Genomic DNA, 144,179 nt, shown 5'->3' with positions numbered 1-144,179 from the left:
CATGGGGTGCGAATGGCGGAAGTGAGCACACACCACTCATGCCATCTGGAGCAGCACATCCAGTCTGGGATAGTGGTCTAGAAATTTCTGTACAAGTAGGTTCAGAACGTGAGCCATGCAATGCACATGTGTGATGCTGGCCAGGCGTAGGGCCGTTAACAGGTTTGTGCCATTGTTGCACATGGATTTCCCTAGTTCCAGGTTCGGTGGAGACTGCCATTGATCAAACTCAGCCTGGATAGCTTAACACAACTCTGCAGCTGTGTGACTGAGTTCTTCAATGCAAATTAATTTCAGCACTGCCTGAATGCGTTTAGCTCTGGCCGAGCTGTACAGAGGTGGAGGGATTCTCTCTGCACTCTTGGAATGCATGTTACATTAAGGGAGAGATTGATGGTGCATGTGGAGGCCTTAGAGAAGGTGAAGGAATAATTTAAAACAAAAAACGTAGGGTCCCCCCAAATTGGATCACCAGCCAAGGTAAAGCGGACAGCTGTGGTCTGGCATTCTTAGACTAGAGAGGTCCATGTTATTGGACCCTCCTCATCCTAGAAATAGCAGGCAGCAGCCTCCCCAGAAGTGGCGCATCCATTAGATCCGCCAATCCTTGTGCGTTTTCCCAGCTCATCCCATTGCCCTGGTGCGCTGGCAAACAGGGTAAAATATGGGGTTTATACCAGCTGTGTATTGTCACCTCGCATCAAGCCCTAGCATTAGTGATGTCACGGCATCTATCAGATACCTGACATCACTAACACAGTCAGTATTAAAAAATAGACAAAAAAATTTTTGAAACAACACTCCCTAAAACATTTCCTCTTTCACCAATTTATTGAAAAACCTAATCCGGGTCAGGCGTAATCTGATAAGAGGGTCCCATGAAGCTCCCTACCATACTCACTGTCCCAGTCAATGAAGAACAGAATGTTCCCCATTGGCTGGGAGAGCAGTGCAGTGACCTCAGCTAACATCATTAGCTCAGGCCAGGTCACTGCATGGGATACCGAGCACCGACGTCATGAGATTAGCTGAGTTCATTACCTGCAGTGATGCAGTCAGCTGAACTCGTGATGTTAGCGCTCGTCACTGAGTTCCATGGCCGCCGCGTTCTCACACAAACTGTCCCATGAGCCCGAGACGTCACTGCTAGTCATAGTCTTGGACTGCCCAGAAGACTTGATGTGAGAACACGGCGTCATGAAAGTCAGTGACGAGCGCTGACGTCACGAGTTCAGCGGAGATCATCATAGCAGGTAATGATCTGAGCTAACATTCTTACGGCAGTGCTCATCATCCCTGCAACTGCTCGCACACTGCTGTGTGAGTCACTACTAGAGTTGAGCGCGGTTCGCGGTTCTCCAGTTTGCGGTTTGAGTGATTTTGGGGGGTGTTCTAGATCGAACTAGAACTCGAGCTTTTTGCTAAAAGCTCGACAGTTCGAGTTACGTTTGAAAACGGTTCTAGCAGCAAAAAGCAGGGCTTTTTACAGCTACAGTGTGCAGGAGCCATCGCTGGCATCCTGCGGTAAGCTGGTAACCAAGATAAGCATCGGGTATCCAAGCAAAGCGCTTTGGTTAGTAACCCGATATTTATCCTAGTTACGTGTGCAGGAAGCAGACACTTCCCCGCTCAGCTCTCTCCGCCCCCTCCTGCACGCGGCATGTACACACACACACACTCACCTGTCCCCAGCCATGCAGTCCACGACACTGACGTCCTCAGCGCCACATGGCCCCGCTAGGCTCCACCCACTTCACACTCCACCACCAGCACACATGGCCTTGCTAGGCTCCACCCACCTGGCACTCTGCACACATGGTCCCGCTAGGCTCCGCCCAATTGCACTCTGCACACATTACCCCGCTAGGCTCCGCACACCTGGCACTCTGCACACATGGTTCCGCTAGGCTCCGCCCACCTGTCACTCTGCACACATGGTCCCACTAGGCTCCGCCCACCTGGCACTCTGCACACATTACCCCGCTAGGCTCTGCCCACCTGGCACTCTGCACACATTACCCCGCTAGGCTCCGCCCACCTGGCACTCTGCACACATGGTCCCGCTAGGCTCCGCCCACCTTGCACTCTGCACACATGGTCCCGCTAGGCTCCACCCACCCGGCACTCTGCACACATGGTCCCGCTAGGCTCCGCCCACCTGGCACTCTGCACACATGGCCCCGCTAGTCTCCGCCCACCTGGCACTCTGCACACATTACCCCGCTAGTCTCCGCCCACCTGGCGCTCTGCACACATTACCCCCGCTAGGTCCCACCAACCTCGCACTCGGCACACATGGCCCCGCTCGGCTTACCTGCGATGATGAAGTCCCGCCATCCCGACCTCAGCGCTGTCACTGTCCTCTATGGCCGTCGCTTGTCACATCACCTTCTCTCGCTTCCGACCCGAGACTGACTAGCGGTGACGTCACGGGCCGCTCGCGATACTTGGCTGTGAAGGTCATTGTACTCAGTGACAGGTGCTGTCAGCAGTGCAGGAGGTCAGTGCAGGTAATGTACCTCACTGACAGCAGCACTTGTCATCCCCTGCAGTGACCTGGGCTGACCCATTGATGTTAGCTCAGGTCACTGCATTGTTCTCCCAGCCAATGGGGAACATCCTGCTCTTCATTGACTGGGACAGTGTGGATCGTCATGGGAACCCCTTGGATTACATCAGACCTGGATTTGTTTTTCTTTCTAATAAATTGGTGAAAGAGGCAATGTGTTGGGCAGTGTTTCTTCAAATAAAAATGTGTTTGTCGTCTATTTTTTTTTATTACTGACTAGGTTGGCGATGTCGGGTATCTGATAGATGCCTGACCTCACCAACCCCAGGGCTTGATGCCAGGTGACATTACACATCTGGTATTAACCCCATATATTACCCCGTTTGCCACCGCACCAGGGCGCGGGATGAGCTGGGGCGAAGCACCAGGATTGGCGCATCTAATGGATGCGCCACTTCTGGGGCGGCTGCGGCCTGCTATTTTTAGGCTGGGGAGAGTCCAATAACCATGGACCTCCCTAGTCTGAGAATATCAGACCCCAACTGTCTGCTTTACCTTGGCTGGTGATCCAATTTTGGGGGGACCCCCACGTGTTTTTTTAAAAAATTATTTATTTAATTTAAAATAACAGCGTGAGGTGCCCTCAGTTTTGGATTACCAGCCAAGGTGAAGCTGTGGTCTGCAGGCTGCAGCCGTCTGCTTTACCCTAGCTGGCTACAAAAATAGGGGGAACCCCACGTCATTTTTTATCATTTTTTTGGCTGAGTACAAGGCTAAGCACCCCTTAGTGCCACATGAAAGGCACCAAAGGGTGCAAAATTACAAAATGCAGGAGAGTGGGACATTATGTGTCTTTCTGCCATTATAATGACAGAAAAGACTGATATGAAGTGCACAAGCACAAGAAAATCACCAGAGCGCTCTACGCTGTGAAAAGCAGTAGAAAATGGCACTGGAGTGAACATGTGACTGCCTCATGTAGGTTGAAGCTATGGATCTGTACCGCCCCGGGGGTTCGGCTGCTCTCCGCCGAGCCGCTCGGATCCGGGCTCGGTTTGTCGGTGGCTCGAGCGCCTCCGGACCGGGGGCCACGTCGCTCTGGAAAGGGTCGGGGGGTTTGGTTGTTTGGTTTGGGGTGGACCGGTTTCACGGCCGGAGCCACGGTGACCGGTAACAGTTCGTGACGCCACCCACAGGTCGTGGTGAGGTGATGGGCACCACCGCTGCGGTGAGGGTGCGGGGGCTCGTCCGGGATCGGTGGTGGGTCGCAGCTAGGTGTTGACCCCTCCGTGGGTAGTTGGTTTGTTGGTCCCGGGGCCAGGTGACAGGAGCGGGGGGTTGCAGGACACAGGGACTCGCTTGCGGCGCGGTGCCTGATGGCACTGGTGTACTCATAATTAAACCACACAGAGTCAATGGTAAACCAAGTTCGGTGTAGATTGGTGCCCGCAGCCGGCTGCGTGTGTCCCCAGTGAAGTTGGTGATGTCGCCTTTCTCCTGCACCTTTAAATTTGCTATAGTGACTCCTATGCTTCAGCAACAGTAGTCCGCTCCCCGGCTTTTGGGTACCGGAGGAGCCCTTTTGCTCACAGGCGCTGGCCCTTGGGATCTCTGGCCCTTGGTGGTGGCTCTTATCCGGAATTTGTGGGCTGTTGCCATCTATCGGGACTTTGGGTGGGAATGAACCCCTGAGATGCAGACCGCAATCAGTAGATTTGTCTGAGCCCGGTTACTTCTGGGCTAGAACGGGGTCTGAGTACCCTGCCTGGTGCTCCGGTTGACTTCGGTTAGCTCCCCGGTTTGGGCCCGAAGGGTCACCATCCTCCTCTCGATCCCTACGGTTCCGCAGTTCAGTCCCTGACCGGACTCCTGCAGACGGCCACCACTGTCTGCCTGCCTGACTGTTCCAAGGGGCCCTAGGCTCCTTCCTAGGCCCCTAACTCTCAGCTCGCCACTTTTACTCCTCTCACTACTCCTCTCCCCACTCGACTCACTTGTCCTTTCCCTGCTTCAGGCCAGCAGACTCCTCGGAGGGCGTGCCTATCCGCCTGGCTCCGCCCACCTGGTGTGCCTTGCTAGACCTGAGGGAGGCGGTCAGGACTTGTTGGCTGCTGGTGCCTCACTGGGGTGGGGGTTTGTGTGGTGTTGTGTTTGTTACCTGTGACCCCTGGGGGTCCAGGGCATCACAGATCCTGGGTAAATTTATGTATTTTCCCTCCTTCAGTTTTTTTGCAGTACGCAAACAAACGGAAGGCACACGGATGACATACGGACCGTATATGGAACAGAAACGGATGCCACACGGATGCACCCACAAAAAAAAGAACTGTTTTTTTGCGGACCGCAAAATCGGATCGGTCGTGTGAATGAAGCATTATTCTGGTCTGCCGTTTATAAACAGCAGGCAGAAATAAGTGAATAGCGCCCCCCAGCGTCAGAAAATCTCCGGGGTTTCAGGGGGTAGCTGAGACCCTGGAGATCATGATTTAGGCCGGTTTTTCCGGTCCCCGCTCACGTGATCACCGGTATACACCGTATACCGATGATCACGTTACAGTAAATGACAGCGCCGGTAAAAAATTATTTATCTCCCATCTGGCATGAACAAACATGATAAATCTCCTCCCCGGTCCCCCGGTGTTGCCAAAGTGCCCCCCCTGACCCCCTCCCGGAAATCCAAGAGATGGCCGCACGCACAGCAGCGCGCCGGCCGCATTCACCCTACTCCTCTGATTTCTGTCGCATGTGCCATGACACATGCGACAGAAAACTCCTCCTCAGGCCCTGCCAGGTCACCCCCTATAACCCCACCGGTGTTCCCCAGTATCCCACGGTACCTGTGCAGCATTGATCCCCCGCGGCCCTCTCCTTAACAATAGACGCTGCCGCATGCACAGAGCGGCTGTCAGCTCAGCTTCCTGTGTTCAGACACAGTGAGTGGTGGTTATGCATCTGTAAGCTAAATGGGCGGCACGGTGGCTCAGTGGTTAGCACTGCAGTCTTGCAGCGCTGAGGTCCTGGGTTCAATTCCCACCAAGGACACCATCTGCAAGGAGTTTGTATGTTCTCCCCATGTTTGTGTGGGTTTCCTCCAGGTACTCCGGTTTCCTCCCACACTCCAAAGACATACAGATAGGGAATTTAGATTGTGAGCCCCAATGGGGACAGTGTTCCCAATGTATGCAAAGCGCTATGGAATTAATAGCGCTATATAAATAAATAAATTATTATTATTACTGCAATGCCCTGCTCATGAGGTAAGGAACATACAGTTAGGTCCAGAAATATTTGGACAGTGACACAAGTTTTGTTATTTTAGCTGTTTACAAAAACATGTTCAGAAATACAATTCTATATATAATATGGGCTGAAAGTGCACACTCCCAGCTGCAATATGAGAGTTTTAACATCCAAATCGGAGAAAGGGTTTAGGAATCATAGCTCTGTAATGCATAGCCTCCTCTTTTTCAAGGGACCAAAAGTAATTGGACAAGGGACTCTAAGGGCTGCAATTAACTCTGAAGGCATCTCCCTCGTTAACCTGTAATCAATGAAGTAGTTAAAAGGTCTGGGGTTGATTACAGGTGTGTGGTTTTGCATTTGGAAGCTGTTGCTGTGACCAGACAACATGCGGTCTAAGGAACTCTCAATTGAGGTGAAGCAGAACATCCTGAGGCTGAAAAAAAAGAAAAAATCCATCAGAGAGATAGCAGACATGCTTGGAGTAGCAAAATCAACAGTCGGGTACATTCTGAGAAAAAAGGAATTGACTGGTGAGCTTGGGAACTCAAAAAGGCCTGGGCGTCCACGGATGACAACAGTGGTGGATGATCGCCGCATACGTTCTTTGGTGAAGAAGTACCCGTTCACAACATCAACTGAAGTCCAGAACACTCTCAGTGAAGTAGGTGTATCTGTCTCTAAGTCAACAGTAAAGAGAAGACTCCATGAAAGTAAATACAAAGGATTCACATCTAGATGCAAACCATTCATCAATTCCAAAAATAGACAGGCCAGAGTTAAATTTGCTGAAAAATACCTCATGAAGCCAGCTCAGTTCTGGAAAAGTATTCTATGGACAGATGAGACAAAGATCAACCTGTACCAGAATGATGGGAAGAAAAAAGTTTGGAGAAGAAAGGGAACGGCACATGATCCAAGGCACACCACATCCTCTGTAGAACATGGTGGAGGCAACGTGATGGCATGGGCATGCATGGCTTTCAATGGCACTGGGTCACTTGTGTTTATTGATGACATAACAGCAGACAAGAGTATCCGGATGAATTCTGAAGTGTACCGGGATATACTTTCAGCCCAGATTCAGCCAAATGCCGCAAAGTTGATCGGACGGCGCTTCATAGTACAGATGGACAATGACCCCAAACATACAGCCAAAGCTACCCAGGAGTTCATGAGTGCAAAAAAGTGGAACATTCTGCAATGGCCAAGTCAATCACCAGATCTTAACCCAATTGAGCATGCATTTCACTTGCTCAAATCCAGACTTAAGATGGAAAGACCCACAAACAAGCAAGACCTGAAGGCTGCGGCTGTAAAGGCCTGGCAAAGCATTAAGAAGGAGGAAACCCAGCGTTTGGTGATGTCCATGGGTTCCAGACTTAAGGCAGTGATTGCCTCCAAAGGATTCGCAACAAAATATTGAAAATAAAAATATTTTGTTTGGGTTTGGTTTATTTGCCCAATTACTTTTGACCTCCTAAAATGTGGAGTGTTTGTAAAGAAATGTGACAATTCCTACAATTTCTATCAGATATTTTTGTTCAAACCTTCAAATTAAACGTTACAATCTGCACTTGAATTCTGTTGTAGAGGTTTCATTTCAAATCCAATGTGGTGGCATGCAGAGCCCAACTCGCGAAAATTGTGTCACTGTCCAAAGATTTCTGGACCTAACTGTAGTTAATCAGGAGAGCTATACTACATTTCCAAATGGAGGTATGTGCTATTTCTGTTGCCTTGCTGAACAACTACCAAACATGAGAGTCCGTTATACGCCACAAGAAAACACATCTAAATAGCGAGCTCTGTTGTTTTGTATTCATTCAGCTGGATAACTGGACTTAAAGGGGTATTCCATCTCCAAGATCCTATCCCCAATATATAGTAGGTGGAATAGCAATAATATCAGCAAATACCAATATTTGGAAATGTAGAATAGTTCTCCTGATTAGGCATGCCCTTACCTCATGAGCAGGGCATTGCAGCTTTGGTAGCAACCGTTACGACATGGACTCTGCTGCTGTGGACCCGGGGAGAGTGAGTGCAGATTCATTGCACCCACACTCCTGACATGGAGGGTCTGCACTCCTAGAAAATGGGGGATACGTTCCCTGAGTGTCCCCCCCCATATTCTAGATGGTCCAGAGTCGTCGTGGGACCCCCTTATTTTTTTTCTTACAATAAATTGGTGAAAGAGGAAATGTTTTTGGGATTGTTTTTTCAAATACATTTTTGTTGTCGATTTTTTTTGTTAGTACTGACAGTTTATGATGTCGGGTATCTGATAGACGCCATGACATTACAAACTGCTGGGCTTGATGTCAGGTGACTTTACAGCTAGTATCAACCCGATTTATTACCCCGTTTGCCACCGCACCAGGGCACGGGATGAGCTGGGGTGAAGCGCCAGAATTGGCGCATCTAGTGGATGCGCCACGTCTGGGGTGCCTGCGGCCTGCTATTTTTAGGCTGTGAAGGCCCAATAACTATGGACCTTCCCACTCTGAGAATACCAGACCACAGCTATCCGCTTTACCTTGGCTGGTGATCCAATTTGGGGGGGACCCTACTTTTTTTTGTAATTATTATTTATAAAATAATTATAAAAAAAGAGCCTGGGGTGACCTCCACATTAGATCCCCAACCACGGTAAAGCTGCCAGCTGTGGTTTTCAGGCTACAGCCGTCTGCTTTACCCTAGCTGGCTATCAAAAATGGGGGGACCCAACGTCATTTTTTTTTTTTAACTATCTTTTAAATAGAAAAAATTAATGGGCTTCCCTGTATTTTGATTGCCAGCCAAGGTAACGCCAGGCAGATGGGGGTGGCAACCCATAGCTGTCTGCTTTATCTGCACTGAGAATTAAAAATACCGCGGAGCGCTACGTCATTTTTTTTAAAGATTTATTTTTACAGCACTGTCATGTCAGGCAATCAAAATACAGGGAAGCCCTTTTTGTTTTTAGTTATTTAAATAAATAATTAAAAAAAATATATATGGGCTCCTGCTGCATTTTTTGTATTGCTAGCTAAGGCTATGTGCACACGTTGCATTTTTTTCAGCGCGGAAAAAACCGCACCCTCTGGCAGAGGGGAGAATTGTAAACAATGCGTTTTTTTAAAAAACGCATCAAAAACGCATGCGTTTTTCATGCATTTTCCATGCGTTTTCTTCAGGTGCGTTTTTGACCACATGATCCAGTGACAGTGCCACAGTACATCCAGTACACAGTGCCAGCCTTCCTGCAGAGATCTGAGTGTTGTCCACGGGAGAACGCAGCTGCCCATGACCACGATTTGAGTTCAGGCTGCTGTGGAGCTCTATGCTACCTGCAGAGAACACTCTTGTCTCCGCAGCATAAATTGACATGCTGAGGCTCGGGAAGCTGCACCACAGGTCAGTGTATGCTGCAGAGAAGAGAAGCTCAGTGGGCACGGGATTTCTAAAATTCCTTCCACTGTGCTTCTACTGCACAACGCAGCATTATGGACGCAGGGAAAACACTCTGCGCCCATAACGCTGCAAACCCTGATTGTGGGCACACAGCCTAAAATGTGTCAATGGATGTCAAACATATATATAACATCCCACCCCCCCTGCATATTCTAAGCTGACGCCCTTTAGTGCCTTTCATGTGGCACTAAAGGGTGCTTAGCCTTGTATTTAGCCCAAAAAAAAAAAAATTAAAATAAATGACGTGGGGTCCCCCCTATTTTTGATAGCCAGTCAGGGTAAAGCAGACAGCTGTAGCCTGCAAACCACAGCTGACAGCTTCATCTTGTCTGGTGATCAATTTGGAGGGCTCCCCAAGCTGCTTTTTTTTTTATTTATAAATAATTAAAAAAAACAAAACAAAATGTGGGGTCCCCCCAAATTAGATCACCAGCCAAGGTGAAGCTGACAGCTGGGGTCTGGTATTCTTAGGGTGGGAAGAGCCATGGTTATTGGACTCTTCCCAGCCTAAAAATAGCAGGCCGCAACCGCCCCAGAAGTACCATTAGATGTGCCAATCCTGGCGCTTCGCCCAACTCATCCCGCGCCCTGGTGCGGTGGCAAACGGGGTAATATATGGGGTTGATACCAGATGTGTAATGTCACCTGGCATCAAGCGCAGCAATTAGTGATCTCACGGCGTCTATTTGATACGCGACATAACTAATTGACAGTTATAGCAAAAAAAATTGACAACCAAAAAAATTTATTTGAAAAAACACTCCCCAAAAAAATTCCCTCTTTGACCAATTTATTGAAAAGAAAAAAAATTGGGTCCGCAGTATCCATTTTTGACGTCCCACGTCGCCTCTGGACCTTCTAGAATATGGGGGGCATGCTCAGGGTACGTGTCCCCCATTTTCTAGTAGTGCAGACCCTCCATTTGAGGAGAGTGGGTGCAAAGAATCTGCACCCACTCTCCCCGGGTCACAGCTGCACAGTGCCGAGCAGCAGCCAGCGCAGCTCACACTGAACACAGGAAGCCGTCAGCTGCTCGGCACATGTGACCGGCGCGCACTGTGAAGGAGGAGGGGGCCGCGGGGGATCAGCACTGTGACAGGTACGGGGGTTACCGGGGGACACCGGAGGACACCGGGGGGAATAGGGGGTGACCTGGCAGGGCCTGGGGAGCAGTTTTCTGTCGCATATATTATTGCACATGCGACAGAAACAGAGGAGTAGGGCGGCCGGTGCGCTGCTGTGCGCGCGGCCATGTTGGATTTTCGGGAGGGGGTCGGGGGTCAGGGCGGGCACTTTGGCGACACCGGGGGCTTTCCTGAACTTTGCCAGGAAGTGAGGTCAACAGGAAACCTCTTGACCTCACTTCCAGGTAAATGCCTGTGTTCTGTATGACGACAAAGCCCGCGGACCGCAACAAAAAAGCAGCTCACTGCGGTGTAGCTGCGTTTTGACCCGCATCATTGATTTCAATGGGGGGAGAACGCAGCTACAACGCACAAAAAAAGTGACATGCTGCTTTTCTTTCCGCACCGATTTTTGGCATCCAAAACTGTTACATCTCGTGGCTCTCCTGAGGCAGTCTCCCATTCCTTGCCTGCCACGAGCACTCCTGCTCAGCAGCGCCGAAGGTCTGCCAGACTGCGCAGTGTGCAGGAGATGCCTTCTCAGAGAGGTAGCAGAGGGGTGACACCTAGTGGTTCTCCTGTTACAGGGAGTGAAGCGGTCTCCCATTCCTGGCCTGCCGCAGACTCTCCTGCTCAGCGGCCCCGAAGGTCTGCGAGGCTGCGCAATGTGCAGAGGTTTACTGCTCAGGGAAGCAGTGAGATTCCCGTTATCTCTCCACATTGTGAGACCGAGGATCCCGCCTCTATTTCCCAGAGGCAGGAGGGTGAACATGTGCAATGCGTGGTGGGTCCTGATTCGCTCACTGACGTCACACGGCTTGATGACAAGGCTGGTGACGTGGTGAATCCTGACTGGCCAGGCTGGGACGTCGTGGACCCTGATTGGGTCAAGTCCGTCATCTCCGCCTCGCGCCCGCCCTCGGGTGGAGCTGCACCTCCTTAAAAGCTCCCCCTGCCATCATGGCGGCGCGCGACCGTCCTTCTATGTTTGGATGTCTGGCAGCGTGCTGCCACGCCACTGCTCAGGCATTACTGTCTCTTGTGGGCTTGGCCCTTGCTGCTCCGGCAGTACCTCGTTTGCAGGCCGTGTTCCTGCCTTGCTGCTCCGGCAGTACCCCCGTCAACAGGCCGTGTTCCTGTCCCAGGTGAGCTCCTCAAGTCTCCATTGGACTCACCTGGTTATTGAAAGCACACGTGCGTGGGCACCTCTGTGCTACCCTCGTGCCATATTCTCGTGACTTCCACTGGCACACGTGCGTGGGCACCTCTGTGCTTCCCCGTGCAACAGGTACACCGAGCCGTGAGATCTGTGCCATACAACCCTCACGGGTTAGGGCAGATCGGTGTACATAGATCGTCTGTGACATTCCAGACGATCGCTAGCAGCAACCCGCTCACTCTTCACCCACCATAGCGGCGGTCCCTTACACCGCACAGTGGACCTTGACCGGCGGAAGCAGTCCATTTCCCATCTTGGCACGCTTCCCCGGGTCCCCCTCGTAACACAAAACGCTGCGTTTAGAAACGCAGGGTGTGCACTGATTTTTCGGCTTTCTCATACACTTTGCTGGGAAAGCTGAACGCATGCAATTTGCCACTGAAACGCTGCGGTTCTAAACGCAGCGTTTCCGCAGTAAAGAACGCACCGTGTGCACACAGCCTAAGAGTAATTCAAGCAGCTACTGACTGCTAACCCCCACTGCTTGGTGTTACCTTCACTGGCAATGGAAAATCCACGGAAGCATTTTTTATTTTTTTTGCCAAAAAACTACAGAAAAAAACGACGTGCGCTTCGCCATATTTTTGTATGCTAGCCAGGTACAGCAGGCAGCTACGGGCTGCCCCCAACCCCCAGCTGCCTATTTGTACCCGGCTGGGAACTACAAGTATAGGGAAGCCCTTTTTTTACTTAATTCATGAATTTTATGAAATAATTAAAAAAAAACAAAAACGACGTGGGCTTTGCCCCATTTTTGTGTCCAGCCGGGTACAACTAGGCAGCTGGGGGATTGGAATCCACAGCACAGGTTAGCCCGAGGTTTCTGGGCCCCTCTGCTGCGAATTGCAGTCCGCAGCCGCCCCAGAAAATGGCGCTCTCATAGAAGCCCTGAAGCCGGGTGGCTTGCTGGGTAATAATGAGTTAATACTGGCTTTGTTTTACTAGCTAGTGTTAAGTCAGAGATTCTTAATGTCAGGCACATTTGACCCGGCCATTAAGAATCTCCAATAAAGGGTTAAAAAAACACCACACAGAAAAAAAATACTTTAATAGAAATAAATACACAGACACACTTAGAGACTCCATCTTTTTTACCCCCTCTCAGCTCTCCTTGATCCATGCTCTTCTGTCTTCTTTCCCCTTCAACACATGCAGCTCTGTCTGCTCCATCAGACAGCAGTGCATGAGGGAAGATGCTGTGCTCCGTGCAGAAATCAGTCTGTGAGAGTGACCACAGGCTCCCGGCTGTAAGCGGTGGCACAGGTTGCCATAGCAATGCTGCTCCAATTACGTGATTCCGGTGCCGCTGCGTGCTGGTAGCGGGACGTCCCCGTCACCGCTACCAAGCACATTGCTATGGCAACGGTGATCTCCGTTATTGACCGGTTGTGTCAGCTGGTCAGGAGCCGGCTTCTGCGGACGCTGGTAACTACGGTAAACATCGAGTAACAAAGAAGCCCTTTCCTTGGTTACCCGATGTTTACCATAGTTACCAGCGTCCGCCGCTCTCACACTGTCAGTGCCGGCTCCCTGCACACATAGCCAGACTACACATCTGGTTAAATTAACCCGATGTGTACTCTGGCTAGGAGTGCAGGGAGCCAGCGCTAAGCGGTGTACGCTGGTAACCAAGGTAAATATCGGGTTGGTTACTTGATATTTACCTTAGTTACCAAGCACAGCATCGCTTCCACGCGTGCTGCTGGCTGGGGGCTGGTCACTGGTTGCTGGTGAGATCTGTGGCGCCCCAGGACCTGGTCGCCACAACAGCATTGCCCCTCCAAAGGGTTAATGCTGAGCCTGGAGGTAATTGGGAGGTCTATTGGCCAGTAAGTTTAACATCCAACGCAGTTCCTCCCTCAGGCCAGCAGGGGGAGCTCTGAACCTGGATTTCCAGGGAGCATTCCTTAAGCCTGACCTGAGGGAGGGGTTAGTGTTGAGTCGGTAGAGAGAAGTCAGAGCAAGCAGACGCAGAGTAGTGCTGTCCTGTGGAACTGGGGCCTAGAGCTGGAGCAGCTTGGCCCAGTGAAACAGGAGGAGCAGAGATGCACAGAAGAGACTCGGACATCGGAGTCTGTGGCCACCAGGGCCTAAAATACTCCCTGGTAGCCGAATCCGAAGGGCAGGAGAGCTGCAAGCACCTGGCCCATAAACAGCCCGAAGGTACAGCTGCATCATCAGGGCCCGGTGTGGACTCCAGCAGAGAAGCACCAGAGAGGGCCTGTGCAGCCTGCCACAGAGGGAAAGGGACATACCACCGGTCCCAGCAGAAAGAGGGCCATTGCTAAACCCAGAGAGCAGGGTCCTATCACAGTAAGAAAAGGAACAGGAGTAGGCCTCATACTCAGCTGGCCAAAACGACATCTCAGTTACTTCCAGGCCGGCCTGAGCCCTCTACCACCTGGACGGTCTCCCAGGACTAACCGTTTGTGAAGTAAAAGAGGAGAAGGTAAAGAGACTGTTGTTTATGCCTGTTTCTTTCATTTCCTGTCGGCCCTGCACCGTGTTATCCACACAACACCATAGACTCTCACGAGCACCAACAGTGTCCCCGGGGCACCGCTCCACCTGTGGGGAGCAGTACCACTATTGCTGCCATATCATCACCCCGGAGGCCTTACACAGCAGCGGCGGCTTAATAGCCGCATACCACAGGTGGCGTCACGAACACAAACCCCAAGTCACCAGCCATATTTAACTGACACCAACCAGGGCCACGGAGTCGGGCCCCGCCACCACTGACTACCTCCGGACTAGTCCGGCCCGGCACCGGGTGTCCCATAGCCCTGGGGTGGGCGAGTCAACTTTGGTGTCACGAACAGGATTTCGTGCCCGGTCCCACCGGGTACTGTGCGCCTGCAGAAACTGTGCCTAAAAGACTGTGTTACTGTTTGAAAACTGCCGCCGCCATTAGCCTCGCTGAGCGCAGAAAGAAGGGGGGCGTGCCCGAAAAAGAGCGCGAAGGGAGCGCGCCATCAGAGCGGAGGGTCGTTAACCCCGCGCTACCCGGAAGAGATTTTGAAAAGTGAACGGAGCCTGGTGAGGTTCACTAAGGGGGAGGAAGATGTCCGACACAGAGGGAGAGCAGGTGGCAGTGGTAGCTCAAGACGCAGCAGCACCGGCCGATCTAATCCCAGTCGCCATCGCCCCAGCCCCCGCTGTAGCGCCGGTAATGCCGATCACAATGCCGTACATCCCGGGAGCAGAATGGCTGCCGCAGTACTCCGGGGAGTCACATACCCTGAGCGACTTCAGAGAAAGGCTACACAGCTTGTTCATAGTGTATCCGCTGACTGAGAGCCAGAAGGTGGGCATATTAATGGGGCAGCTAGCCGGTGCGGCCCAGCGTGAAGTGAAGTCCTGGCCTGATACAGATAAAGGGACAGCGACCCAGATACTGGCCAAGTTAAAGAGTACTTTTGACACCCGCACCGCAGCAGAAATAAAGATGAGATTCTTTGGGTGCAAACAACGGGCCACAGACAGCATACGGGACTATGCCTTAAACCTGCAAGAGGCCCTGAGAGCAATTAAACAGGTGGACCCAGAGAGTGTACGTGAAGAAGACAAACTCCTAACTGAGCAGTTCATAGAGGGGCTCCTGTCAGATGCCCACAGGACCCAGCTGCATATCATGGTCCTGCAGAACCCTGCTCTGGACTTTGCAAAGTTTAAGGATCAGGCCATCCGGGTACTGAGAGAATCTACACCTAATGACCCAGTACCCCTCCGGCCTCTTGCCATCACGTACCCAGGGGTGGTGCCTGCAACACGAGCCGCTGCAGGGGCTGAGGCGCAGTCCCTGGATAAGGATCCCGCTGCAGAGCTCAGACAACAGGTCCAGGAGCTGACCTAGACTGTAGCTGCCCTTGCCAAGACCGTGCAGTCTCTACAAGTGACCCCATCGCCTGCAAGAATCGAGTTGGCCTCCAGCCCAGATGACGTCCCATGGATGCGACAGAGGAGGATACCGCCGACCCGAGGAAAAGACACAGACCGGTATGATTCAACTGGACAACCGATCTGTCGCCGCTGCAGCCAGGCGGGCCACATTGCAAGACACTGTCCTTTAAATGGGCCGAGCCTGGGGCCAGGAGCCAAACCCCAGGTGTAAGGAAGCCCGGCTCAACCCCCAGCCGCAGCAAGTATGTGGGAGGACGACCGGTCCTTCCTATTGTGCTGGATGGGATCCCGTTGAATGCCCTCCTGGATACGGGGTCCCAGGTAACAACCATCCCTTATAAATTGTACAAAAGATATTGGGCTGATTCAGACATTGACCATGGCCCAGATGATGATTTAACAATTGTGGCCAGTAATGGTCAGCCCTTGCCTCAAAGTGGGTATAAGGAAGTAACCATTAAAGTGGGGCGGGTAGAATTGCCATGTCAGGGGATGATAATTGTAGATATTGATCGCAAAGAATCTGACCCACTGCTAACCATTGGTACAAATGTGATGGAAAATTGTCTTGCCGAAGTGATAGTTTTGTTGCAGCAGGAGTCTGAAGGTGCCTGCTCCGGGCAGCAGCGTGCCCTACAGAGGGAGATCAGAGCCCTGATGAGGAGACAGCAGGTAGAGCTGGCCGGAGGAGAAATTGGCAGTGTAAGGGTAAGTGACCCTCTCCCCATTGCAATTCCCCCCAAAAGTGAAATGTTGAAATGGTGTCGGACAGCAATAGGCCTCAAGGGTCAAGATTACCAGGCCCTGGTGGAACCTGTGTATTCAGAAAGTAGGCCTGGTGTCCTGATAGCCAGAGGGGTAGCAGACGTCCGCAAGGGAAGAGTGCCCGTCCGCGTCCTGAATTGTGGGGAGGAGGAAGCCAAATTGCCCCGGTACGCCACTGTAGCAAAACTGTACACTGTCAGTAACAATACCATCAAAGCAGTGGAACCCTTGATCCCGTCCGACCAGGCGGAAGACAATGGCTCCAAGGGGCAGCTGGAAGACTGGTGCCAAAAATTACATGTGGGCACCGACTCCACCCCCTCACACCAAAAGCATGGGGTTTACCGGGTGGTACAGGAGTACGAGCGGGTCTTCAGCAAACACCCCCTAGATTTTGGGCAGGTAAAAGGGGTTAAACATCAAATTCCCACGGGTGATCATCATCCCATTAAAGAGAGATACCGCCCTGTACCCCCAGCACAGAATCAGCGTGCCAAAGAAATGTTGCGGGAAATGAAGGAGTCTGGGGTTATCAGAGATAGTTGTAGCCCCTGGGCAGCTCCACTAGTGCTCGTAAAGAAAAAAGATGGTACAATGAGAATGTGCGTAGATTACAGGCAAATTAACCGCATTACACATAAAGATGCTTATCCACTACCCAGAATAGAAGAGTCACTAACAGCCTTAAAGTCAGCTAACTATTTCTCCACCTTGGATCTCACCAGTGGGTATTGGCAGGTTCCCGTGGCAGAGGCGGACAAGGAGAAGACTGCATTCACGACACCAATGGGCCTCTGCGAGTTCAACTGTATGCCATTCGGGCTCTGCAACGCCCCAGGGACATTTCAGAGATTGATGGAGTGCTGCTTGGGCCATCACAACTTTGAAACCGTGCTGTTGTACCTGGATGACGTCATAGTCTACTCCAAGACTTATGAAGACCACTTGAGGCACTTAGCAGAAGTGTTCGAGTCCCTGTCAGAGTATGGCCTGAAGATAAAGCCGTCCAAATGTCACCTCTTGAAGCCAAAGGTACAGTACTTGGGTCATGTGGTCAGCGCAGAAGGTGTGGCACCTGATCCAGAGAAAGTCACAGTAATCAAGGACTGGCTGAGACCCACCACGGTAAAGGAGGTGCGGCAGTTCCTTGGGCTGGTGGGCTACTACCGAAGGTTCATTGATGGTTTCACCAAGATAGCAGCGCCTCTTCAAGATCTCCTGGTGGGCCAGCCAAAGAAGGCTAAGAAGCAAAGCCCTCCATTTGAATGGAACAGCCAAATAGAAACGTCTTTTGTCCGGCTGAAAGGGCCTCTCATGGGAAAAGAAATTCTGGCCTACCCTGACTACAGCCAGCCGTTTGTACTGTACACAGACGCCAGCAACGTGGGCCTGGGAGCAGTTCTGTCCCAGGTGAAGGGAGGCAGAGAGAAGGTGATAGCTTACGCCAGCAGGAAGCTTCGTCCCACAGAAAGGAATCCCGAAAACTACAGTTCCTTCAAGCTGGAGTTTGGGCAGTGACTGAACGCTTCAAGCACTATCTGGCGTCGGCCAAGTTCACCATCTTCACGGACAACAATCCGTTGACACATCTGGCAACAGCCAAGCTAGGTGCGTTGGAGCAGCGATGGATGGCCCGGCTGTCTAACTTTGACTTCACCATCAAGTACCGGGCTGGCAAGAAGAATAACAATGCTGATGCGCTGTCCAGAATGCCTCACTTACCCGAGTCTGGAGAAGACCTGGATGAACTCGAAGAGATAGAGATAGAGTTACCAGCTTTCCATCACCAAGGTGTTTCCCAGTGTGAGCATGCTGTAGGAGAGAAGCGCTCGAGCCAGCACGAGGTCTCGGTCAACCCATTACTCCACCATAATTGGGAAGAGACACAGAACGGTGACCCGGCCGTGCGATTGGTCAAAGAAAAGCTAGCACAAGCTGAGATCCATCTTGGTCCAGATGCTCCAGAAGAAGCCCAGCAGCTGTGGAAGGAGAGGGGACGACTGTTCACCTACCAAGGCAAGCTATGCAGGAGATATGTCAACTGGCGAACAAATGAACTCGTCTGGCAGATAGTGGTCCCACAGAGGGATGCTCCAATGGTCCTAGCAGCTTATCATAATAACGCAGGACACTTTGGGTGGAAGAAGTTGGAGACCCTACTCCGTGATCGGTTCTACTGGGTGCACATGAGAAAGACAGTCGAGAAGTGGTGCCGAGACTGTGGTCCATGTAACCTGAGGCGGAAAGATGGTGCCAGCCAGAGGTCTCCCCTACAGCCAATTGTCACGAAGCAGCCCCTAGAGTTGGTGGCCCTGGACCACGTGAAGTTAACACCAAGCCGGTCAGGCTATGTGTACGCCCTCACCATTGTGGACCATTACTCTCGTTTCCTGGTAGTAGTGCCTGTGAAGGACCAGACAGCCAGAACAGCAGCTAGAGCATTTCAGGCATACTTTTGTCGACCTCACGGTTATCCGGAAAGGGTACTGACTGATCAAGGTCCTGCATTCGAGGCAGAAGTGTTCCAAGAGTTCTGTAACATGTACGGCTGTAAGAAAATCAGAACAACACCGTACCACCCCCAAACCAATGGATTATGTGAGAAGATGAACCATGTGGTTATTGATATGCTCAAGACTCTACCTCTGGAAGAATGAAACCAATGGCCAGAGAAGTTACCAGATCTGGTAGACCTGTAAAACCATATCCCAGTAAATTCGACCAACTGCAGCCCTGCTTACCTGATGCGAGCAAGACCTGGCAAGTTACCTGTAGACTTTGAGATGGGAACTGTGTCACCTGAAGCGGTTCAAGAGATAGAAGATTGGGATACAGAGCGACAACAGCAGTACCGCAAAGTCCAGGAATGCGTAGAAAAGAGCCTGTCCCAAGCAAGAACGAGACAAGAGCAGAACTACAATCAAACAGCCCCAGCAACTCCCTTAGCACCTGGAGAACAGGTCCTCAAGAAAAAGCGGAGGGCGCATTAATTAGATGATCAGTGGGAGAATGAACCCTACACCATTATTCCCTCCAACTTTGACAATAGTAAGGTATGCCTCATAAGCAAAGATGAAGGCAAGACTTATCAAACAGTGTCCAGAGACCGCCTGAAAGCGTGCCCTGAGCGGTGCAAAATCCAAAAAGAAGTGGAAGAAATTCAAGAAAAAGAGGAAGAGATGATACAAACAATCCTTGGCAAATTCCCCAAAACTTGGACCCGAATAAATAATGCCATAGTGGTACAAGTCTTGACGTTCCCGCAGTTGGTCGAGCCAGAGACAGAAGAGGTTCCAGATCCATCTAAGGAACTGTCCGCCCCAACACAAGATGACACGCCAGCAGTAGAACAGGAGAATCAACCCCCTGCCAGTGGTGAACCTGTCGTACCCTTGGCGAATCTGAGACCCCGTAGGCAACGAAGACGCATACCTGTCAGGGTTAGGCCTACCAGTAACACGGAGGGGGCAGACACTCCAAGTAGTCAGGGACAAACCCCAGAGCTACGCCGGTCCCAACGTAGCACTCGGGGACGGCCCCCTCCAAGGTATAGAACATAGAAAGTAAAATGCTTAACAGAATGTATATAGTTAGTTGAAATGTCTTGTATGTAATGTTTTGTTTTAGGTGATTAAGTAAATGGACAATTGGGCCACTGGAGTGGCCAACACCTAGCTGTACATAGTTAGCACCACTGTGCTCAGCACCCCTGAAGAAAAACCCGTCCGGCGTGCATAGAGTGGGGTCATCAATGCTCTGATGCACGCCCAGAGCCTACGTTGGGGGTTTGATCGCGGCTGGTCCCCCATGGAGCAGTGTAATGGACACCCGGCAGGGAGCCACACTGGATGTAATACTACTGTATGTTCTGAGGATTTCGATAGCGTAGGGCAATGACAACAGAGACGAGTTCTTGGTACAAGATGTTATATAATATGTACACACGGTAGATACACAACGGGAATAAACACAGTAAAACAAACACACAAAACACTTTTACGCAACGGAGCGAAGGGGATTCCCGGGGCCACGCACCGGACTCCCCCAGGGAGACCACCAGAGCGAACCCCTGGACAGGGACTGTCCGGCAATCAACCCCGGAAGGCCTAAATGCGCAGCAGCCGGTACACAAGGGGCAAGTGGTATAGTCCAGGAGTGTCCGTATGGGATGATTGTCCAGAGTGGTTACGAACCGGGCAGAGTGCTGATCAAGACGGCAGACGGAGTCCGGGCACAGCTTGACGAAAACCGGGTATGGTCCAGAGTCGGTCGGTAGATTTCCAGGAGAATCCAAGGCAATCAGGAAGTAGAAACAGCAAAGCAGGAGCACACAGCAAGCAGTTTACTCAGGCACTGGACTGGGCTGAGAGGCGGCCTTTTAAGCAGCTGGACAGGAAGTAGGGCAACAGAACCTTAAACTCCATGTTAACTGAGGGCAAGCTCATTCAAAAGAGAACTGGAAAACCTGGAAACCTGACATGACTCCCCCCCCCAGAGACGGCCTCAGGACGGATCAGGGCCCGGCTTGTCCGGGAACCGTCGATGAAACTGAGCGATCTTCCGGGGTGCCCGAATGTTACCCACCGGTTCCCAGGAATCGTCCTCGGGGGCGTACCCCTGCCAACGTACCAGATATTGAAGCCGACGACGATGGAGCCGGGAGTCAATAATGTCCTCAACCACGAACTGCTCCTCGCCGTCGACCATCACAGGCGGAGGAGGAGGCACAACACGACCACGAAACGTATTAGGGGAGACAGGTTTGAGGAGAGACACATGAAAGACCGGGTGTACCTTTAGATGGTGCGGCAACCGTAGCCGACAGGCCACAGAGCTCACGATCCCGGTGATCTTAAACGGACCGATGAATTTTTGTCCCAGCTTCTGCGAAGGAACACCCAATCTCAGGTTTTTGGTGGATAACCATACAGAGTCCCCTACCTTATACATGGGTGCCGGTTTCCGGTGAGTGTCTGCCGACCTCTTGTAACGCTCCTGGGCCGTAGCCACAGTGTCCTTTAGAACCTCCAGATTCTGTCGAAGCTCTGTCAATCTGTCCTCCACCGCCGGCACCGAAACCGCAACCGGTGACCTAGGCAAAACATTCGGATGATAACCCAAGTTAGCAAAAAAGGGCGTTACCTTAGTGGAGCTGCTCTGAGTGTTGTTATAGGAGAACTCCGCCAACGGAAGCATCTTCAACCAATCGTCTTGGAGATGGCTGACATAACATCGAAGGTATTGTTCCAGGGTTTGATTCGTCCGTTCGGTTTGCCCATTTGTCTGAGGATGGTATGCAGAAGACAAACAGACATCAATCTGGAGTGCCGTACAAAAGCCCTTCCAGAACCTAGACGTGAACTGCACGCCCCGGTCAGAGATGATCTCGTCTGGTACCCCATGCAATCGGAATACGTTCTGGATAACCAAATCCACTGTCTCTGCGGCTGAGGGAAGACCGGTACACGGAATGAAGTGAGCAGCTTTAGTCAATCGATCCACCACCACTAAGATGGTATTGTGCCCGCCTGAGACTGGCAACTCCACAATAAAATCCATGGAGATAGACCCCCAAGGGCGAGATGGCACGGGTAACGGTTGGAGGAGTCCCGTAGGAGCCACACGAGGGACCTTGCACCGGGCACAAACCACGCATGAGTGGACATAGTCCTTCACATCCTTTAGACAGGTAGGCCACCAGAAAAAACGGCTCAGAAATTCCTGCGTCTTCTGTACCCCCCTATGACCAGCCAACACGGAGTCATGGACCAACTTGAGAACCCGAAGTCTTACGGTCTCCGGGACATAAATGCGTCGCTCTCTCAACCACACACCATTCCGAAGAACAAGAGTTACATCATTCGGGGGGGCAGCAAGAAATACGTCACCATCATAGGCCAGCTTGATGTCCTTCCACAAGTCCTGGTCCTGGATTACTCCAACGAAATTGGCATCCGATAACACGGTCTGAGACGGGGTTCCAGGCACGGAGTCCACGGCGTGGATTCGGGACAAGGCATCGGCTTTCCCATTACGTGAACCTGGACGGTATGTAACGACAAAATTGAATTGGTTAAGAAATAGGCTCCAACGGGCTTGCCGTGGAGACAGGCACCTGGCAGACTTAAGGAATTCCAGATTACGATGATCTGTGAGTACTATCACTTGCTGCGCGGCTCCCTGTAAGTGGTGTCTCCATTCCTTGAAAGCGGAAATAATCGCCAATAATTCCTTGTCCGCAATGTCATAGTTCCTTTCTGCAGGGGACAACCGTCGGGAAAAGAAAGCACACGGATGTAAGAGACTCTTGTCCCCAGTCCTTTGAGAAAGGATGGCCCCTAATGCGTAGTCGGAAGCGTCGACTTCCACGATAAAGGGAAGTGCGGGATTCGGATGTACCAATATAGGCGCTGAGGTAAAACAAACCTTGAGACGATGGAAGGCTTCCTGGGCCTGGGCGGACCACACAAACTTCTGTCCTTTCTTGGTTAACAGAGTGATGGGACGAACGATCTCTGAAAAATTACGGATAAAACGTCGGTAAAAGTTGGCAAAACCGACAAAGCGTTGTACCTCTTTGACGTTACCCGGTTCCGGCCAGTCCAGAATTGCTTGTATCTTGCCAGACTCCATGTTCAGTCCCTGAGGAGAGATGACATACCCTAAGAATTGTATCTGTGAGCAATGGAATTCGCATTTCTCCAGTTTAATGTACAGGTGATTTTCCCTCAGCCGGGTAAGTACGGTCTTGACGTGCTCCTGGTGTTCCTGTAGGGAATCAGAAAAGATTAGGATATCGTCCAGATAAATCACCATGAATAGGTCCATGATATCCCTAAAAATATCGTTAACTAGATGTTGGAAAGCCGCGGGAGCGTTACAAAGTCCAAAAGGCATCACTAGGTACTCAAAATGTCCATACCGACATCGGAACGCGGTCTTCCACTCGTCTCCGGGACGTATGCGAAGTAGATTATATGCCCCACGGAGATCCAATTTGGTGAATATTTTTGCCTGTTGGACCCTCTCCAATAGCTCAGGAATCAACGGTAACGGATACCGGTTCCGGATGGTTATTTTATTCAGTTCCCGGTAGTCAATACAGGGTCTCAGAGTCCCCTCTTTCTTTTTCACGAAAAAGATGGGTGCCCCTGCTGGTGAGGTAGACGGGCGAATAAATCCCTTGGCTAGGCTCTCCTCAATGTATTCTTTTAGTGCTTCTAGCTCAGGTGCCGCCAACGGGTAGACATGGCCAAACGGAATCTCCGCCCCTGGGAGTAAGTCTATGGGGCAATCATACGGTCTATGCGGGGGAAGCCGATCGGCTTTTCTTTTGTCGCATATGTCAGCAAAGTCATCATAAACCGGGGGTAGAACAGGTACCTGTACAGTGCCCTCCGCATTCGGTGTTACTGGAACCGGAACAGTTGGACTAATGGTCGGACCACTCTGCGGTGGGAAGGATATTTCCTTAGTTTCCCAATCGATGACCGGATTCATAGACCGTAGCCACGGAATACCTAAAATAATCGGAAAATGAGGAGAGGAAATTATCATGAAAACAAGGGTCTCCTGCTGACCTGGCTTCATCACGCATTCTAGTGGTACTGTTTCCCGATCCACTGGTCCAGAGATTAACGGAGATCCGTCTACCGTCTCCATGGTAACCGGTGAGGATCTTTGCTGAGTCCGGATACCGTGTTTCCTGGCAAAAGAGGAGTCCATGAAATTTCCCCCTGCCCCAGAATCTATCATTGCAGAGGTAGGTATTAGATGCCCCTCCCACCGGATCTGAATGGGGAGCGAGCAATGGGTATATTTCCCTTCTGAGTCCTTCGGTGAGGTTGACATTACAGTCAAGGGAAATACCGCATCCAAGTGCCCACTTGCCTCAGAGATATCGGACTCTGCGTCCGTGTTGTCACACTCTGCCATGGCTGCCAATACCTTATTTGGGCGATTCGGACGTTTCGGGCAGTCGATCAAGAAATGATCCGATTGACCGCAATAGAAACACAAACGCTCACGGAGCCGGTGTTCGCGACGTTCGTTGGTCTCTCGCTTTTGCAGAGAGTCCACTTGCATAGGAACGTCCTCGGCCTCCCGTGGTGTCCTGAGAGCGGGTTCTCTAGAAGGAAACGCAAAGTTGTTTACACGGTTTACAGCTGCCCATTTTTCCTGTCTACGCTCCGTCAAGCGGGTATCAATACGCACACAGTGCTGGAGAAACAGTTCAAAATCCCCTGGAGATTCGGAACGAGCTAACTCGTCCTTGATGGTACCGGACAAACCCTTTCTGAAAACAGACAATAATGCATTGTTTCCCCAATCGGTGTCTACCACTAACCTCTGGAACTCAGTGGCGTATTCAACGACAGAACGCTTTCCCTGACGTAAGGAAAGGAGAGCCGATTCAGCGGTAGCACGGCGATTCGGATCATCAAACATTTGCGCCATTGCGTTCAGAAAGTCATCCAGGTGATTTAAACGGATGTCCCGATTCTCTATCATAGGATTAGCCCAAGCCAGTGCTCGTGAGGTTAATAACATGATTATACATAACACTTTGGACCGGTCAGAACGGTAATAATCAGCATGTACATCAAAAAACAGTATACATTGGTTCACAAATCCACGAAACTGACTACGATCACCATTGAAACGGAATGGGGGTAACCTAGGCATACCGGCAGCTGATACGGACGTAGTGGGGACGGCTTCCTGAGCCTCCACTCTGACTTGCAAATCCTGAATAGCCGGACCCAGTACCTGGTGATCATGGCCCAGCTGTGCCTCCACATCTCTGAGTTTAGTTTGCACCGCCTCCATCTCCTGCTGCAAGGAGTTGATCATGGAAAAGAGCTGATCTACTCGTGTCTCAGTCATTGCCCCAGCGAAATCCTCTTATGGCCTGAGTATAATGTAATACTACTGTATGTTCTGAGGATTTCGATAGCGTAGGGCAATGACAACAGAGACGAGTTCTTGGTACAAGATGTTATATAATATGTACACACGGTAGATACACAACGGGAATAAACACAGTAAAACAAACACACAAAACACTTTTACGCAACGGAGCGAAGGGGATTCCCGGGGCCACGCACCGGACTCCCCCAGGGAGACCACCAGAGCGAACCCCTGGACAGGGACTGTCCGGCAATCAACCCCGGAAGGCCTAAATGCGCAGCAGCCGGTACACAAGGGGCAAGTGGTATAGTCCAGGAGTGTCCGTACGGGATGATTGTCCAGAGTGGTTACGAACCGGGCAGAGTGCTGATCAAGACGGCAGACGGAGTCCGGGCACAGCTTGACGAAAACCGGGTATGGTCCAGAGTCGGACGGTAGATTTCCAGGAGAATCCAAGGCAATCAGGAAGTAGAAACAGCAAAGCAGGAGCACACAGCAAGCAGTTTACTCAGGCACTGGACTGGGCTGAGAGGCGGCCTTTTAAGCAGCTGGACAGGAAGTAGGGCAACAGAACCTTAAACTCCATGTTAACTGAGGGCAAGCTCATTCAAAAGAGAACTGGAAAACCTGGAAACCTGACACTGGACTCTTATAGTTGTTTAAGGTTGTAACATGTTTTGTTTTGTTTTCTTCAGTCCGGGAGAACTGAGTTTAACTAAGGGGGAGTGTGGCGCCCCAGGACCTGGTCACCACAACAGCATTGCCCCTCCAAAGGGTTATTGCTGAGCCTGGAGGTAATTGGGAGGTCTATGGGCCAGTAAGTTTAACATCCATAACTTCTGGAGCTCTGAACCTGGAATTCCAGGGAGCATTCCTTAAGCCTGACCTGAGGGAGGGGTTAGTGTTGAGTCGGTAGAGAGAAGTTAGAGCAAGCAGACGCAGAGTGTGCTGTCCTGTGGAACTGGGGCCTAGAGCTGGAGCAGCTTGGCCCAGTGAAACAGGAGGAGCAGAGAGGCACAGAAGAGACTCGGACATCGGAGTCTGTGGCCATCAGGGCCTAAAATACTCCCTGGTAGCCGAATCCGAAGGGCAGGAGAGCTGCAAGCACCTGGCCCATAAACAGCCCGAAGGTACAGCTGCATCATCAGGGCCCGGTGTGGACTCCAGCAGAGAAGCACCAGAGAGGATCTGTGCAGCCTGCCACAGAGCGAAAGGGACGTACCACCGGTCCCAGCAGAAAGAGGGCCATTGCTAAACCCAGAGAGCAGGGTCCTATCACAGTAAGAAAAGGAACAGGAGTAGGCCTCATACTCAGCTGGCCAAAACGACATCTCAGTTACTTCCAGGCCGGCCTGAGCCCTCTACCACCTGGACGGTCTCCCAGGACTAACCGTTTGTGAAGTAAAAGAGGAGAAGGTAAAGAGACTGTTGTTTATGCCTGTTTCTTTCATTTCCTGTCGGCCCTGCACCGTGTTATCCACACAACACCATAGACTCTCACGAGCACCAACAGTGTCCCCGGGGCACCGCTCCACCTGTGGGGAGCAGTACCACCATTGCTGCCATATCATCACCCCGGAGGCCTTACACAGCAGCGGCGGCTTAATAGCCGCATACCACAGGTGGCGTCACGAACACAAACCCCAAGTCACCAGCCATATTTAACTGACACCAACCAGGGCCACGGAGTCGGGCCCCGCCCCCACTGACTACCTCCGGACTAGTCCGGTTCGGCACCGGGTGTCCCATAGCCCTGGGGTGGGCGAGTCAGATCTGCCTGTGTGACAGCTCACCAGCAACCCGTGCAGCGACGCTCCAGCGATCCCTGCCAGGTCAGGTTGCTGGTGGGATCGCTGGAGCGTCGCTTAGTGTGACGGTACCTTAAGGGAACGGGGAAGCAGAGCGGGGAGTCGACCGTGTGCTAGAGCATGTCGCCGGTACACGGTGATACACAAACGTGCACCGTGTAACAGAGAGATGCAATGATAGGTCCTACATGACGCGTCATAGTCATGTGACCAGTCTGTAGCCAATGAGATAACAGACACGTGACTGGTCACATGCTATTTTGATGACAGCAAGTAGGTCCTGCATCACTGCTGGTTAACAGGAGGACGCAGCGATTATCGGGAGGAATAGCAGCAGGAGACAGAGTGAAGGACGCATCCCGGGGACAGGTAAGTGTTATGGCAATGTTTATTAACTGTATGTGTACATTTATAATGCGTTTTTATGAGTTTGTGATTGCCTCCCATTGTTTCCTGTGGGTTCGAGTGGTTCGCCGAACCGAACTCGAACCAGACCTCGGTTCGGCGAACCAGACCTCGGTTCGGCGAACCGAGCTCAAGCCAAACCGCGGCCGGATCGCTCATCTCTAGTCACTACGGGGCTGGCCAGGGCAGTGTGACATACACTTCCGGGGCACATATAGACTTAAGCAACATGGAAGTTCAGGGGATCCCAGAATCCATATGTGAGTCAGAAATGCATGCAGGCATATTCTCCATGCTCTCCCCATTCAGTTTCATGACTTTCCCATCTATTTCAGCCTTTTCCTCAGGCCTCCTGACCTGTTTGTTGGGTCCAGTAGAAAATTATTCACATGTCCTTTTGACTTGCATTGTACTCGCTATTTGGAACAAATATGCCAGTATTACAAAGAACTCGTTATGCGTATAGTGATTACGAATATTACGGTACTCAGTCATCTCTAGTTCTGTTCCATCTGTGGTTCTGATCTATCTGTGGGTCGGCTTTATTAGTGGTTCTATTCCATGTATAAATTGATCCATTTATATCTATAGCCATACACAATTACTATAGGAGTACTGTGACAGGGCAGTAAATACTCTTAGTAATGTAGAGAAGTGTAATTACCTGAGTATATCCGAAAATGCTGAGGAATTCTGCCATTGGGTTTGTGGTGTAAGACTGGAGATCTCCGATGTAACCGGCCAGTACTCCGTGTTTATGGAAGGAATAATTAGAAATTTCATATGGTTTATAAATCCCGCTCATTATATGCAGAATATTTCTAAGAAGTTTATTTATATTTCCGCAAGAATCAAAGACGTGATACCCCAGGGTGATATTAGGAAGAAGAACCGGGCTCCGATTAATCTCATCAATGGTGAAAATAAAAGCCATCAGCTGCTGATATTCTCTAATATTTACACTGCGGGGAAAGAAGAATAATCCTGAGGATACACCATTGATGCCTTCAATGTGAATCTACAATTTTTAGAGTCCTGAAAATAAAGAAAACTCTTTGAATGAGGAGGTGTGTCCAAACTTTTGGTCTGTACTGTATGCAAAACTCCTTTTTAAGGCCATTACTCTCAAAGTAAAGTCCTGGTCTCATAATAATTCCAAAATAAACTGTGTGACTGAAGTCCCCCATACACAACAGACTAATGCCATTAATACATTGATACAGAGCGTTTTGGCCAATGGTTCGATGTGTATGGAGGCACCTGTTGTCTTATGGTCAGAAGAGATATCGATTGCACATGTCAGATTTCCAAGTGCCAATCACATTGTTCTCCTGGAGAAATGGCGACGACCGACGCGTCAGTCAGCAGCTTTCTCATTGAAAGCAGAGGAACAAGAGCTCCTGTATATGAGAGTGGTGGCTGAGACGGCTGACAGCCGGACAATCGGATGACGCATCTCTCAGCCAACAGCCATCATATTTATGACCTATTGGAGACACAGACAAAAAAGGGCTCCTGTGAAAGAACAGAATATTGCCTCTCTTCAGTCCAATAACTCATCAAATCTAACAATTCGTTCTGCTTTGGAGATGGATGTAGCCCTCTTACATCTTGGGCCCCTGTGCGGCTGCACACGCTGCACCAATAATATGTCCGTCCCTGGTATGACCACCTTACAATCTAAACGTAAAATCTGGCTGGAGCAATGGTCAGATAATAAAATGTGTACCCATCATCCATAAACCTTGGGCCATGTTATCCTACACTACAACAGCAATGTTTCCTCAATGATATCATTCATTACTGCTGTGAGACATGCAGAACCCTTTATTTCACAGCTTCACGATCAAACATCATCTGTCTTCCAGTGTCTCTGAGATTCCACCAGTGACCGGCACAATGACCCAGACTACGATATACATGATAACACTGAATCCAGCACAAGTCAGGCAATGGCAGACTAAGTGCAATGAAGGCTATGGGATAAACCTGATCATTACATGTCAGAGAGAAGGAAAAAAGGGATTAGGTATTGGATTAAAAAATAAAATATTGACTTACTATGCGCAAAATCTATAAGGTGCATATGAATTAACTTCTTCATAGATCACCTGAGTTGCCACAGAATGTACAGTGAATATCCCCCCAATGAAAACGTCTCCTTTTTGGGAATACTCGTATTCATCTAAGTGTTGATAGGAGAGAATATCACATGGGGATTTCAGAGAATCAGATTTACTAATCACAAGAAAAAGAAGAAACCAGAGCGGAATCTGCACAAAACCACAATTCAGGAATCTGCAATAGGTCAGAGCCATTCTCGGATCTGCGTCCTCTCATCGCTGACGGCAGCACAGGCTCTCCATGGTGCGGTGAATTCTCGGCTGTGATGAGGAGGTTTATATATCTTATGTCTCCTATTATTCATCATAGAAAACTGTGTTACATTTTTACATTTTCTGGAGAGAAATAGCGCGGTGACACCGGGGAGCATCTCACAAGGGATGGACTGGGATTAGTTCATTACTAGGATGGAATTATAATTTTACCGTTTTCAAGTATACGTTTGAATTTTTAAAAAATAAATGATTCAACAATAATATTACAAGTATGAAACCATTAGAAACTGATAAAAAAATGCTCTTCTGAAATCTTGAATATTGTCCAGTTGTTAAGATGGCCTGGAATTAGACCAAGTACTTAAAGTTGAGCGAATAATTAGAATGTAAAATTTACCAGATTTGCAAAATTTTTCCACAAAATAGTAATCTCAGTGAACCAATTGGTCAGATATCTCAAATACCTCTTAAGGGCCATTTACACGCTGCAACATCGCTAACGATATATCGTCGGGGTCACGGTGTTTGTGACACACATCCGGCGCCGTTAGCGACATCGCAGCGTGTGACACCAATGAGCGACCTTAAACGATCGCAAAAGAGGCAATAATCATTGGTCTGTGACACGTCGTTCACTTACCAAAAATCATCTCGCCAGTAGCGAGGTTGTTTGTCGTTCCTGCGGCAGCACAAATTGCTATGTGTGACACCGCAGGAACGAGGAACAACCTCGTACTTGCGGCCGCCCGCAATGAGCAAGGAAGGAGGTGGGCGGCATGCTCCGGCCGCTCATCTCCACCCGTCATCAGCCATTGGGCGGCCACTTAGTGACGCCGCATTGACGCCGAACGCGCCTCCCCCTTGAAGGAGGGATTGTTCGGTGTCTCCAGCAACGTCGCACAGCAGGTATGTGCGTGTGACGCTGTCGTAGTGATAATTTTCGCTACGGCAGCAATCACCGCATATCGTACCAACGAAGGGGGCGGGTGCTAACACTGGCAACATTGCTAGCAATCGCTAGTAATGTCGCAGTGTGTAAAGCACCCTTTAGCCTCTAATTGTCGTGAAAAGATATGATTGACATGAAGAGGTGTCCTAGAATTGTATGTAACTCATTTCAAGTGCAGCAAACCGTCACCTATTGCATCCAAGATGCACAGAAGGAATCGTGATACTACCACCTTTTGTAGGAGGGGCTACCGCACCCCTGTGTTTCCCAGGAAACATTCGATAGAAGGCTCTAACTAAACGATTAGACATCACTGAAGGAGCCGAAACCCAAGATCTCTCCCCACCACTGTTTCCCTCTCAATGGATGAGATACCGGAGGAAATTACAGACTTTCTGAGAATAACAATTCTTTATACCTTTTACTCTAAATTGTCCTTGACAGAAACTGAAGAAGGTGGAGAGTAGGGAGACAAAGCTGAAGGGACAAACTCATTTAATAGTGATTAAATGAGTGTAAAGCGGGTTTTACACGCTGCGACATTGCTAGCATCGGCTAGCGATGTCGAGCGCGATAGCACCCGCCCCCGTCGTACGTGCGATATTGTGTGATCGCTGCCGTAGCGAACATTATTGCTACGGCAGCGTCACACGCACTTACCTGCTCTGCGACGTCGCTCTAGCTGGAGAACCACCTCCTTTCTAAGGGGGCGGTTCGTGCGGCGTCACAGCGACGTCACACGGCAGGCGTCCAATAGAAGCGGAGGGGCGGAGATGAGCGGGACATAACATCCCGCCCACCTCCTTCCTTCCGCATTGCCGGTGGAGGCAGGTAAGGAGACGTTCGTCGCTCCTGCGGTGTCACACACAGCGATGTGTCCTGCCGCAGGAACGAGGAACAACATCGCTAATAAACAGAAAACGATTTTTTGTTTCAGGGCAAACAATTTTGACTGCTTTTGCGATCGTTTAAGGTCGCTCATAAGTGTCAAACACTGCGATATCGTTAATGACGCCGGATGTGCGTCACAAACACCGTGACCCCGACGATAATTCATTAACGATATCGTAGCGTGTAAAGCCTGTCTAAAAGACAGAGGAAAATTTAGTCTAAAGTTGGCACAATTAACTACTTGCAAAATCTCATACGGGCCAATACATTTAGAACCAAACTTTGTTGATGGCACCTTCAGCCTAATAATTTTGGAAGATACCAAAATCTTATCTTCTATTTTGATGACAGGACCTACGTGAGAGCAGGATCTATTTTTACTAAATTTGGACTCCATCTTGTCTTGTATAAGAGTGTGTCCTGTCTGCCTTTGGTGCAAAGCAGAAGACTGTTTATTTTAGATAAGAGCCAATAGCCCCTTTATTAAAAGTGAAACCAGGAAGTTTAGCAAAATGAAACTAAAGAATGTATGTGCGCACAGGATACAAACATTTAGCCAAGAGAATATATTTATATATATATATATATATATATATATATATATATATATATATATATATGTTAATGGCAGCACTGTGTAAGAGATAAGCTGAGCAAATTAGGATGCTACAATGTATGCCCAAAGAAATGCCTATATAACCGAGAGATTATGTGATATACAGTTAGGTCCAGAAATATTTGGACAGTGACACAAGTTGTGTTATTTTAGCTGTTTACAAAAACATGTTCAGAAATACAATTCTATATATAATATGGGCTGAAAGTGCACACTCCCAGCTGCAATATGAGAGTTTTCACATCCAAATCGGAGAAAGGGTTTAGGAATCATAGCTCTGTAATGCATAGCCTCCTCTTTTTCAAGGGACCAAAAGTAATTGGACAAGGGACTCTAAGGGCTGCAATTAACTCTGAAGGCGTCTCCCTCATTAACCTGTAATCAATGAAGTAGTTAAAAGGTCTGGGGTTGATTACAGGTGTGTGGTTTTGCATTTGGAAGCTGTTGCTGTGACCAGACAACATGCGGTCTAAGGAACTCTCAATTGAGGTGAAGCAGAACATCCTGAGGCTGAAAAATAAGAAAAAATCCATCAGAGAGATAGCAGACATGCTTGGAGTAGCAAAATCAACAGTCGGGTACATTCTGAGAAAAAAGGAATTGACTGGTGAGCTTGGGAACTCAAAAAGGCCTGGGCGTCCACGGATGACAACAGTGGTGGATGATCGCCGCATACTTTCTTTGGTGAAGAAGAACCCGTTCACAACATCAACTGAAGTCCAGAACACTCTCAGCGAAGTAGGTGTATCTGTCTCTAAGTCAACAGTAAAGAGAAGACTCCATGAAAGTAAATACAAAGGGTTCACATCTAGATGCAAACCATTCATCAATTCCAAAAATAGACAGGCCAGAGTTACATTTGCTGAAAAACACCTCATGAAGCCAGCTCAGATCTGGAAAAGTATTCTATGGACAGATGAGACCAAGATCAACCTGTACCAGAATGATGGGAAGAAAAAAGTTTGGAGAAGAAAGGGAACGGCACATGATCCATGGCACACCACATCCTCTGTAAAACATGGTGGAGGCAACGTGATGGCATGGGCATGCATGGCTTTCAATGGCACTGGGTTACTTGTGTTTATTGATGACATAACATCAGACAAGAGTAGCTGGATGAATTCTGAAGTGTACCGGGATATACTTTCAGCCCAGATTCAGCCAAATGCTGCAAAGTTGATCGGACGGCGCTTCATAGTACAGATGGACAATGACCCCAAGCATACAGCCAAAGCTACCCAGGAGTTCATGAGTGCAAAACAGTGGAACATTCTGCAATGGCCAAGTCAATCACCAGATCTTAACCCAATTGAGCATGCATTTCACTTGCTCCAATCCAGACTTAAGACGGAAAGACCCACAAACAAGCAAGACCTGAAGGCTACGGCTATAAAGGCCTGGCAAAGCATTAAGAAGGAGGAAACCCAGCGTTTGGTGATGTCCATGGGTTCCAGACTTAAGGTAGTGATTGCCTCCAAAGGATTCGCAACAAAATATTGAAAATAAAAATTTTTTTTTTGGGTTTGGTTTATTTGTCCAATTACTTTTGACCTCCTAAAATGTGGAGTGTTTTTAAAGAAATGTGACAATTCCTACAATTTCTATCAGATATTTTTGTTCAAACCTTCAAATTAAACGTTACAATCTGCACTTGAATTCTGTTGTAGAGATTTCATTTCAAATCCAATGTGGTGGCATGCAGAGCCCAACTCGCGAAAATTGTGTCACTGTCCAAATATTTCTGAACCTAACTGTATACTACTTTTTTGGAAACAAAGAGAGAGCTACTTCTTATACGTTATCTCAAAAGGGCTTTTCGTACATAAGTACGCACGTAATCTCTAGCATTGTAGTTAGGAGCACACACAAAGTCTTATTTGCAACTACACTGAATGGTGACGACAAAACCTTGCACTTAAACAGGGACCCACTAATTTAAAGGACCACTGATCCAACCACCTTGACGTGCCCAGACAGAAAGACAACTCAAGCTGCAGCAAGGTAAGAAACTTATTCTTACAATATTTGAATTTGTCTGTGTGTGTGTGTTGGGTAAGGGGTACTTTGCACGCTGCGACATCGCTAGCCGATGCTAGCGATGCCAAGTGCAATAGTACCCGCCCCATCGCACATGCGATATCTTGTGATAGCTGCCGCAGCGAACATTATCACACGCACTTACCTGCCCTGCGACGTCGCTCTGGCCGGCAAACCACCTCCTTCCTAAGGGGGCAGGTCGTGCGGCGTCATAGTGACATCACACGGCAGGGGGCCAATAGAAGCGGAGGGGCGGAGATGAGTGGGACGTAAACATCTCGCACACCTCCTTGCTTCCGCATAGCCAGTGGAGGCAGGTAAGGAGATGTTCCTCACTCCTGCGGCTTCACACACAGCGATGTGTGCTGCTGCAGGAACGAGGAACAACATCGTACCTGCGGTCGATCCGACATTATTGAAATGGCCGACGCTATACAAATCGCCGATTTACGACGCTTTTGCGATTGTTTATCGGTGCATCTAGGCTTTACACATTGCGACATCGTTACTGGCGCCGGATGTGCGTCACTTTTGATTTGACCCCGACGATATCGCAGTAGCAATGTTGCAGCGTGCAAAGTACACCTAAGTGTGCCACAGATCTATCAATCTGAATATAGTAAGTGGGTCCATTGTTGATAGACAAAGAACCCTATGCAGATTTTGTGTGTTGTGTTAAACATCTTTGCGTTACTTTTCTGTGTAGGGTGAATTTGACATTTTTCTGGTCATTGGTCCGTGGGGCCGTATTGTAACATTGGTGGATTGTATTGATGTTGATGATTGCTGACAACAGCCTCTTATAGCGCAAATAAACCCATACAGTTCAGATTTCGAGACGTTGCGGTTGATAGTATTTGTCTAAAAGTGTTTTCAGGCAAAACAAAGACAGAGCATAGACCATAGCAAAAGGTAGGAGTCCCTGTAAGTTTATATCTCTAGTCGTGTGTAACCGTTGAACTTGACAGAAAATGAGTAACTTGTTCACTAAGGAACAGGTTGATAAAGGTAGGGCTCCTGTTGAGGTGGCGAAAGAAAAGGAAGGAAAGAAATTATATCAAGAAAATGCATAGATTGTGATCAACCTCTGGTGCTTAGCAGGTGGGAGACTTAAAGAGAGTTTTTGGAAAGGTTTGCTGAAGGACAAGAGGGGATGTTTGACTAATGCTAGCTTGCTAGACCAATCTAAGATATATGGTGGACAATCTCTAAAAATGTAACTTGGGTGAGTTAAAGGAAGAGAAACATGGTGATAAGTTTTTGTATGTGAAGGAATGTAACAAAGTTGGCACTGACTTCCCATTCGCTCCCAAATTGACTCCACCCCCTTACAATGGCTCTGAAGGATGGACATGTTGTGTATGTGACTCGCCCACCCCAGGGCTGTGGGACACCCGGTGCCGGGCCGGACTAGTCCGGTGGTAGTCAGTGGTGGCTGGGCCCGGCTCCGTGGCCCTGGTGGGTGTCAGTAAAATATGTGGCTTGATGAATAAATTTTTGTGTTCGTGACGCCACCTGTGGTATGCGGCTAATAGGCCGCCGCTGCTGTATGAGGCCTCCGGGGGATGATATGGCAGCAATGGTGGTACTACTCCCCACAGGTGGAGCAATGCCCCGGGGCACAGTTGGTGCTTGTGAGTGTCTATGCAGATGAAATAACAGAGGCGACTTCAAGGGTACAGTTTCAAGTTCTTTACTCAGAATTCTTGTCACAGTCTTGCAGGGACCCTTGGACTGCTGGGACCACTGTCAGGGACCTCCGCCGTTTCTGGGTGATTCAGAGAGTAAAAGCCGGTACCCTTCCCTTAAGTGTCTCTATCTTCTGCTGTCTTCCTTAGTCTTGCCTTGGTAGGTTGAACCTGGCTTGGCCTCCACAACAGCCTCCAGGCTGGGGAGTCACCTGTCGGCTGATTATTATCCCTTTTCTGGGGGTACTGCTGTGGGCTGTGGCCCGGGGAGTTTACAACATTCCCTGGGCCTCGGTTTTTACTGTTTGGAGATGATTTTGCACTCCTCCGGTTTCTAGGGACCGTCCCCTGTTGCAGCTTGATCCTTCCACCGATGTTCTTGTGGAGCAGGCCACCGCAGCTCTACAACTACCCGTGGTACCTCTAGGACTACCCGTGGCCCTGGGACCCTTTCTGTTCTCTGCGTGGTGTCACCTGGACCCTCTGAGCCCCAGGATCTTCACCAGGAAGCGTCTCTTTCTTTCCTTTCAGCTCCTGACTGACTTGGAGCTTTCTTTCCGTTACTTCTTCTCCTCCTTGCCTGCCTCCAGCAGGCCTCCTCCTCCTTCTCCACTTTCTCTCGTTCTCCTTCTTCAGCTACATGCTGGCTCCTCACTCTCTCACTCCCTGAGGTAGACTACTTAAACTTGACCTTCCTCTCTGTGTCTGCTCTCAGATGGCTCCTCCCACCTCCCCAATTGCCCTGTTCTACCCTATAGGAGCAGGGATGGGTCTTACAACCCCTCCCAGCATGCAGCATGGGAGGGTTGTCTGCCACTTTCCCTGGTCCCAGTGTGTTCCTAGCAATGGGTATAGTGTGAATTTACCAGGGGACCGGAGTTCACTCTCTTCCTCTCCCAGAATGGGGCATCACACCGCTGGATGGGGTGCAATGACCTGTGGCGACGGAAGCCTCAGGGGCGCCACACTCCCCCACAGCAAATCCCAGCACGTCCTCGGGCTGAAAAACAACAGAAAATTGTGGAGAAACTGCAAAAACATTTTTGTTATGCATAACATAAAACAATAAAACATTTCTTCCCTTTATGGGAGGCACATATAAGTAAACGTTGCGAACTTCTTATAAAGAAAACTCTAAATGTGCACTTCCAGTCCATTGCACGGTTCGGGCACATCCCCCATAATTCTGGTAGGGGGCACAACGGGTGCAACTAATTACATTTTTGGCTACTACAAGTCCAGTAGCCTGGCAGTTCGTTTCTTTCAATCAACAAAGTGGAAAACAAAACCAGCCACCAAGTCCAGTGGCCTGGTTACATAGGACACTTTACACATCACATTTACCAGGGACCACATTCCAGTCTAGTGGCCCGGTACACATAGGGGGGTGACTTCTTCAAAAAGTACAAAGGGCAGTAAAGCAGGAAAGGGTGTCGTCTTCGAAAAGCACATTAGGGCAGCACATAAGGGACATCTTCACAAAGCATAAGGGGCAGACAGGGGCTATTTACAGTTCGGCTTCTTCTTTTCCTTTTCTTTACTTCAATGGGTCGGATCCTGCTTCGGCAGGGCCCTGGGTAGCAGGTAGGCCATGGAGATCCGGGTCTGCGTCTCCTGTGTGCTGGTCCCTGACCTACTGCGAGGCGCTGCAGCCTGGGCAGGAATGGGGCTTCTTGTATGCTCAGCTCGGCGTTGCTGCAAAGGGCTGCTGGTTTGCAGAGGGCTGTTGCTGTGGTCTTTTGGGTCTTGCTTTGGCCTTGCACCCTGCATCACACAAGCCATGGAGATCCGCGTCTGTGTCTCCTGCGTGGCTGTTGCAGGCCCGCTGCTCAGTTCTGCGGCTTGGGCCTGCTTCGCGGTGGTGCTGCGGCTGCTGCTTGCAGGGGAGACACTGCACGCTGACATAGTGCGGCGCCACTCCGGTTCTTCGGAGGCCATCTCCTCCTCCTGCAGGATATGGACGTGTAGGGCATACCAGCCCCGGCCTCCCATCAGCCGTGTGTATTCCACAGCGTCACCCGGCTTGGCATCTCTCCCGGGGTGGCCTTTAGGCAGGTGTTCTTCAATATCCCGTCGGGCCACAAAGACATCTTTACCCAGTCCGGGCTCTCTGATGAAGCCCCAGCCTCCTTTCTGCCGAAAATCGACTACTATGCCTCGTCTCATTGGGCCCTGTGACCTCTTAAGGGCCTTTCGAATTTGCTCCTTGGAGGCCAGGTTAGCTGCCTCCTGGGCTTTCCGCTTCTCCTCCCGGGCCTCGCGCTCCTGCTGGTACTCCTCCACCAGTCTCCGGCAGGTCAGCTCGTTTGCCAGTGGGGTTTCCTTGGGGCGCAGGGGCTGTTGCAGTCTCCCACTCTCTATGGGCGCTGCGTCCCAGTTCACTCCCGGGGATGTCGTTCCCAGGAGGTTCACAGGGGGACTCGGTAGGGGACCCACTAGCTGTTCGGGGTCCACCCCTCCCCAGGCTCCGTCTGCGGGGGTTTCAGGCAGGCCTCTGGTGCCCCACCGGGTATCAGCGGGGCTGGCGGGGAAGGCTTGCGGGACGGTGGAGGGACTGGGCGGTGGCGCTTGGTGGGTCAATGGGTCCGGACGGGTCGGGGTTTCATGTAGCTCACCCGGTCGCTGCTCCGCGGCCTCCATCCAGTGGCCCACGCTTTCCGACACCATTGATGTTTCACTCCGCCGGTCCACCTCTGCTTGCATGTTATGCAGCCTCCGAGCCAGGATTTGCATTTCCTCCCGGAGCAGGTCCAGCTCGGAATCCATCTTCCCGGTCCCTGGTGTACACTTCTGCAGCCTCTCTGCCATGCTGCCGACCTGGGGAACGCTTGCTGGATCACTGCTCGGGTGCTCGACCACGCCACTGGGCTGCTCCCTTTCCCTTCTCGGAGGCGGGGCCGGAGGCTGCACTAGCATCTGGCGCCAGACTGGCGCCCAGCCCATCATGGCCGGCACCACTCCGCTTGCGATAAGGTACATTTTCTTTATCTGCTGGTCTGGCATTTAGACTCTTTCTGCCAGCCGGCCAGCTTGTCTAGTCGCCATTTTTTCTTTCTCCGCCTTCTATGGCAGGCACCGCTTCGCGCTCTTTTCTTGGACAAGGGGGCGGGGCTTCTCTTCACGCCCTTTCTTCTGGCACGCCCCCCTTCTTCCCGCGCTCAGTGGCTTTAATGGCGGCAGTTTCTCACAGTATAACACAGGCTATTTCACGATTCTTCAGGCGCACAGTACCCGGAATGACCGGGCACGAAATCCTGTTCGTGACGCCAAAGTTGACTCGCCCACCCCAGGGCTGTGGGACACCCGGTGCCGGGCCGGACTAGTCCGGTGGTAGTCAGTGGTGGCTGGGCCCGGCTCCGTGGCCCTGGTGGGTGTCAGTAAAATATGTGGCTTGATGAATAAATTTTTGTGTTCGTGACGCCACCTGTGGTATGCGGCTAATAGGCCGCCGCTGCTGTATGAGGCCTCCGGGGGATGATATGGCAGCAATGGTGGTACTACTCCCTACAGGTGGAGCAATGCCCCGGGGCACAGTTGGTGCTTGTGAGTGTCTATGCAGATGAAATAACAGAGGTGACTTCAAGGGTACAGTTTCAAGTTCTTTACTCACAATTCTTGTCACAGTCTTGCAGGGACCCTTGGACTGCTGGGACCACTGTCAGGGACCTCCGCCGTTTCTGGGTGATTCAGAGAGTAAAAGCCGGTACCCTTCCCTTAAGTGTCTCTATCTTCTGCTGTCTTCCTTAGCCTTGCCTTGGTAGGTTGAACCTGGCTTGGCCTCCACAACAGCCTCCAGGCTGGGGAGTCACCTGTCGGCTGATTATTATCCCTTTTCTGGGGGTACTGCTGTGGGCTGTGGCCCTATGAGTTTACAACATTCCCTGGGCCTCGGTTTTTACTGTTTGGAGATGATTTTGCACTCCTCCGGTTTCTAGGGACCGTCCCCTGTTGCAGCTTGATCCCTCCACCGATGTTCTTGTGGAGCAGGCCACCGCAGCTCTACAACTACCCGTGGTACCTCTAGGACTACCCGTGGCCCTGGGACCCTTTCTATTCTCTGCGTGGTGTCACCTGGACCCTCTGAGCCCCAGGATCTTCACCAGGAAGCGTCTCTTTCTTTCCTTTCAGCTCCTGACTGACTTGGAGCTTTCTTTCCGTTACTTCTTGTCCTCCTTGCCTGCCTCCAGCAGGCCTCCTCCTCCTTCTCCACTTTCTCTCGTTCTCCTTCTTCAACTACATGCTGGCTCCTCACTCTCTCACTCCCTGAGGTAGACTACTTAAACTTGACCTTCCTCTTTGTGTCTGCTCTCAGATGGCTCCTCCCACCTCCCCAATTGCCCTGTTCTACCCTATAGGAGCAGGGATGGGTCTTTCGACCCCTCCCAGCATGCAGCATGGGAGGGTTGTCTGCCACTTTCCCTGGTCCCAGTGTGTTCCTAGCAATGGGTGTAGTGTGAATTTACCAGGGAACCGGAGTTCACTCTCTTCCTCTCCCAGAATGGGGCATCACACCGCTGGATGGGGTGCAATGACCTGTGGCGACGGAAGCCTCAGGGGCGCCACATATGTGTGGCTCCCCAGTGGTCATGGGAGCCACAGTGGCATTGTTTACCTCACCGGGATCAATGCTATGCTTGGAGGCAGCGTGGGGACCTTTCCTTGTCAGGAACATCACATACACCATGCCAGCAGAGGGAGCTCATAACCTGTTTTGAAGCGAGTCTGTCTGTAAATGCTGACCTTGGGGAAGGGTTAGAGTGAAAAGGAAGAAAGTGAGTCAGAACAGTTTTGGCAAGGAGAAAGAGCGGTCGCTGTTTGAGAGCTTAGCTGTGAGCTTTCCAGGACCTAGCGCTAGAACAGGACACTGGGGTACTTGGTTACTGGGTACTAACGGCCCAGTAGCAAAACCTGGAAGGCAAGAAATTCTACATTCTTGGCCCACCTTAGTTCCAAGATGCAGCAGCAATATAGAACCCGGGATCGCAGTAAAGCAAGCGGGTCCCATAACCGGTTCATGTTGCCCATCACAGGGGACAGTAATCTTTGGGGAAAGAGAGAGAAGGTGTATGCTATGCTGCTCCAGGCCGCAGCGGCTCCCACCAAGAGCGCATTAAGGAAAGGCCTCCAATCCGCCAGGCAAGGAGAAATTTACACTACCTCTGGGCTGAAAACCTGGACCATAACACCTACCAGTAAAGGTAAAGAGGAAACTACCAACTTGTGTCGTTAAGTTACTGTCGGCATCCCAGCCCTGCACCCCATTGCACCACTACAACCCCCACAGTCCTCCTGGGGCCCGCTCCGCCTGTGGGGAGTGATCACACCCGAGCTGCAATACCACCAGCCCCAGCAAGGAACCCTGCAGTGGTGGCTAATCCCTGGCTGCATACCACAGGTGGCGTTCCGACAAACTTTACCTTCATTTACTGCATGCCTTGGGGCAACAGAACCGGGCAAGGCCACCTGTGACATCGCCTAACCCAACCCGTAATGGCCCGACAACGAGTAGGTTAACCACCTGCCCCGTGGGGACGCTTCATTTGGCACTACAAACACCATATCGTGCCCGGGCAAAATCCAGGTACTGTGGGCTTAACAAGGACTGTGTATAACGTATTTTTCAAAGCAGCGGCCGCCATTAGCTGTGCAGCGTGGGAAGAAAGGGCGTGAAGTGAAACTGCGGCATCAGCAGGCAGCCGCCCGGATTGCCGTATCCATTAGATGCGGCAGTCCCGGGACTTTACCCAGCTCATTCCAAATTGTCCTGGTACGGTGGCTATCGAGGTAATAACGGGGTTAATCATGACAAGCATGACAACCTGTAAGTGAAAGTAAAGAAACACACAATGAAAAATCCTTTATTTGGAATAAAAGACAAAAAAACACCTCATTTACTTCTTTATTAATCCCCAAACAACAATTCAGGTCCAAAGTAATCCACACGACGCTTTCAGCTCTGCTACATGAAGATGACAGGGAGCGCCGTAGAACACGAGCGCTCTGTTTCCTCTCCATGCAGCCCCTGAAGTGAGCTGCGCTGTCACCGGAGACTTCACTCGCATTCGTTCACGAGTTCAAGTCCTGGCCGCCCTGGTAAAAAATTAAATTTATTTTTAATTTTAAATTATAATTATTATTTATTTATAATTATAATTTAATTTAATGTAATTATGCACTGAGGGGAGGAGCCGGATATCAGCTGTGAGCCGCGGGCCACATCTCTAAAATCGGAGCAGTTCACAGAATGAGGCTGCATTGCTCTCTCCTCTCTCTCTTCTCTCTTTCTCCCATCTCTCTCTTCTCTCTCTCTCATCTCTCTTCTCTCTCTCCTCTCTCTCCTCTCTTCTCTCTCTCCTCTCTCTATCTCCTCTCTCTTCTCTCGCTCTCTCTTCTCTCTTCCTCATCTCTCTCTCTGTCTCTCTCTCTTTTTCTCTCTCTCATTTTCTCTCTTTCTCTCTTGTTCTCTCTCTCTCTTTTTCTCTCTTTTTCTCTCTCTCTTTTTCTCTCTTTATCTCTTTCTCCCTCTCTCTCCTCTCTCTTCTCTCCTCTTCTCTCTCTCTCTCTCCTCTCTCCTTTCATTTTCTCTTCTCTCCTCTTCTCTCCTCTTCTCTCCCTCTTCTCTCTCCTCTCTCTCTCTTCTCTATCTCCTCTCTCTTTCTCTTCTCTCCTCTTCTCTCCTCTTCTCTCTCTCTTCTCTCCTCTTCTCTCCTCTCTCTCTTCTCTCTCTCTTCTCTCTCTCTTCTCTCTCCTCTCCTCTCCTCTTCTCTCTCTCTTCTCTTCTCTCTCTTCTCTCTCTCTCCCTCTCTCTTCTCTTTTCTCTATCTTTTCTCTCTCCCTCTCTCTCTCTTCTCTTTTCTCTCTCTTTTCTCTCTCTCAGACCTGGCGGTGATCAGCTGATGCGGTCACCAGACGGCATCAGCTGACAGTATGAGTCGAGCGGTGAGGCCGGCTTTTTACCGCCCCGCCGGCTAAACTATCAGCTGCTGCTGTCGGACAGGAGTCTGCACAGAAGTGTGTAGTTTGTTTGTTTTTTTTTTTTGCACTGATGCATCAGCTGATTGTATAGAAGCCGTTTATACAATTAGCTGCTGTGTCATGTGATTCAGGGCCTTGAACCTGACACATCATTTGATCGCTTTGCCTTCCAGCAAACCGATCAGATGATATTGGATCCGGTTCGGACGGCGTGGTAACCTTGACCCAGGATTACTGCGGAAGGGAGTTCTTTATTTCAATAAAGATGGATTCACTAATTGTATTGTGTTTTATTTTTAATAAAAATATTTTTCTGTGTGTTGTGTTTTTTTTAATCTGTACTAGAAATTCATGGTGGCCATGTCTAATATTGGCATGACACCATGAATTTCGGGCTTAGGGCCAGCTAGCCCTAACCCCATTATTACAAAGTGAGCCACCCGTCACCAGGGCAGCTGGAAGAGTTGGATACAGCGCCAAAATATGGCGCTTCTATGAAAGCGCCATTTTCTGGGGCAGCTGCGGACTGCAATTCGCAGCAGGGGTGCCCAGAAAGCTTGGGCACCCTGCGCTGAGGATTCCAATCCCCAGTAGCCTAGTTGTACCTGGCTGGACACAACGTAATTTTTTTTTAAATTATTTCATAAAATTCATGAACTAATTAAAAAAAAAAGGGCTTCCCTATATTTTTGGTTCCCAGCTGGGTACAAATAGGCAGCTGGGGGTTAGGGGCAGCCCGTAGGTGCCTGCTGTACCTGGCTAGCATACAAAAACATGGCGAAGCTCACATAATTTTTTGGGGGGGCAAAAAACTCCTGCATATAGTCCTGGATGGAGTATGCTGAGCCTTGTAGTTCTGCAGCCGCTATCTGTCTGTATGGAGGAGAGCAGACAGCAGCTGCAGAACTTCAATCTCAGCATGATCAATTCACCAGTGTATGCAGGAGAGCAGGCAGCAGCTGCAGAACTACTAGGCTCAGCATGCTCCATTCACTAGTGTATGCAGGAGAGCAGACAGCAGCTGCAGAACTACAAGGCTCAGCATACTCCATCCAGGACTGTATGCAGGAGTTTTTTGCCCCCCCCAAAATGACGTGGGCTTCGCCATATTTTTGTATGGAATTGCAGCTGTATATTGCTCAGGCCAAAAGACTACTACTACTCCAGCAGGATACAGCTAAACCCCCACTAGGTGGAGGCAACACAGGTGCAGGTGGAGCCATTCACACTCACTTCCAAATATGGAGGAGGTGATGGCTGGATGGTAAAACTGCACACTGGTGGCTTGCATAGAGCACTGTTCACACTAGCAGACGCACAGTCACAAACCCGCAGCCTATTAGGTGACGCCCATACTATTAGATCAGGCGGGCTGCCAAGCCGTACCCCCACTGCGCGCTACGTAGGGACAGAAACTCTGATAGCAAGGCCTAACAAAAAGGGGCCTGGCTGTATCCTGTACAAAAAAGTTTTTGAGGTTTTTTGTTAGCGTTATGGCCATAAGACGTAAGCCTACAACCCTCGTCACGGGAACCTCATGCTTGTAGGTCCCTACACTATATATAATATAAAAAAGCAAAAAGGAAAAAATCATTACTTACAGTAAGATGGAATTGCAGCTGTATATTGCTCAGGCCAAAAGACTACTACTACTCCAGCAGGATACAGCTAAACCCCCACTAGGTGGAGGCAACACAGGTGCAGGTGGAGCCATTCACACTCACTTCCAAATATGGAGGAGGTGATGGCTGGATGGTAAAACTGCACACTGGTGGCTTGCATAGAGCACTGTTCACACTAGCAGACGCACAGTCACAAACCCGCAGCCTATTAGGTGACGCCCATACTATTAGATCAGGCGGGCTGCCAAGCCGTACCCCCACTGCGCGCTACGTAGGGACAGAAACTCTGATAGCAAGGCCTAACAAAAAGGGGCCTGGCTGTATCCTGTACAAAAAAGTTTTTGAGGTTTTTTGTTAGCGTTATGGCCATAAGACGTAAGCCTACAACCCTCGTCACGGGAACCTCATGCTTGTAGGTCCCTACACTATATATAATATAAAAAAGCAAAAAGGAAAAAATCATTACTTACAGCAAGATGGAATTGCAGCTGTATATTGCTCAGGCCAAAAGACTACTACTACTCCAGCAGGATACAGCTAAACCCCCACTAGGTGGAGGCAACACAGGTGCAGGTGGAGCCATTCACACTCACTTCCAAATATGGAGGAGGTGATGGCTGGATGGTAAAACTGCACACTGGTGGCTTGCATAGAGCACTGTTCACACTAGCAGACGCACAGTCACAAACCCGCAGCCTATTAGGTGACGCCCATACTATTAGATCAGGCGGGCTGCCAAGCCGTACCCCCACTGCGCGCTACGTAGGGACAGAAACTCTGATAGCAAGGCCTAACAAAAAGGGGCCTGGCTGTATCCTGTACAAAAAAGTTTTTGAGGTTTTTTGTTAGCGTTATGGCCATAAGACGTAAGCCTACAACCCTCGTCACGGGAACCTCATGCTTGTAGGTCCCTACACTATATATAATATAAAAAAGCAAAAAGGAAAAAATCATTACTTACAGCAAGATGGAATTGCAGCTGTATATTGCTCAGGCCAAAAGACTACTACTACTCCAGCAGGATACAGCTAAACCCCCACTAGGTGGAGGCAACACAGGTGCAGGTGGAGCCATTCACACTCACTTCCAAATATGGAGGAGGTGATGGCTGGATGGTAAAACTGCACACTGGTGGCTTGCATAGAGCACTGTTCACACTAGCAGACGCACAGTCACAAACCCGCAGCCTATTAGGTGACGCCCATACTATTAGATCAGGCGGGCTGCCAAGCCGTACCCCCACTGCGCGCTACGTAGGGACAGAAACTCTGATAGCAAGGCCTAACAAAAAGGGGCCTGGCTGTATCCTGTACAAAAAGGTTTTTGAGGTTTTTTGTTAGCGTTATGGCCATAAGACGTAAGCCTACAACCCTCGTCACGGGAACCTCATGCTTGTAGGTCCCTACACTATATATAATATAAAAAAGCAAAAAGGAAAAAATCATTACTTACAGCAAGATGGAATTGCAGCTGTATATTGCTCAGGCCAAAAGACTACTACTACTCCAGCAGGATACAGCTAAACCCCCACTAGGTGGAGGCAACACAGGTGCAGGTGGAGCCATTCACACTCACTTCCAAATATGGAGGAGGTGATGGCTGGATGGTAAAACTGCACACTGGTGGCTTGCATAGAGCACTGTTCACACTAGCAGACGCACAGTCACAAACCCGCAGCCTATTAGGTGACGCCCATACTATTAGATCAGGCGGGCTGCCAAGCCGTACCCCCACTGCGCGCTACGTAGGGACAGAAACTCTGATAGCAAGGCCTAACAAAAAGGGGCCTGGCTGTATCCTGTACAAAAAAGTTTTTGAGGTTTTTTGTTAGCGTTATGGCCATAAGACGTAAGCCTACAACCCTCGTCACGGGAACCTCATGCTTGTAGGTCCCTTTTGTACAGGATACAGCCAGGCCCCTTTTTGTTAGGCCTTGCTATCAGAGTTTCTGTCCCTACGTAGCAGTGGGGGTACGGCTTGGCAGCCCGCCTGATCTAATAGTATGGGCGTCACCTAATAGGCTGCGGGTTTGTGACTGTGCGTCTGCTAGTGTGAACAGTGCTCTATGCAAGCCACCAGTGTGCAGTTTTACCATCCAGCCATCACCTCCTCCATATTTGGAAGTGAGTGTGAATGGCTCCACCTGCACCTGTGTTGCCTCCACCTAGTGGGGGTTTAGCTGTATCCTGCTGGAGTAGTAGTAGTCTTTTGGCCTGAGCAATATACAGCTGCAATTCCATCTTGCTGTAAGTAATGATTTTTTCCTTTTTGCTTTTTTATATTATATATAGTGTAGGGACCTACAAGCATGAGGTTCCCGTGACGAGGGTTGTAGGCTTACGTCTTATGGCCATAACGCTAACAAAAAACCTCAAAAACTTTTTTGTACAGGATACAGCCAGGCCCCTTTTTGTTAGGCCTTGCTATCAGAGTTTCTGTCCCTACGTAGCGCGCAGTGGGGGTACGGCTTGGCAGCCCGCCTGATCTAATAGTATGGGCGTCACCTAATAGGCTGCGGGTTTGTGACTGTGCGTCTGCTAGTGTGAACAGTGCTCTATGCAAGCCACCAGTGTGCAGTTTTACCATCCAGCCATCACCTCCTCCATATTTGGAAGTGAGTGTGAATGGCTCCACCTGCACCTGTGTTGCCTCCACCTAGTGGGGGTTTAGCTGTATCCTGCTGGAGTAGTAGTAGTCTTTTGGCCTGAGCAATATACAGCTGCAATTCCATCTTGCTGTAAGTAATGATTTTTTCCTTTTTGCTTTTTTATATTTTTGTATGCTAGCCAGGTACAGCAGGCAGGTACGGCTGCCCCCAACCCCCAGCTGCCTATTTGTACCCGGCTGGGAACTAAAAAAAATAGGGAAGCCCTTTTTTTTAATTATTTCATGAATTTCATGAAATAATTAAAAAAAAATCGACATGGGCTTCGCCCCATTTTTGTGTCCAGCCAGGTACAACTAGGCAGCTGGGGATTGGAATCCGCAGCACAGGTTGGCCCGAGCTTTCTGGGCCCCTCTGCTGCGAATTGCCATTCGCAGCCGTCCCAGAAAATGGCGCTTTCATAGAAGTGCCATCATCTGGCGCTGTATCCAACTCTTCCAGCAGGCCTTAAGCCGGGTGGCTTGCTAGGTAATAATGGGTTAATACTAGCTTTGTTTTATTAGCTAGTATTAAGTGAGAGATTCTTAATGTCAGGCAAGTTTGACCCGGCCATTAAGAATCTCCAATAAAGGGTTAAAAAAAAGACATTACACAGAGAAAAAATACTTTAATAGAAATAAATACACATACACACTTAGATACAAGTAAAATATATCTTTGTACCGTGTTAGCCAGTAGAGATAAAAAAATTGTTTAAAAGAACTGAGGACTCTCTGTTCTTTTAAACAATTTTTTCATACACACTTAGAGACTCCATGTTTACTACTCCCTCTCATCCCTCCATGATCCATGGTCTTCTGTCTTCTTTCTCCTTCAACCCATGCAGCTCTGCTACATCAGACAGTGCTGCATGGGAGGAAGACGCTGCTGCTCCCCATGCAGTCTATTCACTCAGTGACTGAGCGAGCAGAGGGTGCAGGCTGTAAGCGGTGATGTAACCACTGACAGGCGGGTTACTATAGCAACGGTGATCTCCGTTATTGACCGGCTGTGGCAGCCGGTGAATAACGGAACGAGGAAGCAGAACGGGGAAGCCGACCATGTCCCAGGGCATCTCGCCGGTACACGGAAATGCACAAACGAGCACCGCATACCAGAGATATGCACTGATAGGACCTAGCATGACGTCTAGCCATGTGACCAGTCTGAAGCCAATGAGATAATACACACGTGACTGGTCACATGCTAATTTGACGTCACGGAAGGTCCTATCATCAGTGCTGGTTATTGAGAGGATGCAGCGATTATTGAAAGGAAAAGCGGCAGGAGACAGAGTGCAGAATGCGTCGCGGTGACCTGTAAGTATAATGGCAATGTTTATTAACTGTATGTGTATATGTATAATGTGTTTTTATTTGTTTGTGTTTGCCTGCCATTGTTTTTAATGGGGTTCGAAGGAGTTCGTCGAATGTCCGTCGAACGGAGCCTCCGTTCGACGAACTGAACCGAACTCGAACGCTAGGGGGGTGGCTCATCTTTATTTATGAGACTACAAACTCATTACTTAGCCCTAAGCATAGTTTGTTTACATATACAATCCTTGCAACATTTCAGTCAGGTATATGTAAAAAGCAATACATACAACATTCAAAATACAGATGAATCTTATTATATTATATTATTATTATACCAGGCAAACGATTCATAGCCTAGGCCTTCACAACAGGGAGAGACACAAGGGTGGGTGCACCACCTTAGTAATTAGTTGGGTGCTCACCCATGTAGCAAAGAGGACCTAACAATACATGTTGAAAAAGAACAACATACAGTCATATGAAAAAGTTTGGGCACCCCTATTAATGTTAACCTTTTTTCTTTATAACAATTTGGGTTTTTGCTATTTCAGTTTCATATATCTAATAACTGATGGACTGAGTAATATTTCTGGATTGAAATGAGGTTTATTGTACTAACAGAAAATGTGCAATCCGCATTTAAACAAAATTTGACCGGTGCAAAAGTATGGGCACCTCAATATAAAAGTGACATTAATATTTTGTAGATCCTCCTTTTGCAAAAATAACAGCCTCTAGTCGCTTCCTGTAGCTTTTAATGAGTTTCTGGATCCTGGATGAAGGTAGATTTGACCATTCCTGTTTACAAAACAATTCCAGTTCTGTTAAGTTTGATGGTCGCCGAGCATGGACAGCCGCTTCAAATTATCCCACAGATGTTCAATGATATTCAGGTCTGGGGACTGGGATGGCCATTTAAGAACATTGTAATTGTTCCTCTGCATGAATGTCTGGGTAGATTTGGAGCGGTGTTTTGGATCATTGTCTTGCTGAAATTTCTATCCCCTGCGTAACTTCAACTTCATCACTGATTCTTGCACATTATTGTCAAGAATCTGCTGATACTGAGTTGAATCCATGCGACCCTCAACTGTAACAAGATTCCCAGTGCCGACATTGGCCACACAGCCCCAAAGCATGATGGAACCTCCACCAAATTTTACTGTGGGTAGCAAGTGCTTTTCTTGGAATGCCGTGTTTTTTGCCTCCATGCATAACGCCTTTTTGTATGACCAAACAACTCAATCTTTGTTTCATCAGTCCACAGGACCTTCTTCCAAAATGTAACTGGCTTGTCCAAATGTGCTTTTGCATACCTCAGGCGACTCTGTTTGTGGCGTACTTGCAGAAACGGCTTCTTTCGCATCACTCTCCCATACAGCTTCTCCTTGTGCAATGTGCGCTGTATTGTTGACCGATGCACATTGACACCATCTGCAGCAAGATGATGCTGCAGGTCTTTGGAGGTGGTCTGTGGATTGTCCTTGACTGTTCTCACCATTCTTCTTCTCTGCCTTTCTGATATTTTTCTTGGCCTGCCACTTCTGGGCTTAACAAGAATTGTTCCTGTGTTCTTCCATTTCCTTACTATGTTCCTAACAGTGGAAACTGACAGTTTAAATCTCTGAGACAACTTTTTGTATCTTCCCCTGAACAACTATGTTGAACAACCTTTGTTTTCAGATCATTTGAGAGTTGTTTTGAGGAGCCCATGATGCCACTCTTCATAGGAGATTCAAATAGGAGAACAACTTGCAAGTGGTAACCTTAAATACCTTTTCTCATGATTGAATACACCTGCCTATGAAGTTCAAAGCTCAATAAGGTTACAAAACCAATTTAGTGCTTTAGTAAGTCAGTAAAAAGTAGTTAGGAGTGTTCAAATCAAGAAATTGATAAGGGTGCCCATACTTTTGCACCGGTCAACTTTTGTTTAAATGCGGATTGCACATTTTCTGTTAGTACAATAAACCTCATTTCAATCCAGAAATATTACTCAGTCCATCAGTCATTAGATATATGAGGCTGAAATAGCAAAACCTCAAATTGTTATAAAGAAAAAAGGTTAACATTAATAGGGGTACCCAAACTTTTTCATATGACTGTATGAACAGGGAGCACACCCACAATAGTATATGTAACAGGCAAACCTTTATTGTGAAAGCAAGAATAAAAACACTAAAAACATGACACACAAGATGAGACGGCCTGATACCCCCTGTAACACCCGTCATATACAAAACACGAGCAATAGTAATGTGTAAATGCAAAAGTCATACATAAAAGAATATAAGCATGCAATGATAGACAATAGCTAATAGCAAGTACCATGCAGGGGGCATAATACCGACCGACTCACTGTTATCCAAGAAATAACGCCTATAAAACGTGGATATAATGTGCAACGGCACTGAAAGAATCGCCGTAAGAAGCAATGTCACCTCCCAGAAGATATCAACAATAAGCAATAATAATATATATCAAGAAAGCAGCGCCACCTATTAAAGTGCATAGGTCATGAGCAATATATATATAGCCATAGGCAAAGAAGCTTCATGGAGGTGGCAGCCTGAAAGGGCAAAGTAGCAGCAACATATGGATAAAGCAGAGCCAGGGGGGGGTACACGGGGGACAAGAATACCGTGGGGGGACCCACGCGTATCGCCGCAGCAGCGGCTTCCTCAGGGCAAGTGTGTACACAATAGCACACAACAAAGGTGGTATATAAGCCAAATAATAATGAATACATAAGAATCACCTGTATGGAAGGTGGCGGATGGTCCGAACAACACAACAGCACACAGGGGAGACACCACAGTGAGCACAGCTCAAGAAACACAACACCAAATACCAATATACAGATGGCGGGCGCAGGTAAGGAGATGTTTGTCAGTCCTACGGCTTCACACACAGCGATGTGTGGAGCTGCAGGAACGACAAACAACATCGTACCTGCGGACGCACCGACATTATGAAAATGAACGACGTGACACAGATAAGTGATTTTTGACTGTTTCACACTCGTTCATCTTCTCTCCTAGGCTTTACACGTTGCAACGTCGTTACCGGCGCCAGATGTGCGTCACATTCGATTTGACCCTGACGATATCGTAGTAGCAATGTCGCAATGTGCAAAGTACCCCTTAGAGTTCAAAATTTCACAGGAGATTATTACTAGTATCCTGCTAATACCTAAATAATTATATTAATTTTGCAGGGAAAATTAATTTTTTTGAAATATGCAAATTGTTTTTTTTTTGTTTTTATGGTTATATTTTTGTTTTGTGTTTCTGTATACAAACTGCCAGTATTAATTAGTTTCCTTTCTTTTGTAGATACAGAATATATACGAACTGTGTTGTCTATTGTAAGGTTTCAAAATTCCCAGCAGTGTATAAGTTATATTTATTAGTTGTTTAATTATATTGTCTGTTGTTATAAAACTATACATTTTGCCAAAGTAGTACATAAAAACAAAAAATAAAAGGGGGGTGAAGTAGATATCTATTATATTTTTCCAGCAGTAGAGGGCGCAGCAGACATATTGGATAGGCTTTACAGCTGGCCTTTCTTTTTCAACAGTTATGTCATGTTTATTGGACTACTATGAAATATGTCTGTTATTAGAATGATCTAATGCATATTTCTTTTAGTTTTTGTTTTTATAGATGGAACAAGATGGTGGTCGATTCTGCACTGGATATGCTGCTGTTTACACAACATGAGGTAGTCTAAATTTGAACCACTCCCTCCCTCCCCTCCTATCGGTACAGGAGGAAGTGATGTATTAATGCCTCTCTAGATGGGTGGAGCAGTGGTAGGTAAGATTCAAAATGTGTATGTAGGATGTAGATCTTTCCTGTTGTCAAATGAGCTAGGTATGCTGAAGATAAATTCTAGATCAGAGCTGATGGAATCGGATGGAGATCCCTGCACAGGTGCAGCTGACCAAGAAGCAGTGAATGGGCCTAGAGTTGAGGAGTACTTTACCAATGCATATGGACCATACATTGGAGACACCTGTCACGTCAGTGACTTCTGTCACTCTTTGTATTCTTAAATCCCTACAGGAACAAGCAAATTAATGAAGAATGGAGTGTGAGATGCAGGGAGCCAGCTGACTGAGGAAGGTCTGTGGATAAAGGGCGGTAAGCTTTCTCTGCCATGAGATCTCTTCTTAATGATGGCCCAAGTAACATGGACTAAAATATGTGAAAGACGAATATCAGTGTGCACTTTGGTGACTCCAGGGTTCAGTACCCAGGTAGGCAAACTCACCCGATCTTTTCAAACACGTTCTTAATACCAATGTGTGAAGGGAAAAATGAAAAAAACTGTAGAGTCCGCAGAAACACTGCACCTACTCTACCTATTTTTAGAGACTGCAAACTGATTATAGATGTTTATCATGAGCACATTGTATGCAAGTCGGTGCGTGTTGTGTAGATTTCTCTCCAGGTTTGGTCAGAGGCATTCCAGTGCAGAAAACGACGTCATTGCTGAAAATACACATAATGCAAGTGGTATGTAAAAGGAAACAAAAACAAACTAAGAAGTTGTGAACCAAATGTGTGTTTTGTTTTTCTTTAGTAACAAACAGGTCTATATGTAAAATGTTTTTTGGTCTAGTACAAAGCACGTACAATTTTCATATGATTGACTAATTAGTGAAATAAACAAGTGTATTTTCAAATTCCAGATCCTAAATCAGAGTTAGTAGTATATGGCTTTTAGTCAGAAGACTGATTAATCCTAAAAGGACGAGCGAGAAAGAGCCATGAGTCAAGATTAGATGAGTTGATCCAGCTCGCATTGCAGAAGGGTCGATTCACCGAAGCTGCACTGAGCGTCCTGCTCATATTTATCCTTTTCAAAAAGACCTGTACAGTCTCAGACCACCATTGCCAAAATAGTTAGAAGAGGGGACTTAGAGAGCCTTGAGACATGGGAAAGTCCAACTACAAAGGGTAAGGACTCGCCTAGGGTTCCTTGGTCTGAAACCGGTGAAGAAAACCCTTTCCCCTCTCCACCCATGCCTCAACGTTCAGTCAGGCAGGATTATCCAGCAGATATTTCTTCCTCTTTTCCTAAGGGAACACAGTACCTTTAGTATTTGGAAATGGCAGAAGTAAGTTTAAGGGTGGACTGTTGAGGGTACGAATTGAGTAATCTAAAATACTTAATTCAGCCATTTCACAGACCCAAATATGTGGTTTAGTTAATGTAACCTAACAATTTATAAATGTTTTTATTTTCTACTAACTCATATGAATATATTCAGTGATTTTCCTTAATACAAAATGCTAGCTATGGACTCTCTCATCTCGGGAAACGTTTTGGAAGAGCCTATCCCATCAGGCTGATGTCTCCCCGGCCTAGTCTGCTGAGCACTAACAGTGACACGCGAGTTAACGTCACATCTCAGAAACCAACAGACCTGAAACAACCAAAGCAGAAAGCGGCCGCTATTTTACGCATTATTCCAGAAGGTTCTCTAAGTCAGCGCCACAGACTGTTTACATGAAGCCTCATCATTTTTTGTTTTTTTTATCAAGAACAAATCATCCAGCCTCACGAAGTGGCCCTAAGTGGACTAGCACTGACCAAGCATCCTCCTTTTTGCTTCATATCCGGAAAGAAGAACCATAGACAATTTGTAGCAAATTTTTTTTGGTTATGTGCTAATTTTAGGATAAGATCTAAATTCAATCTTCCTTGGTCAGAATAATGTGCCCTAATGAAAATAATAACGCCAATTCTAATAGCCCCTATAAGTCATTTTTAATAAATAAAATAAGTACTTAAGGGGGGAGCTAAAGCCTGTAGTGTTGTATTAAATAATAACCTAATGGAAGGCCTGTATATATATATATATATATATATATATATATATATATATATATAATATAAAAAATCAAGGTCCCAAGGGGGGTAGGTCACAAATAAGCTCCAAATAAAAAATATCTAAATGGGGAAAATTTTAAAATTTAAGGTTGACAACATTCACAGATATCTTATTAAGGGGGGACTGTGGAGGTGGCCTGAGCTATAGCTTGTTTGCTCTAACGTAATAAGATTATCTGTGTATGTGAAAAATCAAAACATAGATGTAGTTGTATAATTATTTGTGTGTCTATATAGCAATCGCACAGACCCATAATATGATTCTAAGCTTTATAGTCATGAAGGGGTTACCAAGAATAAGTGAACAGATGTACAAACAATGAAAGTCTTCAAAATGATGAGCAAAAGTCTTATCAGTAGTTTCACATAGAAAGAATGTATAATGAACAGAGATGTATTTTATAGTTTACTGGGAAAAATCAGGGAGTTGAATACTCCCTGTTCTAGTCCCAAGGTCAATGATGCATTCTGTATAATTGAATCTATCCAATACACGAGTTACGTTGGTGACGCTGGCTCAAAGAGAACACGTCTTGTGTGATCATTGTCTTCTTCATTAACATCATCTCTGATATATAGCTAATACGGCACCGGCCTCTGAATATCCTAAACGAAGATACCATTAGCTATCTTCAACTAAATTTCTCCCTTGACAATATAGTAGGATGAGGAACATATATACCATAATTAGAGACATATATACCTGGATCAGCCCGAAATGAGGACATATATACAAAGATGGAATCATGGATGGAGAACATGTATCATATGGATCATATGTACCAGGATGGGCTCAAGATGGTGGATCATACGTAGCAGGATGGGCTCAAGATGGGGTATATATATATACATATATATATATGTGTGTGTGTGTGCATATATATATATATATATATATATATATATATATATATATGGTAAGCCATTTATATGGATGCACCTAAATAAGATGGGAATGGTTGGTGATATCAGCTTCCTTTTTGTGGCTAATTAGCATATGGGAGGGGGAAACTTTTCAAAATGGGTGGTGACCATGGCGGCCGTTTTGAAGTAGGCCATTTTGGAGCCAACTTTATTTTTCCAATGGGAAGAGGGTCATGTAACACATCAAACTTATTGAGAAATTCACAAAAAAAACAATGGTGTGATTGGTTTTAATGTAACTTCATTCATTAGTCATTTACAATTTTAAGGCCACTTATAAAATGTGCTCAAAGTGCTGCCCATTGTGTAGGATTGTCAATGCAACCCTCTTCTCCACTTGATACACTGATAGCAACACCGCAGAAGAAATGCTAGCACAGGCTTCCAGTATCTGTTGTTTCAGATGCAGCACATCTTGTATCTTCACAGCTTAGACAATTGCCTTCAGATGACCTCAAAGATAAAAGTCTTACATAGTTACATAGTTACATAGTTACTTAGGTTGAAAAAAGACCTAGGTCCATGTAGTTCAACCTTCCTCCACCAGTTCTACATTTAGTCACTAAGTCATTTATAACCAACAATGTTTTGTGTACTGAGGAAATCATCCAGCCCTTTTTTAAAAGCTGTTATAGTATCTGCCATTACAACCTCTTGTGGTAGTGTATTCCACAGTCTGACCGCTCTAACTGTAAAGAACCCTTTCCTATTTAGGTGTCGGAATCGCTTTTCTTCCACTCGCAGTGAGTGCCCCCTGGTCCTTAGTATTGTTTTTGGAAGAAATAAGTCATGTGCCAGTCCTTTATATTGACCACACATGTATTTATACATATAAATGAGATCTCCTCTGAGACGTCTTTTTTCTAAGCTAAACATATCTAACTTTTTCAACCTGCCATCATATGGGAGGCCTTCCATTCCTTGTAATAGTCTAGTTGCCCGCCTTTGAACTGACTCTAACTTCTGAATGTCCTTTTTAAAATGTGGAGCCCAAAACTGGATCCCGTATTCCAGATGTGGTCTTACAAGTGATTTATAGAGGGGTAACAATACGTTGGGATCACGGGATCTAATCTCTCTTTTTATACACCCTAAAATCTTGTTTGCTTTAGCAGCTGCTGCTTGACATTGAGTGCTGCTGCTCAGCTTATTTGTAATGAGAATACCCAAGTCCTTCTCCTGTTCTGTAGTCCCGAGTTTACTTCCATTTAATGTATACGCAGCTATAGGATTACTCCGTCCTAGGTGCATTACTTTACATTTATCAACATTAAATCTCATTTGCCAAGTATCTGCCCATTGTGACATCTTATCCAGATCTTTTTGTAATATTGTACTATCCAGGTCAGTTTTTAATATCCTACATAGTTTGGTGTCATCGGCAAAGACTGACACTGTACTATCAATCCCATCCACAAGGTCATTAATAAAGAGAGTAAAAAGAATCGGTCCAAGCACAGATCCCTGCGGCCCCCACTGCTGACTATAGCCCATTTAGAGAATGTACCATTTATGACTACTCTTTGTTTCCTATCTCTTAGCCAATTCCTTACCCAGTTGCATATTGTGTCCCCTAGTCCTTGCTTCTTGAGCTTTAGTATAAGGCTATTATGTGGTACAGTATCAAATGCCTTTGCAAAGTCCAGATAAATCCCATCAGCTGCATTACCAATATCCAGGTTTGAACTTACCCCCTCATAGAACCCCAACAGGTTGGTTAGACACGACTTATCTTTCATGAATCCATGCTGTTTGTCAGTTATCATATTATTTTCTACAATATATTTTTGCATGTCATCCCTTAAAATGCCCTCAAAAACTTTGCATACTACTGATGTCAGGCTTACTGGACGGTAGTTGCCTGGATCTACCCTCTTACCTTTCTTAAATATCGGTACCACATCAGCAATCCTCCAATCCTGAGGCACCAACCCCGTTACAAGTGAGTCTAAAAAGATGAGATACAGCGGTCTGTCGATTACGGAGCTCAATTCCCTCAATATTCGTGGATGAATGCCATCTGGCCCTGGGGATTTGTCAATGTTTAATTTACTCAGACATAGGCGTACTTCATCTTGTGTTAAATTAATTATATCGGGTGGTGGACTTTGTTTTTTCACTTGTTGAATGATCCCTGGTACAGTCAGTTCCTTGGTGAATACAGATGAGAAATGCCTATTTAATATCTAAGTCTTTTGTTTGTCCTCTATAACTAACTTGTTATTATATTTTAAGGGTCCGATACTATCCTTTGTTTTCCTTTTGGCATTAATGTATTTATAAAAGATTTTGGGATTTATTTTAATGTCATTGGCGATTTTTGTTTCAGTAGCTAGTTTTGCTTGTTTGATTTCTTTTTTGCATTTCCTATTGATATCTTTATACTCCTGCAATGCTATTTCTGTATTCTCAGCCTTTAAGATTTTAAACGCCCTTTGTTTTTGTTTTATTATACTTTGTACAGTCTTATTTATCCATAGTGGTTTCTTTTTATTCCTGGACATTTTATTACCAGAGGGTATACGTTTTTTACAGGACTCTAGTAGTATATCCTTAAACTTACCCCATTTATGTTCGGTATCCCCAGTTACCATGACTCTGTCCCAATCTACACATTTAAGCTCTTCCCTTAATTTGTTGAAATCAGCTTTCCTAAAATTCCAGGTTTTAGCATTCCCCCTTTGAAATGTTCTATTGAATATTACGTCGAAGCTTACCATATTATGATCGCTGGTGCCCAAGTGCTCCCGGACCTGTAGATCTGAAATTGTATCGGGTCTATTTGACAGGACCAGATCTAGCAAATTATCTCCCCTGGTCGGTTCACCTACCATCTGAGAGAGGAAATGGTCTTGAATGGTAGATAAGAATTTACAGCTTTTAGCAGAACCAGAAGATTCTATGTCCCACTGTATGTCTGGATAGTTGAAATCCCCCATAATAAGAACCCGATTATTATTATTAGCTGCCTTTTCAATTTGTTCCAGCATTTCACCCTCTATTTGTTCAGGTATGTTAGGAGGCTTATAGCAAACTCCAATTAGCATTTTTCCATTATTCCCCTCCCCATGTACATTTACCCATACTGACTCTACATTGTTGCTGTTCCCCTCAATGTCATCAGCAGCAGGTCTGGCAGCAGCAGCGGCCAGACCTGAGCAGTGGGAGAGCGCAGCGTCCCCTCCTCCGCCCGCGACAACTTGGCGTCACGAACAGGATCCTACCGTTCTACCGACTGATGGAGGTGCGCCTTGTTTGACCGCCGGAGGTCCGGCCGAAAAATTTGCGAAGCCGCCATCTTGGGCGCGAAGAGTTCCTGCTCGAGCGTCTCCTCGAGTAGTAGAGGCACGAAGGCCAAAACCCCGCCCCTATAGAGGAGGGGCCGGAAAGAGACTAAGGGGGACGGAAACAAGATGTCTGCGCCCAACGAGGCCGCTGGAGGAGCGGCGGACGCAGCCGCGGGAGCACCCGTAAATGGGAATGGGCCTGCCCAGGTCCCGGCCGCGTTGGTGGGGGGGCGCAGCGGCCCCAGCTCTCGCTCAGGTGATGCCGTTCTCTTTGCCCTATGTGCCAGGAGCTGCCTGGCTACCGCAGTATGATGGGAAACCTGATGCCTTGCAGGTTTTCCGGGAAAAACTTAGTCCGCTGCTAGAACTGTACCCCCTGACTGATAAGCAACGTGCAGCGCTAGTGCTGGGGCAGCTAACCGGCGCGGCTGAGCAAGAGGCGGAGACCTGGCCCTCTGTAGCCACCATATTTGAAAAGCTGCAGACTGCATTTGAGACCCGTACCGAGGCAGAGTTGCGGATGCAGTTCTATCAATGCCGACAACGGCCCGCAGATAGCATTCGGGACTATGCTCTGCGCCTGCAAACCGCACTCCGCACACTGAAGCGGGTGGACACCATCAGTAGTGTGGACAGTAACAAGATGTTAAGTGAGCAGTTTGTCCAGGGGATGAGGTCCTCAGAGGACCGTAAGCAGCTTCGGCTGTGGGCCCTAGAACACCCTGACGTGGACTTTGCCGTATTAAAGGAATGGGCCATCAAACCTCTTCAACCCCCCGCATTGGAAGCTCCTGAGAAAACCTCGTGGCCAGTTGAGACTGCTCCCGTTGTGGTGGCTCCTACCCCACCGGCACCTCCAGTGCCTGCAGCCCCAAGCGGGACGATGGAAGAGCTCGCTGCTTGAGTTCGCCGCATGGATGGTGACCTTGCTAAGATTCTTGCCGCACTCCAGCCTCCAACCAGATCCCAGGCACCAGTGGAGATGCAGCTCGCCGACAGCCCGGAGGACGTCCCCTGGATGCAGCGGAGAAGGGCCAATGGCTCACGGAACGGGCCCCCAATCTGTTACAGGTGCAGCAAACCCGGACACTACTCCCGACGGTGTCCATTAAACGCGCAACCCCTGGGGCCACGGGCCAATCCTCAGGAGTAGAACCCCATGGCCCCCCAGACTGGCGGGACCGGTACATCGGGGCCCGGCCTATCATCCCCGTGGCTGTGGACGGCATACTGGTGATGGCTCTCCTGGACACTGGATCACAGGTAACCACTATACCATACACACTGTATCAACGGTATTGGGGAAAAGACGAGCTGGCTCCCCCAGATGCCAGTATAACACTGATTGCTGCTGATGGACTCCCATTGACCCAAGTGGGATACAAGCAAGTGGCCATGACTGTGGGACGAGCTTAACTGCAACACCAGGGTATGATTGTGATAATGAATGAACCCAGTGATCATAACCCGAAGATAGTGATAGGAACTAATGTGATGGAGCACTGTATGAGTGATGTGCTGACTCTACTGCAGCAGCTGGCCGCCACGGCAGCGGGGAGCCGACAGAGAGCTGTGCAGCGTGAGATCCGAGCCTTGATGTACTGCCAGCATGTGAACTCAACAGGAGGAGAGATTGGTGGGGTGAGAGTGATGGATGTTGCCCCGTTGATTGTGCCCCCTAGGAGCAAGATGATGATTTGGTGTAGGGCAGCAGTAGGGCCCCAGGGGCGTGACTACCCTGCAATGATAGAGCCCATGCCCTCTGAGCACTGGCCCACAGTAATGGCCGCCCGAGGGGTGGTAGATGTAAAGAAGGGGAGAGTGCCTGTGAGGGTGCTGAACTGTGGGGAGGAAGAAGTCAGGCTTCCCCTGTATGATACACTTGCCAAGTTGCTCACTCTGGATCCCCACACCATCCGTGAGGCAGTTCCCCCAACCTCACCACCGACTGCCAGCACTCACCTGCCCCAAGGGGAGTTAGATGAGTGGCACCGACAGTTACATGTAGGCACTGACGATACCCCTACACATCACAAAGAAGGGGTATACCGGGTGGTACGGGAGTATGAGCAAGTTTTTAGCAAACATTCCCTAGACTTTGGGCAGATTAAAGGGGGTCCAACACCATATCCTCACCGGTGAGCACCCCCCTAATAAAGAGAGGTACAGGCCTATTCCCCCTGCACACTACCAATGTGCCAAGGACATGTTGAGGAACATGAGGGAGGCAGGGGTTATCAGGGACAGCTGTAGTCCCTGGGCCGCCCCGTTGGTACTGGTTAAGAAGAAGGACAGCACCATGCGGATGTGTGTGGATTACCGGAAGATTAACCAGATAACGCATAAAGATGCTTACCCACTGCCCCGTATTGAAGAATCCTTGGCCGCACTGAGAACCGCGAACTACTTCTCTACCCTTGACCTCACCAGCGGGTACTCGCAAGTGGCCGTGGCACCCGAGGACCGGGAGAAAACTGCCTTCACCACCCCAATGGGGCTCTGTGAATTCAATAGTATGCCGTTCGGGCTGTGCAACGCCCCAGGAACCTTCCAACGGCTGATGGAATGCTGTCTGGGGCATCTAAATTTCGAAACCGTCCTGTTATACCTGGATGATGTGATTGTGTACTCCCAGACATATGAAGCCCACATGGAGCACCTGGCCGAGGTGTTCGCGTCCCTTGCCAAATACGGGATGAAGTTGAAGCCCTCCAAGTGTCATCTGCTGAAACCCAGAGTGCAGTACCTGGGGCATGTGGTGGGTGCAGAAGGTGTCGCCCCCGACCCCGAGAAGATCACTGCCATCCAAGATTGGCCGAGACCAACCACAGTGAGGGAAGTAAGGCAGTTTCTGGGTCTGGTGGGGTACCGTCGCTTCATCAAGGGGTACACGAAGATGGCTGCCCCCGTGCAAGACCTCCTCGTGGGACAGACCAAAGGTGGTAGACCCCTCGGAGCCCCACTGGTGTGCGAAGAGAGGCATGAGGAATCCTTCCGCCAGCTGAGAGCGGCCTTGACCGGAGAAGAGATCCTAGCGTATCCGGATTACAGCCACCCGTTCATCCTCTACACCGATGCCAGCAATGTGGGCTTGGGGGCAGTCTTATCCCAGGTCCAAGACGGGAAGGAAAAAGTGATTGCTTATGCTAGCCGAAAGCTGCGACTGACTGAAAGGAATCCTGAGAACTACAGCTCTTTCAAGCTCGAGCTCCTGGCGCTGGTGTGGGCTATCACTGAGCGGTTCCGCCATTACCTGGCCGCAGCAAAGTTCACCGCTTTCACGGATAACAATCCGCTGACCCACCTGGACACGGCCAAGTTGGGCGCGTTGGAACAGCGGTGGGTGGCCAGTCTAGCCAACTACGATTTCACCATCAAATACAGGGCCGGTCGTGCCAACGTTAATGCTGATGCATTCTCTCGGATGCTCCACTTGTCGGAAGAAGGGTGCGAGGATGACGACCTCGAAGAGATCGAGTTGCCTGCATTTCACCAGCCACCAACTGAGAAGGTGCATGTCCACCAACAACGGGTGAACCTGGACCCGCTGCCCAGTCAGGAGTGGCAGGAAGCTCAAAACCAGGCGCCCGCTGTCCGCCTAGTCAAGATCCTGGTGGAGCAAGGCGCTGCTGGAATAGACCCTGCCACCCCAGCTGAAGCCCAATGCCTGTGGCGAGAACGGACCCGGCTGTATCTACACCAGGGGAAGTTGTACCGTGAGCTGATTAACCCGAAGACTCATGAGAAAATCCGCCAGTTGGTGATTCCCCAAGCTAATGTGCCCACCGTTCTACAAGCGTACCATGATGGTGCCGGACACTTCGGATGGAAGAAGTTGGAAATGCTGTTGAGAGAGCGGTTCTATTGGAACGGGATGCGGGAGTCTGTAGAGGCCTAGTGCCGAGAGTGCGGCCCTTGCACGCTGAGAAGGAAGGACGAGGCCAGCCAGAAGGCGCCCCTACACCCGATCGTTACACATCAACCGCTGGAGCTGGTTGCCCTGGACCATGTAAAGCTCACCCCCAGCCGAAGTGGGTACACCTACGCTCTAACCATAGTAGACCACTATTCAAGGTTCATGGTGGTTGTCCCAGTCAAAGACCTAACTGGCCGTACCGCCGCTAGAGCGTTCCAGGCTTATTTCTGTTGACCACATGAATACCCTGAGAAGGTGCTTACTGACCAAGGCCCGGCCTTTGAAGCGGAGGTGTTCCATGAGTTTTGTTAGTTGTACGGCTGCAAGAAGATCCGGACAACGCCTTACCATGCCCAGACCAACGGCGTGTGTGAGAAGATGAACAACTTGGTCCTGGGCCTCCTCAAGACGTTGCCGCTAGAAGAGCGGAACCTGTGGCCGGAGAAGCTACCTGACTTGGTCGATATCTACAACAATATTTCTTCCAGTTCAACGAAGTGCACCCCAGCATACTTGATGAGGGCTCGCCCCGGCCGGCTACCGGTGGATCTGGACATGGGATTGGAAGCCCCAGAAGCACTCCCTTCGACAGCTGAATGGGAAACTCGGCGGAGGGTGCAATACCGACAGATTCAGGAATATAAGCATAGAAAGAAGAAATGGAGCTTGCAAGGCTGTTCGTATAAAATATCAAAAAACTTTATTATACAAATTTCTTATTATATTAAAATGGTTTCAGTCAATATAGAAAACGTACATATGCGGTGCTAATAGAGAAAAAGGTGAATTACCACACATAAGTGGGAGAGCAAGAGTGATAAACACCCCAAGTAGACATAAATTACTAGCAGGGGCAAAGGGTCATAAATAATCATCAGTGGCTGGCTGATAATTATGGCATCTCTGTCCTGGCAGGAAACGTAATTATATGTCGCCAAGTCAGCATAAATCCCTAAGGCAGGACAGAGATTCCAAACATCAGACTAATCATAGAAAAAAGTCACAAAAAATGACTAACAAGTATGGCGCCTCCACCCTGACCGGACACATGAAGTTGTGTAGCCAAATCGGCATAGGTCCGTTCAAACAGTGCAGGGGTCACCCAATAACAAGCCAGTCACATGAGAAAGACCCTAAGAACCCATAACTTACACATGGTTAAGAAGGGGGGGTGAACACCAGAACGTCCCACGACAGTGCAAAGAGCCTTCCTACGCGCGTTTCGCACGGATTACATCTGCTGGCTTCATCAGGGAAGGTGTACGACAGTTGCCGTTCAAGGACCTTAAATAGGAAGTCACATGACTTCATTGGGCAGACCAGGACCTGGAAAATGTGTCCCAGCCAATCGGATCCCCGCTGACGCACACGCGCACCGCGCGCCCAACACCACACGCCCCTCAGCCGTCCAATGGGAGAGGGAGCCCGGAGCACAACACACATGCTCCAAGGCCACCCCCACCCAGCAAGGACGGCCAAGGGGCAGGCAAGGAAGGCGAGCGGCGCGCACGGGTCACGGAGATCAGAGGGCGGGACACAGCTCCCAGCTAGAGTCCGTCAATCAGCCATCGGGTTGCCATGGCGGCGCGCACGCCAAAGCACGGCGAGAGTCCGCACCACGTCCCCGGCAATCCAGTGAGGGGGGACGCGGCGGACCCCCGGGCCCAGGGGTCCGCAGCATCCACCCCCACCAAGAAGGACGCCAGGCAGGCAGTGGGGACAAGACACCGCGCGATGGGAGCGCGCACAGCAACCAGAGGGCGGGACAGGCTAATAGCTGGAAATGAAAAATATGAACAATAAATAAGTATCCTTGCCATCCCATAAGTAAGACCACAAAAATGAGATAACAATGGCATCAATCATATTACATAAAAACAAGGAACAGGAGAATTATTATGAAGAGATCTTCTTAAAGTGACAGTACGTCCATGTCATAAGGGAATCATGTGCGAACAATTTTTCCAAAATCGATGTCAGGTCCAAGTCCGACATGTAAACCACAATGGATAATAACTAGACAAGGTCCTATGAAGGCAAGAGAATTAAATTAGAAACACTGAATATTAATGATGGGGCCAAAAAGAAACCAGATAAAAAATATTGATTAAAAAATACCCTAGATTAAAAAGGAAAGGAATGGTGCAGTACATGACAAGGGCTACTCATAGAAACGGGGCGAAGTTTAGAGCCTCATTAAGGCCCTTTGGTGTAACTGTGTCCAAAATGGTAATCCATTTCAGTTCACGTTGGGCCAAAAGCTTTTTGACATTTCCCCCCCTAATCCCACAGTGAATCACGTCTACACCCCTGACCATAAAAGATCTAGGGTTGCATCCATGAACCAATTTAAAGTGGCGCGGTATAGTTTTTAATTCTGCCACATTGGTCGCTGTGGTTGCCGCCCGAATATCCCTCACATGCTCTCTTACTCTTACTCTTAATTCCCTTGACGTCATACCTATATAGATCTTATTACAATCACATGTTGCATAATAGATGACGTTGATGGTAGTACAAGAGATATGTTCTCTTATAGGGAAATTTTTTCTCCCATCACTAGTATGGAAAGAGGAGCAGCGGGAGACATTCGGGCAGGAAACACAGCGACCACAAGGGAAGCAACCTTTAATGGGTCCAGACGAGCCAAAAGGACTACTGGTCACTGGTGGTATGTAGTGGCTTTTGACCAGGTAGTCCTTAAGATTTTTACATCGCCTGGCGGTCATCAAAGGTACAGGGGGCAGACGTGACTTCAAGGTGGGATCCGATTGAAGGATCGGCCAAAATTTAGTTAGGATCTCTCTCATCTCCTGCCATTTAGCATTAAATGTTGAGATGAACCTTATATTTTCCACAGGCCGGATTTCACCTCTCCTCCCGTGAAGCAGATCGTCCCTAGACACCGATCTTGCTCTCTGATAAGCTTGTTTCAGAGTGCGATTCCCATAACCTCTGTTCTTAAACCTCATCCTCAAATCATCTACCTGTTGTTTAAAAACGTTGTCCTGAGAGCAGAGTCGTCTCACCCTGAGATATTGACCAATTGGGATGGCGCGTACAGTGGAGTTGGTGTGGGCAGAGGTGGCATGGAGTAGGGAGTTTACAGACGTCGGTTTTCTATACACATCCGTCTGCAAAGCCCCAAACTCGTCTGCAGTAATTTTAATATCCAAAAACTCAACTCCACTGTCGCTAAAACTATATGTCAATTTGATGTTATAATTATTTGTGTTGAGCTGGTCCATGAAAAACCTGAGTTGAGAGATGGTACCCTGCCAGATGATCAGTAGATCCTCAATGTATCTCACCCACATTGACACCATGGGGGCGGCCCATGCACCTCCGTCAACAAACAAACCCCTCTCCCAGAAACCGAGGAAGAGGTTTGCGTACGAAGGTGCACAGGCCGCGCCCATAGCGGTCCCCCGCCTCTGCAGATAGAATCTATCTTTAAAGACGAAGAAATTGTGGGTGAGTACATAGTCAAGAAGTTCAAGGACCAGCTCACAAATACGTCCATCCCAATTACTCATGCTCAAGAAAAAACGAGCTGCTCTCAGGCCATCGTCGTGGCTGATACACGTGTATAAAGACTCTATATCAGCCACCACCAAGAGGGTCCCTGGGTCCACATGAACCCCATCAAGTCTATTAAGAACCTCGGTCGTATCCCTAACGTAGGATGGAAGGGTCTCTACCAGGGGTTTTAGGTAATAGTCAATAAACTGACAGATGGGACTACATAACCCCTCCATCCCTGAAACGATGGGCCGACCGGGTGGATTGATGGGGTCCTTGTGGACCTTGGGCAATAGGTAAAAAGTTGGAATTTTAGGATATTTTACAAATAACCCATAAAAGACCCTCTTGGTAATAATCCCTTGGTCTAGGGCATCATTGAGGATGAGGTATAATTGGGCAGAGAATGAGATCAAAGGTGAGGAGTCTAGTCTACTATATGTCTCTCTATCTCTCAGCTGCCTGTGGGCCTCCCTTTCATAAAGATCCACCGGCCAAACCACGACATTACCCCCCTTGTCTGCGGCCTTGAATATGACATCCTTCATATCGCCCAGTTCTCTCAAGGCTTTCCTTTGGACTGCAGTTAAATTGTCCCGTGATCGGCGAGTGGAGATGTCACGCAGATTTTCACTAACAAGGCGGGTAAAAATCTCCACCGCCGGGCACAGAGACAAGGGGGGGAAAGTCGTGGATCTAGGCCCCAAGGAGGTGGGAAACTCACCTGGCAGCTGAGATGGTAATTCTTCTGAGAGGTCCTCCAAAATTTGTGTCGCACTCTGTCCCATAGCAAGATCGGTGTCTCCTGTCGATGATTTAGAGTGTAACTTATGAAGGATCAGCTTCCGGGAGAAAAGGTGAAGATCCTTCAAAGCTGTGAACAAATCAAAGGTGTTAGTGGGGGAAAATGTCAAACCCTTGCTCAGCACCTGTAGTTGTGCCGTTGACAGAGTATATTTCGACAGGTTAATTACCTGAGGGCCTTCGCCCGAACCAATATCTTTAGGTCTGCCGGCACCCCTCTTTTTGGGTTGACGTAGTCTATTGTCCCAAGACATTTGGCTCTGGTTACCCCTTCCAGATATAGTAGTACTGCCGGATAGGCCGCTTTCTTCGCCTGATGTACAGGAGGAGATGGAGCCTGATCTTGATCCCCCAAAACGTGGGCGTTGATATGGTTTAAATCTATCACCACCCCTCCATTTGTACATCTTATTCTGACGTCTGTCATCCAAATCTCTCTGTAATTTGCGGATCTTAGTATCTTGAACCTCTTTACTCAATTTCTCAATTTCCAAGTCAAGACCCTCATTAAACTTATTAATTGCTACTGTTGTCATGTTTTTTTCTATATCGGTCTGCAAGGAATTGATATCACCTTCTAAGGTAGCGAGGGTCTCCTTATTCAACCCAATTAAGAGTTGAAGAAATTGCTTGGAGCAGTCAGAGGCGGCAGTCTCCCATTTACTTTTAAACTCATCATTCTGAATGGGGAACGAAGGAAAGACTTGAACTCGTAGTCCCCTCGGAATTAAACCGAGTTCCACATATCTCTCCAAAAAGGTACAATTAAGCCAAATCCTAGTCCGCTTCTTGAGTAGCTCCGTCATCTTATTGCACAAATCCCTAGTACATGCACCATTACTTTCCAAAACCCCTGTGGGTTCACCTTTTAGCACCTCGTTAATTTTATTAAGCCACGCCTCCTCGCGGGCTTTGAAGTTCATCATTGTCCGAGACTGTGCTGTGAATAACACAAAAAAGACCATAAGATACAAAAACATTGAACCAAGGCACATCTCGCATCAAAATCAACGCCACTCCATATGGCACATAAGCATAGAAAGAAGAAATGGAGCTTGCAAGGCTGTTCGTATAAAATATCAAAAAACTTTATTATACAAATTTCTTATTATAATAAAATGGTTTCAGTTAATATAGAAAACGTACATATGCGGTGCTAATAGAGAAAAAGGTGAATTACCACACATAAGTGGGAGAGCAAGAGTGATAAACACCCCAAGTAGACATAAATTACTAGCAGGGGCAAAGGGTCATAAATAATCATCAGTGGCTGGCTGATAATTATGGCATCTCTGTCCTGGCAGGAAACGTAATTATATGTCGCCAAGTCAGCATAAATCCCTAAGGCAGGACAGAGATTCCAAACATCAGACTAATCATAGAAAAAAGTCACAAAAAATGACTAACAAGTATGGCGCCTCCACCCTGACCGGACACATGAAGTTGTGTAGCCAAATCGGCATAGGTCCGTTCAAACAGGGCAGGGGTCACCCAATAACAAGCCAGTCACATGAGAAAGACCCTAAGAACCCATAACTTACACATGGTTAAGAAGGGGGGGTGAACACCAGAGCGTCCCACGACAGTGCAAAGAGCCTTCCTACGCGCGTTTCGCACGGATTACATCTGCTGGCTTCATCAGGGAAGGTGTACGACAGTTGCCGTTCAAGGACCTTAAATAGGAAGTCACATGACTTCATTGGGCAGACCAGGACCTGGAAAATGTGTCCCAGCCAATCGGATCCCCGCTGACGCACACGCGCACCGCGCGCCCAACACCACACGCCCCTCAGCCGTCCAATGGGAGAGGGAGCCCGGAGCACAACACACGTGCTCCAAGGCCACCCCCACCCAGCAAGGACGGCCAAGGGGCGGGCAAGGAAGGCGAGCGGCGCGCACGGGTCACGGAGATCAATGTTTTTGTATCTTATAGATTCAGGAATATGTTGAGAAGAACTTGAGTCGGAGTCGGGAACAGCAGGAGCAGCGCTTCAACCAGAAGGCGTCTGCTAGCCCTTTCCAGCCTGGGGATGTGGTGCTGAAACGAAAAAGGAGGACCCACAAGCTGGATGATCAATGGGAGCAGACCCCATATGTCATACAGCCCACAGGATGGGAAGATGGGAAGGCCTACCAGATCAGTCGTGACCAAGGGGGCACTCTGGCCACGGTTTCCCGGGACCATCTAAAGAGGTGCCCACCAGCATTGAGGGCAGCGGCTGAAGTTCCGGTTCCTCCACCAGCGGAGAAGGCAAAAGAGGTAATCCACACCCCCACCAAGAAGGACGCCGGGCAGGCAGTGGGGACAAGACACCGCGCGATGGGAGCGCGCACAGCAACCAGAGGGCGGGACAGGCTAATAGCTGGAAATGAAAAATATGAACAATAAATAAGTATCCTTGCCATCCCATAAGTAAGACCACAAAAATGAGATAACAATGGCATCAATCATATTACATAAAAACAAGGAACAGGAGAATTATTATGAAGAGATCTTCTTAAAGTGACAGTACGTCCATGTCATAAGGGAATCATGTGCGAACAATTTTTCCAAAATCGATGTCAGGTCCAAGTCCGACATGTAAACCACAATGGATAATAACTAGACAAGGTCCTATGAAGGCAAGAGAATTAAATTAGAAACATTGAATATTAATGATGGGGCCAAAAAGAAACCAGATAAAAAATATTGATTAAAAAATACCCTAGATTAAAAAGGAAAGGAATGGTGCAGTACATGACAAGGGCTACTCATAGAAACGGACTCTAGCTGGGAGCTGTGTCCCGCCCTCTGATCTCCGTGACCCGTGCGCGCCGCTCGCCTTCCTTGCCCGCCCCTTGGCCGTCCTTGCTGGGTGGGGGTGGCCTTGGAGCACGTGTGTTGTGCTCCGGGCTCCCTCTCCCATTGGACGGCTGAGGGGCGTGTGGTGTTGGGCGCGCGGTGCGCGTGTGCGTCAGCGGGGATCCGATTGGCTGGGACACATTTTCCAGGTCCTGGTCTGCCCAATGAAGTCATGTGACTTCCTATTTAAGGCCCTTGAACGGCAACTGTCGTACACCTTCCCTGATGAAGCCAGCAGATGTAATCCGTGCGAAACGCGCGTAGGAAGGCTCTTTGCACTGTCGTGGGACGCTCTGGTGTTCACCCCCCCTTCTTAACCATGTGTAAGTTATGGGTTCTTAGGGTCTTTCTCATGTGACTGGCTTGTTATTGGGTGACCCCTGCCCTGTTTGAACGGACCTATGCCGATTTGGCTACACAACTTCATGTGTCCGGTCAGGGTGGAGGCGCCATACTTGTTAGTCATTTTTTGTGACTTTTTTCTATGATTAGTCTGATGTTTGGAATCTCTGTCCTGCCTTAGGGATTTATGCTGACTTGGCGACATATAATTACGTTTCCTGCCAGGACAGAGATGCCATAATTATCAGCCAGCCACTGATGATTATTTATGACCCTTTGCCCCTGCTAGTAATTTATGTCTACTTGGGGTGTTTATCACTCTTGCTCTCCCACTTATGTGTGGTAATTCACCTTTTTCTCTATTAGCACCGCATATGTACGTTTTCTATATTGACTGAAACCATTTTAATATAATAAGAAATTTGTATAATAAAGTTTTTTGATATTTTATACGAACAGCCTTGCAAGCTCCATTTCTTCTTTCTATGCTTATGTGCCATATGGAGTGGCGTTGATTTTGATGCGAGATGTGCCTTGGTTCAATGTTTTTGTATCTTATAAATTCAGGAATATGTTGAGAAGAACTTGAGTCGGAGTCGGGAACAGCAGGAGCAGCGCTTCAACCAGAAGGCGTCTGCTGGCCCTTTCCAGCCTGGGGATGTGGTGCTGAAACGAAAAAGGAGGACCCACAAGCTGGATGATCAATGGGAGCAGACCCCATATGTCATACAGCCCACAGGATGGGAAGATGGGAAGGCCTACCAGATCAGTCGTGACCAAGGGGGCACTCTGGCCACGGTTTCCCGGGACCATCTAAAGAGGTGCCCACCAGCATTGAGGGCAGCGGCTGAAGTTCCGGTTCCTCCACCAGCGGAGAAGGCAAAAGAGGTAATCCACACCGTGATGGGTGACTTCCCAGCGGACTGGCCTACACAGAACGGCGCGGTGATTCTTCCAGTGATACTGTTCCCACAACCCGTGGATGAAGAAGTGATGGAGGCGGTCAACCGTGAGCCAGTGCCAGTGCCCAGGGATGAACCTGTGCCCAGCTCCCCTATGCCTCCGCCTGCCCCACACGATGACAGGGAAGAGGAACTGATTGCTCCCTCTCCCCCCGCTGCCTGTCACCACTGACACCGTACCCCGGAGGTCCACTCGCCCCAACCTAGGTAGACCCCCTCTTAGGTACAGGGAAACTACTATTTAGAGGGGGGGGAACATTGTGTGTTAAAAATGCAGTTTGAAAAGTTTGAAAATGAATGATAAGAAAATAATATACCGTGAAAAAGTCACCTGATTTGCAACCTTGATTTGAAACCGGTCGTTGCCGGCAACTGGTCCCTGTTGGGACCCCCTTCACCATTTTGCATAAGGAACTCCTTATGAACAGGCCCGAGAACTAGCAGGGCAACCACAAACTTGTGGCTTGTAAATAAAAATGTTGTTGTGGCTTCTACCGTTACCACCTCCGGAGAGGCAGATTGGAGGAAGGGCCTGCAGTGGAGTAGGCTGGGGCCCAGCCACCACCGGAACCGGTGGCAAACCTCTGGGGGTTTCAGGGGTTCCCCATGGACGTGGGTCCCCTGAAAAGGACAGAACCCGCTCGGGCAACTTGTGCTGGACTGGGGTCAAGGGGTGCTGCCTGTTTGCTTAGGGGCAGCATCAGGGCCAGGTTGCTTGGGTGGGAGAGAGCGGAAGCCGTAACCGTTTCGCAATGTTTAAGTAAGAGTACCTCCCGATGTGGGAAGAAGTTATTATAATTGTATTGTGTGTTACCGTTTTCTATTTTTCAGTTGGTGAAAATAAAACCGGTGATGGACGGGCAGCCCGCGGACGGTCTGCATTTAACTAAGGGGTAATGTGGCGCCCTGGACAAGCCAGGGGCCACAGAGCACAACATCCACACACCCCACACTCCCAGTAGGCACACCGAAGTCAGAACACAAAACCCTTGTTGCCTTCCTCCAGGGGCTGATGTTCACACCAGGGGGTGGGGTAGGCGGTTGGTCCCGCCCACCGAGGAGTTCACAGTCCTGGAGGCAGGAAACTGTAGTCAGTTTAGCTCAGGCAGAGCTTGAGTGCGGAGCAGAGTTAAGTGCAGAGAGTAAAAGTGTGCTGAGCTACTGCAGGTATCCGGGTTGGAGCCTGGGCACGTCCAGCAAGGTTGGCAGACGGTGGTGACCGTCTGCAGGAGTGGCCTATTGGAGTCTACCGTAAGGACCGTGGACGGGCGGTGGCCCGGCGGTACCGGACCGGTACGCAAGGAGAAGCCAGCACCATCAGGCAGGGGCTTACGGACCCCGGCAAGGCTAGGAGTCGCCGTGAATTTGCCGAACTCGTTAGTGAAGGGAACCTCCTGGGTTTCCCAGAAGCCAAGTCCCGACAGAAGGCAACAGTCCAACCAAGAGAGGGAGACACTGCCACCGCCAAGGCAACCGTTTCTCAGGGCCAGAGCCTGCGGGCAAAAGGGGCTCCTCCGGCTCATATCCAAGCCGGGGAGCGGGTTACCGGTGGGAACCCATCGGAACCATCTACCGTACATAGGTGCAGGGAAAGGCAGTCACCATCAACCTGCCGGGAGCAGAAACCACCGCAGCCGTCTGTGAGACCCGTCCATCCAGCCGTGTGTTTTACCGAGAACTGTGTCCTCATCATTGGCTGAGTGAGTACCACCGTGCCGTGCGGCACAGCGCTGCCCCCGCGACCCTGCACCTCACCAGGCCCCATAAGCCGCCTGCCATCCATCCCTACCCCATCATCGGGCCCCGGGACAACCAACCCCCCTACCCACGGAGGGGAGAAATAACAACAAAGCTGCTCCCTGTCACCGCTCCCGGGATCCCCGTCCAGAGCAGCGGTGGTATCACTAATATCACCACAACCGTGGGTGGCGTCACGGACAATAATCAAAACCCCCACAATCAAAATCCCCTTTTCACTCACGGGCGAGGAGCGCCGCTCGAGTCCCCGGGATCCGGCCCACCGCTCGAGCCACCACCGAGCAGCAGCGGCAGCCACAGCAGCAGCAGCAGCGGCCGGACCCGAGCAGTGGGAGAGCGCAGCGTCCCCTCCTTTGCCCGCGACATAAACACCTGATGCTCTCCAGCCTATCAGGGCCTGCCACTTCACGTACATGCCCAGTGAAGTCCTTACCAAACTTAGCCTGAACATGCTCAGTAGCCTGAACAACCGACTTAGCCTCAGAAATCAGACTATCAGCCTGAGCATGCTCAGTAGGCACAACACAGGACTTGGACACAGAACGAAGTCCAAGTGTACCACCCTGAGAGGGGCTCGGCTGCTCCCTGCCGGGCCAAGCCGCTCGAGGTCCGTGCTCGGGTTGTCGGTGGCTCGAGCGCCTCCGGACCGGGGGCCACGTCGCTCTGTTAAGGGGAGCCAGTGGGGGCTGGTGGTGTAGGATGGGGTTTGCAGCCGGGGGGATGCGTTGTTGCTGGATGAGTCGTGACGCACCCCACGGGTTGTGGTGACGGGATGCACCACCGCTGCGGCTGGAGTGAAGGGGGCTCCCGGGAGCGGTGTTGTGGCCGCAGCCTAGATGTTAGCCCCTCCGTGGGTAGGGGTCCTGTGTCCCGGGGCCCGGTGGGGGACTGGCGATAGTGTCGGGTGCAGGGTGCCATGCTACTGTGCAGTTCTGTATCTGGATGGCACTGGTGTACTCACTATTAATTCACACTCAGAGTCACTGGTAAACCAAAGTTCGGGGATGATCGGGTCCCGCAGCCGGTTGCTTTTGTCCCTTGTGAGGTTGATGGTGGTCTCTTTCCCTTGCACGTTCTGTTTCTTCGTTGGTGGCTCCCCTGCCTGGGCAGTGGTAGCCCGCTCCCCGACGTTTAGCTGCCGGAGGAGCCCTCGGTTGCCCGCAGGCGCTGGCCCATCGGATGTTTGGCCCTTGGCGGTAGCACTCATCCGGTATCGGTGGGCTTTTGCCTTCTTTTGGGACTTTGGGTGAGAATGAACCCGTGAGGTCCAGACTGCAATCAGTGAATTTGGCTAAACTCAGTGGCTTCTAAGCTATGACGGGGTCTGAGTACCCGGTTACTGTTGCTCCGGATAGTTGTTGATGCCCCGGTTCAGGTCCGGTGGGCTTCAACCCTTACCCGGTCCTTACGGTTCCGCCGGTCGCTACACCGGTACTCCTGCAGGCGGCCACCACTGTCTGCCTGCCTGACGTTACAGGGATCCCAGGCTCCGACCCGGGTCCCTCACTGCTTTAATCCTTCACTTCACTTCACCTAACCACAAACTCACTATATTTCCTGCCTCAGGACAGTAGTCTCCTCGGTGGGCATGCCTTTACGCCTGACTCTGCCCACCTGGTATGCCCCACTAGCCCTGAGGGAGGCATCAGGTCTCCCTTTCGGGTGATGGGTGTGTCCTCACAAGGGATGGGGGCTGTGTGTGCGATGTGGTAGGTGTTGTTACCTGTGACCCCTGGGGTCCAGGGCGTCACACAAGTACCTGTGCAAAGCGGATTTTCGCACTAAGTGTTGGAGCATGCTCAGTAGCTTGAACTGAGCACTTAGCTCAGAAATGATACTAACAGGCTGATTATGCTCACCAGACAAAACACTGGACTTAGGCTCTGGCTGGGGTAAATCAGCAAGTGCATGCAACCTAGCCACCTCTCCACACTTAGACGCGGAAGAATAAGCAGCCAGATGGGCGACCCGAGGCACGACCAAAAATGGCAGCCGGCGCCTGGGCATAGCAGGAACTGCAGCAGGCTGCTTGCAGCTACGGCAGCGCCAATTCATAACAGAGAGGTTTAGCTTATGTATTGGGCAATGCATGTGAGCCCGATAACCAACGGCAAGGTAATCTCTGTATATCAGGAACCTAACTTGAAATGCCACTCTCTGTGTAAAAAACCTCTATGTCTGGGCAAAATGCCACTATTTGGGTTAAAACCTTCATGTCTGGGCAGCTAGACTCCAGCTATTAAGGGGAGTGAACACAGCCTGGTTATAGGGCAGAGTGCTCTATCAGCAAGAGATGCACTACAATTATACAAAAAGACTGACCTGCACAAACAATAGGTGTGAACAGGTGCTAGCTGAAAAATATTTTATAACTACGAAACATATACGATAATGCTAGCAATGAACAGTTGCCAGAGTTCACTTTTTCATTGTTAGCATTTTAGTGTGCAGCTGTATATGTTTCGAAGGTCATAAATAGACTGACACATTTTTGTTTCATACCTTCCTTTTGAGTGCTGGATTCTTATATACTAAGATCGGGACCCTATCTGTGCACTACTTCTGAGAGTGCTGCTTTCCTAATATATTTTCTTTCTGAATTAAATATATGTAATTTAACAGCGTTGTTCCTCTTGCTCTAAAAACACCTTCCCTGAAGTCTTGTGAGGCCCAACATTACTAGTAACAGATGTCCAATCAGCCTGTATAAATGATTGGTGGTGGTAGCCAGTTTTCTTGGGGTTATTTCAGAGCTTGGTCGGTACCATATGAAAGAATATATATTCCATGCTTTGGAATTGGGTGTATACAGTGCCTACAAGTAGTATTCAACCCCCTGCAGATTTAGCCGGTTTACACATTCGGAATTAACTTGGCATTGTGTCATTTGGACTGTAGATCAGCCTGGAAGTGTGAAATGCAGCAAAAAAAGATTATTTCTTTTTTTTTTTTTTTTTAAATTGAGAAAAGTTTATTCAGAGGGTCATTTATTATTCAACCCCTTAAACCACCAGAATTCTGTTTGGTTCCCATAAAGTATTAAGAAGTATTTCGGGCACAAAGAACAATGAGCTTCACATGTTTGGATTAATTATCTCTTTTTCCAGCCTTTTCTGACTAATTAAGACCCTCCCCAAACTTGTGAACAGCACTCATACATGGTCAACATGGGAAAGACAAAGGAGCATTCCAAGGCCATCAGAGACAAGATCGTGGAGGGTCACAAGGCTGGCAAGGGGTACAAAACCCTTTCCAAGTAGTTGGGCCTACCTGTCTCCACTGTTGGGAGCATCATCCGGAAGTAGAAGGCTTATGGAACTACTGTTAGCCTTTCACGGCCTGGACAGCCTTTGAAAGTTTCCTCCCATGTCGAGGCCAGGCTTGTCCGAAGAGTCAAGGCGAACCCAAGGACAACAAGGAAGGAGCTCCAGGAAGATCTCATGGCAGTGGGGACATTGGTTTCAGTCAATACCATAAGTAACGTACTCCACCGCAATGGTCTCCGTTCCAGATGAGCCCGTAAGGTACCTTTACTTTCAAAGCGTCATGTCAAGACTCATCTACAGTTTGCTCATGATCACTTGGAGGACTCTGAGACAGACTGGTTCAAGGTTCTCTGGTCTGATGAGACCAAGATCGAGATCTTTGGTGCCAACCACACACGTGACGTTTGGAGACTGGATGGCACTGCATATGACCCCAAGAATACCATCCCTACAGTCAAGCATGGTGGTGGCAGCATGATGCTGTGGGGCTGTTTCTCAGCCAAGGGGCCTGGCCATCTGGTCCGCATCCATGGGAAGATGGATAGCACGGCCTACCTGGAGATTTTGGCCAAGAACCTCCGCTCCTCCATCAAGGATCTTAAGATGGGTCATCATTTCATCTTCCAACAAGACAACGACCCAAAGCACACAGCCAAGAAAACCAAGGCCTGGTTCAAGAGCGAAAAAATCAAGGTGTTGCAGTGGCCTAGTCAGTCTCCTGAACTTAACCCAATTGAAAACTTGTGGAAGGAGCTCAAGATTAAAGTCCACATGAGACACCCAAAGAACCTAGATAACTTGGAGAAGATCTGCATGAAGGAGTGGGCCAAGATAACTCCAGAGACCTGTGCCGGCCTGATCAGGTCTTATAAAAGACGATTATTAGCTGTAATTGCAAACAAGGGTTATTCCACAAAATATTAAACCTAGGGGTTGAATAATAATTGACCCACACTTTTATGTTGAAAATTTATTAAAATTTAACTGAGCAACATAACTTGTTGGTTTGTAAGATTTATGCATCTGTTAATAAATCCTGCTCTTGTTTGAAGTTTGCAGGCTCTAACTTATTTGCATCTTATCAAACCTGCTAAATCTGCAGGGGGTTGAATACTACTTGTAGGCACTGTATATACTATACGCTCACTGGGAAAATGCCCAATAATCAACCTAGTAGTAAAAGCCTCCGTCGCCTCGACAATTGTCAGTCAATTGCGTATTGTCCTGATAAAGTGGAGGCAGCGAAGTGCTTGTTCGTGATAAATTGGTGGCCATGATACCCCACATGTACCCAGTGATTACACATTCGGTTGGTTTGTTGATGAAAGTACTGTGAGAGCCTCCAAATCTGTATACACAGCGCCAGTTCAGCACTGTGCATATGGAGATGGAGAAGGTAAACAAGGTAATAAACTGGTTGGTCAGGTGCAACAGTTGGCTTCCTTCCTCCAGAGCTTGGCAATCTTCTGAAAGCTGATTAGACGGCGGTGATGTTTTTGAAGGTTGGCGCAAGGATAAGATAGATCTTCCCTTATATTTATAATCTAATTGAAGTTGTGAAATAGTTAAATAAGCGCTGAAGGAGATTATACAAATTGACTGGAGTCCTGCCCGTCTGCAGGTTCCTTGTGCTCTGTTTGATGAGGATGAACGGTTGAGAACTTGAAATCACTGCCGGGTAAGTGCATGTCTCACCTTTGTGTTATAATGTATTATAATATACTGTAGTTATCAATGTAAATTTCTATATAAATAAGTTCAAGGGCTGGAACGAAATCCTTAAGGAGCCAAACTGTGGTCTCCTTAGAAAAATTTGCAGATCGCTGTAAGCCATAAAGACCCGGCAGGTGTTTATTTGAGGTTGAGTGCTGAAACAAAGCGCATAAATGGGACATTTCATCCACTTCATGGAAGTCTTCTTTTATCTAAACCTTATCGATACTTTCATTATGTGACTGATCTGGATTTGTGCACTGAAGTTTCCCATCGGGTGATTTACTTTCATCCCTGCATGGAATATGTTCTATAAACTTATCATGGGAAGACCTTTTTGTAAAATTGTAAAAAAAATCCTTGATAATTAAATAAAAATAAAAAAATAAAATTTTAAATGAATATTTTCCTTTTTAAGAAAATCTAAAAAAAAGTGGGAGAAGTCACCCTAGTGAAAGAGAAATAAAAAGCAACAACAAAATGAAAAGAAAAAGGTTAATAAAGTCAACCTAGAAAAAGAGAAATAAAAAAAGGAAGATTAAAAAAAATATACAAATTTCTAAACCAAACCACTAGATTTAGGTGACAGTATTAGTAAATAGCTATCATCCAATCAACAAGAAACAGATGGAAAATAAAACGCCCTTTACTGTCTCCCGCTACAGAAATATTCTACGCTTTGTTGGTTACTTAGACCTTCAGGAACCGGAAGCCCAAAGTTCATTTACACAATTGTCTCATTTCCTACTTCTCTATCTATGGTGTCATTACTTCTATCACAGAAATGAGCCGCGCTAAACCCTTAAGGACCAGGCAATTTTTCATTTTTGCATTTTCTTTTTTTTCCTCCTCTTATTCAAAGACTCAGAACTTTTATACTTTTCCATTCACATAGTTAGGGTTTGTTTTTTGCAGGATGAGTTGAAATTTTGAATGACACCATCGATTTTATCATCACATGGCAAAACAAAATTAAATTCAACAATGTTATTTTTTTTTTTTATGTTTAATTGTCAGTGTTCATTTCACCATAAACTGAGAAGGAAATGTGATTGTCCAGGTAATTACAATTATGAAAATACCAGACATGTAGAAATTTTGTTTTATTTAAGGGTGAAAAAAAATCTGAAAGCTGTAAAACCAAACTTTTTTTGCTTTTGTCGTGAATTTCCCATTTTTGAGATCTGGGGCTGTTTGAGGGTCCTGAGCAAACGACTTTTGTTTATATTTTTTTTGGATCGATGCAGTGGTTTTATTGACTGTTATTACAGTTTTATCTGTTTTTGCAGCACCCAAAAAAAGAGCAATTCTGGTGTTTTACTGTTTTTCCTCGTCACATTGTTTATCAATTGGATTCATTTATTTTATATTTTGATAAATCGGACTTTTATGCACTGAGCAATAACAAATGTGTATTCGTTTTCCTTTTTATTTATTAATTTTTAATAGGGAAAAGGAAGGTGATTTAAATTTTTTAAAAACATTTTTTCTACTCTACTATATTTTCTATTTGCCTTAGGGGACTTGAACCTGCGATCATCTGATAACTTGTTCTATATACAGCAATGCATCAGTCTAGTTGTACATTGAAGAAATCACAGTCTCCTATAATCGCCAACCACAAGCTGGTTATGACAGGAATCTCTGTGATGACAACGAACGACATACTGGGATTGCATCACAGGCACCGATGAGGGGATAGAATGGAGTGCCCACCTTCGGCACGTGTTAGTTGCCACTGTCAGAGATTAATAGGTTAATAGCTGCAGGCGGAGCTTCACCCTCAGCTGCTAGAGGCAGATGATGGCTGAATAATTCAGCCTTCATCCGATGGCAAAGATGTGGGCTCGGCATGCGAATGTATAAGAAAGGCAGGGAGATGTCTTATGATAAACATAGGATGTCATGAGTCCATAAGGGGTTAAGTGGAATCTGCTCACATCCAAAGTATAGGAAACCCACTACAGCCCACCCATATAATACTGGACAGTTACAACATCCCCATGCACCCATGCACTAAGGTAAGTGTAAAAGGTATTAGTGATATGGAGATTCAAGAAGATAAACAATACCACATGGTAAACAAATACTTAGAGATTGTCTAATACTTTTAAATTGATGGCTTATCTTTAGGATAGGTCATCAATGTCTATTTGGTCAGAGTCCAAAACCTGGCACCCCCACCAATCAGCTGTTCTCAGTGCCAGCGGCATCAGCAAGCAGTAGGAAATGCTCAGTTCCGGAGCTGCTCCGTACTGCACATCCACCTCCTATTGATTTAAATAAAAGGTGGATGTGCAGTACTCGAGAACGGCCACGATCAGAAGACTGGATAGCTCCAAAACTTATCATTTCCATCTACCTACTGCTGCCAAGAATACCGAGATCAGCTGACTGGTGGGGTGCGGATTGCCGCACCCCGGCCGTTCAGACATTAATGACCTATCCTAAGGATAAGAAATTAATGTAAATGTAGCAGACAACCTCTTTAAGTGCAAATGATGGAAAATAAGAAGACCCGATACGTCGCTACCGCCAGGTCAACCTTCAGCTATAAATTTTCACTTTGGACAACATTTGGTAAAAAATAGTCTTAAAACCTCTTTTAATCATAGATTGTCTTTAAATTGTATTTTGTAATCCAGTAATACATTATTTATTTTGTCCCAGGTTAAGAATTCAGCCATATTTCTGTACAGCCCACTGCGCTTTTATAGAACAGAAGACCCCAGAGCTCGCGGTAGTGTTTATATGAAATGATTCAATTACAGAACATAATCCATTCTAATGCTCCAGGGGTGGAGCCGATCCAATCCACTAGACGACAACCAGGTGGGAGGGGACAGACAGTCAGTAGAGTCGGTGGAGTCAGTAAGTGGAAGTGAGAGGAGACGGATTTTATAACACTGACAGGAGAGTGTAACTGTGACCTGAAGGCCGAGGCGTGTTGTTGCCGGTGGAGTACGGTTGAGTACTCCCGGAACCATAGCACTAATGGGGTACAGAGCCCTAGGTCAGGTAAATGCTCCAGGCAGACCTGATAAAATCTTCACAGTGAGGGGACCATCCAGGACCTCACTGACCGTAAAGTCCGGGGGCACCAGCAGTGACGGGAGAACCAGGTACCGGAACGGAACACCAACCCTACAGGGTTCAAACTGCCAGTCGTATGGACTAAAGAATGAGAGACTACCAGGAGGGGACCCTTAGACTCTCCAAACCACAGGGACCCACCAAGTAGAGAAGGGTGCAGGGGACAGAAGCCACCAGGTCACCAAACCAGCACTTGACTGGGACTAAGGGAACCAGTGGTGAGGACTAGCCTTCCTCCGGGTACCAGCCATCAAACCGCTGTGAGTAAAGAACCCAGTTGTGTGGCCTACCTTCTTTCTGCCCCTTACTCCATCACCTACCCCTGGGGCCCCGGCCCTACTTCCGAAGGGCCCAACGACCAGGCTGCCAGTAACATCAGCCCCAGCGGTGAGAAACTATGCAGCGGCGGTTTCATCACCATAACCGCAACCCGCAATTGGCGTCACGATACAAATTTTATAAATATTCCCCTGTACATTACCCCCATCAAGCTACCCCCAGGGTCATGAAACTGGGAAACAGCCACCCAGTGAACTGTCCCCATAAATATATGGCCCGGGACTGAGTACCCCATAGCCCTGGGTGAGTCATATGTGTTACATTTATACATACAAAGTAGAGTGACATTTAGGAAAGATTCCATCATTTAGGGAAGATTTAACTTAATCAAATCTAAAGGGTTTCTAAGCTCATCACAGCCCAACCTAAACCATGGATGATCAGCTAATTTCTACCCATGAATGAACTTTTGCTTATCCCTCTTTTTCTCACCTGAAAAGTAGACTCCAATATGCTCCATGAGGAAATATAAAGTGCCTGGTAGGATTTAACTCTGTCCCTATCCCATCGGTGAGACAAAAAGGAAGCTGTATAAATAATAGATAGTTGAGCAGAGCATGGCCTGACATTTCACCATACATTCAAGAAAAGGTCAAGAGATAAAACTAATAACAAAATGTAAATCAGTTGTAGGAAATTCAGTTTGATGCATTCACAGCCTCATAGCAGAATACGATCTGCCCAAGCTCCCCAACCTTGTAAGATGAACTGACAGCTCTCCGCACTGTATGATGGACGCAATAGCTGCCACACAGAGGAGTATGCACTCCAGAGCTCTCAACAAATTCAGTATGATGGACTCTATAACCCCCAACAGATAGTATCATGGGCCTAAAAGCCACACACAGTAATTATGATGGTCCTCACACCTCTCCCACAAAAAGTATGAAGGCCCCCACAGCACCCAACAAACTGAGAGCTCCACAGCACCCCACACACATGGTATGATGGTTCTCACAGCTCCCACGCACATGGTAGGATGGTCTTCACAATGCAAAACAAATGGTATGAGAGTCCTCATAGCCCTCACACATAGTATGGTCATTTTAGCAGTAGCCCACAGATGACATGATGGTCTTGACAGCTTCCCACACATGATATAGTGGTCTTCAAAGCACCCCTTACATGGTATGATGATCCTCAAAGTCTCACACATATAGTATGATGGTCCTTACAGTTCTCTACTCATGATAAAAAGGTTCTCAGAGCACAAACACATGCTATGGGTAGGGCAGCTGGATGGTGCTGCCCATAAGCCACTGTTTTCAGCCCTTTGGCTGTCCCAGTATATGGGATGGACAGAAGCAGCCAAAAGTGACTGGTAAGATGCAATTTGCTATGTATGCAACAAGCTGTATCCTTATTGGAGTTTTACCATCGGCATTTTTTGCTATAAACTAATGCGTCAGAGGTTGGTTTACATAGTTGTTTGCATCCTGTGAACACATCAGTGATCCATTATATTTCATACCAATGTAGTAATATGATATATTTATATAAGTTTAGATCTAGCACGATTCTAGTATTAACTTTAAAGATCCAGCACGGCTCATGTTCCTAAGACACATTCCCCATCACCACCTGTTTCATGGTTATAAATCTTTTCTTCCGCGTACACTTTTAGCAATGTTATATAAAGTTCATGCCAAGAGACAAGAGATTAATTGTTGACATTGCAAATAGTGGAAAAAAATATCTAAATCCCATAATGGAACAAAGTCCATATCAAGAGACCTTAATCGGTTGTGTCTTGGCAAGAACTTTGTTCCATCATGTGATTTTGATTTTTTTTTTTCCACTATTTGTTTTGTCTACAAATAATGTTATTGTATCACCTTCTGTCTAAAGCTGGGTTTACACACTGCAACATCGCAAAGGACATCGCTGTAACGTCACCGGTTTGGTGACGCAATAGCGACCTCCCTAAGTCTCTGCTAAGTCTCTGGTGAGCGTTCAAACAGGCAAACCTGGCCAACAACTCAACAGCGATCCGGACCTGCAGAGCGACCTAGCTGGTTGTTGGGGACGTTGATAAGCAGCCTTTTGAAAGGGAAGTTGCTAACAAAGTTGCTGCAAAGTCTTCACACACTGAAACTTCATGCTGCACAGCGGGAAACAAAGGACCTAGGAATGGTCCTGAACGATTTGTAACGATTACAACTTCACAGCAGGGGCCGGGTCGCTGATAGGTTTCACACACTGCAACATCGCAAACAACATCGCTATTGCGTCACAAAACCGGTGACGTTACAGCGATGTCGTTTGAGATGTTGCAGTGTGTAAACCCAGCTTTAGAGAATGGAATCGGATCCCTTTTGTTTTCCAAAAACATCCCATTATCTTGTCTCTCTAATCCCCAATCTCTAATCTCGAGGGCACTCATAATAATTCTATTATTCCCAACATGGGTTTACATATACTCAACCCAAGGTTATATCTTCTTAAATCTCACATAGAATCAATGGATCACTTCCAGGATAAAATGAAAATGGATCTCAGGGCAAAGTCTGACTAGATTATTAGTCTCATTCAGAAAAAATACAAATTGACATAAAAACAGTTACATGCCCCACAGCGATTAGAAGACATTAGATTTACAAACACTAGAGACAATGAAAGTCAAAAGAACGGTAGTCCTTAGACCATAGAAAAATATTATGCTATGGTGGGGATAACAGAGTCCTGGCTGGATGAGAGTTACGACTGGGTTATAAATTTACACTATTTGGACATTTGGGCAGGATGTGAGCCCTGTGCTGACTTCCTGCTCAAACATCTGAAGGCGGGGTGAAGGGAGCCGATGAACAAGGGGAACGAGAAGAAGTTGTCCAAGTAGTGGAAAACTACTTTAAACATTAATTTCTGAACCTGGACTTGACCCAAACTTTACCCTTGGCCCCAAACCCCATATAAGTCAATGGATACCCAAAGTTCTGTGCTGTAAAATGGTTTTGGTAAGGGCCAAAGGGCTGCAAAAGGTAACAAAGGGGCCAAGTGCCCTGTAAACATGTGAATATGCAATAAATAGAAAAAAAATGTTATAGGCTCCCTCCTATTTGATAACCAGTGAAGTTAAAAAACAACTAACATCAATCCCGCAATTATAACCCCAATGGCCAATGCACTACGACCATCGGCATAAGCTGGGTAAAGTGCCAGAATCGGAGCTTCTAATGAATGTGCCAATTCTGGGGCAGCTGCGGGCTGCTATTTTTAGGCTGGGAAGGGCCAAATAACCATCCTTCCTACACTGAAAATACCAGACCCCAGCTGTCAGCTTTACCTTGGCTTATTATCAAAAATAGGGGAGACCCCATGCAGATATTTTTCAAATTATTTAAATACATTTCATTTTTAAAAATGGCATGGGATCCCCTTCATTTTTTAAAACCATCCAAGGTAAAGCAGACAGCTGAGGATTGCAGCTTGCAGCTGTTTGTTTTACCTGTATGGTTATCAAAAATAGGCTAGAGCCCACATCATTTTTTTTATTATTTTTATTATTCACAGCAGAATACAGTCATCTTCCGATTGAAATAATGCTTGTTGATTGGCTGTGCTGTAGCCTTTCAGCATTCTTTATTAAGATACAACAGTGCCTTAAATCCAAACTCATACACAGTCTTTTTTTAAATGACCATGTTTGAGTCTGAGCTCCTAATACCCGGTGTTTGCTATGACCTTAAAACTTTATTGTTTGGGTTCACTCATCTCAAGCTATCAGATGTGTTCACATATCATCCAGTATGTAATGTAATGATACTACTTGAGATTATCGCAAATATAAACAAACTAATAGATGGAGATGAATCCCTAGCATTTTGTGATAAAAATAACTTACCAACTCTGTCACACCGGTAAGTCCATGCACTACCAAAAACTCACAAAAAGTGTTTAACACCACCACCACAATCCATTTAATATGGCATTGGCTCACTTGCTGAGAGACTGGAGAGTGGCTTTTTTCCCTTCTCCTCTTGCTTAGAGGACATGAATAACATTTTCCACATTTTCAAATGGCCATAAAAATATTCATGATTAGGGTGTTATATATTTTTATATATGTTTATTCCTGATCAGATGGCTATGGGTGCTCTGGATTTCCATTTTAAAAATATAGTGGTTGTTACACAGATCATAAAAATTATATAAATGTTATTAATTTGCTGATTACAAACATTTCTTTTAGCTGCAACAATTTTTTTTTCTCAGAAAATAGGAGTCTCAATGGGGGACAGATATTCACCACCTCTCGCTCATTTAGTAATGAGTTGGTGGTGGGAGAAATACATATACAATGTATATATTCTATTTATTGAGGCTATTTTTGGTATGGCAGATACATAGATGACCTCCTAACCATGTGGAGGTCTGATTCATTTACAATAGAATATTTTACAAATTAAATAAATTCTAATCCTTTTACTTTTATTGCTTTTAGGTTCACTTTACAATGCTATCACAATGGTCATAGCCACAATCACAAATACAGAGGACACAAAAGTAAACCAAATCCCAGAGTTCTCTCATTATCCAGTACAAGAACCAGTTTACAAAAATTTGAAATATTTTCTTGAGAAATGTACCCACTCTAGAAGAAGACAAAGCAGGGGCTAGGCTTTTAAACGGGTGCTTAATAGTTTTTGGGTACTATTCCGTACTCTTTACAAACTTTCTTGAGAAAAAAAAAATGTAGAAAACCTTATTTACGAATTAAAGGGTTTTTTTACAAATGTTGCCCATACCCATGTAAAGTATGCTTAAAAATCAACCAATTTAGCAACTTTAGTGATTCCTCAGAAAAAATAACTTTCAAATAAGAGAATTTCTTATTTGAAAATTGAAATTTACCATCTACATCATGTAAATTGTCACCTGCAAAATAAAATCTGTTGGAAGCAGAAGGCTTCAATTTGAAACATGTATCAGGGAACATCTTCATGACATTGAGAACAACAAGAGTTGACGTATTATATCCAAAGCCTCAAAAAATTGTAATTCCTGTCATCATTGCAATATAATGTCTCTATAAGTGTATGATATAGAACAGTATATAACCATAAAAGGGGTGGGGAAGGGGAATGTCATCTTAGGAACAGAGAGGCGTGCTGTGTATTTAGACTCAATACTAGAGCTCCATTAGGTTTAAACTTTAAGTGTAGATAATATTCTGCATTATTATTTTACATGTAATGCTTTCTTTCCACCTTTTCTCCGTCCTTGTTCCTCATGTAATTGCATTGTGCTTGGTATATGGTTGCCCCTATTCACACACAGACAGCTTTCATTGTGCAGTTGCAGGAGTAGATGGACATGGTGAAGCTCTAGATTCAACACCAAGGTTCTTCTGCTCTAGATTATTGTACTGATACAAAGTCCTTGCTACCAGCTCATATATTATGTATTTTCCCCCTCACACCGCCCTGATCCGTTGAGCGTCTGCTTATCCAGATGCCACTATTTACACATGATTTCTTTTTTTTGATATGCAAGTGTCTTGTAGTGTTTGGGTCATGGTTTCATCTCCCCGTCCACATGGCTAGGGGGCTGAGCCTTCTCCCGGGCCTCACATCCGGAGCTTGGATGCTTTAAATATACTGTCATCTCCGGTGAACCAGTGCCGGCTATAAGCTTAGCGCTGCTTTGCCTGTAATTGCTGGTCCCTGTAAGAGTGATCCTGATCTGTCCCCTCTCTGTGCCCTCGTTCTCTGTCTGTGTTCTGTACCCTAGGCGTTCCTCCATTCCTCTGTCCCACCTCCTTCATTCCCACATTAGCCCCAGTTGTTCCCCCCCTCTCCTACCTCCCCAATCGGTTGCTTCCTCTGGTACTGACCTCGGCCTGACCTCAACCCCGCCTCTGCTCATTTCTCTGGTCTTCCTGCTCCCCGTACTGTGTATGACCCACCTGCCCGACCATCCTCAGCTTGCCCTGCGGCTGGCACTGCACCAGCACACACTGTGTGTGCACCTCCTTGCTTATTCAGCTCCATGTAGTGTCTTTCTTTGCAGTACTCCAGCTCCCCCTGGTGGCAGGGTGACAGTTTGTGTCCTGTTCTATCAGAATGATCTGATTGTTTTTAACGTATCATGAGATGTCATCGTAATTAATCAGATCTCTGGTGCTTACAGAAAGTGATCATCTACCTACAGCGATATCTGACGCTATTCCAAATACCATGACTAAGGACACTTGACGCACCAGAAACGCGTCAGTGGTTTTTTTACCAATCTAAAGCGATGATTTTCTGGAGCTGGATCTCTCCTCCTTGCTCTCAGTTTTGGGCATATTGGCACTAACACTCTACATGCTCCCAACAGGACTAGATTGATGAGTTGGACTTTGTTTTTTAACACTGTGTGGCCCGACTTTTTCTAGTTAGAAGTTTAAACTCTTCTTATCTCAAATTGGAAAACAGGTTGAGAAAATTAGAACCAACCAATATTCCTATAGAAGAGAGATGCAGCTAAATAAACCAAAGCAAAAAGAGGAATGGTGCTACAAAAAGATCAACTTTATTACACCTAAAATATTATAATGGATTTTGTTAAAAACAGTCACTCAATAGAAGGCCAATTATACCAGAAAAATTACCCCAAGCTGTATTCAAATATAACCTTTATTGGAAAGTATAAAAAAGTAAGGGGTGACAAAAACTAGTACCCCTGAGACAAGATAGAAAATTCAGAAAATCCAACACATATTTGGAAACACACACGTATGTCGTCTCACCAATAACAAGGAGGTGATAAGGGCCTAAGCCAAAGACCCCGTACGAGTGACACCCAGGGAACGACGAGCAACAACGTACCTGCGTCCTGCCGGCAACGAGGTGGGCATGTCGTTTATGCGGTTGGTCTCCGCCCCTCCGCTTCTATTGGTGGGGCGCTATGTGACGTTGCTGTGACACCGCATGAACCTCCCCCTTAAAAAAGAGTTTGTTCGACGGCCACAGCGACGTCGCTAGGAAGGTAAGTAGTGTGACGGGTAACAGCAATATTGTGCGCCACGGGCAGCGATTTGCCCGTGACGCACAAATGACGGGGGCATGTAAAGCCCCCTTAACCCTCAAAAATCTGTCACCTTCCTAACCATGGAGTGAAAACACCCTAAACAATAGAAATGGTGCCCCCGTTCCTTGAAGGCTTACCCTCACTGACCCTATTACTCAAATGAAGGCAGAGACAGGAGGCTAAAAATAGATTGGAAGGGGGTAGAGCATGACAGTGAGACAAAATGCAGACCACATAACATGGGTAACAGCAGATTGCCACAAAGACACATGTATTTGTGACCTAACAGTGTCAACATGATATAAAATAGTATCGAAAGTAATAAAATGACATACAGTCAGAACAATTTTCAGACCATATCTGCCTCTACATGTTTCTAACCCCACAAAGATGAAAAAGGGGATCATCAGGAGGCTTCTCAGGGTTTCAGCTTGATACATGAGATGTCCACAAATTTCATATGAAGGTCTGATGGTAATGGCTCCCACTTTGGACTTTGCCAGTGGAAGACTAACAACAATCTTCCCAAGGCTATAAACAGAATACTTTTAGGGTCCCCACATATCTATTGCTGTCTAATACCAAATGGTTAACTCTTACATCAAACATACATGCCCCCTGAAGCCAGGTGAAACGTGCGTGGAGGCACAAGGCTACACACCTATCAGGACTCCACATCATCACAATGGAAGTTTGCATTCCATGCTCTTTTTGTGTTAGCCACTCGGGAACATATGACAATAGATCTATGGGCATAGTAACTATATACTGTTTTGCTATTAGCCCTGTATTGAAATGTTTTTGCTTTTTTTTCTTTTAACAAAATCAGTTAAACTAATTTATATTTGATAACGTTGATATATTTGTGAGATATTCTGAAGCACCATTTTTCTTTTGGTTTATCTAGGTTTGGAGAATTGGTCTTAGCTCATCATTTTGTTAGTCTTGTCATCTAAAATCTGTTGGGAACTCTTGGAAAATGTAAGATTTCCAGAAAAAACATTGGAAGTGGAATAATATAAATGGTTAAAAAAACCCTATTATAAATAACCCACAATTTTTGGGATAGTGTAATAAAAGGTTGATTAGAGCAGTAGATGGGGAGTATTTCTTTGTAGCCTCAATCTTCTTACGCTGACCCCAGAGAAGTCGCTGGAAACAGACAGCACACGGTACAATGGGGCTTATATCAATATAGGTTCTACCACCCACGGGGGATGTTATGTAACACAAAACCCAGACCGGCTGTACTATGAAGAGCACATTAAAGAAGCATGGAAGGAGACACAGACATTCTGCTGCTTTGCTTTAAAGGAGAATAGACCTGGTACCAATACATTGGGGCAGCTGCTAGGCAATATCTGGGCAGGGTTTAATTGGAGCTCAAATATTGCTCCTGTAGTCTCACCTTCCCTTATAGTTACATAGTTACATAGTTACTTAGGTTGAAAAAAGACCTAGGTCCATCTAGTTCAACCTTCCTCCACCAGTTCTACATTTAGTCACTAAGTCATTTATAAATAAATAAGAAATAACGTTTGGAACTCCATTCTATGTCTGAACTGGGTGCAAAAACCTAAAAAAACATCACTATGTGGAGATAAGGTATGCACACCAGTGACTATGCAATGGGAATACTTGTAATAGCAGAAACTGCTGTGTGAATACTGACATGAAAAATCCAATAGCTATATGTAAGAATGAAATGTGAAAAATGGAACGTGCATTACTGCCATGAACATATGAATAAAGAGAAATTTAGCTACTGAATTGATCAATGCAATAGGGTTAGTTTGTTAGTAGTTTTTCGTTTGTGAACCCTCCCCATACACACCTATTGCCAATCCACATCGTATATATAGCCTGGGTGTCAGCTTCCCATACACGGTAAGTTTTGTAACTGCATGAGAGGACACACACAAGCTAGGGACCCCAACGTAGAGAAATACTTTGGCGTAGTGTTGGGGCTCTATTGCATTGATCAATTCAGTAGCTAAATTTCTCTTTATTCATATGTTCATGGCAGTAATGCAGATTCCATTTTTCACATTTCATTCTTACATATAGCTATTGAATTTTTCATGTCAGTATTCACACAGCAGTTTCTGCTATTACATGTATTCCCCTTACATAGTCACTGGTGTGCATACCTTATCTCCCCATACTAAGTCATTTATAACCAACAATGTTGTGTGTACTGAGGAAATCATCCAGCCCTTTTTTAAAAGCTGTTATAGTATCTGCCATTACTACCTCTTGTGGTAGTGTATTCCACAGTCTGACCGCTCTAACTGTAAAGAACCCTTTCCTATTTAGCTGTCAGAATCGCTTTTCTTCCACTCGCAGTGTATGCCCTCTGGTCCTTAGTACTGTCTTTGGAAGAAATAAGTCATGTGCCAGTCCTTTATATTGACCACACATGTATTTATACATATAAATGAGATCTCCTCTGAGACGTCTTTTTTCTAAGCTAAACATATCTAACTTTTTCAACCTGTCATCATATCATCATATCATACCATCATATTAATATGGTATTAATGTACTTGTTAGATAATGAATAGATTAAAGCCTCCTCACTTTCCTGCTTGTCAAGAGGCAGTGAGCTTCTGAAGATTGACAGTTCAAACCAATGGCATATTCAAAACCTAGACTTACAGGTTTACATAATAATAGTAAAAATCCCCCCCCTTGTACCATTGTTAAGAACAGAGTGGATTACAATAAGAGATAAATTGCAAAATTGCTTATTTTTAAATATTTAAGATCCTGAGACAACCCCTTTTAATGGTTTAAAAAACTATTTAAGATCCTGAGACAACCCCTTTTAATGGTATAAAAAACTATTTATGATCCTGAGACAACCCCTTTAATGGTTTAAAAAACTATTTATGATCCTGAGCACAAGAGCTTACAAAAAGTTTTTCATATTCCATCACGCGCCATATTACCACATTGAAAAGCATGAATATGTTATACATTGTGATCACTATTATCCAGCAAAACTCCATATTACTACACATTTAATTAACATTAAAAGGGTTCTGTCATCCATCTGGATTCGAACCCTTGAGTCTGTGGTCAGCTTTTCTGTCCACTGCATCATATAGTAGATACACCTTTTCTTTGGGTGTTACAAAGTTACATAGGTTGAAAAAACCCCTGCTCCATCAAATTCACCCTACCTCCACCAATTATACATTTCATCACTAAATCATTTATATCGTACAGTGTTGTGTACTGAGAAAATCATCTGCCCTGATATTAAAGCTGTTATAGTATCTGCCATTACTACCTCTTGTGGTCGGCATTCCACAGTCTAAATGCTCTAACTGTAAAGAACCCTTTCCTATTTAGCTGCTGGAATCTCCTTTCTTCCACTCGCAGTGAGTGCCCCCCCTGGTATTTAGTATTGTCTTTAGAAGAAATACATGTGCCAGTATTTTGTGTTGACCACACATGTATTTGTACATATAAATGAGCTGTCGTTTAACAAAGGTAAAAAAAGCCAACTTTTTCAACCTCTCATCATATGGGAGGCCTCCATTACTCATCATACGGGCGGCCTCCATTACTCATCATACGGGCGGCCTCTATTACTCATCATACGGGCGGCCTCCATTCCTTGTAGTAGTCTAGTTGACCGCCTTTGAACTCACTCTATCTTCTGAATGTCCTTTTTGAAAAGTGGAGCCCAAAACTGGATCCCATATTCCAGATGCGGCCTTACAAGTGGTTTATAGAGGGGTAACAATATGTTGGAATCACGGGATCTAATCTCTCTTTTTATACACCCTAAAAAGATGTTTAGTTTCTGTTTATTTTTGCTTTAGTTCTTGTAGGGTAACAGGTTTATTCCCTTACTCATTTGCCTGCCCAATCACATTTTGGGTGCCACTTTACGTACATTCCTCCTTGCTGGTGATATTATCATTTTGAAGTCCAGCCATATTGACATTAATTTCTGCCAGTCAGTGTTAGACCAGCTGGGATACCTCTCTCTGCTGTTTTAATTATCCTCTCTGCACCTATGTTTTGTTTCTCAGTAAGTAGGCGGCACATATACTTTAGCAATATTCACCCTCTATGGAATTTTGTATTGTATTGCCTGTGTTACTCCCTCTGGGAACACTTTCTTCTTCAGCACACCTTCCCTTCTGTAGGTAATTTGCACTCTGCTCTGCCCTTTGGTTCCTTAGGAGGATCATGAAGTGCTTGATGGCTGATCAGGCAGAGTAGGCCGGAGTTGATATCTCTAGTCTGTACAGGAACCGGTCAATGGCAGTTTTTTAGTGTGTTTCCTATATCCCTTGTGAGGTATTATATGAACATAACAGGTTTTGGTTAAAAGATATTGATTCCTATATTTGAGAACCTATCCACAGAAAAAAGTCATCAATGTCAGATTGGTGGGGTCCAACATGCTGAAACCCACCATTCAACTGTTTTTAGTTCCATGTTTTTCTTAATATATAAATGAGCTGTTAAGATCTATTTAACGGACATAGATCTCCCTGAGAATCGGCTCGAACAATTATTATGAATGAAAAGAGACATTTAGGCCATGTGCCCATGGGGAAAGTGTACTGCGGATATATCTGTAGGACATTCCACAGGAGCTCCAAGAAATCCGCAGCACAACTTTTTCTGAGTTGTGCTGCGGAAGTCCAGTGGAACGTCCATCGGATATGCTGCGGGCATTCTACATTGAGGATACAGTACTATGGCTTGGGCACTGCATCTTCAATGCAGAACAAGTGCTGGAGTAATCGGTGAGTTCATACTTACCTGTATTGCACAGGAACTTGGTTTCCAGCCATCTCCTGGAGAAGATGGCCGGGGCCTGGACGAGCTCCGGCTGTCAGATGACCGCAGCTCGGGCTGTTACATGACCGCAGCTCGTGCAGGCCCCGCCCACCTCTTGCAGCCCGCTCCTGGCTTCAACCTGCTCTTCTACACCGAAGGAAGAGTCTCTGGTGTCTTCAATCAAGGCAGGTAAGTATAGAGATCTGTGCAGAACAATCCGCAGACATGCAGTTCTTTGTGGCTGCGGGAAATCCGCAGCATTTCTTGCAGGTGCAAAATCCGTAGCATTGATACAGCACTCCCCAAATCCCATAGGATAACACGGGGAGTGCCTGTACTTGCGTAAACCTGTGGATTTGTCTGGAAAATCACCAAAATCCGCAGGTTTTCCACAGCAAAATCAGCATGAATTTTGTACCATGGGCACAGGGCCTAAGAGTGTGAGGCACGTAGACCAGGAGAGCAGGCTGATACCAGTCCTACTGTTTTTCTCAGAGTGGCCAATTTAGAATTTAATCAGAGAGTTACTTGAGCCATCGGAGCAGAGCGGAGCAGCCAGGGAGCCATTGGGTAGATCCTTTACCTTATGTTTTACCATGAAATGAGGAGCACAACTTTGGAAGCTGACAATGGTGGACAGCTGCGCTCCTTCCTAACCTGTACTCACAAGTAGTAGATATTCACACTTGGATTGCACAACTCTACGAGACGAGCACCGCCGCGTACATGACCTTCTGGTTCTGACCTATCTTTATTGTTCTACTCTGTGATTCACGCTCCATAGTCCTTAATCATTTACCAATGAAACATTATTAATTCGCATAGAAATCTTTTGCTTTTGTTCCTGTTCATTTGCATCTTTATCTTCATATTGATAAGAATTATTTGATTTGCTTCCTTGCTGTATATATATATATATATATATATACGGTATTTCACTGTTTTCCCTTACAACTGGTGAAAGAGCAAAATCCAGCAGCCGTGAGCATTCTGAAGGAATCGTAAGTGGAGATGATTGAATCTTTCTGAAATTTAGATTATTGATATCATGATGTTAAATCATGGTCACGGAGGTGCACAATGTCACGTCATCAGACATGGGCTGCAGTGATGACTTTATGCCGGCTAGGGAAATGATGACATATGGAACAAACAGTGTCCATCCACACTCAGATGTAGCATGGAGCATTGTCATATTTGACTAGTAAAACAGGTCTGTAAAATCAGACATGCACAACTCAACGTCTACAGCTTGATTCTGCCTGAAGGCATGATTTTGGCAATACTACATTTATACAGGTTATTTTTTTAAAAAAACAATTGGTTGTATCACGATTTCAGAGACTTGTAGCTTTTTGATTAGTCAATCAATAGACCTAGGTGATAGTTTGAAATTTTGCAATTGGAACTGTAGTTTTTTATTTTTCCATTTTTTGAGATACAAACAATATTATAAATGCTTTTTATTACCTTTTTTGAGAAATGTAGTGACAAAAAAAACTATTTTGGTATTTATATTTTTTCTGTATAGTGCTATGGGTAATTAGCTGTAGATTTTCAAAAATTGGACTTTTACCAATGTGGTGATAACAAACATACTTTTTTTTATTTTTATAATTTGGAAAATTGAATGGATGAATATATTTTAAACACTTTTTATGAGGGGCTGCTGATAATTCTTTGGCTTTACCCAGAAAGAAATGAGATCGGATGATGAAACTTTCCATTTCTTCCACATACTCTCCACTGATGACAACACACTTCTTACATCGGTATTCCAAGTTCTGTAAGCCTAGCAAAAAGAAGGATTTCGGTTGTGCCTCAAACCAGGCAACCGTAGCAGCCATGGCATCAGAAATGGTCTGAAAGTTGGTACCCTTGAGGTGTTTCTTCAGGTTTGGAAACAGATAATAGTCGGAGGGAGCTAGATCAGGTGAATAAGGTGGGTGGTCATCCAGATGAAGGCCCAGCTCTGCCAGTTTTGTGGTGATCACTTGTGCAAATATTTCTTTGGACAGCTTGATGTGCCTTTTGGCCTTCAGAGCTGCCTTCAATTGGTCCAAAAGTTCAATGTAATACCTTGCATTGATGGTGGAACCCTTTTGAAGGTAGTCCACCAGCAGCACGCCCTCCTTTTCCCAGAACACAGACGCCATCAACTTAGTGGCTGATTGTAACACCCTGAACGTTTTTGAACAGGGAGAAACAATGTGTCTCCACTCTTTTGACTGCTTCTTGTTTTCAGGGTCATACAAATAAATCCAGGTCTCATCCACAGTGACCAGTTGATCCAGGGCATTCTTATCAGTCCGGAAACGCTGACAAATGGACTGGGAAGTTTTCACTCCCATGCTTCTCTGATCTGTTGTCAAACATTTGGGGACCCACTTTGCAGAAGCTTCCTCATGTCCAAATGTTCTTTGATAATGATACAAACACGTTCACGGGAAATCCCCATGATGTCTGCTATTGCTTTAACTGAAATTCGTGGATTCTCCAGTATGAGGTTGTGCCCAGCATCAACGATCTCCGGAACAACAACCACTTTCAGGTTTACAGGACGTTCCTGATCATTGATTTTCCTATCTTCATAATTGTACTGACCTGGAAAATCATCTTTCAACACCATTTTTATCATACAATTTTCACTGTAAAAGCCAAACCCACAAAACAATGACGGACTTGTTTTTTTTCCCGCACTTTATCCTACTTGGAATAGTTTTCCCATTTTTCAGTATATTGTATGGTAAAAGTACTGTAAGTATGTCATTTACAGCTATATTTCATCCATCAAAAAAACAAAAAATAATAGAGTTAAAACCGATGGAAAAATGAAAAAAAAAAGTTATGTAAGAATAGGAGAAGAAAAAATAAAACAACTAAAAGGAATAGCAACCCAGTCCTTAAGATTTTAAAGCTGGGAAGTTGCCTGGTGGACGTGTATTTTGTGCCTGGCAATGGCTCTAAAATCCACCTGTGACCACTGCAACCACAGCTCACCAAAGATTTTAGATTATACGTAAAGACACAAAGTATGAGGCTCGCGAAAATCAGGCGGAATATAATATTTAGACTGATCGGAGTTTGAGCACTGTGTGATCCAATTTTCTTGAATGAGGATAAAAAATCATCTTCTCTATTGTGTAAGTCTGTGAAAATTAGACCACTTTTGGATGTCATCACAGTGCGCGAAGACATGAATGGCCAAGTGCGAGCTGATAATAGGATGAAACTTGGGCATGTTTCATTTGTTTTCCTTGGACCGGTTTGGGCTTCAGAAGAAATAGGACGTATGCATGACCCCACAAAATAATGTTGGTCTAAGTGCAATGTGATGTTTTGTCGGATTGCAATCACACCAAAATTACAATCATCTGCACAAGCCCTAATACAGGAGAACGTATAAAAGTCTTAATCTCATTAATTTTCCCTGTTGCAGATGAGGTTACGTATTTCAAATCCACAAAATCTAGAATAACTCACAAGAATTCTGCAGATTCATTGCAAGACTCAATTAATTCAATCGCAAGTCCAGGAGATTGATCATATCCCAAGACAAAACCACAAGAAAATAATGAAGCCAACAAGAGAACTGATTACCCTCAAAGTGGAAAATCCAGGTGAGAACATATTTTACTTTTCATTTATGCAAAAAATCTGAGAAATAAAAGTAACATTATAACAAAACTTTAGGAATCCTTGTTATTGCTTTAAGTTAAAGGAAATGTAGCTAAAACAACAATGTTTACATGACCCTAGTGTCCACTGGGAAAATCTGACAAATTCCAGAAAGGCTCGTCTGTCTGTTGACCTCATTCATTGCAACACTGTCAGCAGTATCATTGTACTCAGATGCCCGTACTGTGAACAGCTGTGATGGAGCACCAAGCCACCGGCTCTATCCTCCGACACTTACTCCACAACTTACTGTGGCAGTGTAGCACCCCTGAGGCTCTGGTCGCTACAGGGTACTGCAGCTGAATTTAGTAGCAGCATCTATCTGGGGTAAGTGACAGGTGGTAAGTGCCGGTGCTCACACCAGACACATTTCACATGCAGTTAGGTGCCTTCCCCTCAGGGGGGGTGAACTGGGGTGGACAGGGAGAGTTAGCCATCTAGTAGTATGGGACTTCCCGGTCACCAGGGTGCCACATGGGGTATAAGTTTAGGTAGCCATGACACATTATTATTATTTATTATTATAGCGCCATTTGTTCCATGGCGCTTTACAAGTGAAAGAGGGTATACGTACAACAATCATTAACAGTACAAGACAGACTGGTATAGGAGGAGAGAGGACCCTGCCCGCGAGGGCTCACAGTCTACAGGGAATGGGTGATGGTACAATAGGTGAGGACAGAGCTGGTTGTGCAGTGGTCTACTGGACTGAGGGCTATTGTAGGTTGTAGGCTTGTTGGAAAAGGTGGGTCTTGAGGTTCCTCTTGAAGCTTTCCACGGTAGTGGAGAGTCTGATGTGCTGAGTTAGAGCATTCCAGAGTATGGGGGATGCACGGGAGAAATCTTGTACACGATTGTGGGAAGAGGAGATAAGAGAGGAGCAGAGAAGGAGATCTTGTGAGGATCTGAGGTTGCGTGCAGATAGGTACCGGGAGACTAGGTCACAGATGTAGGGAGGAGACAGGTTGTGCATGGCTTTGTATGTCATGGTTAATGTTTTGAACTGGAGTCGTTGGGCGATGGGAAGCCAGTGAAGGGATTGGCAGAGTGCACATAGGAAGCTTTCTGGAGGGACGTCCCCTGAGACCAGACTGGGTGCAGGAGAGCACCAGTCCTGGAGGGAAGAGACACAGCTCACCTTTCTGCTGAAGAGCCTGGGGATTCATAGTATCATAGTTTTTAAGGTTGAAGGGAGACTCTAAGTCCATCTAGTTCAACCCGTAGCCTAACATGTTGATCCAGAGGAAGGCAAAAAAAACCCCAATGTGGCAAACAAGTTCCAATGGGGAAAAAATTTCCTTCCTGACTCCACATCCGGCAATCAGACTAGTTCCCTGGATCAACACCCTGTCATAAAATCTAATATACATAACTGGTAATATTAAATTTTTCAAGAAAGGCGTCCAGGCTCTGCTTAAATGTTAGTAGTGAATCCCTCATTACAACATCATGCGGCAGAGAGTTCCATAGTCTCACTGCTCGTACAGTAAAGAATCCTCGTCTGTGATTATGATTAAACCTTCGTTCCTCAAGACGTAGCGGATGCCCCCGTGTTCCAGTCGCAAGCCTAGGTATAAAAAGATCTTTGGAAAGGTCTCTGTACTGTCCCCTCATATATTTATACATTGTGATTAGATCTCCCCTAAGCCTTCGTTTTTCCAAACTAAATAACCCCAAGTTTAATAACCTGTCTTGGTATTGCAGCCCACCCATTCCTCTAATAATCTTGGTGGTCTTCTCTGCACCCTCTCCAGTTCAGCTATGTCCTTCTTATATATCGGTGACCAGAATTGTACACAGTATATAAGTGCGGTCGCACTAGTGACTTGTACAGAGGTAGAACTAGATTTTTTTCATGAACACTGATACCTCTTTTAATACATCCCATTATTTTATTAGCCCTGGCAGCAGCTGCCTGACACTGTCCACTAAAGTGAAGTTTACCATCCCCCCATACACCCAAGTCTTTTTCTGTGTCTGTTTTACCCAGTGTTCTACAATTAAGTACATAATCATAAATGTTATTTCCTCTACCCAAGTGCATGACCTTACATTTATCTACATTAAACTTCAATTGCCACTTCTCAGCCCAATCCTCCAATTTACATAAATCTCCCTGTAATATAAAATTATCCTCCTCTGTATTGATTATCCTGCAGAGTTTAGTATCATCTGCAAATATTGAAATTCTACTCCGCATGCCCCCAACAAGGTCATTTATAAATATGTTGAAAAGAAGCGGGCCCAATACTGACCCCTGTGGTACCCCACTATGAACTGAGACCCAGTCCGAGTACGTACCATTAATAACCACCCTTATGGTGGTTATGATTGTGAGCAGGAGCTCGGCCCAGGTTCCTTCTGCCAGTCGCTGAACAAACAGGACAAACAGGACTCCGGTAACCGCCTGGAACTTGCAACGGGTAATCAGAGACTTACCAGCAGGGAACCAGGACACTCTCGGGCAATCTCCTATCCAGTGAGTAAACACCTGAACTGGAGCTCTTGCCTTGTTTCCATTATTTACCGGCGACGCCGTCCCGCCCTCTGGTGCCCACGGTCCACTACCAGCCAGGCAGCCATCCTCACTGGGCACCCACTCCACCTGTGGGGACTGACTCCATCTTGGCTGCAATCAACGTTGACCCCGGGTGAGAAGAACCCTGTAGCGGCGGCCCCCTACCTGGCCGCGCACCACAGGTGGCGTAATGAGATGAGCGATGTTCAAGGTTCGAGGTTCGCCAATTTCATGTTCGAGTGATTTTTGGGGGTGCTCAAGATCGAATGATCGATCGATTTTGCTAAAAGCTCGAAAGTTTGAGTTACATTCGAGAACGGTTCGATCACCAAAAGCATGGCTTTTTACAGCTACACTGTGCAGGGAGCCATCGCTGGCAGCCTGCGGTAAGCTGGTAACCAATGTAAATATAGGGTATCCAAGCAAAGCGCTTTGCTTGGTAACCCGATATTACCCTGGTTACGTGTGCAGGGAGCTGACACTTCCCCACTCGGCTCCGCCCCCTCCTGCACTCGGCATGTACACACACACACACACACACACTCACACTCACCTGTCCGCAGCCATGCGGTCCCTGGCACTGACGTCCTCAGCGCCACATGGCCCCGCTAGGCTCCTCCCACTTTGCACTCCTCCGCCTGCATACATGGCCCCGCTAGGCTCCACCCACCTCGCACTCCGCACACATGGCCCCGCTCGGCTCCACCCACCTCGCAGACCGCACACATTACCCAGCTTAGCTCCATCCACCTCACACTCCGCACACATTACCCTCCTTGGCTCCACCCACCTCACACTCCACACACATTACCCCGCTAGGCTCCACCCACCTCACACTCCGCACACATTACCCTGCTTGGCTCCACCCACCTCACACTCCGCACACATTACCCCACTTGGCTCCACCCACCTCGCACTCCGCTGCCCGCACACATTACCCTGCTTGGCTCCACCCACCTCGCAGTTCGCACACATTACCCTGCTCGGCTTACCTGCGGTGATGAAGTCCCGCCCTCCCGACCTCAGCGCTGTCACTGTCCTCCATGGCCGCCGCTTGTCACATCTCCTCCTCTCGCTGCTGACCCAAGACTGTGACTAGCGGTGACATCACAGGCACCCGCGATACTTGGCTGTGAAGGCGGCGGTCATTGAAGTTAGTGACAGCTCTGCTATCAGCAGTGCAGGAGATCATCACCGCAGGTAATGTACCTCGCTCCTGACAGCAGCACTTGTCATGCCCTGCAGTGACCTGGGCTGACCTATTGATGTTAGCTCAGGTCACTGCATTGCTCTCGCAGCCAATGGGGAACATTCTGTTCTTCATTGACTGGGACAGTGACTATGGTATGGATCATCATGGGAACCCCTTGGATTACAGCGGACCTGGATTTGTTTTTCTTTCTAATAAATTGGTGAAAGAGGGAATGTTTTGGGGAGTGTTTTTTCAAATAAAAATGTGTTTGTCGTCTATTTTTTTTTTATTACTGACTGGGTTGGTGATGTCGGGTATCTGATAGACGCCTGACCTCACCAACCCCAGGGCTTGATGCCAGGTGACATTACACATCTGGTATTAACCTCATATATTACCCCGTTTGCCACCGCACCAGGGCAACGGAATGAGCTGGAGCAAAGCACCAGGATTGGCGCATCTAATGCATGCGCCACTTCTGGGGCGGCTGCGGCCTGCTATTTTAAGGCTGGGGAGAGTCCAATAACCATGGACCTCCCTAGTCTGAGAATATCAGACCCCAGCTGTCCGCTTTACCTTGGCTGGTGATCCAATTTTGGGGGGACCCCCAAGTGTTTTTTTTTAAATTATTTATTTAATTTAAAATAACAGCGTGGGGTGCCCTCAGTTTGGATTACCAGCCAAGGTGAAGCTGCCAGCTGTGGTCTGCAGGCTGCAGCCGTCTGCTTTACCCTAGCTGGCTATCAAAAATGCTAATTACAAGGCTAAGCACCCCTTAGTGCCACATGAAAGGCACCAAAGGGTGCAAAATTACAAAATGCAGGAGAGTGGGACATGATGTGTCTTTCTGCCATTATAATGACAGAAAAGACTGATATGAAGTGCACAAGCACAGGAAAATCACCAGAGCGCTCTACGCTGTGAAAAGCAGAAGAAAATGGCACTGGAGGGAACATGTGACCGCCTCATGTAGGATGAAGCTATGGATCCTAGGTAAATTTATGTATTTTCCCTCCTTCAGTTTTTTTGTAGTACGCAAAAAAAACGGAAGGCACACGGATGACAAACAGTTGACATGCAGACCGTATACAGAACAGAAACGGATGCCACACGGATGGACCCGTGAAAAAAACGGACCGTTTTTTGCGGACCGCAAAAACGGATCTGTTGTGTGAATGTAGCCTTATTCTGATCTGCCGTTTATAAACAGCAGGCAGAAATAAGTGAATAGCGCCCCCCAGCGTCAGAAAATCTCCGGAATTTCAGGGGTAGCTGAGACCCTGGAGATCATGATTCAGGACGTTTTTTCCGGTCCCCGCTCACATGATCACAGGTATACACCGTATACCGATGATCACGTTACAGTAAATGACAGCGCCGGTAAAAAATTATTTATCTCCCATCTGGCATGAACAAACATGTCATATGGGAGATAAATCTCCTCCCCGGTCCCCTCCGGTCCCCGGTGTCACCAAAGTGCCCCCCCCAACCCCCTCCCGGAAATCCAAGATAACCGCGCGCACAGCAGCGCGCCGGCCGCATTCACCCTACTCCTCTTATTTCTGTCGCATGTGCCATGACACATGCGACAAAAAACTCCTCCCCATGCCCTGCCAGGTCACCCCCTATAACCCCACTGGTGTTCCCCGGTGTCCCACGGTACCTGTGCAGCGTTGATCCCAGCGGCCCCCTCCTTCACAATAGACACTGCCGCATGTAAAGAGCGGCTGTCAGCTCAGCTTCCTGTGTTCAGACACAGTGAGTGGCGGTAACCATGCATCTGTAAGCTACTGCAATGCCCTGCTCATGAGGTAAGGAACATACAGTAGTTAATCAGGAGAGCTATACTACATTTCCAAATGGAGGTATTTGATTTTGTAGTTGCCCTGCTGAACGACTACCAAACATGAGAGTCCGTTATACGCCGCAAGAAAACATGTCTAAATAGCGAGCTCTGTTGTTTAGTATTCATTCAGCTGGATAACTGGACTTAAAGGGGTATTCCATCTCCAAGATCCTATCCCCAATATATAGTAGGTGGAATAGCAACAATATCAGCAAATACCAATATTTGGAAATGTAGAATAGTTCTCCTGATTGGGCATACCCTTACCTCATGAGTAGGGCATTGTAGCTTTGGTAGCAACAGTTACGACATGGACTCTGCTGCTGTGGACCCGGGGAGAGTGGGTGCAGATTCATTGCACCCACACTCCTCACATGGAGGGTCTGAACTCCTAGAAAATGGGGGATACGTTCCCTGAGCGTGTCCCCCCATATTCTAGACGGTCCAGAGTCATCGTGGGATCCCCTTATTTTTTTTTCCTTACAATAAATTGGTGAAAGAGGGAATGTTTTGGAGGTGTTTTTTCAAATCAATTTTTTTTTGTCTATTTTTTTGTTAGTACTGACAGTTTGTGATGTCGGGTATGTGATAGACGCCATGACATCACAAACTTCTGGGCTTGATGTCAGGTGACCTTACAGCTAGTATCAACCCCATTTATTACCCCGTTTGCCACCGCACCAGGGCACGGGATGAGCTGGGGTGAAGCGCCAGGATTGGCGCATCTAGTGGATGCGCCACTTCTGGGGCGCCTGCAGGCTGCTATTTTTAGGCTGTGAAGGTGCAATAACTATGGACCTTCCCACCCTGAGAATACCAGACCAAAGCTGTCCGCTTTACCTTGACTGTTGATCCAATTTGGCAATTTGGGGGGGACCCTACATCTTTTTTGGAATTATTAATATTTATAAAGTAATTATAAAAAAAGAGCCTGGGGTAACCTCCACATTGGATCCCCAACCACGGTAAAGCTGCCAGCTGTGGTTTTCAGGCTACAGCCTTCTGCTTTACCCTAGCTGGCTATCAAAAATGGGGGGACCCAACGTCATTTTTTTTAAACTATTTTTTTAAATAAAAAAAATTAATAGGCTTCCCTGTATTTTAATTGCCAGCCAAGGTAACTCCAGGCAGATGGGGGTGGCAACCCATAGCTGTCTGCTTTATCTGCGCTGAGAATCAAAAATACCGCGGAGCGCTACGTCATTTTTTTAAAAGATTTATTTTTACAGCACTGTCATGTCAGGCAATCAAACTACAGGGAAGCCCTTTTTTTTTAGTTACTTAAATAAATAATTAAAAAAAATATATATGGGCTCCCGCTGCATTTTTTGTATTGCTAGCTAAGGATAATCCAAGCAGCTACTGGCTGCTAACCCCCACTGCTTGGTGTAACCTTCACTGGCAATGGAAAATCCAGGGAAGCATTTTTTATTTTTCTTTGCCAAAAAACTACAAAACAAAAGACGTGAGCTTCGCCATATTTTTGTATGCTAGTCAGGTACAGCAGGCAGGTACGGCTGCCCCCAACCCCCAGCTGCCTATTTGTACCCGGCTGGGAACTAAAAATATAGGGAAGCCATTTTTTTAATTATTTCATGAATTTCATGAAATAATAAAAAAAAAACGACGTGGGCTTCGCCCCATTTTTGTGTCTAGCCGGGTACAACTAGGTAGCTGGGGATTGGATCCGCAGCACAAGTTAGCCCGAGCTTTCTGGGCGCCTCTGCTGCGAATTGCAGTCCGCAGCCGCCCCAGAAAATGGCGCTCTCATAGAAGCGCCATCTTCTGGTGCTGTATCCAACTCTTCCAGCTGCACTGATGCCGGTGGCTCGCTGGGTAATAATGAGTTAATACTAGCTTTGTTTTACTAGCTAGTATTAAGTCAGAGATTCCATATTTCAGGAAAGTTTGACCCAGCCATTAAGAATCTCCAATAAAGGGTTAAAAAAAGACACCACTCAGAGAAAAAATACTTTAATAGAAATAAATACACAGACACACTTAGAGACTCCATGTTTATTACTCCCTCTTATCCCTCCATGATCCATGGTCTTCTGTCTTCTTTCTCCTTCAGCCCATGCAGCTCTGCTCCATCAGCAGCACTGCATGGGAAGAAGACACTGCTGCTTTTCACTCCGTGAGTGATCAGTGCTGCTGGCTGTTAGCGGCAGAATGGGGAGTCTACCGTGTGCTAGAGCATGTCAACGGTACACGGTGATACACAAACGTGCACCGTGTACCGGAGATATGCAATGGCAGGACCTAGCATGACGTCAAAGCCATGTGACCAGTCTGTAGCCAATGAGATAATAGACACATGACTGGTCACATGCTATTTTGATGTCACGATAGGTCCTGTCATCACTGCTGGTTACCGGGAGGATGCAGCAATTACCGATAGAAAAGCTGCGGGAGACAGAGTGTAGGACGCATCGCGGGGACAGGTAAATATTATGGAAATATTTATCAACTGTATGTGTACATTTATAATATGTTTTTATGTGTTTGTGATTGCCTGCCATTGTTTTCAATGGGGTTCGAGAGGTTCGTCGAACGGTTTGTCGAACGGGGTACCGTTCGACGAACCGAACCGAACTCGAACTCTAGGGGAGTGGCTCATCTCTAGTCATGACAAAAACTTTATTATCATTTAAAACTTTATTACCCCAGGGTCACGGAACCAGGCAACGTCCACCCAGTGACATATTCCAGCGATACACCGCCTGGGACCAAGTACCCCATAGCCCTGGGGCGCGTCAGCAGGCTGCAAGCTTCTTGTCAGCCAGAAGCCTGCTGGAGGCACACACCAAGAATAGATGTCATCAGTGCATTGTGCCAGCCTTGTCCCCTTTGAAACAAGATAGAGGTGGAGACAAAGGAAGCAGAGCAATGGAGCCTGTATTAGGTGGATTAGGTCAGGGGTGCTGTCTGGGGACCATTTACTGTCTGTGTACGGTCTTCATACTGTAGGAAAGGCTATGGCAAGATCATCATTCTGCTCTTGAGACTTTTTGGGAACCATTATACTGTATGTGAAGCTGTGGAGGGTCTTCATACTGTAGAAAAGGCTGTGAGGAGATCATCATTCTGTTTGCAAGATTTTTTGGGGACCATTATACTGCAAGAAGGGCTAGGGAAGGTCTCAATACTGTAGGAAATCCTGTGAGAAGTTCACCATTCTGCTCGGGAGACTTTTTGGGGACCATTATACTGCATGAGAGGTTGTGAAAGAGGTATCATAAGAGTGAGAACATTAAGGGGTCTCAATATGGGCAAAATTGTGAAAGTGCTGCAATATATATCCTTCTTTATTTCTTACAAAATTGAGAGGAATGGTATGTCTTTTTGTGACTGTGCCTTTGTGGCATAACAGCATTTCTTCTATGGGATCCCAAGAATTCTTTGTATTGGGTGACAATATCACCCAACACATGCTCATGGGGCATGTGTTGGGTGATATTGTCATGCAAGTGTCACTGAGACTGAGGTCTCATTATGCGATCGGACCACAGCTGCAGGGGGCGGGCCGGCACTGAGGAGGGACGGGCCAGCACTGCGGAGGGGAGGGACTTATCTCCCTCTCTGCTCTGTTGCTGGCTATTGCCATTCTCTCCATGCACTCGCAGTTCACCGCTGTGCTGCAAGTGCAGTGCGATTTTTCTTTCGCCCCATTGACTTGAATGGGTGCGAGAGACATCAGGAAGGCATTGCACCCACAGCATGCTGCAATTGTTTTTTAGTCCGATTAGGGCTGAGAAAATAATTTTTCATAGGTGCTGGCACACAGGCTAATATTGGTCTGAGTGGAATGTGAATGCGATGCAAGAAGACAAAGATGTCTGGGTATTGCTTTCTATAGGGACAAGTCATGGATGGCAAAAGGTGTAATAGTGGTCTGGGCCAAATGTGAATAAGGTTAAATGAATGACTACAATCCGCAAGCACCACTGGTAAGACCTCACACAGTGTACATATATATGGTCCGCAGGGCACTGGTGTAGACCTGATGTCACCATTATATGGTCACCGTAGAGTGATTTTGGTTAATGATTTGGTAAATGGTGGTACAGTTATTCCTGTATATGCTGGTAACGTGTTGTTATGCCCTGGTGGTATTTGTCTATTTTATTGCATTTTCTGCACGTTTAGTAAGTCTTGATTTCATCCAGGCAGGGTAATAGTATTAGAGACACCTCACATTAGGACATAAATTAAAAAATTCTCCCAGAAAAAGACACAGCCTTACCAACACAAGACCAAATCACCAATGCACTACCAGGACGCAGCAGCCCCATGATAAAGGTGGGGGCAGCAGAGATGCAAAATATTGATAAAACAACCCCTCACTACCAACCAATTTATGGAGGAGGTGGCTGCTGGTGTTAGACATGCACACAGATAGGGCGCCAGTCACACAGGCATGTGCAATGCAAAGTATCTAGCTCACAGCCTATGGGTGATGCCCATACTATTAGATCAGGCGGCTGCCCCGCACTATGTGCATGCCCCCACAGGACAGACACCAGTTCTCAGAACCAACACTAAAGGTCCTGGCTGAATCCTGCAGTAAAAATGTGCAATAGAAAGATGAAACAGTAATGTATAAAATACAAGAGGTATCCATCCATATTTTGGCCAAATAGGCAAGTTTGCAACCCCCGTCAAGGGTTCCCATGCTTGTAAGAAATAAATCCACCTGTAATGAACCATCCAGGACTGCTGTCACTTGTCTGATTGCTTTTTTCCTCTATACTTATACCTTCATGCGTTGTTTGGACGTCATCCTTTAATACTTTGTGTTCACATTTTACATTGAGATGAATTCATGATTTGAAATAAGGTTAAATAATGTGGTTCCTCTTTTCCAGAGACTCTCTTATTGACCGTTGGAAAAGATGGGACCATGAGAATTGGTTTGCCACCTAGAGATCCACGAGACGGCTATGTTTACAGAGCTGCACTTGTGGGGAAACTGGGAAATGCCAGCCACGCTTTCTGCAGTCCAGAAGGGGAACTGTTCTGTGTCCGTGATAAGGACCTTTACAAGGGGCCGATTCAAGCAAAGGAAGGTGTTGATTGGTTTTCTACAGCCAGAAGAGTCGGTAAATGTGAATGGGGTGAATATAAAATTCTTTTCTTTCATCCAGACGGAGACTTGTACGGTACAACCAAAAGTGGAGAGTTCTACAAAGGTCCACAGCCAATCAATGAAAATGTACCCTGGATGTATGGACAAGCCACACAGATCGGGACCAGTGGTTGGGAGAAGTGTGAAACCTTATTTTTTGATCCAAGTGGTCTTCTGTACGCAGTGGTGACCAAACAAGATAATATCGTGAAATCAAAACCACCAAAAACCCAAGACTTTAAGGAGTGGATGAAGACCGTCACCGTGGCTGGAGGAAGTGGCTGGTGTAGTCTTACACATTTCATGTCATTTTGTCCTGGTGGAAAACTGTGGTGTGTAGAAAAAGGGAGTGGAAACATTTACAAAGGATCCTTACCAGATAATGGTGCATATTTGGCCAATGCTGAGAAATTAGGAAATAACTACAATATATTTCCTTTCCTTTCTTTCACAAAAGACAAGACAATCAGCAACATTATCAGCTTTGAGTTTCTGCCTGAAAAGGGGAAAAGGTCTTCCGAGAATCCAGAAGTGATAGAGGAGAGAGTCTATGATAATAGGAGGAGCAGCACGGCTCTGAAACATACCTTCACGTGAGTATTAGAATGATTCTGTCAAAGGTTAAAAAATCAAGTACTATACAGTTGTGCTCAAAAGTTTACACACCCCGACAGACTTTTTGCTTTCTTGGCCTTTTTTCAGAGAATATGAATGGTAACACACAATCATTTTCCCACTCATGGTGAGTGGTTGAGTGAAGCCATTAATTGTGAAGCTACTGTGTTTTCTCTTTTTAAATCATAATGACAACCAAAAACATCTAAATGACCCTAATAAAAAGTTCACACCCCTCAGTTCTTAATACCGTGTATTGGCCCCTCTAACATCAATGACAGCTTGAAGTCTTTTGTGGTAGTCTTGGACGAGGCTCTTTATTTTCCCAGTTGGGGAATCTGCCCATTCTTCTTGGTCAGATGGTGAAGCTGCCCATTCTTCTTGGCGCCTCCAGTTCCTGTAAATTTCTGGCCTTTCTTGCATGAACTGCGCTTTGCTTGTGTTCTCCCCAGAGCGGTTCAATGATATTGAGGTCAGGAAACTGAGATGGCCACTCCAGAACCTTCACTTTGTTCTGCTGTAGCCAATGACAGGTCGACTTGGCCTTGTGCTTTAGATCATTGTCATGTTGAAATGTCCAACTACGTCCCATGCGCAGCTTCCGGGCTGATGAATGTAAATTTGCCTCCAGTATTTGCTGATAACGTGCTGCATTCATCTTTCCTTCAACCTTGACAAAGTTTTCTGTGTCTTTGTAGCTCACACATCCATACATCATCAGTGATCCACCTCCATGCTTTACAGTAGGAATGGTGTTCCTTTCAACATAGGCCTTGTTGAAACCTCTCCAAGTGTAACGTTTATGGTTATGGCCAAAAAGACTGATTTTGGTCTCATCCAAATTACCTTGTTCCAGATGTTTGGAGGCTTGTCTCTGTGCTGTTTGGTGTATTGTAGGTGAGATACTTTGTGGTATTTTATCAGCAATGGCTTTCTTCTGGCCACTCGACCATGCAGCCCATTTTTCTTCAAGTACCTCCTTATTGTGCATCTTGAAACAGCCACACCACTACTTTTCAGTGAGTCCTGTATTTCAACTGATATTATTTGTGGGTTTTTCTTTGCATCCTGAACAATTTTCCTGGCAGTTGTGGTCGAAATATTTGTTGGTCTACCTGATTGTGGTTTGGTTTTTACAGAGCCCCTGATTTTCCATTTGTTAATCACAGTTTGAACACTGCTGACCGGCATTATTACCTCCTTTGATATCTTTTTGTATCCCTTTCCTGTTTTATACAGATTAACTATCTTTTCCCTTAGATCCATTGAAAATTCTTTTGCTTTCCCCATGACTCACAATCCAGAAATGTCAGTGGCTGAATGAAAGATGCAAGAGTCTGTCTGGATCCCAGTAACATACTCAGATTTTATGCACACACTGATTACAAGCAGACAGGTCACAGGTGAGGATGTTACCTTTATTAGCCATTCAAACCCATATGTGTCAACTTCTGTGCATGTTATCAGCCAAAATCACCAGGGTGTGTGAACTTTTCATCAGGGTCATTTGGATGTTTTTGGTTGTCATTATGATTTAAAAAGAGAAAACAAAGTACGTGACAATAAATGGCTTCACCCGACCATTAACCATGCGTGGAAGACAAGATTGTGTGTTATCACTTAGGGGCACTTTGCACACTACGACATCGCACCTGCGATGTCGGTGGGGTCAAATTGAAAGTGACGCACATCCGGCGTCGCAGGCGATATCGTAGTGTGTAAAGCCTTTTTGATACGATTAACGAGCGCAAAATCGTCGTAATCGTATCATCGGTGTAGCGTCGGTCATTTCCATAATTTGGAAATGACCGATGTGACGATGTTGTTCCTCCTTCCAGCGGCATCACACATCGCTGTGTGTGAAGCCACAGGAGTGAGGATCATCTCCTACCTGCGTCCTGTGGCTCACGCCAGCTATGCGGAAGGAAGGAGGTGGGCGGGATGTTTATGTTCCGCTCATCTCCGCCCCTCCGCTTCTATTGGCCGCCTGCTGTGTGACGTTGCTATGAAGCTGCACGACCCGCCCCCTTAATAAGGAAAGCAACGTCGCAGGGCAGGTAAGTGCGTGTGAAGCTGGCGTAGCGATAATGTTCGCTATGCCAGCTATCACCAGGATATCGCAGCTGCGACGGGGGCGGGGACTATCGCGCTCGGCATCGCAGCATCGGCTAGCGATGTGGCCGCGTGCAAAGTGCCCCTTATATTCTCTGAAAAAGGCCAAGAAAACATAAAATCTGCCGGGGTGAGTACACATTTGAGCACAACTGTATAAATGACCCTAACGAGGAACTCTAGCTTCATGTCTTCATATAGAAGAACATCCATACCTTCATAAAGGGAAAACAAAATCTGCATAACTGACCTCTTACCAAAGTAGACATGGATGGACCATTACTGGATGTGTCCCTAGAGATCAGATAATTTATAGGGAAAAGTGTACAGACCCCCTCCTAATGATGATCAGACTATTTCAAAGTTGTGACTTATGGTGCTGCCTGCCTTGTCCTGGAAGGATGCCGGATTGGGGTGCTGGACTCTAGTATAGGTGTGTGGATTTGGTGGTCAAACTAGAACAAGTGTTTTTTTATAACACCATTTGCTGTTTAATGTTTTGTGCGTACATTATCTGTAACACCACGGCCCTGAACATGATCTCTTGGGTTTTAGCACCAAGATGATGTTGCTTAGGGCAGATAGATCAATTCCGTGACGTGGGGTGATGAAGCACCACAAGGAATGCCGGGGACGACTTTCAGTAAATAGTCAGATTTGCACCATGTGTACGCCCTTCACATTTAACTTCTATTACTTTTATATCTATATTTAGAAAAGTTTAATCTTACATTTGTAATATATTAAAAAATAAAACTGAGAAAACTGATTTTGGTGATAGGTGCAGTGTCCTCCTGATGATCTTGGAACACTATTCAATGAGTTGCTAGTTTTCTGGTGATGAAAGCTTTACCTTGGTCACTTCCGGATCTGGACATTACATCTGGTCTGTGTTTTCTCGGGCAGGTTTGATAAGACAGTGAGGTCCTCCAGCTCCTTCTCCCAGGAACACGGATTTACAATTGAAGTTGGCGCCTCTCTCAAATTTAAAGCTGGAATACCCTGTATTGTCGAGACTGAGGCTAAAGTGGAGATAAATGTGAGCACAACAAACACCTGGAGCTTCACGGAAACCAACGAGACCGAGGTAACGGTGTATGCATGGGAGTAGCTAGGTCTCTATAGGCTCCGGGCTCAGATGTTTGGGTCACAGTGGCACTGCTAAGGCCTATAAATACAGTTGAAACCAGAAGTTTCCATCCTCTATCTATAAAGGCACATCCGCAGGTTTTTCCCTCCGCTCTCTATACAGACACATCTGCAGGTTTTCCCTCCACTCTCTATAAAGACACATCTGCAGGTTTTCCCTCCGCTCTCTATAAAGACACATCTTCAGGTTTTTCCCTCCATTCTCTATACAGATACATGTGCAGGTTTTTCCCTCTGCTCTCTATACAGACACATGTGCAGGTTTTTTCCTCAGCTCTTTATACAAACACATCTGCAGGTTGTTCCCTCTGCTTTCTATACAGACACATCTGCAGGTTTTTCCCTCTTCTCTCTATAAAGACGCATCTGCAGGTTTTTCCCTCTACTCTATATACAGATACACCTGCACGTTTTTCCTCCGCTCTCTATACAGACATATCTGCAGGTTTTTCCCTCCGCTCTCTATACAGACACATCTGCAGGTTTTTCCCTCCGCTCTCTATACAGATACATCTGTAGTTTTCTCCCTCCGCTCTCTATACAGACACATCTGCAGGTTTTTCCCTCCTCTCTCCATACAGATACATCCGCAAGTTTTTCCTCCGCTCTCTATACAGACATATCTGCAGGTTTTTCCCTCCACTCTCTATACAGACACATCTGCAGGTTTTTCTCTTGAGTTAGGTCAATTAGTCACCAAAATTATTTGCCAAATGCCAGGATAATGAGAGAGAGAACGTTTTCAGACTTTGCTGCGGTATTACTCTGGTAGTGTGCACAACTGGTGCAACTATTTACAAGGCTAGTTCTTGCTTCTACCAGTCCAGTAGCTGGTGGTCCATTTTTATCAAACATTATCAACATTATAACCAGGTTAAAGCAAAATCAACATTTTACACACACTGGTAGCAGACAGGTTACAGCTACCGGGAAATTGAAACAGGGGAACTGGTTAAGCCGGCTTCTTGGTTTGGGTGCACTGATCCCTTGCACCTCTACTGCCACCTGGTGGTAAGAGTATCACTGGTGCTAGTGAAGAAGCGGGGACTGATGATGCTGCAGCGGCCCCTGCTGAACATCTCACCAGATCCTGGGCGTACCAGCCTCGCTCCCCATAGTGCCGGGTGTATGAGACCACATCACCCTGGTGTACATGTCCTTCAGGGTGCCCTTTTGGGAGGTGGGTCCTCACATCCCGCCAGGAGACAAAGACCCCTTGTCCCAGTCCCGGCTCTGCAATGAAGCCTCGCCCCTTTGCAAAGTTGAACTGGACCACTACACCCTCGGGCCTTGTTACTTGCCTGTCTGAGGTGTTGTTTCTCTTGAAGTTTACGGGCCTCTACCTCCGCCTTCTGGGCCTCCCGCTGCTCTTGCTCCCAGGCCAGATGGATGATTATGGCCCAGCAGGCATACCAAGTCTCCTCATTGATAACAGCCCTCTGCTGGGCAACGATTGCTCCAAACAGGGGCGGGAATAAGTAGCAAAACCCGGGCCACCTATTAGATATTCTGCAGCTTCAATCAATCAAGTAATAGTGCATTTCCCAAACTTTACTTGCCTGTATTTCATACAAATCAGAGTGAAGAGGGGGTTAATGCCGCGCATCAGCCAAAATGAAGATGTAGCACGTTGATGTTATAAACGTATTCTTTTATTCCATCGGTCTACGCGTTTCGAGGATACACCTCTTCTTCAGGACCAGTGCATCAACATAGTATAGCATAAATGAAGATGTCAGACATATATATACAGGCTGTATATATATGTCTGACATCTTCATTTATGCTATACTATGTTGATGCACTGGTCCTGAAGAAGAGGTGTATCCTCGAAACGCGTAGACCGATGGAATAAAAAAATAAGTTTATAACATCAACGTGCTACATCTTCATTTTGGCTGATGCGCGGCATTAACCCCCTCTTCACTCTGATTTGTATGCACATCCTTGTGGGGCTGCAGCAGATGCCTTCATCCTATGCTCTATCAGTGGTTGTGACTATCTCACAACCTTTTCAGGTGAGTGTATTTTTCCTGATCTACCTCACTGATCTGTTGGTATTACACTATCAGCGCTCCTTATTTTTCAGTTTGCCTGTATTTCAGAAAGTATACATCCGATCTCACAACTACAGGTATGTATGGAATTGTCGCGGGCGGAGGGGAAAGCGCTCGCCACGCTCGGATCCGGGGCTTCTGCTGCTCGGTGGCTCGAGCGGTGGACCAGATCCGGGGACTCGAGCGGCGCTCCTCGCCTGTGAGTGAAATGGGTGATTTGGTTTGGGGATTTAGTCCGTGACGCCACCCACGGGTTGTGGTGAAGATGGGCACCACCACTGCTGGTGACGGGGATCCCGGGAGCGATGGTGGGGAGCAGCTGGGATGTTGTTTTCCCCCGCCGTAGGTAGGGGTTGGTGGTCCCGGGGCCCGGTGACGTGATGGGGCTGCAGGGCCGGTGAGGTGCAGGGTCCCAGGGACAGCGCGGCGCAGCGCCGGATGGCGCAGGTGTACTTACTCAGCAAATGAGGCACAAAGTCTCTGGTAAACCAAACGGCTGGATGGACGGGTCCCGCAGCCAGCTGCTGTATCTCTCCCTGGACAGGTGATGGTGGCTGTCTCTCCCTACACCTTAGTGTTCTATGTTGACTACTGTGGATTCCCAGCGGTAGTCCGCTCCCCGGTGTATGGGTGCCGGAGGAGCCCGTTGTGCCCGCAGGCGCTGGCCCTTGGGTCTCTAGCCGTTGGCGGTGGCTGTATACCCTCACGGTGCGGACGGTTGCCTTCAATCGGGACTTTTGCTGTTAGGAAACCCCTGGGGTTCCAGTCACATTCGGATTTGACTGTTATCGGCGGCTCCAAGCCTGGTCGGGGTCCGATGGTCCTGCCCGTGTGTGCTGGCTTCACTTCGCTCCCCGGTCGGTACCGGCGGGCCAACGCCCGACCCCGGTCCTACGGTTCCGCGTTGCTTCACCACTCCTGCAGACGGCCACCACCGTCTGCCAACCTTGCTGTTAGTGCCTGGGCCATGAACCCAGACACCCAAGTGCTTACTCCTCACTCTTCAACCTCCCAAACTGAACTGTCACTTTTCCCACCTCCAGGCCTGTGAACTCCTCGGTGGGTGGGGCCAACCGCCTTGGCCCCTCCCCCCACCTGGTGTGGACATCAGACACTGGAGGAGGCAACAAGGGTTTTGTGTTTGACTAATGTTGCTGTCCTAGGGGTGGGGGTGTTTGTGTGTTACCTATAACGACCTGGCTAGTCCAGGGTGCCACATTCCCCCTTGGTAAAACGCAGACCGTCCGCGGGCTGCCCGTCCATCACCGGTTTTATTTTGTTTTTCAAAACTGTACAAAAAGGGGATAAATAACATTTAACAATCAACATCTCAACATACGCATATTTGTCAGGTCACTTTTAACGTTGCACATAAAAACAGTTTAAACACAGACGGACGGACGGATGTCTTCCGCTCTCCCACCCAAGCAACCTAGCCCTGATGCTGCCCCTAAGAAGGGGACCCCTGACCCCCGGAGGATGGGCACCGGTCCTTGTGGTGGTTGGGCCCCAGCCTGCTCTGCTGCGGGCCCTTCCTCCAATCTGCCTCTACGGAGGCGGCTCCGACGGAAAATCAACCCTCAACTTATTTACATGCCCACAAGTTCGTGGGTGGCCTGCAAGTTCTCGGCCTTGTCCATGAGCAGTTCCTCATGCATACTTTAAACATATAATGTCCCTCCGGGGACAACTTGCCGGCAACGGCCGGGGTAATCACTGACGACAATCAGGTGAAACTCGGTTGATTTTTGCTGATTCATTCACATATTTACACACTTAACATATGACACCCCTAAATGGTAGTTTCCCTGTACCTAAGCGGGGGTTGGCCTAGGTTGGGGCATGTGGACCTTCTGGGCCCAATGCTATCAGTGGAGGGCAAGGGGACAGAAGAGACAGTCAGTTCCTCTTCCTGTCTACTATGTGGGGCTGGCGGAGACTCAGGGGCACTGGGTACAGGTGCAACCCTGGGCACTGGTTCACTGGCGGTTACTTCCGTCTCCTTTTCCTCCACGGGTTGTGGGAACATTATTACCGGAATAAGCACCGTGCCATTCTGTGTAGGCCAGTCCGCTGGGAAATCACCCATCACTGTGTGGATCACCTCTTTTTCTTTCTCCCCGGTTGGTCTGGGGGTTGGAACTTCAGCTGCCACCTTCAACGGCGATGGGCACCTCTTCAGGTGATCCCTGGACACCATGGCCGAAGTCTTCCCCTGGTCACGACTAATCTGGTAGGCCTTCTCATTCTCCCATTCAGTGGGTTGTATGACATACAGGGTCTTTTCCCATTGGTCGTCAAGCTTATGGATTCTTCTTTTTCGTTTCAGCACTACATCTCCAGGTTTAAAGGGGCCAGCTGGAACCCGCTTGTTGAAGTACTGTTCCTGCTGTTCCCGGCTTCGACACAGGTTCCTTTCTACGTACTCCTGGACCTGTCGGTACTGCCCTCTCCACCGAGTGTCCCATCCAGTAGTCGAAGGGAGGGCTTCTGGAGCTTCCAAGCCCATTTCTAGGTCCACCGGCAACCGGCCTGGCCGAGCTCTCATCAAATACGCTGGTGTACATTTGGTAGAGCTAGGAAGGAATGTTATTGTACATATCGACCAGGTCAGGCAGCTTTTCTGGCCACAGGTTCTGCTCTTCTAGCGGTAACGTCTTGCGGAGTCCCATGACCAGATTGTTCATCTTTTCACACATGCCATTAGTCTGGGCATGGTAAGGCGTGGTCCGAATCTTCTTACAGCCGTACAACTGGCAGAATTCTTGAAACACCTCCGCTTCAAAAGCCGGGCCCCGGTCGGTAAGCACCCTCTCCGGGTACCCGTGCGGTCGGCAGAAATAGGCCTGGAATGCTCTAGCGGCGGTACGGCCGGTCAGGTCCTTAACTCGGACAACCACCATGAATCTCGAATAGTGGTCTACAATGGTCAGGGCGTAGGTGTACCCACTTCGGCTGGGGGTGAGTTTAACGTGGTCGAGGGCGACCAACTCCAGTGGCTGATGAGTGATGATTGAGCGTAGAGTGGCCTTCTGGCTGGCCTCGTCCCTTCTTCTCAGTACACAGGGACCACACTCTCGGCACCAGGCCTCCACAGACTCCCGCATCCCACTCCAATAGAACCGCTCTCTCAACAGCATCACCAGCTTTTTCCACCCAAAGTGCCCGGCACCGTCATGGTAAGCCCGTAGAACTGTGGGCACACTAGCCTGAGGAACATCCAGCTGACGAACCTTCTCATGGGTCTTCGGGTTGATCAGTTCCCGATACAGTTTCCCCTGGTCCAGATGCAGCTTGGTTCGTTCTTTCCACAGCCGTTGGGCTTCAGGAAGAGTAGCAGGGTCCATTCTAGCGGATTACACACCAATTTTAATAAGAATTAGAGAATTCAACTGTTAATAGACCGAAAACTAATTACTCTAAAAACAATTTTTATTTATAAATATTAAAATTATAAGTTCAAGCTATATCTCATTGTATGTAGCTATAACGGTCAGTGAACACACATCCAGTCGTGCAGAGCTAGATATATATACTCTAAAGGGATATCAGACTAGGGAAATTAAGGATAGCCCAGTGAGGTTCTTTTTTTTGATAGAAATTGTAATATCAACTGAGATGTTAAAAAATGGCCAGGTCATAGATCCCTAGTCCTTCACCTTCCTGGCAGCGGAGGTAAACACCATAATGTTTCGGGCGCCCCCGCTCCTCGTCGGCTATCCCTAGTAGGCCCTAGAACTGCCTGTGTGTCAATAATTGACCTAAAGCCCAGAAAGTGTGGTTAGTGCTGAAGTCAGGATTATTCAATCACACTAGGTGCATAGTCAATATGCTGATTAGTATTAAGTATGTTAGTTGGTCATAGGGGAAATCCCCATACAGAGTAGTTGTAAAAAATGCTCCCCTCAGATGCACTCTAATGGGTGAGAGGGAGTACACAGGTAGCTGTCAAAAATCCGTTACCCAGTGCAGATGACCAACTGCATTAAAGTGGACCTGTAAGAATTAAATCCCAGTAGGGTAAACTTAACTTGCTGGAGAACAACCTCACAGAAGATTCCCGACGCGTTTCCCCCACTTTGTTCGGGGTTCATCAGGGGATGTTACCATCTCATGACAATGCACATAATCCAGGTCACCTTTAAGTTTTCAGTGTCCTGCCAAAGGATCCCTCAGAGACTGTAAATGGTAGTCGGATGGTCCTCCTGTTAATGCAGAATGGACCTCAGCACCTCACCCTGTCAGTATCGGGCTGAATAGGATCCTATTCAGCCCGATACTGACAGGGTGAGGTGCTGAGGTCCATTCTGCATTAACAGGAGGACCATCCGACTACCATTTACAGTCTCTGAGGGATCCTTTGGCAGGACACTGAAAACTTAAAGGTGACCTGGATTATGTGCATTGTCATGAGATGGTAACATCCCCTGATGAACCCCGAACAAAGTGGGGGAAACGCGTCGGGAATCTTCTGTGAGGTTGTTCTCCAGCAAGTTAAGTTTACCCTACTGGGATTTAATTCTTACAGGTCCACTTTAATGCAGTTGGTCATCTGCACTGGGTAACGGATTTTTGACAGCTACCTGTGTACTCCCTCTCACCCATTAGAGTGCATCTGAGGGGAGCATTTTTTACAACTACTCTGTATGGGGATTTCCCCTATGACCAACTAACATACTTAATACTAATCAGCATATTGACTATGCACCTAGTGTGATTGAATAATCCTGACTTCAGCACTAACCACACTTTCTGGGCTTTAGGTCAATTATTGACACACAGGCAGTTCTAGGGCCTACTAGGGATAGCCGACGAGGAGCGGGGGCGCCCGAAACATTATGGTGTTTACCTCCGCTACCAGGAAGGTGAAGGACTAGGGATCTATGACCTGGCCATTTTTTAACATCTCAGTTGATATTACAATTTCTATCAAAAAAAAGAACCTCACTGGGCTATCCTTAATTTCCCTAGTCTGATATCCCTTTAGAGTATATATATCTAGCTCTGCACGACTGGATGTGTGTTCACTGACCGTTATAGCTACATACAATGAGATATAGCTTGAACTTATAATTTTAATATTTATAAATAAAAATTGTTTTTAGAGTAATTAGTTTCCATTCTAGCGGAACCTTGTTCAATCATGGTCTTGACCACTTGGACGGCAGGTGCTTGGTCTTGGGCTTCTTGCCATCCCTGACTGGGTAGCGGGTCCAGGCTCGCCTGTTGCTGCTGGACATGCAACTTCTCGACTGGTGGCCGGTGGAATGCGGGCAGCTCGATTTCTTCGAGACCATCGCCTTCCGGTCCCTCATCCGATAGGTGGGGCATCCGAGATAGCGCGTCCGCGTTGGTGTTCTTGCGGCAGGCTCGGTACTTGATCGTGAAGTCATATTTAGACAGCCTGGCCACCCACCGCTGTTCCAACATGCCCAGCTTGGCCGTGTCCAGATGGGTCAACGGATTATTGTCCATATAGGCGGTGAACTTAGCTGCTGCGAGGTAATGGCACAATCGTTCAGTAATGGCCCACACCAGGGCTAGGAACTCAAGCTTGAAGGAGCTGTAATTCTCAGGGTTCCTCTCCATGGGCCGGAGTTTTCTGCTGGCATAGGCGATCACTTTTTCCCTTCCGTTCTGGACCTGGGACAAGACGGCTCCCAAGCCTACGTTACTGGCATCGGTGTAGAGGATGAATGGGAGATTATAGTCGGGGTACGCCAGGATTTCCTCCCCGGTCAAGGCCGTCTTCAGTTGGCGGAAGGACTCTTCGTGCTTCTCTGCCCATGCCAACGGGGTTCCGGAGGCCTGCCACCCTTGGTCTGTCCCACGAGGAGGTCTTGCATGGGGGCGGCCATCTTCGTGTATCCCTTAATGAAGCGACGATAGTAGCCCACCAGGCCCAGGAACTGTCTCACCTCCCTCACCGTGGTCGGCCTTGGCCAGTCCTGAATGGCAGTGATCTTCTTGGGATCTGGGGCGACGCCTTCCGCGCTCACCACGTGTCCGAGGTACTGCACCCTGGGTTTCAGTAGGTGGCACTTAGAGGGCTTCAATTTCATCCCATACTTGGCTAGGGACGCGAACACTTCAGCCAGATGTTCCAGGGGGGCCTTGTACGTCTGGGAATACACAATCACATCGTCCAGGTACAGTAGGACCGTTTCGAAGTTGAGATGTCCCAGACAGCACTCCATGAGCCATTGGAAGGTTCCAGGGGCATTGCACAGCCCGAACGGCATGCTATTAAACTCGCAGAGTCCCATGGGAGTGGCGAATGCCGTCTTCTCTCGGTCCTTTGGTGCGACCGCTACCTGCCAGTACCCGCTGGTAAGGTCAAGGGTAGAGAAGAAGTTAGCAGTTCTTAGTGCAGCTAGCGACTCTTCAATACGGGGGAGACGATAGTCATCTTTATGCGTGATCTGGTTGATCTTCCGGTAATCCACACACATTCTCATGGTGCCGTCCTTCTTCTTTACCAGCACCAGTGGAGCTGCCCAGGGACTACAACTATCCCGATTGACCCCCGCCTCCTTCATGTTCCTCAACATGTCTTTGGCGCATTGATAGTGTGCTGGCGGAATGGGCCTATACCTCTCTTTGATGGGTGGATGTAGGCCGGTAGGGATATGGTGTTGAATACCCTTAATCCTCCCGAAATCCAATGGGTGCTTGATGAAAACCTGTTCATACTCTTGCGCTACCCTGTATACCCCCTCTTTGTGATGCATGGGTGTGGTTTCAGTACCTACGTGTAGTTCCTGGCACCACTCCTCTAACTGTTCAGGGGGTGTATGGTTACTGACAGGGGATGCTGAGGTAGGAGAAACGACTTCGTGAATGGTGTGAGGGTCTAGGGTGAGCAACTTGGCGAGGGTAGCCTGACTTCCTCCTCTCCACAATTCAGCACTCTTACAGGCACTCTCCCCTTTTTAACGTCAACCACCCCTCTGGCCGCCATCACCGTGGGCCAGTGTTCAGAAGGCGTGGGTTCCACCATTGACGGGTAGTCGTGCCCCTGGGGGCCTACTGCTGCCCTGCACCAGATCATCATCTCACTTCGGGGTGGCACTACCAAGGGGGCCACATCCATCACCCTCACTCCCCCAATCTCTCCGCCAGTCGAGCTCACTTGCTGCCGATACAGAAGGGCCCGAATCTCACGCTGCACAGCCCTCTGTCGGCCCCCTCCTGCTGTAGCGGCCAACTGCTGCAACAGATTCAGCACCTCACTCATACAATGCTCCATTACATTGGTCCCCAAGATTACTTTCGGGGCATGATCACTGGGTTCATTCATTACCACAATCATCCCTTGATTCTTTAACTCTGCACGCCCCACAGTCAGGGTCACTTGCTTGTATCCCACCTGGGTTAGTGGGAGTCTATTGGCTGGGATAAGGGTCAGGCTATCATCAGAGGGGGCAAGTTCGTCAGTACCCCAATACTGCTGGTACAGTGTATATGGTATAGTGGTTACCTATGATCCTGTGTTCAAGAGGGCCATGAGCGGGACGCCATCCACTGCCAGGGGGATGATGGGGCGAGCTCCGACGTACCGGTTTCGTCAATTGAGGGGGCCGTTGGTGTCTACTCCAGAGGATTGGCCCCAGGGGTTGCTCGTTTAACGGGCACCTCCTAGAGTAGTGGCCAGGCTTGCTGCACCTGTAACAAATAGGAGGCCCATATCGTGAGTCATTGGTTCTTCTCCGCTGCATCCAGGGGACATCCTCCGGGCTGTCGGCGAGCTGGATCCTTCCTGGGGGCTTGACTCTCGTCGGAAGCTAAAGTGCGGCGAGGATCTTGGCTAAATCTCCATCCATGCGGCGGACCTGGGCTGCTAATTCCTCCATCATCCCGATGGGCGCTGCAGGGGCCGGTAGAGCCAGGGGTTGAGGTGCCACCGTGATAGGAGCAGTCTCAGCCGGCCAGGAAGCCACCTCAGGAGCGTCTGGCGTTGGGGCCTGCAGGGCCTTGATGGCCCGTTCTTTCAACACTGCAAAGTCCAGATTGGGGTGTTCTAAGGCCCACAGCCGCAGCTGCTTGCGGTCTTCCACGGACCCCAGCCCTTGCAGGAATTGTTCCACCAGCATCTTATTACTGTCCGCATCATTAATAGTGTCCACCCGCTTCAGTGTACGGAGGGCTGTTTGCAGGCGCAGGGCATAGTCTCTTACATTGTCCACAGGCCGTTGTCGGCACTGATAAAACTGCATCCGCAGCTCCGCTTCTGTGCGGGTCTCAAAAGCGATTTGTAGTTTCTCGAAAATGGTAGTCACCGAGGCCCGGTCCGCGTCGGTCCAGGTCTCCGCCTCCTACTCAGCCGCGCCGGTTAGCTGCCCTAGCACGACCGCTGTACGTTGCCTATCAGCCAAGGGATATAAATCGAGGACCGGGCTAATCTTTTTCCGGAGCACCTGCAAAGCATCAGGCTTCCCATCGTACTGCGGTAGCCAGGTAGCACCGGGCACATAGGGCAAGGAGAACGGAATCACCTGGGCGACCGCTGGACCCGCGGCCTCCCCCGCTCCTGCGGCCGGAGCATGGGCTATCCCGTTTCCAATTACGGGTGCGGCGGCGGCTGAGACCGCCACTCCTCCAACAGCTCCGTCGGACGCAGACATCTTCTTCCCGTCCCCCCTTGGTTCTCTTCAGGACTCTCGCTTGTTGGGGGCGGGGCTTCGTTTTCACGCCTTCCCTGCTCGGAGAAGACGCTCGAGCGGGAGATTTTCACGCCAAAGATGGCGGCGCTTCAAATTTTTCGGCCGGACGCCGCCGGCGGAGATCCCAGGGCGCACTTCTACTGGTAAGTAGATGGGTTCAATCCTGTTCGTGACGCCAAGTTGTCACGGGCGGAGGGGACGCGCTCGCCACGCTCGGGTCCGGGGCTTCTGCTGCTCGGTGGCTCGAGCGGTGGGCCGGATCCGGGGACTCGAGCGGCGCTCCTCGACCGTGAGTGAAAGGGGAAGGGGTGATTTGGGGATTTAGTCCGTGACGTCACCCACGGGTTGTGGTGAAGATGGGCACCACCGCTGCTGGTGACGGAGATCCCGGGAGCGATGGTGGGGAGCAGCTGGGATGTTGTTTTCCCCCTCCGTGGGTAGGGGTTGGTGGTCCCGGGGCCCGGTGATGTGATGGGGCTGCAGGGCCGGTGAGGTGCAGGGTCGCAGGGACAGCGCGGCGCAGCACCGGATGGTGCAGGTGTACTCACTCAGCAAATGAGGCACAAAGTCTCCGGTAAACCAAACGGCTGGATGGACGGGTCCCGCAGCCGGCTGCTGTATCTCTCCCTGGACAGGTGATGGTGGCTGTCTCTCCCTGCACCTTAGTGTTCTGTGTTGACTACTGTGGATTCCCAGCGGTAGTCCGCTCCCCGGTGTATGGGTGCCGGAGGAGCCCGTTGTGCCCGCAGGCGCTGGCCCTTGGGTCTCTAGCCGTTGGCGGTGGCTGTATACCCTCACGGTGCAGACGGTTGCCTTCAATCGGGACTTTTGCTGTTAGGAAACCCCTGGGGTTCCAGTCACATTCCGATTTGACTGTTATCGGCGGCTCCAAGCTTGGTCGGGGTCTGATGGCCCTGCCCATGTGTGCTGGCTTCACTTCGCTCCCCGGTCGGTACCGGCGGGCCAACGTCCGACCCCGGTCCTACAGTTCCGCGTTGCTCCACCACTCCTGCAGACGGCCACCACCATCTGCAAACCTTGCTGTCAGTGCCTGGGCCACGAACCCAGACACCCAAGTGCTTACTCCTCACTCTTCAACCTCCCAAACTGAACTGTCACTTTTCCCGCCTCCAGGCTTGTGAACTCCTCGGTGGGTGGGGCCAACTGCCTTGACCCCGCCCCCCACCTGGTGTGGACATCATACACTGGAGGAGGCAACAAGGGTTTTGTGTTTGACTATTGTTGCTGTCCTAGGGGTGGGGGTGTTTGTGTGTTACCTGTGACGACCTGGCTAGTCCAGGGCACCACAGAATCAGTATGAAGGCGCCAGTATAGCACTCAATTTAGTTTATATAGGAGAATCCTAGTGGTTGGTCCTCTTTAATATGCAAAGAGATGTGTATTATATATTATCGATATGTCTTACATTGTATAGTATAGAAGCTAACTTCTGGGGCTAGAAATGATAAAGTTCAGAATGAAAATTAGAGTTTGCCGTACACGAATCACCGGGTCTCTGGTCCCTACTTTCTTCCTGGTTGAGACCCCAAAAAACTCCTAATTCAACAAAAATATCTGAGATTTTTTTACCATTGAGTTCCATTACTTTTTACAGGAAGGGCTCATCTAAACGTATTTATCAAATGCATAGTCTAATCAAACCTGAACAGAGATGGATCATTATTGATTAGAGAATGATTTTTCCTCTGAATGTGCCATCCCTTATTCTCTCTATATTTTTCTCGGAATTTATTTTTTATTTTCTCTTTTCTTTCTTTCCTTTTTCCCCATTTCTTCTTCCATTCTCCATTCCTCCTTTCCTTTATGATTTTTTTCTTTTCCTCATCTGTACTCTTAGCCCATTACCCCTCATTTTCATCTTTCCTTTTTCCCCTTTTCTTCTTCCATCCTTCATTCTTCCTTTCCTTTCCTTTTCTATTTTTTTCTTTTCTCCATCTGTACTCTTAAGGGGGCTTTACACGCTGCGACATCGCTAGCAATTGCTAGCGATGTCAAGCGCAATAGCACCCGCCCCCGTCGTACATGCGATATCTGGTGATCGCTGTCGTACCAAAATTATCGCTACGGCAGCTTCACACGCACTTACCTGGTCGGTGACGTCGCTGTGACTGAAAAACAATCCCTCCTTCAAAGGGGAGGTGCGTTCGGCGTCACAGCGACATCACTGCGACGTCACTAAGCGGCCGGCCAATAGAAGCAGAGGGGCGGAGATGAGCAGGACATAACATCCCGCCCACCTCCTTCCTTCCGCATTGCTGGTGGATGCAGGTAAGGAGATATTTGTCGTTCCTGCAATGTCACACATAGCGATGTATGGTGCTGCAGGAACGACAAACAACATCGTACCTGCAGCAGCACCGATATTATGGAATGGAGCGACGTGTCACCAATCAACGATTTTTGACGTTTTTGTGATTGGTGATCGTCACTCCTAGGGTTTACACGCTGCGATGTCGGTAACTGCGCCGGATGTGCGTCACTAACGACGTGACCCCGACGATATATCGTTACCGATGTCGCAACGTGTAAAGCCCTCTTTAGCCCATTACGCCTCATTTTCATCTTTCCTTTTTCCCCTTTTCTTCTTCCATCCTTCATTCCGCTTTTCCTTTATTAGTTTTTCTTTTCTCCATCTGTACTCTAAAGGGTACTTTACACACAATGATATCGCTAACGATATATCGTTGGGGTCACGGTGTTCGTGATGCACATCCGGCGTCGTTAGCGATATCGCAGTATGTGACTAAAAGGAGCGACGATCAACGATCACAAAAATGTAAAAAATTGTTGATCGTTGACACATCGCTCCTTTTCATAATATCGTTGGTGGTGCATGCCGCTGGTTGTTCGCCGTTGTGTGACACCGCAGTAGCGACGAACATCTCCTTACCTGCGTCCACCGGCAATGAGGAATGAAGGAGGTGGGCGGCATGTTGCGGCCGCTCATCTCTGCCCCTCCTCTGCTATTGGGCGGCCACTTAGTGACGCCGCTGTAACGCCGTTAGAACCGCCCCATTAAAGGAGAGATTGTTTAGTGTCTCCAGCGACGTCGCTAAGCAGGTATGTGCGTGTGAGGCTGCCGTAGCGATATTGTTCGCTACGGCAGCAATCACCCCCATGACGAAACAGTGATGTGGGTGGGTGCTATCGCGCACGACATCGCAAGCTATCGCTAGCGATGTTGCAGTGTGTGAAAGACCCTTTAGCCCATTACTCCTCATTTTCTTTCTATCCTTTCCGGCTCACTCTAATTTCTTTTATTTTACCATCTTTTCTTGCTTCTCTCTCTTTCTTTTTTTTACCGTATTCTCAAGTGTCTCTTTCATAAAAAATGAATGAGGAGATAGTGCTGAATAAAGATCGTCTGATCTGACCACTTCTGAATGTGTCTTCTCACAGGTGAAGTTTTCGTCGAGCTCCGAGGTGGACCTCCCTGCTGGTAACGCCATAAGAGTGGTCGCTTCTGTGGCGAAAGCAGTACTAGTCGTGCCGTATCGGGCGAGAATCCGGACCATTTTTGGATTTGAAACAGAAATTGAAGGCACGTGGAATGGAGTTTCACTTTATAATCTGATGGTTAGACAAGAGGATTACGACAAATAACAACAATTACTGGCAGTAAACACAGGGCGGTTATACGGCCGCTCATTAGAGAAGAGATTCCAGATCACACGCTAGAGACTCTGCGTCATGAACAATGATTTCACATGACTAACACTAGAAAACACTAAGAAAAAGCAATACTTATTATATACCGTAGTTTCTGCTTTCAGGGGAACCTGTCAAAAATTTTCCTTTGGTCCTAAATTCCGTAATTGGATCTGTAAGCTATATCATTCACTGACGGCTACAATTTTAGAGCCCTTTTCTCTGGTAAGGAGTATGTTGTCCCCTGTCTCCTGCCCTGTTCACCCTTACGATCAAAGTTCTGACAATTCGGATCAGGGGCCCACCCTCCGGATCAGGGGCCCACCCTCACATTACCGATATTACTGTGGCCGACTGAGTGGACACCATAGGTCTATAGGCAGATGATAGGATCATTTATATGGATACAGTAAGGGAGACTTTACCAGTTGCAGGGCTGCCATTAGGAATTTCAGGGCCCCTGACTGGCATAATTTTGGGGCTCCCTTGAGACTTCACCCCAGCTCCACCTCCATACCTGCTCTGACTCCACCCCTTTTTGTAAGCCAATAAATGAAGCGTGAAGGGGTCCCCCTTTTGTTGGGGCCCTGGACTAAAGTCCTGTTTGTCTCCCCCTGGTGGCGGCCCTGCTAGTTGTCATTGCTACCATAGACAGATATGGGGAATATTCTGGCCTCAATATGAACTGGGATAAGTCAGCTCTAGTGATGAGCGAGCATGCTTGTCACTACTCGGTACTCGCACGAGTATCGCTGTACTCGGGCTGCTCGGCGGGGACCGAGTAATCTCGCGATACTCGTGCTTTACTCGTGGTCTTCATTTCTGCATGTTGGCGCTCTTTTGAGAGCCAGCCCTCATGCAGGGATTGGCTGGCAGACCACTGCAATGCCACAGCCCTGTTAGTTGTGGAATTGCAGTGATTGGCCGGCCTGCACAGCGTGACCGAGCCTTTATATCGGCCGGCGCGCTGTGCTCTGCTCACAGCTATTCAGACAGTCAGTGCAGGGAGAGTGTCGCTGATTCAGGGAAAGCTTTGCGGCCCTTTATAGCTTTTTCAGTTGCAGGGCTGCAAACAGTGTGACCAAAAGTCCTTCTCAGGACTATTCTAGTTGTATACAGGCAGGCAGGGTATAGCCAGGTCGGAGTACAGTAGCAGAGTCCTTCTCAGGACTATTGTTGCTATATACAGGCAGGGTATAGCCAGGTCTGAATACAGGCTAGTGACCAAAAGAGTCCTTGTCAGGACTATTGTACCAGTATACAGGCAGGCAGGCAGGCAGGGTAGTGGTGACCGTATACCAGCCTTCATCATATCTGGGGCTGGTGTACACAGTGTAAAACAGTCCAGATAGTGTCTGACTTGTCTGTAATTGTCGCTCCCCAAAAAAACCTGTTAGGTTATTATTGCGTCCGTGCTTGGTTTTTAAAACCGCACGTGTGTGCCTGTTGGTGGCAGCGTACAGGTGCACTTGTGTGCAATTTCCACACACTTTGATATAACGCACAAGTAGTGAATATACACGTCAGCAGTGCACAGCATTGCAAAATGCGCAAGGGCATTGGCAAGGAACAAGGAAGTGGACGTGATGGTGGTGCAGGCAGAGGCCGAGGTCGTGGGCAAGCTCTAATTTCGCCACAAGAAAGGGCCACATCTAGTCGCTCGCACGTCCTGTCCCAAATTCTTGGGGACCGCAGCAGTACACCGCTCTTGAACCAAGACCAGTGTCAACAGGTTGTTAGTTGGATAGCGGATAATGCTTCCAGTCAGATTGGCACCACCACAAACACTCTGTCTTCCACACGGTCAAGTGTCAGTAGCCGTGATACTGCACCGCACATTTCTGAACCTGATCCTCCTTCCTACCACCAGGCTGAGTACACGTCCTCCTCGGACATTAATGATCCCACACTTGGACACTCGGAAGAGCTGTTCACGTTTCCATTCACACATTCTGGCCTCTCGCCAGCTCATATTGAAGTGGGTCATGAGGAGATCGTCTGTACAGATGGCCAAATATTTGAGCAGCCACGTTCTCACGAAGTTGGCAACGTGTCTCAACAAGTGGTGGACGATGATGAGACACAATTGTCAGCAAGTCAGGAGGAGGAGCAGGGTGCGGAAGAGGAAGACGACGTGGTGGATGATCCAGTAACTGACCCAACCTGGCAGGAGGATATGCAGAGCGAGGACAGCAGTGCACAGGGGGAGGGAGGCGTAGCATCACAACAGGCAGTAAGAAGCAGGGTGGTGGCCCCAGGCAGAAGTCAGGCAACCGTTCCCCGGAACAACACGACGACACAAAATGCCTGTACAAATGTTAGGTCTTCCCGAGTCTGGCAGTTTTTTAAGTTGGATCCAGATGATTCAAAAAAGGCCATTTGCAACACCTGCCGTGCCAGCATCAGCAGGGGTACCAAAACTAGCAGCCTGACCACCACCAGCATGATCAGGCACATGTCAGCCAAGCACCCGACTTTGTGGGAAGTACAACAGAGTCGAGGAGCAGTGCTTGCTGATGTCACTGCTACGTCTTCGCTGGTTGTGCATGCGAGCCAATCCTCTGTCCATGCTGCCTGCGAATGAGCCTCCTCCACTCCTGCACCTGCAGTTGCCTACGCAGAAAGAACACCATCATCAAGCACGTCCTTGTCCCAGCGCAGCGTTCAGTTATCCATTCAGCAAACCTTTGAACGCAGGCGCAAATACACTGCCAACACCCCACATGCCACAGTTCTAAATGCTAACATTTCGCGACTGCTTGCGCTGGAAATGTTGCCTTTTAGGCTGGTGGAGACAGAAGCATTCCGTGACCTGATGGCGGCAGCTGTCCCACGTTACTCGGTCCCCAGCCGCCACTATTTCTCCCGGTGTGCCGTCCCCGCGTTGCATAACCACGTGTCACAAAACATCACACGTGCCCTGAACAACGCTGTTTCACCCAAGGTCCACCTAACCACAGACACGTGGACAAGTGCTTGTGGGCAAGGCCGCTACATCTCGTTGACGGCACACTGGGTTAATATTGTGGAAGCTGGGACCCAGTCTGAGCGAGGGACGGAACACGTCCTTCCCACACCAAGGTTTGCAGGCCCTACCTCAGTCAGTGTTTCACCCACACTCTACAGCTTCGGAATGTCATGCTCTTCAGCCTCCTTCTCCTCCTGCGCATCCTCATCCACTGTGCCCTCCACACCAGTCACAAGCTGGAAGCACTGCAGCACTGCCTCGGCGAAGCGGCAACAGGCTGTGCTGAAGCTAATCTGCATAGGTGACAAACCCCACAATGCAGAAGAGCTGTGGACAGCTCTGAAACAGCAGGCAGATCACTGGCTCACACCTCTGAACCTAAAGCCAGGAAAGGTCGTGTGTGACAATGGCCGGAACCTGGTGGCGGCTTTGAGGCGAGGCCAGCTGACACATGTTCCATGCGTGGCCCATGTGCTCAACCTCGTGGTTCAGCGGTTTATAAAGTCATACCCAGAGCTGTCTGATCTGCTGGTAAAAGTTCGCCGCCTGTCTGCACATTTTCGAAAGTCACCTACTGCTTCAGCCGGCCTTGCCGGCTTTCAGCGCCGTTTGCATCTTCCGGCTCACAGACTGGTGTGTGATGTCCCCACGCGTTGGAATTCAACTCTGCACATGTTGGTCAGGATATGTGAGCAGAAGAGGGCAGTTGTTGAGTACCTGCATCACCTAAGCCGTCGGGAAATGGGTCAAACTCCACACATAACACCTGAGGAGTGGAGATGGATGTCAGACCTATGTACCATCCTCCAAAACTTTGAGGACTCCACCAAGATGGTGAGTGGTGATGACGCCATTATTAGCGTCACCATACCGCTACTCTGCCTTCTAAAACGGTCTCTGCTGAAAAACAAACATGATGCATTGCAGGCGGAGCGCGATGAGTTGCAGCAAGAAACAGTAGTGGGTGTGGGTGATAACACACAGCCCAGCCTCGTCTCATCACAACGTGCAGTGGAGGACTATGACGAGGAGGAGGATGAAGACATGGAGCAACTCTCCGGCCAAATTGAGGATATGACATGCACACCAGTCATATCCTCGGTTCAGCGTGGCTGGCCAGAGGACAGGGTAGATGAGGAGGAGGAGGAGGAGGAGGAGGAGGAGGACAGCATGTTCAGTCATCTTGTTGGTCAGGCTACTGAAGTCCTGGCTGTTAAGAGTCTGGCGCACATGGCTGACTTTATGGTAAGCTGCCTGTCTCGTGACCCTCGCGTTAAGAACATCTTGGCCGACAATCATTACTGGTTGGTAACACTGTTAGACCCACGCTACAAGGAGAACTTTTTGTCTCTTATTCCCGTGGAGGAGAGGTCAACCAAAATGCAGCAGTTTCGGAAGGCCATACTCACGGAAGTAGGCAAAGCATTCCCCTCACAAAACGCTAGCGGCATAGGTCAGGAATCAGTGGACAACCGAGGCGTACAGCCGAGAGAGGCACAAGTCCAATCCGCCAGAGGTAGGGGAACAGTCTTTAAGATGTGGGACAGTTTTCTCAGCCCCTCACGTACCACAGCCCCTGAGGTGCGGGGTAGTGCCACAAGAAATCCTAAGTTTGCCCAGATGCTGAAGGAGTACCTTGCAGATCGAACAACTGTACTCCGACATTCCTCTGTGCCTTACAATTATTGGGTATCCAAGCTGGACACGTGGCATGAATTGGCTCTCTACGCCTTGGAAGTCCTTGCCTGCCCTGCTGCTAGCGTTTTGTCAGAGCGTGTTTTTAGTGCCGCAGGTGGAATCATTACAGATAAACGCACCCGCCTGTCAACTGAAAATGCTGACAGGCTGACTCTGATAAAGATGAACAAGGGTTGGATTGGGCCAGACTTCACCACACCACCAGCAAATGAGAGCGGAATTTAAAGTTTGCCATGTACCTCCACTCACCCATGGGTACACACTTCTCGACTTTGGATAATCGCTGGACTGCTCCTCCTTCTCCTCATGCGCCACCATGATGATGACCGTTACAAATTGCAATACTTAGGCCTTTGTTTCAGGTATACCCCCAGTGGTAAATTTTTTCGCCCATTCTTTGCAGAATGGACATTACAACGACAGGAGACCCGCTCCTTTGCAATGGGAACAATGTTTTGAGGCCCTCATGCACGTCTCTACCCAGGGACAACGTGGAGCCTCCCAATTTTTGGCTGCCCTGGCAAAGGGCTATACTGAAATACACCCACTTCCTTAAAATGGACACTTAATGTTTTGAGGCCCTCATGCACGTCTCTACCCAGGGACAACGTGGAGCCTCCCAATTTTTGGCTGCCCTGGCAAAGGGCTATACTGAAATACACCCACTTCCTTAAAATGGACACTTAATGTTTTGAGGCCCTCATGCACGTCTCTACCCAGGGACAACGTGGAGCCTCCCAATTTTTGGCTGCCCTGGCAAAGGGCTATACTGAAATACACCCACTTCCTTAAAATGGACACTTAATGTTTTGAGGCCCTCATGCACGTCTCTACCCAGGGACAACGTGGAGCCTCACAATTTTTGGCTGCCCTGGCAAAGGGCTATACTGAAATACACCCACTTCCTTAAAATGGACACTTAATGTTTTGAGGCCCTCATGCACGTCTCTACCCAGGGACAACGTGGAGCCTCACAATTTTTGGCTGCCCTGCCTAAGGGCTATTCTGAAATAGACCCACTTCCTTACAATGGGCACTTCAGGTTTACAGGCCCTCATGCACGTCTCTATCCAGGGACAACGTGGAGCCTCCCAATTTTTGGCTGCCCTGGCAAAGGGCTATACTGAAATAGACCCACTTCCTTACAATGGGTACTTCAGGTTTACAGGCCATCATGCACGTCTCTATCCAGGGACAATGTGGAGCCTCCCAATTTTTGGCTGCCCTGCCTAAGGGCTATACTGAAATAGACCCACTTCCTTACAATGGGCACTTCAGGTTTACAGGCCCTCATGCACGTCTCTATCCAGGGACAACGTGGAGCCTCCCAATTTTTGGCTGCCCTGGCAAAGGGCTATACTGAAATAGACCCACTTCCTTACAATGGGTACTTCAGGTTTACAGGCCATCATGCACGTATCTATCCAGGGACAATGTGGAGCCTCCCAATTTTTGGCTGCCCTGCCTAAGGGCTATACTGAAATAGACCCACTTCCTTACAATGGGCACTTCAGGTTTACAGGCCATCATGCACGTCTCTATCCAGGGACAATGTGGAGCCTCCCAATTTTTGGCTGCCCTGCCTAAGGGCTATACTGAAATAGACCCACTTCCTTACAATGGGCACTTCAGGTTTACAGGCCCTCATGCACGTCTCTATCCAGGGACAACGTGGAGCCTCCCAATTTTTGGCTGCCCTGGCAAAGGGCTATACTGAAATAGACCCACTTCCTTACAATGGGCACTTCAGGTTTACAGGCCATCATGCACGTCTCTATCCAGGGACAATGTGGAGCCTCCCAATTTTTGGCTGCCCTGCCTAAGGGCTATACTGAAATAGACCCACTTCCTTACAATGGGCACTTCAGGTTTACAGGCCCTCATGCACGTCTCTATCCAGGGACAACGTGGAGCCTCCCAATTTTTGGCTGCCCTGGCAAAGGGCTATACTGAAATAGACCCACTTCCTTTCAATGGGCACTTCAGGTTTACAGGCCATCATGCACGTCTCTATCCAGGGACAATGTGGAGCCTCCCAATTTTTGGCTGCCCTGCCTAAGGGCTATACTGAAATAGACCCACTTCCTTACAATGGGCACTTCAGGTTTACAGGCCCTCATGCACGTCTCTACCCAGGGACAACGTGGAGCCTCCCAATTTTTGGCTGCCCTGGCAAAGGGCTATACTGAAATACACCCACTTCCTTAAAATGGACACTTAATGTTTTGAGGCCCTCATGCACGTCTCTACCCAGGGACAACGTGGAGCCTCACAATTTTTGGCTGCCCTGGCAAAGGGCTATACTGAAATACACCCACTTCCTTAAAATGGACACTTAATGTTTTGAGGCCCTCATGCACGTCTCTACCCAGGGACAACGTGGAGCCTCACAATTTTTGGCTGCCCTGCCTAAGGGCTATTCTGAAATAGACCCACTTCCTTACAATGGGCACTTCAGGTTTACAGGCCCTCATGCACGTCTCTATCCAGGGACAACGTGGAGCCTCCCAATTTTTGGCTGCCCTGGCAAAGGGCTATACTGAAATAGACCCACTTCCTTACAATGGGTACTTCAGGTTTACAGGCCATCATGCACGTCTCTATCCAGGGACAATGTGGAGCCTCCCAATTTTTGGCTGCCCTGCCTAAGGGCTATACTGAAATAGACCCACTTCCTTACAATGGGCACTTCAGGTTTACAGGCCCTCATGCACGTCTCTATCCAGGGACAACGTGGAGCCTCCCAATTTTTGGCTGCCCTGGCAAAGGGCTATACTGAAATAGACCCACTTCCTTACAATGGGTACTTCAGGTTTACAGGCCATCATGCACGTATCTATCCAGGGACAATGTGGAGCTTCCCAATTTTTGGCTGCCCTGCCTAAGGGCTATACTGAAATAGACCCACTTCCTTACAATGGGCACTTCAGGTTTACAGGCCATCATGCACGTCTCTATCCAGGGACAATGTGGAGCCTCCCAATTTTTGGCTGCCCTGCCTAAGGGCTATACTGAAATAGACCCACTTCCTTACAATGGGCACTTCAGGTTTACAGGCCCTCATGCACGTCTCTATCCAGGGACAACGTGGAGCCTCCCAATTTTTGGCTGCCCTGGCAAAGGGCTATACTGAAATAGACCCACTTCCTTACAATGGGCACTTCAGGTTTACAGGCCATCATGCACGTCTCTATCCAGGGACAATGTGGAGCCTCCCAATTTTTGGCTGCCCTGCCTAAGGGCTATACTGAAATAGACCCACTTCCTTACAATGGGCACTTCAGGTTTACAGGCCCTCATGCACGTCTCTATCCAGGGACAACGTGGAGCCTCCCAATTTTTGGCTGCCCTGGCAAAGGGCTATACTGAAATAGACCCACTTCCTTACAATGGGCACTTCAGGTTTACAGGCCATCATGCACGTCTCTATCCAGGGACAATGTGGAGCCTCCCAATTTTTGGCTGCCCTGCCTAAGGGCTATACTGAAATAGACCCACTTCCTTACAATGGGCACTTCAGGTTTACAGGCCCTCATGCACGTCTCTATCCAGGGACAACGTGGAGCCTCCCAATTTTTGGCTGCCCTGGCAAAGGGCTATACTGAAATAGACCCACTTCCTTACAATGGGCACTTCAGGTTTACAGGCCATCATGCACGTCTCTATCCAGGGACAATGTGGAGCCTCCCAATTTTTGGCTGCCCTGCCTAAGGGCTATACTGAAATAGACCCACTTCCTTACAATGGGCACTTCAGGTTTACAGGCCCTCATGCACGTCTCTATCCAGGGACAACGTGGAGCCTCCCAATTTTTGGCTGCCCTGGCAAAGGAAAATACTACAAAGACTCACTTCCTCAAAATGGGCACATTAGACTCAAGAGGCCTTCATGTACGTCTCTTCTCAGGGACATCGGAGTGCCACACAATGTTTTCACGTAAAATCTTTCATGTATTAATCTCAAAAAGTAACATACACCAGCTCTATCTCACTATTGGGTATGTGCCCTTAACATTTCCGCCATGAAAAATCATTTTGGGGTCATTTTGGAAGGTTTTCTGGTGAGTCCGTAAAAATGGCGTAAAACGCGGACAAAATTGTTCACAGCTGTGACTTTTGAGTGATAAATGCTTCAAGGGGTCTTCCCCATGCTGTTGCCATGTCATTTGAGCACGCTTCTGAGACTTTTGTGCCATTTTTAGGGTTTCTCCATGCTGCCGGGGGGTCATTTCACAAAAATACTCGGGTCTCCCATAGGATAACATTGGGCTCGTTGCTCGGGCCGAGTACACGAGTATCTTGGGAGGCTCGGCCCGAGCTTCGAGCACCCGAGCTTTTTAGTACTCGCTCATCACTAGTCAGCTCTAATGCCACTAACATGCCTCCCGGGAACCTCTCTGGACCACTTATCGCCCTTAAATGTTGTTTCTAGCTTCAAGTACGTGGGCATTCACATACAAAAAGATGTGCACTAGACTTTCAGGTGAACATATTACTACTTCTGGAGCATGTTAAACTTAAATTATTTTTTGGGAGGGAAGTTTCCATTGTCGGTATCTGGGGGATAAATTTAATAAACATAATATTGCTCTGTCACGCTGTACAAAGGCTAGTAAGACGTAGTACAGTGTTTTCTCCACTAGATGGGAGCAACGTAGTGAGGGATAGACAAAGAAACACATTAACGGAAAGGCAGCTGAAGTACAGCAGAGTAACTTCAGCAGGCAGTTAACAGGTGAACCACCAGGGGGCAATAGAGTAGTCAAACAGTCAGGGTCTAGCCAGGAAAGTCAAGTCACTGCAGAGGGAGGATCAAGATCAAGTCAGAAAACAGAACCGAGTCAGAAGCTGGGAGATCAGGTATGCAGAGGGAAACACAAACATCAGACAGGAGCGGGAAGTCAGGGACCGGGACAGGCAGATGAACGGGGGAGGGTACATGTCAGGACACAGTAGCAGGGAGGCAGGACAGATCGGGAACACTCACCAGAACCAGTATACAAGCTGCAAGGCTTGGAAAGTATCATTGGCACTGAGCCATAGGTAGAGAGGCAAGATATAGCGTCCTGGGATCCAGAACGAGGCAAGGGAAGTTAACCCCTGACATTACCAGGCAAGAGCTGGGTGTAACCACAGCAGGCAAAAGCCGGCCTGGATCATGACAGCTCCCTAAACTTAGCTATACTGTACACTATAGTGCGGTATAGTACCCAAGTCCTTTATTTCAACATTTAATTCCTTAATCCCCTTATTTATATGGGGAAAGTCCAGGCCCAAACTTATATTGTCTACTCTGAAGAGGTCCAAATCACTGGGTGGGATGGTACTACTGGAAGTTTTTCTGTATTCTCTAGTGGGACAGCTTAGAGCTTTGGGCTCCTGACTGCAGGATTGTCAACTACCTAGCTCAGAGGAGCACTTGGCGGGGGCGGTTCGGACTGATTGCCTATTGGGTTTTCTGGAATTGGGAAGACCTGGTATGCCAATGTTATCACCTATTCTCAAGTTGTCACGTTTGGTGTGGCGACAAGCTAAGGCAGTGACACACTTGGGGGGGTGATGGCGGAGCTCCCGATATGGTAAATAGTTATTTTCGTACCCTGTTGAGTCATTTCTCAGCACGGTTCTGGATTGCTCATAAGTTCCTCACATTAGGGGATTTCTACGATCAAGGTGCTTTCAAGTCCTTTGCACAATTACAAACCGACTACAGCGTTGCAAGGTCTCAATTTTTACTGTATCTTCAGCTCAGGACAGTGATTCTATCCCATCAACAGAAGACAGGAACGGGCAAGCTGATATCTTCATTCCCTTTGATAAGTATTCTAAAGTCACAGGGTCCCCAGGGTTTGAGAACAAATTTTTCATTATATTGCCGAGGTTATTTTGTAAGATAAATAATTATATGAAAGTTTCTGTGCAAGAAACTTAGGGTTATTGTAATTGATGCATGCTATTACTTCAAATGTGCACTAGAGGGCGTGAGTATTCCAATGTTGCTTATAAATACATGTAACGTTTCTTGTTCGATATCATGTCTCACATATGTAAATGTTTCAGTCACTACCAATAAAGTACATGTGCAATTTAATTAAGATGGTAAAAATTAAAATGAGCCCCAGATGTTAGTATCCTACAAGGTGCATATGTAATTGAATATAATGGTACACATAATAAATACAATATTTTTTGCTGCATTTGTGGTGAATAAAACTAACTTTACTTAATGATAAGGAACCGGGGATGGATGGAGTTATACCGCGCTACCGCAGAAGACAATCGATCCACAGATGGTAGAATGAGTGATTTTTTTACTGTCAATGCGTTTCTGAGACTTAATTCTTCTTAATCTTAACAAATACCAAATATAGGTAAGAACATGAAAAGGGGGGTTATATGTACTGTACATATGGGATAGGCACAGAAAATTGGAACAAAAAAGGTACGCAGGTAACGGATCCCGTATGATCAGGTGGAACAATTCAAAGTCTCAACTGTTGCTGTTAAATTAAAACACATTGAATAATCATTGGATGAATAAATATATAGATGATATCATATTCAAATAATATGAAAGAATTGAAAAATAAAAAAAATAAAAGTGGTAACAAAAAAAGACTGACAGTTGCGCTCTGTAGTGCTACGATATGTGTAACAATGAATATGGGAATATAGACATGCATTACTGCTATGAAAAACATGTAAAAACTGAGATACTTAGCTCAAAAAAATAGCCAGTTTTATGTGAGCCCAACAGCCAACGGCAGGGTGATCTCACTTTTGTTGAGTACCTATTAAACTAATGCCTCTATCTGGGTTAAAATAATCTACAATTTCTGTGTGGACAGGAACCTGCAAATGGAGAATTAAAATCACATAAGGCTGAAGAGCAGGAGCGCTCAATCAGAAGGCATAACCCAATAATTTGGGATGAGCGAATGTATTCTCCACTATTCGGTATCTGACGGATAATGGGGTATTCAAGGTATTCCCTATCCGACGGCTAATATGGTATTTTCTCCGATACATTAATTTTCATTTCTGGACTTCCTGGCACTGCACAGCGTCATAGGGGCTATATAAGACTGACGCCATTTGTGAAAACGCAGCCATAGGGAGCTGGCGGTGTAGATAGACTTTACTGTGTGCGGGAGAGCGTTCTTAGAAATAAATAGTCCTTGTAAGGGTTGAGCACAGTGTCCAGTAGCTGCTAGCTACAGCATCGTTTTTTTGACAAACAGAATGCAGGTCTTTGATAGAGATGAGCAACCCCCCTAGTGTTCGAGTTTGGTTCGGTGAACGGCGGGTGTGTTCGGCGAACGTTCGACAAATGTTTGTCGAACACCTTCGAACCCCATTGAAACCAATGGCCGGTAAACACAAACACATACAAACACATTATACATGTACACATACAGTTAATAAACATTGCCATTATACCTACAGGTCCCCGCGACGCGTCTTGCACTCTGTCTCCCGCCACTTTTCCTTCCGATCATCGCTGCGTCCTACCGGTAACCAGCACTGATGATAGGACCTTCCGTGACGTCGTCATAGCATGTGACCAGTCACGTGTCTATTATCTCATTGGCTACAGACAGGTCACATGGCTAGACATCATGCTAGGTCCTGTCAGTGAATCTCTCCGATACGCAGTGCTCGTTTGTGCATCTCCGTGTACCGGCGAGATGCTCTGACACATGGTCGGCTTCCCCGTTCCTGCATGCCGGCGCTCTTTACAGAGTCCGCCCACATGCAAGGACTGGATACTACAGCCGGTGAATAACGGCACCGGGAATTAGGTGATTGGAGATCACCGTTGCTATAGTAACCCGCCTGTCTGATTACTATTTCAACGGTGGCAGCGGTGACGTCACCACTTACAACCTGAAGCCTCTGCTCACTCACTGAGTGATTAGACTGCACGGGAGCATCAGCGTCTTCCTCCTATGCAGTGCTGTCTGACCTAGCAGAGCTGCATGGGTTAAAGGAGAAAGAAGACAGAAGACCAGGATCGTGGAGGGGTGAGAGGGAGTAATAAACATTGAGTCTCTAAGTGTGTCTGTGTATTTATTTCTATTAAAGTATTTCTTCTCTGTGTGGTGTCTTTTATTAACCCTTTATTGGAGATTCTTAATGGCCGGGTCAAACTTGCCTGACATTAAGAATCTCTGGCTTAATACTAGCTAGTAAAACAAAGCTAGTATTAACCCTTATTACCCAGAGAGCCATCCGTCACCAGGGCAGCTGGAAGAGTTAGATACAACGCCAGATGATGGCGCTTCTATGAAAGCGCCATTTTCTGGGGTGGCTGCGGACTGCAATTTGCAGCAGAGGGGCCCAGAAAGCTCGGGCCAACCTGTGCTGTAAATTCCAATCTCCAGCTGCCTAGTTGTACCTGGCTGGACACAAAAATTGGGCAAAGCCCACATCATTTTTTTTTTTTTAAATTATTTCATGAAATTAGTGAAATAATTAAAAAAAGCTGGGTACAAATAGGCAGCTGGGGGTTGAGGGCAGCTCGTAAGTGCCTGTTGTACCTGGCTAGCATACAAAAATATGGCGGTGCCCACATCATTTTTTTGGGGGGCAAAAAACTCCTGCATACAGTCCTGGATGGAGTGTGCTGAGCCTTGTAGTTCTGCAGCTGCTGTCTGCTCTCCTGCATACACTAGTGAATGGAGCATGCTGAGCCTTGTAGTTCTGCTCCCCCTGTCTCTCCCTCCAGCATACAGTCCTGGATGCAGCATGCTGGACCTTGTAGTTCTGCAGCTGCTGTCTGCTCTCCTGCATACACTAGTGGATGAAGTATGCTGAGCCTTGTAGTTCTGCAGCTGCTGTCTCCTCTCCTCCATACAGACAGAACGCAGACAGCAGCTGCAGAACTACAAGGCTCCACATACTCCATCCAGGACTGATGAAAGAGGAAACTCCAGCAACTTAGGTCCAAATAGGAAATTCTTTAAAACGTAGATTCTTTATTATTTACATATTAAAAAGTCCATGTTGGGGTGAAACAAACCCAAGACAGAGAGGACGCGTTTCAAACACAAGGTTCTTAGTCAGTCTCTGAGCTGGGTAAACCTCCTTCTTTCCTCCATCCAGGACTGTATGCAGGAGTTTTTTGCCCCCCAAAAAAATGATGTGGGCTTCGCCAAATTTTTGAATGCTAGCCAGGTACAGCAGGCTGCTATGGGCTGCCCCCTGCTGCCTATTTGTACCCGGCTGGGAACCAAAAATATAGGGAAGCCCTTTTTTTAATTATTTCATGAATTTCATGAAATAATTAAAACAAAAATAACGTGGGCTTCACCCAATTTTTGTGTCCAGCCAGGTACAACTAGGCAGCTGGGGATTGGAATCCGCAGCGCAGGGTGCCCAAACTTTCTGGGCATCCCTACTGCAAATTGCAGTCCGCAGCCGCCCCCGAAAATGGCGCTTTCATAGAAGCGCCATCTTCTGGTGCTGTATCCAACTCCTCTAGCTGCCCTAGTGACGGGTGGCTCGCTGGGTAATAATGGAGTTAGGGCTAGCTGTATATTATCAACTGGCCCTAAGCCCGAAATACATGGTGTCACGCCAATATTTGACATGGCTACCATGAATTTTTAGTACAGATAAAAAAAAACAACACACAAAAAAATATTTTTATTAGAAATAACACAACACAATTAGTGACTCTATCTTTATTGAAATAAAGAATCCTCCTCCGCAGTAATCCTGGGTCAAGGGTCCCGCGCCATCCAATCCGGATCCAATATCATCTGATTGGTTTCCTGGAAGGCAAAGCGATCAGATGATGTGTCAGGTTCAAGGGCCTGAATCACATGACACAGCAGCTGATTGTATAAACGACTTTAATACAATCCGCTGATGCATCAGTGCAAAAAAACCCCAAAAAACTACACACTTCTGTGCAGACTCCTGTCCGACAGCATCAGCTGATAGTTTAGCCGACCGGACGGTAACAAGCCGGCCTCACCGCTCGACTTATAATGTCAGCTGATCCCGTCAGGTGACCGCATCAGCTGATCATCGCCAGGTCTGAGAGAGAAGAGAGAGAAAAGAGAGAGAGAAGAGAGGAGAGAGAAGAGAGAGAGAGAGTAGAGAGGAGAGATAATACAGAGAGAGGAGGAGAGAGAGAGAGGAGAGAGAAGAGAAAAAGAGAAGAGAGAGAGAAGAGAGAGAGAGAAAAGAGAGAGCAAGAAGAGAGAGAGAAGAAAGAGGAGAGGGAGAGAAGAAAGAGAGAGGAGAGAAGGAGAGAGAAGAGAGAGGAGAGAGGGAGAGAGAAGAGAAACAAGAGAGGAGAGAGAAGAGAGGAGAGAGAGAGGGAGAGAGAAGAGACAGAAGAGAGAGAGGAGAGAGAGAAGAGAGCAATGCAGCTACATTCCTTGAACTGCTCCAATTTTAGAGGTGTGTCCCGTGGCTCACAGCTGATATTCGGCTCCTCCCCTCAGTGCATAATTAAATTAAATTATAATTTTAAATAAATAATAATTATAATGTAAAGTTATAAATAAATTAAATCATTTACCGGGACGGCCGAGACTCAAACTCGTGAACTAATTCTCCTTAGGCAGTACTTCTACTCATTGAGCCACTGCCTATAATGAAAAGCACGGGAAAATTTGGTATTCTTGACCTCTGTATTGCAGTAGAGAATCCAGAAGTGGATTATTCAGCTACAAATATGAGAGAGATAGAGAGATGATGTGTGAGTGAGAGAGTGAGAGGAGAGAGAGAGAAGAGGGAGGAGAGAGAGAAGAGCGAGAGAAAAGAGAGAGAGAAGAGAGAGAGGAGAGAGAGGAGAGAGAGAGAAGAGAAAGAGAGGAGAGAGAGAAAGAGGAGAGAGGCAAGAGAAGAGAGAAAGAGAGAGGAGAGAGAGAGAAGAGGGAGAGGAGAGAGAGCGCGAGAGAGAGAGGAGAGAGAGAAGAGAGAAAGAGAGAGGAGAGAGAGGAGAGATAGAGAGAAGAGAGAAGAGAGAGGAGAGAGTGAGAGAAAAGGGAGAGGAGAGAGAGAGGAGAGATAGAGGAGAGAGAGAATCAAGAGAGAGAAGCGAGAGAGAGAGAGAAGAGTGAGAAGGGAGAGAAGAGAGAGAGAAAAGAGAGAGGAGAGAGAACAAGAGAAGAGGGAGAGATAGGAGAGAGAGAGAGGAGAGAGAAGGGAGAGAGAAGAGAGAGAAGAGAGAGATGAGAGAGAGAAGAGAGAGAAGAGAGGAGAGAAGGGAGAGAAGAGAGAGAGAGAGGAGAGTGACCGAGAGAGAGAAAGGAGAGAGAAGAGAGAGAGGAGAGAGGGAGAGAAGAGAGAGAGAGAGAGAGGAGAGTGACCAAGAGAGAGAAAGGAGAGAGAAGAGAGAGAGGAGAGAGAGTGAAGAGAGAGAAGAGAGAGGAGAGAGAGAAGAGAGAGTAGAGAGATAGAACAGAGAGAAGAGAGAGAGAAGAGAGAGAGAAGAAGAGAGTGAGAAGAGAGAGAAGAGGGAGAAGAGACAGAGAGGAGAGAGAGGAATGAGAGAGAGAAGAGAGAGAGAAGAGAGAGAGAGGAGAGAGAGAAGAGAGAGAAGAGAGGAGAGAAGAGAGAAAGAGAGAGGAGAGTAAGCGAGAGAGAGAAAGGAGAGAGAGAAGAGAGAGAAGAGGGAGGAGAGAGTGAAAAGAGAGGAGAGAGAAGATAGAGGAGAGAGTGAGTAGAGAGAGATAGAAGAGAGAAAGAGAGAGAAGAGAGAGACAGAAGAGAGAGAGAAGAAAGAGAAGAGACAGAGAGAGAGAGGAATGAGAGAGAGAAGAGAGAGAGGAGAAAGAGAAGAGAGAGAGAGAAAAGAGAGAGAGGAGAGAGAAGAGAGAGGAGAGAGACAGGAGAGAGAGGAGAGAGAGAGAGAGAGAGAGAGTGAGAGAGATATGAGAGAGAGAAGAGAGAGCAGAGAGGAGAGCAGAGAAGAGAGATAGAGAGGAGAGAGAGAAGAGAAAGAGAGAGAGAAAAGAGAGAGAGAAGAGAGAGGGAAGAGAGAGAGAAGAGAGAGAGACACGCAGGCACTGCCACCCCCATCTTCATCACTGCACAGTCACACACAAGCACTACAGCACTCATCATCATCCTTGCACACACGCAGGCACTACGGCACTCATCATCATCACCACACACACAAGCACTACCGCACTCATCATCCTCGCACACACGCAGGCACTACGGCACTCATCAACATCACTGCACACACTTGCACAACCGCCCCCATCATCATCCTCACACACACAAGCACTACCGCCCCCATCATCATCCTCGCACACACAAGCACTACAGCACTCATCATCATCCTCACACACACGCAGGCACTACCTGGGTGAAGTCTCCGGTGACAGCGCGTCTCACTTCAGTTGCTGCGTGGAGCTGACACAGAGCGCTCGTGTTCTATGGCGCTCCCTGTCAACTTCATGTAGCAGAGCTGAAAGCGTTGTGTGGATTACTTCGGACCTGGAGGGGTATTTGGGGATTAATAAAGAGGTAAATGAGGGTTTTTTTGTCTTTTATTCCAAATAAAGGATTTTTCGTTGTGTGTCTTTATTTACTTTCACTACAGGTTAATCATGGAAGGTATCTCGGGGAGACGCCTGTCATGATTAACCTAACCTTATTACCACGATTGCCACTGCACCAGGGCAATTCGGGATGAGCTGGGTAGAGTGCCGGGACTGTCACATCTAATGGATGCGGCAATTCCGAGCGGCTGTTAGCTGATATTGTTAGGGTGGTGGGCTCCCCATAACGTGGCGCTCCCCATCCTGACAATACCAGCCTCTAGCCATGTGGCTTTATCTTGGCTGGTATCAAAATTGGGGGGAACCGCAGTTTTTTTTTATTATTTATTTATTTTACTGCACGATATAGACCCTTCCACCGGCGGCTGTGATTGCTTGCAGTGAGACAGCTGTCACTCATCGTGGGGGCGTGTCTGACTGCAACCAATCATTGGCACCAGTGGGCGGGGAAAGCAGGGAATACCAGATTGAATAATGAACGGCAGCCATTTTCAAAAGAGGAAAAGCCGCCGGAGGTTTGTGACAGCCGTGCAGCGCCACGCCCGTGATCGGTGAGTAGGAAAGAGAGAGGGATTGTGCTGGGGACGCAGGACGCATGCAGATATGAAAGGTGTTCACATAGCCTTACTGTGAAAAGCCACGCTTTTGGTGATCGAACGGTAACTCGAACTGCCGAACTTGAAGCAAATCGTTCGAGTTCGTCAAACGACTCGAACACCGCCCAAAATCACTCGAATTTGAAATTGGCGAACGTTTCGAATCGAACATCACTCATCTCTAATCAGGGATTGATATTACCATTTTGTCTCTTGTACTGTGTAAATTATTCCCAAACAATGAATGAGTCTATATACAACTGTGAACTGTCATGATCCACGTCTGTATTGGCTGCTGTGGTTTGATTTTTTTCACCCAAATCCAGCCTGGTCATGTCAGGGGTTAACTCCTCCCTGTCTCACTCCAGCTTTCAGTACACTATATCCTGGTGCTGCACCTCCGGCTCAGTGTCAGTGATAGTTTATGCTCTTCAGTGTGTGTTACTGGCTCTGGTAAGTTACCTGATCTTTCCTGCCTCCCAGCTACCTTGTTCTGACCCGTAATCTCCTCGTTCGTCTATCTGTCCCGGTCCCTGACTACCCGCTCCTGTTTACTGTGTACCCTTCCCTGTCTGTCTTATACTGGTTCCAACCTGTTTGTCCTCCTTCCTTGTTTGTACTTGGACTTCCCGGAATCTGACCTTTATTCTCGTTTCTAAATTTGGCACTGTCTCTCCCCTCTGTTGCATACGTGACTTCCAGGCTTCTAACCCTCAGCTGTCACCTGACCACAATTTGATTATCCCTTGTGCTATTTACGAGACCTCCTGCTGCTAATCTGGTTTACTGACTACTCTACTGCCATCTAGTGGTTTGCCTGCTAACTGCACTCTGAATCTACACTGCTTGTAGCTTCAGC

The 144,179-nt window shown here is 47.6% G+C and overlaps 1 protein-coding gene across 3 annotated transcripts; it reads left to right on the top strand.

The window, feature by feature from the left end:
* The first annotated feature begins 77,574 nt into the window (after positions 1-77,574).
* On the top strand, positions 77,575-126,233 carry LOC142270978 (uncharacterized). 3 transcript variants are annotated; one of them, XM_075332459.1, is made up of 5 exons: positions 77,575-77,621; positions 96,345-96,525; positions 107,008-107,860; positions 110,901-111,081; positions 125,284-126,233. In XM_075332459.1, the coding sequence occupies exons 2-5, from the start codon at positions 96,480-96,482 to the stop codon at positions 125,485-125,487; spliced, it is 1,284 nt and encodes a 427-aa protein (XP_075188574.1). In that variant the 5' UTR covers positions 77,575-77,621; positions 96,345-96,479; the 3' UTR covers positions 125,488-126,233. The 3 variants fall into 3 exon arrangements, with proteins under 3 accessions (XP_075188574.1, XP_075188582.1, XP_075188581.1); XM_075332466.1 differs by lacking the exon at positions 77,575-77,621 and adding an exon at positions 93,868-93,906; XM_075332467.1 differs by lacking the exon at positions 96,345-96,525 and having other exon boundaries at positions 77,586-77,621.
* The last annotated feature ends 17,946 nt before the right edge of the window (positions 126,234-144,179 follow it).

The sequence above is a fragment of the Anomaloglossus baeobatrachus genome, chromosome 1 (genome assembly GCF_048569485.1).
Source record: "Anomaloglossus baeobatrachus isolate aAnoBae1 chromosome 1, aAnoBae1.hap1, whole genome shotgun sequence".
Classification (NCBI taxonomy): Eukaryota; Metazoa; Chordata; class Amphibia; order Anura; family Aromobatidae; genus Anomaloglossus; species Anomaloglossus baeobatrachus.
Note: the sequence above shows the minus strand (reverse complement) of the source record. Positions and strands in the feature narration are given on the sequence as shown.

Excerpts from the sequence above, each read along its gene's own strand:
- LOC142270978 (XM_075332459.1), top strand. The coding sequence starts at position 96,480 with ATGAAGCCAACAAGAGAACTGATTACCCTCAAAGTGGAAAATCCAG. Across the intron at positions 96,526-107,007 it reads CCTCAAAGTGGAAAATCCAG|AGACTCTCTTATTGACCGTT; the intron begins GTGAGAACATAT and ends CCTCTTTTCCAG. Across the intron at positions 107,861-110,900 it reads GCTCTGAAACATACCTTCAC|GTTTGATAAGACAGTGAGGT; the intron begins GTGAGTATTAGA and ends TTTCTCGGGCAG.